General features: G+C 38.5%; 1 long non-coding RNA gene across 1 annotated transcript; it reads left to right on the top strand.

Annotated features, from left to right (window-relative positions):
• Positions 1 to 47,691: 47,691 nt before the first annotated feature.
• On the top strand, positions 47,692 to 113,510 carry LOC128655783 (uncharacterized). The gene is made up of 2 exons (XR_008401904.1): positions 47,692 to 47,735; positions 112,982 to 113,510. It is a non-coding gene; the product is annotated as an uncharacterized LOC128655783 (long non-coding RNA).
• Positions 113,511 to 144,179: the final 30,669 nt, after the last annotated feature.

Here is a 144,179-nt window from a genome sequence, read left to right as displayed (position 1 = left end):
GGACGCGGCCAGCCTCCAAAACGTGCTCGTGCACGATTCCCCCATAGGAAACAATGGGGCTGTTTGAGCTGAAAAAAACCTAACACCTGCAAAAAAGCCGCGTTCAGCTCCTAACGCAGCCCCATTGTTTGCTATGGGGAAACACTTCCTACGTCTGCACCTAACACCCTAACATGTACCCCGAGTCTAAACACCCCTAACCTTACACTTATTAACCCCTATTCTGCCGCCCCCGCTATCGCTGACCCCTGCATATTATTTTTAACCCCTAATCTGCCGCTCTGTAAACCGCCGCTACTTACATTATCCCTATGTACCCCTAATCTGCTGCCCCTAACACCGCCGACCCCTATATTATATTTATTAACCCCTAATCTGCCCCCCACAACGTCGCCTCCACCTGCCTACACTTATTAACCCCTAATCTGCCGAGCGGACCGCACCGCTACTATAATAAAGTTATTAACCCCTAATCCGCCTCACTAACGCTATAATAAATAGTATTAACCCCTAATCTGCCCTCCCTAACATCGCCGACACCTAACTTTAAACATTAACCCCTAATCTGCCGACCGGAGCTCACCGCTATTCTAATAAATGTATTAACCCCTAAAGCTAAGTCTAACCCTAACACTAACACCCCCCTAAATTAAATATAATTTTAATCTAACAAAATTAATTAACTCTTATTAAATAAATTATTCCTATTTAAAGCTAAATACTTACCTGTAAAATAAATCCTAATATAGCTACAATATAAATAATAATTACATTGTAGCTATTTTAGGATTAATATTTATTTTACAGGCAACTTTGTATTTATTTTAACCAGGTACAATAGCTATTAAATAGTTAAGAACTATTTAATAGTTACCTAGTTAAAATAAGTACAAAATTACCTGTAAAATAAATCCTAACCTAGGTTACAATTAAACCTAACACTACACTATCATTAAATTAATTAAATAAAATACCAACAATTACCTACAATTAAACCTAACACTACACTATCAATAAATTAATTAAATACAATATCTACAAATAACTACAATGAAATAAACTAACTAAAGTACAAAAAATAAAAAAGAACTAAGTTACAAAAAATAAAAAAATATCTACAAACATAAGAAAAATATTACAATAATTTTAAACTAATTACACCTACTCTAAGCCCCCTAATAAAATAACAAAGACCCCAAAATAACAAAATGCCTTACCCTATTCTAAATTACTAAAGTTCAAAGCTCTTTTACCTTACCAGCCCTGAACAGGGCCCTTTGCGGGGCATGCCCCAAGAAGTTCAGCTCTTTTGCCTGTAAAAAAAACATACAATACCCCCCCCCCAACATTACAACCCATTTCATTGTAGTTATTTGTAGATATTGTATTTAATTAATTTAATGATAGTATAGTGTTAGGTTTAATTGTAACTTAGGTTAGGATTTATTTTACAGGTAATTTTGTAATTATTTTAACTAGGTAACTATTAAATAGTTCTTAACTATTTAATAGCTATTGTACCTGGTTAAAATAATTACAAAGTTGCCTGTAAAATAAATATTAATCCTAAAATAGCTACAATGTAATAATAATTTATATTGTAGCTATATTAGGATTTATTTTACAGGTAAGTATTTAGCTTTAAATAGGAATAATTTATTTAATAAGAGTTAAAGGGACAGTCTACACCAGAATTTTTATTGTTTTAAAAGATAGATAATCCCTTTATTACCCATTCCCCAGTTTTGCATAACCAACACAGTTATATTAATATACTTTTAACCTCTGTGATTACCTTGTATCTAAGCCTCTGCAAACTGCCCCTTTATTTCAGTTCTTTTGACAGACTTGCAGTTTAGCTAATCAGTGCCTGCTCCCAGATAACTTCATGTGCACGAGCACAGTGTTATCTATATGAAATACGTGAACTAACACCCTCTAGTGGTGAAAAACTGTTAAAATGCATTCTGAAAAGAGGTGGCCTTCAAGGTCTAAGAAATTAGCATATGAACCTCCTAGGTTAAGCTTTCAACTAAGAATACCAAGAGAACAAAGCAAAATTGGTGATAAAAGTAAATGGGAAAATTGTTTAAAATTACATGCTCTATCTGAATAATGAAAGTTTTTTTTGGCCTAGACTGTCCCTTTAATTAATTTCGTTAGATTAAAATCATATTTAACTTAGGGGGGTGTTAGTGTTAGGGTTAGACTTAGCTTTAGGGGTTAATACATTTATTAGAATAGCGGTGAGCTCCGGTCGGCAGATTAGGGGTTAATGTTTGAAGTTAGGTGTCGGCGATGTTAGGGAGGGCAGATTAGGGGTTAATACTATTTATTATAGGGTTAGTGAGGAGGATTAGGGGTTAATAACTTTATTATAATAGCGGTGCGGTCCGGTCGGCAGATTAGGGGTTAATAAGTGTAGGCAGGTGGAGGCGACGTTGTGGGGAGCAGATTAGGGGTTAATAAATATAATATAGGGGTCGGCGGTGTTAGGGGCAGCAGATTAGGGGTACATAGCTATAATGTAGGTGGCGGCGCTTTGCGGTCGGCAGATTAGGGGTTAATTATTGTAGGTAGTTGGCGGCGACGTTGTGGGGGGCAGATTAGGGGTTAATAAATATAATACAGGGGTCGGCAGTGTTAGGGGCAGCAGATTAGGGGTACATAAGTATAACGTAGGTGGCGGACGGCAGATTAGGGGTTAAAAAAATTTAATCGAGTGGCGGCGATGTGGGGGGACCTCGGTTTAGGGGTACATAGGTAGTGTATGGGTGTTAGTGTACTTTAGAGCACAGTAGTTAAGAGCTTTATGAACCGGCGTTAGTCCAGAAAGCTCTTAACTACTGACTTTTTTCTGCGGCTGGAGTTTTGTCGTTAGAATTCTAATGCTCACTTCAGACACGACTCTAAATACCGGAGTTAGAAAGATCCCATTGAAAAGATAGGATACGCAATTGATGTAAGGGGATCTGCGGTATGGAAAAGTTGTGGCTAAAAAGTGAGCGTTAGACCCTTTTTTGAGTGACTCCAAATACCGGAGGTAGCCTAAAACCAGCGTTAGGAGCCTCTAACGCTGGTTTTCACGGCTAACGCCAAACTCCAAATCTAGGCCTAAAGGTTTATTTTACAGGTAAGTATTTAGTTTTAAATAGGAATAATTTATTTAATTGTAGTTATTTTATTTAGATGTATTTAAATTATATTTAAATTAGGGGGGTGTTAGGGTTAGGGTTAGACTTAGGTTTAGGGGTTAATAACTTTATTATAGTAGCAGCGACGTTGGTGGTGGCAGATTAGGGGTTAATAAATGTAAGTAGGTGTCGGCGATGTTAGGGCAGGCAGATTAGAGGTTAATAAAAATTAACTAGTGTTTGCGAGGCGGGAGTGCGGCGGTTTAGGGGTTAATACATTTATTAAAGTAGCGGCGATGTCCGGTCGGCAGATTAGGGGTTAATAAGTGTAGTTAGGTTGCGGCGACGTTGGGGGTGGCAGATTAGGGGTTAATAACTATAATGTAGGTTGGGTCGATGTTAGGGGCAGCAGATTAGGGGTTCATAAGTATAATGTAGGTGGCGGCAATGTCCGGTCGGCAGATTAGGGGTTAAAAATATTTATTATAGTTTTTGCGATGTGGGGGGGCCTCGGTTTAGGGGTAAATAGGTAGTTTATGGGTGTTAGTGTACTTGTTAGCACTTTAGTTAAGAGTTTTATGTTACGACGTTAGCCCATAAATCTCTTAACTACTGACTTTTAAATGCGGTAGAAGTCTTGCCAGGAGAGGGTCTACCGCTCACTTCTTCCAAGACTTGTAATACCAGCATTAGGCAAATCCCATAGAAAAGATAGGATACGCAATTGACGTAAGGGGATTTGTGGTATGGAAAAGCCGCGGAAGAAAAGTGAGCGGTGAGCCTCTACCTGCCAAACTTGTAATACCAGCGTTAGATAAAAAGCAGCGTTAGGACCCCTTAATGCTGCTTTTTAAGGCTAACGCAAATCATAATCGCGCTGAAGTTAAGGTGAAACAAATTGTTAAGTACATTGTACCCTTTAAAGCAGCATTAAACGGAAAATGTTGTTGCTTAAAGGGACAGTCTACTTGATTTGTTTTATTGTTTAAAAAGATAGAAAAAGCCATTAAAAACAATTTCCTAGCTTTGCGCAACCAACATTGTTATAGTAATATACTTTATAACCTCTAAACCGCAAAATGTCTGCCTGTTTCTAAGCCCCTGCAGGCCGTCTCTATCTCAGTGCATTTTAGTAGCTCTTCAAAGCCAGACACAGCTAATTCATCTGTGCCATATAGATATTATATACCATTGTGCTCACTCCAGTGGAGTTATTTATATTGTCAGCACTGATTGTTTAAAATTCAAGTTTGTAAAAAGCACTGAGATAGGGGGCAGTCTGCAGAGGCTTAGATACAGGGAAATCAAAGAGGTAAAAAGTATATTAATATAACGGTGTTGGTAATACAAAACTGGGGAATGGGATTATCTATCTTTTTAAACAATAACGTTTTTAAAGTAGAATGTCCCTTTAACAACTATTCTTTATTTATTTTGCTTTAATTTTTCTGTAATTTTAAAATCTGTGTTTTTTTACACCCCTAGAGATGCTTAGGGATTAATAGTGTATTTTAGCATTTAGTGTATTTACAATCGGCTAGATTACGAGTTGTGCGTTAGGGTAAAAAAGCAGCGTTAAGAGGTCCTAACGCTGCTTTTTTTTTACACCCGCTGGTATTACGAGTCTTGCAGGTTTAGGGTCACTGCACACTTCTTTGGCCTTACCGCAAAACGACACGTAAACTTCGTAAAGTCTTTTTTCTATGGGACTTCCATAGCGCTGATATTACGAGTCTGTCCTGGGAGGCCAAAAAGTGAGCGGTACACCCTCTCCTGTCAAGAGTCCTAACACATTTAAAAGTCAGTAGTTATGAGTTTTATGATACAACGCCGTAGCATAAAACTCATAACTAAAGTGCTAAAAAGTACACTAACACCCATAAACTACCTATTAACCCCTAAACCGAGGCCCTCCCGCATCGCAAATACTAAAATAAAAATTTTAACCCCTAATCTGCTGCTCCGGACACCGCCGCCACCTACAATATATGTATGAACCCCTAATCTGCTGACCCCAACATCGCTGACACCTACATTATATTTATTAACCCCTAATCTGCCGCCCCCAATGTCGCCGCCACCTACCTACACTTATTAACCCCTAATCTACCACCCCCAATGTCGCCGCCACTATAATAAACATATTAACCCCTAAACCGCCGCACTTCTGCCTCGCAAACATTAGTTAAATATTATTAACCCCTAATCTGCCGGCCCTAACACTGCTGCCACCTACCTACAATTATTAACCCCTAATCTGCCGTCCTCAATGTCGCCCCAACGTCGCCGACACTATATTAAAGTTATTAACCCCTAAACCTAAGTCTAACTCTAAACCTAACACCCACTAACTTAAATATTATTTAAATAAATCTAAATAAATATTACTATCATTAACTAAATTATTCCTATTTAAAACTAAACACTTATAATAATAATACCTATAAAATAAACCCTAAGCTAGCTACAATATAACAAATAGTTACATTGTATCTATCTTAGGGTTTATTTTTATTTTACAGGCAAGTTTGTATTTAATTTAACTAGGTAGAATAGTTATTAAATAGTTATTAACTATTTAATAACTACCTAGCTAAAATAAATACAAAAGTACCTGTAAAATAAAACCTAACCTAAGTTACACTAATACCTAACACTACACTATAATTAAATAAATTAACTAAATTAAATAAATTAAATTAAATTAGCTAAAGTACAAAAAAACAAACACTAAATTACAGAAAATAATAAACAAATTACAGAAATTTAAACTAATTACACCTAATCTAATAGCCCTATTAAAATAAAAAAGCCCCCCCAAAATAAAAAACACCCTAGCCTAAACTAAACTACCAATAGCCCTTAAAAGGGCCTTTTGCGGGGCATTGCCCCAAAGGAATCAGCTCTTTTACCTGTAAAAAAAAATACAAACAACCCCCCCAACAGTAAAACCCACCACCCACACAACCAACACCCCAAATAAAATACTAGCTAAAAAAAACCTAAGATCCCCATTGCCCTGAAAAGGGCATTTGGATGGGCATTGCCCTTAAAAGGGCAGTTAGCTCTTTTGCAAGCCCAAACCCCTAATCTAAAAAATAAACCTACCCAATACACCCTTAAAAAAACCTAACACTAACCTCCTGAAGATCGACTTACCGGGAGACGTCTTCATCCAAGCCGGGTGAAGTGGTCCTCCAGACGGGCAGAAGTCTTCATCCAAGCCGGGCAGAAGTGGTCCATCTTCAAGACATCCGATGCGGAGCATCCTCTTCTTCCGACGACTAAAACAGAATGAAGGTACCTTTAAGTGACGTTATCCAAGATGGTGTCCCTTAGATTCCGATTGGCTGATAGAATTCTATCAGCCAATCGGAATTAAGGTAGAAAAATCCTATTGGCTAATGCAATCAGCCAATAGGATTAACGTTCAATCCTATTGGATGATCCTATCAGCCAATAGGATTGAGCTCGCAGTCTATTGACTGATTTAACTCTTATGTTTTACTCGCTACCTACGAGGCTATTGCAATTTGAGCTATGTTGTACGGGAGATGCACTAAATGTTTCTTAACCATCTGACAACATATCGGACCAGTGTGTCAAGGCTGATAGTTCCTTACGATATAGATTTAGATCGTGCCTAGGCTAAGTTGTACCATTTGAACGTGTAACACACTGTGTGGTTATGTAGATCCATTCTTAGTTGTCACCAATTGGGGCAGCATTTTGCTTCTATCTCTAGTTCTAGTTCTAGGTGTATTGTTTTATTATGTACTATTTATTTTATTTTATTTATGTTTTTCATTGGATTGTATACAGTGGAGAAATGTATTATGTTGTTTACTATGCACTGGTTGCCTTGGCAACAGTTTTGGCATTTTTTTTACACTGGGGGAGGGTCCTATGTGAGGGTATAAATGTTTGATTTACTTATGAAACATTGGTCTGATGAAGGGGAGCATTCCCCAAAACGTTACTGAATAAATTTACCTATTTACTAAGTCCAGTGAGTGCTGTTTCCTGCTTGCCTTATCTTACTCTTACTCTAGCACCCTGGCATTTAAAGAACTGTTTGTGAGAGTGCACCTGTCTCACGTTGTGTATATATTTATATATATATATTTATATATTGATATATATTTATGCTATAGTAGTCAGTAGAATGAAATTATATTTTTACATAACAGGCATGCAATTATGTAGAACTATAATTTTAATTATACTGTGTTTAATAAAAAATAATAAACACAACAAGCAACCTTAACTATATTTTAATGTATATGCAAAAACATATATAATATGCATTCTACGTAACAGTGCATAATTTTAAATATTTAATATGTATGTGTAGGACCTTATCTTATACAGTTAGTATTAGGTTATGGCAGTTTAGGGGTCAATGTGTAAATTATATGCATAGTCATGGTCAATGAATATTGTTTAAAGTATTGTATATATTTATAGAGTAAAACGTATTTTATGTTGCTTTCTTTTATTTTAAACATAAATATATATTTTCAAATATATATTTATGTTTGAAATAATAAACACATCAAGCAACAATAAATCCATTTTAAGATATCTACAATACATTAAATAATCTACATTGTACATGACTATGCATTTTTTGTCAAGGAGATGTGATAAATGCTGGAGGGCCAACAAAACCTTGGCCGCCTGACCAGGCTCCTGGAACTGAGCACCAGTCTGGCGCTTCTTAAATGGGGTGCCGATCGAGCAGAAAACAGGGGATCAAGGTACCCTTGTAGTATGTTGTCAGCTATTTGATGAGGCATCTGGGGATACCACTTGTTTGGGGTTGCTACCTTCTCAGAGGAATGGGGGACTGGGATTGAAGTGTCCCCCATTCCTCCTCAGAAGAAGTTCCAGGAGCCCATCTAGCCCAGTGAGGTTTTTTTGCTGGCCCTCTGGTTGTCGGCCGTTGAAATTTAGCGCATCTTCATATAATTTCAGCGACATAACTCCTATAGTTATAATGGGAGGTTTACTATTTAGTATAGTTTTTTTATTGTCAGGTATTTTTCAGACAGTAGGCAGTATGTGGGAGTTAGTTGGACATTCCAGGGGAGTGTAGGTTAGACATTACGTAAGTAAAGGGGGTATCAGGGACTTAGCTGAGCATTCAAGGTTGTATACATTAGGCATGACACATGTGTAGGTGGTCAGGGGGAGATAACCCGGCCGTGCAGGGGAGTGTAGGTTAGCTCTGATGTAGGTCTTGATAAATGATGCTAACAACTCCTTCAGGTGTACTAACTTTTTAAAATGATTTAAAAACCCTTTGTATAAAATCAGAGTTGGAACAGACTGTGTTAAAGGGACAGTCTAGTCAAAGTTAAACTTTCATGATAGGGCATGCAGCAATTTTAAACAATTTCCCAATTTACTTTTTGCTCTCTTGGTACTCTTTGTGGAAAACTAAACCTAGGTAGGCTCATTTGTTAATTTCTAAGCCATTGAACTGTCTCTTGACAGTTTTTGACAGTTAGACACTGCTAATTCATGCGTGTCATATTGATAACTCTGTGCTCCTGTGGAGTTATTTAAGAGTCAGCTCTAATCTAGACATGTGCGTTTCATTTCGTTCAGAATCGAAATTCAGACAAATTTGTCAAATTCTGAGCTTTGGATCGATTCGAATTTCCGAATTACTGTAGCAACGAAACTAACGAATAAATCCAAATTAGCTCGGATTTATTTGTTACATTCAGATGGCCATGGCCTACTCACAATTACACTAGTATTGTACAGTATATTAGGTTAGATCACTCTGCTATGGGTTACACCTAATACTACAGTACAAAAACATAATTTATGTAAGAACTTACCTGATAAATTCATTTCTTTCATATTAGCAAGAGTCCATGAGCTAGTGACGTATGGGATATACATTCCTACCAGGAGGGGCAAAGTTTCCCAAACCTCAAAATGCCTATAAATACACCCCTCACCACACCCACAAATCAGTTTAACGCATAGCCAAGAAGTGGGGTGATAAGAAAAAAGTGCGAAAGCATAAAAAATAAGGAATTGGAATAATTGTGCTTTATACAAAAAAATCATAACCACCACAAAAAGGGTTGGCCTCATGGACTCTTGCTAATATGAAAGAAATGAATTTATCAGGTAAGTTCTTACATAAATTATGTTTTCTTTCATGTAATTAGCAAGAGTCCATGAGCTAGTGACGTATGGGATAATGACTACCCAAGATGTGGATCTTCCACGCAAGAGTCACTAGAGAGGGAGGGATAAAATAAAGACAACCAATTCCGCTGAAAATAATCCACACCCAAAATAAAGTTTAAATCTTATAATGAAAAAAACTGAAATTATAAGCAGAAGAATCAAACTGAAACAGCTGCCTGAAGTACTTTTCTACCAAAAACTGCTTCAGAAGAAGAAAACATCAAAATGGTAGAATTTAGTAAAAGTATGCAAAGAAGACCAAGTTGCTGCTTTGCAAATCTGATCAACCGAAGCTTCATTCCTAAACGCCCAGGAAGTAGAAACTGACCTAGTAGAATGAGCTGTAATCCTTTGAGGCGGAGTTTTACCCAACTCGACATAAGCAAGAGGAATTAAAGATTTTAACCAAGATGCCAAAGAAATGGCAGAGGCCTTCTGACCTTTCCTAGAACCGGAAAAGATAACAAATAGACTAGAAGTCTTTTGGAAATTCTTAGTAGCTTCAACATAATATTTCAAAGCTCTAACTACATCCAAAGAATGCAATGATCTCTCCTTAGAATTCTTAGGATTAGGACACAATGAAGGAACCACAATTTCTCTACTAATGTTGTTAGAATTCACAACCTTAGGTAAAAATTAAAAGAAGTTCGCAACACCACCTTATCCTGATGAAAAATCAGAAAAGGAGACTCACAAGAAAGAGCAGATAATTCAGAAACTCTTCTAGCAGAAGAGATGGCCAAAAGAAACAAAACTTTCCAAGAAAGTAATTTAATATCCAGCGAATAAATAGGTTCAAACGGAGGAGCTTGAAGAGCCCCCAGAACCAAATTCAAACTCCAAGGAGGAGAGATTGACTTAATGACAGGTTTTATACGAACCAAAGCTTGTACAAAACAATGAATATCAGGAAGATTAGCAATCTTTCTGTGAAAAAGAACAGAAAGAGCAGAGATTTGTCCTTTCAAGGAACTTGCAGACAAACCTTTATCCAAACCATCCTGAAGAAACTGTAAAATTCTCGGAATTCTAAAAGAATGCCAGGAGAAATGATGAGAAAGACACCAAGAAATGTAAGTCTTCCAGACTCTATAATATATCTTTCTAGATACAGATTTACGAGCCTGTAACATATTATTAATCACAGAGTCAGAGAAACCTCTTTGACTAAGAATCAAGCGTTCAATCTCCATACCTTTAAATTTAAGGATTTGAGATCCTGATGGAAAAAAGGACCTTGCGACAGAAGGTCTGGTCTTAACGGGAAAGTCCATGGTTGGCAAGAGGCCATCCGGACAAGATCCGCATACCAAAACCTGTGAGGCCATGCTGGAGCCACCAGCAGAACAAACGAGCATTCCTTCAGAATCTTGGAGATTACTCTTGGAAGAAGAACTAGAGGCGGAAAGAGATAAGCAGGATGCTACTTCCAAGGAAGTGACAATGCATCCACTGCTTCCGCCTGAGGATCCCTGGATCTGGACAGATACCTGGGAAGTTTCTTGTTTAGATGAGAAGCCATCAGATCTATTTCTGGAAGTCCCCACATTTGAACAATCTGAAGAAATACCTCTGGGTGAAGAGACCATTCGCCCGGATGTAACGTTTGGCGACTGAGATAATCCGCTTCCCAATTGTCTATACCTGGGATATGAACCGCAGAAACTAGACAGGAGCTGGATTCCGCCCATACCAGTATTCGAGATACTTCTTTCATAGCCAGAGGACTGTGAGTCCCTCCTTGATGATTGATGTATGCCACAGTTGTGACATTGTCTGTCTGAAAACAAATGAACGATTCTCTCTTGAGAAGAGGCCATGACTGAAGAGCTCTGAAAATTGCACGGAGTTCCAAAATATTGATTGGTAATCTCACCTCCTGAGATTCCCAAACCCCTTGTGCTGTCAGAGACCCCCAAACAGCTCCCCAACCTGTCAGACTTGCATCTGTTGAAATTACAGTCCAGGTCGGAAGAACAAAAGAAGCCCCCTGAACTAAACGATGGTGATCTGTCCACCACGTCAGAGAGTGTCATACAATCGGTTTTAAAGATATTAATTGAGATATCTTTGTGTAATCCCTGCACAACTGGTTCAGCATACAGAGCTGAAGAGGTCGCATGTGAAAACGAGCAAAGGGGATCGCGTCCGATGCAGCAGTCATAAGACCTAGAATTTCCATGCATAAGGCTACCGAAGGGAATGATTGTGATTGAAGGTTTCGACAAGCTGAGATCAATTTTAGACGTCTCTTGTCTGTCAGAGACAGAGTCATGGACACTGAATCTATCTGGAAACCTAAAAAGGTTACCCTTGTCTGAGGAATCAATGAACTTTTCGGTAAATTGATCCTCCAACCATGATCTTGAAGAAACAACACAAGTCGATTCATATGAGATTCTGCTAAATGTGAAGACTGAGCAAGTACCAAGATATCGTCCAAATAAGGAAATACCACAATACCCTGTTCTCTGATTACAGACAGAAGGGCACCGAGAACCTTTGTAAAAATTCTTGGAGCTGTTGCTAGGCCAAACGGCAGAGCCACAAACTGGTAATGCTTGTCTAGGAAAGAGAATCTCAGAAACTGATAGTGATCTGGATGAATCGGAATATGCAGATATGCATCCTGTAAATCTATTGTGGACATATAATGCCCTTGCTGAACAAAAGGCAGGATAGTCCTTATAGTTACCATTTTGAATGTTGGTATCCTTACATAACGATTCAATATTTTTAGATCCAGAACTGGTCTGAAGGAATTCTCCTTCTTTGGTACAATGAAGAGATTTGAATAAAACCCCAGCCCCTGTTCCAGAACTGGAACTGGCATAATTACTCCAGCCAACTCTAGATCTGAAACACATTTCAGAAATGCTTGAGCTTTCGCTGGATTTACTGGGACACGGGAAAGAAAAAATCTCTTTGCAGGAGGCCTTATCTTGAAGCCAATTCTGTACCCTTCTGAAACAATGTTCTGAATCCAAAGATTGTGAATTGAATTGATCCAAATTTCTTTGAAAAAACGTAATCTGCCCCCTACCAGCTGAGCTGGAATGAGGGCCGCACCTTCATGTGGACTTGGGAGCTGGCTTTGGTTTTCTAAAAGGCTTGGATTTATTCCAGACTGGAGATGGTTTCCAAACTGATACCGCTCCTGTGGGTGAAGGATCAGGCTTTTGTTCCTTATTGTGACGAAAGGAACGAAAACGATTATTAGACCTAAATTTACCTTTAGATTTTTAATCCTGTGGTAAAAAAGTTCCTTTCCCTCCAGTAACAGTTGAGATAATAGAATCCAACTGAGAACCAAATAATTTATTACCCTGGAAAGAAAGGGAAAGCAAAGTTGACTTAGAAGACATATCAGCATTCCAAGTTTTAAGCCATAAAGCTCTTCTAGCTAAAATAGCTAGAGACATATACCTGACATCAACTCTAATGATATCAAAGGTGGCATCACAAATAAAGTTATTAGCATGTTGAAGAAGATTAACAATGCTATGAGAATTATGATCTGTTACTTGTTGCGCTAAAGCTTCTAACCAAAAAGTTGAAGCTGCAGTAACATCCGCTAAAGATATAGCAGGTCTAAGAAGATTACCTGAACATAAGTAAGCTTTTCTTAGAAAGGATTCAATCTTCCTATCTAAAGGATCCTTAAAGGAAGTACTATCTGCCGTAGGAATAGTAGTACGTTTAGCAAGAATAGAGATAGCCCCATCAACTTTAGGGATTTTGTCCCAAAATTCTAATCTGTTAGATGGCACAGGATATAATTGCTTAAAACGTTTAGAAGGAGTAAATGAATTACTCAAATTATTCCATTCCCTGGAGATTACTTCAGAAATAGCATCAGGGACAGGAAAAACTTCTGGAATAACTACAGGAGATTTAAAAACCTTATTTAAACGTTTAGATTTAGTATCAAGAGGCCCAGAATCCTCTATTTCTAATGCAATTAAGACTTCTTTAAGTAAAGAACGAATAAATTCCATTTTGAATAAATATGAAGATTTATCAGCATCAACCTCTGAGACAGAATCCTCTGAACCAGAGGAACCATTATCAGAATCAGAATGATGATGTTCATTTAAAAATTCATCTGAAAAATGAGAAGTTTTAAAAGACCTTTTACATTTACTAGAAGGAGGAATAACAGACATGGCCTTCTTAATGGATTTAGAAACAAAATCTCTTATGTTAACAGGAACACTCTGAGTATTAGATGTTGACGGAACAGCAACAGGTAATGTAACATTACTAAAGGAAATATTATCTGCATTAACAAGTTTGTCATGACATTCATTACAAACAACAGCTGGAGGAACAGATACCATAAGTTTACAGCAGATACACTTAACTTTGGTCGATCCAGCACCAGGCAGCGTTTTTCCAGAAGTATCTTCTGACTCAGTGTCAATCTGGGACGTCTTGCAATATGTAATAGAAAAAACAACATATAAAGCAAAATTGATCAAATTCCTTAAATGACAGTTTCAGGAATGGGAAAAAATGCCAGTGAACAAGCTTCTAGCAACCAGAAGCAATAAATAATGAGACTTAAATAATGTGGAGACAATAGTGGCGCCCATATTTTTTAGCTCCAAAAAAGACGCCCACATTATTTGGCGCCTAAATGCTTTTGGCGCCAAAAATGACGCCACATCCGGAACGCCAACACTTTTGGCGCAAAAAAAACATAAAAAATGACGCAACTTCCGGCGACACGTATGACGCCGGAAACAGAAAAAAAAATTTGCGCCAAAAAAGTCTGCGCCAAGAATGACGCAATAAAATTAAGTATTTTCAGCCTCCGCGAGCCTAACAGCCCACAGGGAAAAAAGTCAAATTTTAAGGTAAGAAAAAAATTTATTCATATGCATTATCCCAAATATGAAACTGACTGTCTGAAATAAGGAATGTTTGAACATCCTGAGTCAAGGCAAATAAATGTTTGAATACATATATTTAGAACTTTATATAAAAGTGCCCAACCATAGCTTAGAGTGTCACAGAAAATAAGACTTACTTACCCCAGGACACTCATCTACATGTAGTAGAAAGCCAAACCAGTACTGAAACGAGAATCAGTAGAGGTAATGGTATATATAAGAGTATATCGTCGATCTGAAAAGGGAGGTAAGAGATGAATCTCTACGACCGATAACAGAGAACCTATGAAATAGACCCCGTAGAAGGAGATCATTGAATTCAAATAGGCAATACTCTCCTCACATCCCTCTGACATTCACTGCACGCTGAGAGGAAAACCGGGCTCCAACCTGCTGCGGAGCGCATATCAACGTAGAATCTAGCACAAACTTACTTCACCACCTCCATAGGAGGCAAAGTTTGTAAAAACTGATTTGTGGGTGTGGTGAGGGGTGTATTTATAGGCATTTTGAGGTTTGGGAAACTTTGCCCCTCCTGGTAGGAATGTATATCCCATACGTCACTAGCTCATGGACTCTTGCTAATTACATGAAAGAAATACTAGTCTAATACACAGCACATCCCACCTAACACATACCGAACTTCCGAATATATGAATTGAATCCGAACCGAATACATCTGAATTTATTTGAATCCGAATGAATCTGAAATGAATGCATTCGAATGTATCCGAATTCGAATGTATCCGAAAACGAAATTCAAAAACATCTGAATCGGTCCGAAACTAACCAAAACTAATTTTTCCGCCGCTCACAAGTCTACGTCTGAACTAAGATGCATGTCTGTCAAAAGAACTGAGATAAGGGGGCAGTCTGAAGAGTCTTAGAAACCAGGTAACCACAGAGGTAAAAAGTGTATTATAATTACAGTGTTGGTAATGCAAAACTGGGGAATGGTTTGTAAAGGAATTATCTTTCTTTTTAAACAATAAAATTCGGGAGTAGACTGTCCCTTTAATATAATGATTTGGACAGTATTGTACTATATGAAGTAGTATATTGTTATCAAAAAAGACAATTAATAAAGGAAGACAGACAGACAGACCATTATAATACCTTTAAATGGAGGTGTTTCCTTTAAAGAAAGTACAAAGAAAGCCAAGATTTCCTACACCATCAAAAGGCACTAAGGGCTAGATTTATCAAAGTCATTCTCCTATAATCACGCTCAAAATAACTCATACGCATTGATCCCCATATTCAGTAAACTACTGTGCGCCTTTAATCTGAAAGATTATAATACATGCTTTTACATCTTGTGATGCAGTACTTTCTTCTTTTAACTAATTTTTCAAAGGCTCAGCAACAAAAAGAGACTGTTATTGCAAGAAATTTGCACATATGGGTACCAACATTTTATTATATATTTTATCGATATATAGATATATTTATTTTTGTGATCTTAAATTATCAACATATGGCAAAAACAGCACAGAAACATTATATAATATAAATATAAGCTAAATAGTTACCTAAAAAACGCTTTTTTAATAATCAAAACATGGCGGCGTAAATATTTATAGGGATGTACTGTGATAAATAGGGAGTAAATAGGGAGTAAATGCTTTTGCCGACAGGCAAAATTTATCATTATTACGCCCCAGCTCACCTGCGCAAAGTTACATCTATTTTTGTGATAAATTCAGGCGCACATGTGCGCTTCTCTGGAGGCGAGCTATGGTGCAGTTACAGGCGAAGAACATACAGAGTTCGCCTAGCCTTTGATAAATCTAGCCCTAAGAAACTGGAGGAAAATGTGACAAGAAGAGATATGGCAGACTCAAAGCAATAACAGAATTAGAAGACAAGTTTCTGAGTCAACAGCTTGCATGATAGGTGTCTCACAGGATAGCAATTTTAAGCACAGCTGAACACAAGTCTGTGAAGAGTAGACTTCAAACTTCAGATTTGACAGGTCTAGTGGCAGGAAGACATTGTTAACATGGCAAAATAAGAAAAAGAAGTTTTCCTGGGCTATGAAACACCTAATGAAGACTCGTCTCATGAACCAATTAATAAAAATTTTACATTTTCGGTTCATCACACAGGTACCGCATCGAGTAGGGGGAAAGGATGGTTCTTCATTGAGTGACACCAACTGCCAAATATAGAGCAGGAAGCACAATTGTCAGTCACTTGTTAAACATAATGATTTCAAATAGCATGGTGTGGTTACTATTGGGGAAATTACTAAAGCTGCGAGATGCTGCTTTATGTAGCTTTGGTGCAAGCTCGCATAGGCAAGCCTACAACCGATAGTTACGAAGCACTTCCTAACCTGCAAGCCAGCTCTTAGCTGGACTAAAATCACCTAAGTCTGAGTGGGGTGATTTAAAACCTCTGCTGGCGCGCAATTGGCTGCGTGCTAGCAAGGGGCGGCATTGTACTAACTTCTGATATTGCCCGTTGGCCACGATACCAGGCACACAGGTTCCCTGGAGGCAGCCTTTGTCCGCCTGGTGCTTCTTAAATGTCAGCCTATGTCATTATATACCACAAGAAAATAATAATGAATGAATATATATATATATATATATATATATATATATATATTTACACACACACATTAAATATATATATATATATATATATATATATATATATATATATATATATATACAATGTCATAGATAGGATTGCACAATCATACCACCAATTATGCCAAGGTGCACTGCTAGCAAAATATCCAATTCCTCCAAAAAGCAGGCACTCACTGGACTTTTCTTTAAAAGATATAAATTTATTTACTTAGATTAAAAGACAAACGTTTCGGCACTGCATTGTGCCTTTGTCAATGACACAAGAAATGAAAAAAGAGTGCAACTAAGCACCCGAAATCAGTGCCGAAACGTTTGTCTTTTAATCTAAGTAAATACATTTATATCTTTTAAAGAAAAGTCCAGTGAGTGCCTGCTTTTTGGAGGAATTATATATATATATACACACACACACTGCAATTCCTTAATGCAATCAGCATCATCGTGTGCCATTGATGTTTAAAAATTTCAAGTCAAGGGTATAATTTTCAAGAAAACACAAGTAGTAACACTTGCATAAGAAATTGTTGTATTTTCTTTCGGAAACAAAATAAAGATAGTGAAGGCAATGTGCGAAGACGTCACTAGAACAGAAGAGGTATTATACAGACCAGGTCATCTAGTGTTTTCTTTTATTTTAGTCTCTATGAGCAAGAAACGTTAAAAATGTGTCAACGGGGTGAAGAGAACTGTTGGGTAGATGCAAACATTCAAATTCCTCTCTGATTCTATATTAGGTTTTATTCCAGGATGGGAAACTTATGTTCATTTTTTTGTGTTTTTTTTTATTTAAAGGGACAGTCTATAGCAAAATTGACATGCTCTAATTAATTAACGGTCCCATTTTTTGCATTCCTGATCTTAACTTTCAATAACCTAGATTACAAGTTTTACGATATGGTGCGGTATGGCTATACCGCTGAAAAATTGGCAATTGCACGTGGAATGGCAGGTCTCCCGTATTACAAGTCGCTGCAGTATAGCTATAACGCAAGCGTTTTAGCCTGTAACGCAACGATCCATTCCGCACTCAAAAAATGACTTTTTAATGTGGGATTTCCATAACGCCGTATTACAGGTTGTGCGTTCCGGCTAAAATGCTTGTGTTATGGTCTATACCGCCTCGAGACCAGTAGTTATGGATTTTGCAAAACAAAAATGTTTCACAAAACTTATAACTAAAATGTTACAAAGTACACTAACACCCATAAATTACCTATTAACCCCTAAACCGCCAACCTCCCACATCGAAAATACTATATTAAATTTATTAACCCCTAATCTGCCGCCCACCCACATAGCCAACACTATATAAAGCTATTAACCCCTAAACTGCTGGCCTCCCACATCGCTACTTCTATAATAAACCTATTAACCCCTAAACCTAACACCCCCCTAATTTTAAATTTAATTTACAATATAACTTTCTCAAAATAAATAAAAACGTACCAGTGAAATAAAAAAAACTAAGATTAAACTATAAATAAACCAAACATAACTATTTTAATAAAATAAAATAAAGTACAATTTTTTTTAACAAAAAAATAAAGTCTAACATTACCAAATAATAAAAACGCTAAAATTACGGAAAATAAAAAAACACTAAGATTACAAAAAATAATAAGCGAAATTATCCAAAATAATAAAAATTACACCTGATCTAATAGCTCCATAAAACCAAAAAAGTCACCCCAAAATAAAAACACACCCTAACCTAACAATAAACTACCAATAGCCCTTAAAAGGGCTTTTGTAGGGCATTGCCCTAAGTTAAACAGCTCTTTTACCTTAAAAAATTAAAAGTAAAAACCCCCACCCAACCAATCCCCCAAAATAAAAAAAACTAACTCTAAAAAATCCTAAGCAACCCATTGCTCCTAAAGGGGCATTTGTATGGGCATTGCCCTTAATAGGGCATTCAGCTCTTTTAATGCCCTTTACATACATTCAGCTCTTTTACTTCCCTTTACATCCATCTTGATCCAGACGGTGAGAAGTCTTCATCCAAGCGGCGACATCTTCCTCCATCACGGGGGCATCTTCGGTGGTGCAGACCTGTGGTGGCGAGGAGCGGAGATGTCTAGGGCCGGCGGCAACATCCAGAGTGTAACGTCCTCTTCATGCGATCGAACGCTGCCCACAAAAGCTTGAATGCAAGGTACCCCTTTTATATTGGGGTACCATTGCATTCCTATTGGCTGAAAAATTCAAATCAGCCAATAGGATGAGAGCTACTTAAATCCTATTGGTTGTTCAAATCAGCCAATAGGATTTAAGCAGCTCTCATCCTATTGGCTGATTTTAATTTTTCAGCCAATAGGAATGCAACGGTACCCAAATATAAAAGGGGTACCTTGCATTCAAGCTTCAGTGTGCGGCGGTTGATCGCATGAAGAGGACATTTCGCACTGGATGTCGCTGCCGGTCCTGGACAGCTCCACGCTGCCACAGCTCCGTGCCATTGGGATGAAGATAGAAGATCCCCCGCGATGGAGGAAGATGTCGCCGCCTGGATAAAGACTTCTTGCCGACTGGATCAAGATGGATGTCCGGGCTTCAGGAACTGTAAGTAGATTTCCTGGGGTTAGTGTTAGGGTTTTTTTGGGTGTTTTTTTTTTTTAGATTAGAGCTTTTTATTTTAATGGGCAGTAAAAGAGCTGAATGCCCTTTTAAGGGCAATGCCCATACAAATGCCCCGTTAGGCAATGGGTAGCTTAGAATTTTTTAGAGTTAGTTTTTTTATTTTGGGGGGTTGCTTGGGTGGGGGGGGTTTATTTTTAGGGGGGACTTAGTAATTTTTAAAGATAAAAGAGCTGTTTAACTTGGGGCAATGCCCTGTAAAAGGCCCGTTTAGGGGTTTTGGTAGTTTATTGTTAGGTTAGGGGGTGTTTTTATTTTGGGGTGGCTTTTTTATTTTTATAGGGCTATTAGATTAGGTGTAATTTTTATTATTTTGAATAATTTTGTTTATTATTTTTTGTAATCTTATTGTTTTTTTATTTTCCGTAATTTTTGCGTTTTTATGTTTTGGTAATGTTAGATTTTATTTATTTTTTTGTAGTGTTAGGTTTTTTAAAATGTGTAATTTATTTTTATTTATTTTTTCGTAGTGTTAGGTTATTTTAATCTTGTAATTTATTTATTTTTATTTGTAGTTTATATTATTTTATTAAATAGTTATGTTAGGTTTATTTATAGTGTAATCTTAGTTTTTTTTTTATTACACAGGTAAGTTTTTATTTATTTTAAGATAGTTATGTTGTAAATTAAATTTAAAGTTAAGGGGGTGTTAGATTTAGGGGTTAATAGTTGTAATTTAGTGATTTGCAATGTGGGGGGCTGGCGGTTTAGGGGTTAATAGTTTTATATAGTGTTGGAGATGTGGGTGGGCGGTGGTTTAGGGGTTATTAACTTTATTATAGTAGTAGCGATATGGGGGCCGGAGGTTTAGGGGTTAATAGTATTATTTATTTTTGGCGATGTCAGGGGCAGCAGTTTAGGGGTTAATAGGTTTATTTAGGTGTTAGTGATGCGGGTGTGCGGCGGATTAGGGGTTAATACGTTTATTTAGTGTCTGCGATGTCGAGGGCGGCGGATTAGGGGTGTCTAGACTAGGGGGTTATGTTAGTGTGTTAGGTTTTAACATAACTTTCTTTTCCACATAGACATCAATTGGGGTTGCATTACGACGATCGCCATTATTTTCTAACACTTTCTCCCCATCGTTGTCTATGGGGGAAAGCATGCACGAGCAAGTCAGGCCTTGGGTTTCGTGCGGTATGGAGCTTAACACACCATACCACACAACAAAAGAAGGTTTGGCTTAACTTGTAATGGCAGCGCTATGGAAAGTGCGATAAAGCTGGGTTTTTTTTGCCTTATTTACACACCCAGTATAGCGCAAAACTTGTAATCTTGGTGTATGTGTTTAACCCCCACACATGGATTTAACAAAATAGAAATCCTCCCAGCTAGGGAGTATAGCAACTCTTGACCAGGACAATGCTGGTTATTTGTTATTGTGTGACTGCTGCCCCTGATAGGTGCACTAGCCGTTTCATGCTCAGAAGTTACAATGTATGTGACTCTCAAGCAGTATTTTACCTATGTGCTTAATTGATAATAGAAGTAAAATGAAAACTACAATTTTTTACTCTTGGGCCGATTTATCAGGCTCGCCGGAAACAGAAGTTATGAAGCAGCGGTCTAAAGACCACTGATCCATAACTTGTCGGCTTGCTCTGAGGCCATGGACAGAAATCAACCCGATCGAATACGATTGGGCTGATTGGTCGCGAATCTGCAGGGGGCGGCATTGCATCAGCAGTTCACCAGAACTGCTAGTGCAATGATAAATGCCGACAGAGTATGCTGTCTGCATTTATCGATGTGCGACAGACATGATACGCTACATCGTTTCATGTCCGCACGCACATTAATAAATAGGCCCCTCTGTCTAAATAACAAATAAAATGACGTGGGTTTCATATCTCTTTATCCTCTTTGCAGGGATTCAACAGATCATAACATAGGATCAGCACTGCAAAAATGGCATGCTCGAACAATAAAAAACATCATTTTGAATTATAAAGTCCCTTTAAGAAAAAAAAAGTCACTAAACTTTGCTTATTCAGCTTGTTTTTTTTCTTCATTTTCCATAATGTTAGAATTTGAGAGCTAGAGCAATGATGATCACCCATGACAAATAGGATTACTTTACAGAAGTAGACCTAGATTTGGAGTTTGGCGTTAGCCGTGAAAACCAGCGTTAGAGGCTCCTAACGCTGGTTTTAGGCTACCGTCGGTATTTGGAGTCACTCAAAATAGGGTCTAACGCTCACTTTTCATCCGCGACTTTTCCATACTGCAGATCCCCTTACGTCAATTGCGTATCCTATCTTTTCAATGGGATCTTTCTAACTCCGGTATTTAGAGTCGTTTCTGAAGTGAGCGTTAGACATCTAACGACAAAACTCCAGCCGCAGGAAAAAAGTCAGTAGTTAAGAGCTTTCTGGGCTAACGCCGGTTTATAAAGCTCTTAACTACTGTACTCTAAAGTACACTAACACCCATAAACTACCTATGTACCCCTAATCTGCTGCCCCTAACACCGCCGACCCCTGTATTATATTTATTAACCCCTAACCTGCCCCCCACAACGTCGCCTCCACCTACCTACACTTATTAACCCCTAATCTGCCGACCGCAAAGCGCCGCCACCTACGTTATCCTTATGTACCCCTAATCTGCTGCCCCTAACACCGCCGACCCCTATATTATATTTATTAACCCCTAATCTGCCCCCCTCAACGTCGCCTCCACCTGCCTACACTTATTAACCCCTAATCCGCCTCACTAACCCTATAATAAATAGTATTAACCCCTAATCTGCCCTCACTAACATCGCCGACACCTAACTTCAATTATTAACCCCTAATCTGCCGACCGGAGCTCACCGCTATTCTAATAAATGTATTAACCCCTAAAGCTAAGTCTAACCCATAGTTAAAATAATTACAAATTTACCTGTAAAAGAAATCCTAACCTAAGTTACAATTAAACCTAACACTAGACTATCAATAAATTAATTAAATAAACTACCTACAAATATCTACAATTAACCTAACACTACACTATCAATAAATTAATTAAATACAATTGCTACAAATAAATACAATTAAATAAACTAGCTAAAGTACAAAAAATAAAAAAGAACTAAGTTACAAAAAATAAAAAAATATTTACAAACATAAGAAAAATATTACAACAATTTTAAACTAATTACACCTAAGCCCCCTAATAAAATAACAAAGCCCCCCAAAATAAAACCCCCAATCAGATTGAGCTCGCATTCTATTGGCTGTTCCGATCAGCCAATAGAATGCAAGCTCAATCTGATTGGCTGATTGGATCAGCCAATCGGATTGGGCTTGATTCTGATTGGCTGATTCCATCAGCCAATCAGAATATTCCTACCTTAATTCCGATTGGCTGATAGAATCCTATCAGCCAATCGGAATTTGAGGGACGCCATCTTGGATGACGTCATTTAAAGGAACCGCCATTCATCGTTCAGTCGTCGGCCAGGATGGATGTTCCGCGGTGGAGGTCTTCAGGATGCTGCCGCTTCGCTCCGGATGGATGCCGCTTGGATGAAGACTTCAATCGGATCGAAGACCTCTTCTGCCCCGCTTGGATGAAGACTTCAGCCGGATCATGGACCTCTTCAGCCCCCCGCTTGGGCTTGGATCAGGACATCGGAGGAGCTCTTCTGGACGGATCGGTGTGATACCTGGTGAGGTGAAGACAAGGTAGGATGATCTTCAGGGGCTTAGTGTTAGGTTTATTTAAGGGGGGTTTGGGTTAGATTAGGGGTATGTGGGTGGTGGGTTGTAATGTTGGGGGGCTTGGGTATTGTATGTTTTTTTTTACAGGCAAAAGAGCTGTATTTCTTGGGGCATGCCCCGCAAAGGGCCCTGTTCAGGGCTGGTAAGGTAAAAGAGCTTTGAACTTTAGTAATTTAGAATAGGGTAGGGCATTTTTTTATTTTGGGGGGCTTTGTTATTTTATTAGGGGGCTTAGAGTAGGTGTATTTAGTTTAAAATTGTTGTAATATTTTTCTTATGTTTGTAAATATTTTTTTATTTTTTGTAACTTAGTTCTTTTTTATTTTTTGTACTTTAGCTAGTTTATTTAATTGTATTTATTTGTAGCAATTGTATTTAATTAATTTATTGATAGTGTAGTGTTAGGTTAATTGTAGGTAATTGTTGGTAGTTTATTTAATTAATTTATTGATAGTCTAGTGTTAGGTTTAATTGTAACTTAGGTTAGGATTTCTTTTACAGGTAAATTTGTAATTATTTTAACTATTTTAGCTATTAAATAGTTCTTAACTATTTAATAGCTATTGTACCTGGTTAAAATAAATACAAAGTTACCTGTAAAATAAATATAAATCCTAAAATAGCTATAATATAATTATAATTTATATTGTAGCTATATTAGGATTTATTTTACAGGTAAGTATTTAGCTTTAAATAGGAATAATTTATTTAATAAGAGTTAATTAATTTTGTTAGATTTAAATTATATTTAACTTAGGGGGGTGTTAGTGTTAGGGTTAGACTTAGCTTTAGGGGTTAATACATTTATTAGAATAGCGGTGAGCTCCAGTCGGCAGATTAGGGGTTAATGTTTGAAGTTAGGTGTCGGCGATGTTAGGGAGGGCAGATTAGGGGTTAATACTATTTATTATAGGGTTAGTGAGGTGGATTAGGGGTTAATAACTTTATTATAGTAGTGCTCAGGTCCGGTCGGCAGATTAGGGGTTAATAAGTGTAGGCAGGTGGAGGCGACGTTGTGGGGGGCAGATTAGGGGTTAATAAATATAATATAGGGGTCGGCGATGTTAGGGCAGCAGATTAGGGGTACATAAGGATAATGTAAGTAGCGGCGGTTTACGGAGCGGCAGATTAGGGGTTAATAATAATATGCAGGGGTCAGCGATAGCGGGGGCGGCAGATTAGGGGTTAATAAGTATAAGGTTAGGGGTGTTTAGACTCGGGGTACATGTTAGAGTGTTAAGTGCAGACGTAGGAAGGGTTACCGCATAGCAAACAATGGGGCTGCATTAGGAGCTGAACGCGGCTTTTTTGCAGGTGTTTGGTTTTTTTTCAGCTCAAACAGCCATCCCACCTTCTAATAAACGTAAAAGGTCTTTTAAAACTTCTCATAAGGTTGATGAAATTTCAAATGACCGACAACATACTGAATTTTCCTCCTCTGATGAGGATCTATCTGATTCAGAAGATCCTTTCTCAGATATTGACACTGACAAATCTACTTATTTATTTAAAATGGAGTATATTCCTTCTTTGTTAAAAGAAGTGTTGATTACATTGGATATTGAGGAAACTAGTCCTCTTGATATTAAAACTAGTAAACATTTAAATTCTGTTTATAAACCTCCTATGGTTACTCCAGAGGTTTTTCCAGTTCCTGATGCTATTTCTTCTATGATTTCTAAGGAATAGAATAGGCCTGGTACTTCTTTTATTCCTTCTTCAAGGTTTAAAAAATTGTATCCTTTGCCAGCAGTTACATTGGAGTTTTGGGAAAATATCCCCAAAATTGATGGGGCTATTTCTACTCTTGCTAAACGTACTACTATTCCTACGGAAGATAGTACTTCTTTTAAAGATCCTTTAGATAGGAAACTTGAATCTTATATAAGGAAAGCCTATTTATATTCAGGTCATCTTCTCAGGCCTGCAATTTCTTTGGCTGATGTTACAGCTGCATCAACTTTTTGGTTGGAAAATTTAGCACAACAAGAATTGGATTCTGATTTGTCTAGCATTGTTCGCTTGCTTCAACATGCTAATCATTTTATTTGTGATGCCATTTTTTATATCATCAAAATCGATGTTAAATCTATGTCTTTAGCTATTTTAGCTAGAAGAGCTTTGTGGCTTAAATCTTGGAATGCTGACATGACTTCTAAGTCCAGAATGCTATCTCTTTCTTTCCAAGGTAATATTTTATTTGGTTCTAAGTTGGATTCGATTATTTCAACTGTCACTGGGGGGAAAGGGAGTTTTTTTTCTTCAGGATAAAAGACCTAAGGGTAAATCTAAAGCTTCTAACCATTTTCGTTCCTTTTGACAAAATAAGGAACAGAAACCTAATCCTTCCCACAAGGAATCTGTTTCCAATTGGAAATGTTCTTCAAATTGGAATAAATCCAAGCCATTTAAGAAACCAAAGCCAGTCCCCAAGTCCGCATGAAGGTGCGGCCCTCATTCCAGCTCAGCTGGTAGGGGGCAGATTAAGATTTTTCAAGGATGTTTGGACAAATTCTGTCCAAAATCAATGGATTCTGAGTATTGTCTCTCAGGGGTACTGAAAAGGATTCAGAGTAAGACCTCCTGTGAGAAGGTATTTTCTCTCACGCATCCCAGCAAATCCAGTAAAGGCTCAGGCTTTCCTGAAGTGTGTTTCAGACCTGCAGTTTTTAGGGGTAATTATGCCAGTTCCGTTTCAGGAACAGGGTCTGGGTTTTAATTCAAATCCATTCATTGTCCCAAAGAAAGAAAATTCATTCAGACCAGTTCTGGATCTAAAAATTTTGAATCATTATGTAAGAGTACCAACTTTCAAAATGGTGACTATAAGGACTATTCTGCCTTTTGTTCAGCAAGGGCATTATATGTCCACAATAGACTTACAGGATGCATATCTTCATATTCTGATTCATCCATATCATTATCAGTTTCTGAGATTCTCTTTTCTAGACAAGCATTACCAATTTGTCGCTCTTCCTTTTAGCCTAGCAACAGCTCCAAGAATCTTTTCAAAGGTTCTCAGTGCCCTACTCTCTGTAATCAGAGAGCGGGGTATTGCAGTGTTTCCTTATTTGGATGATATCTTGGTACTAGCTCAGTCTTTACGTTCTGCAAAATCTCACATGAATCAACAAGTGTTGTTTCTTCGAAAAAATGGTTGGAGGATCAATTTACCAAAAAGTTCTTTCCAATTTACCAAAAAGGTTTCCAGATAGATTCAGTGTCCATGACTCTGTCTCTAACAGACAAGAGATGTTTAAAATTGGTTGCAGCCTGTCGGAATCTTCAGTCTCAGTCATTCCCTTCAGTAGCTATGTGCATGGAAGTTTAAGGTCTTATGACTACAGCATCGGACGCGATCCCCTTTGCTCATTTTCATATGAGATCTCTCCAGCATTGTATGCTGAACAGGTGGTGCAGGGATTATACAAGGATATCACAATTAATATCCTTAAATCCCAATGTTTGACTATCTCTGACTTGGTGGTTAGATCACCATCATATAGTTCTAGGGGCCTCTTTTGTTCATCCAACCTGGACTGTGATCACAACAGATGCGAGTCTTTCAGGTTGGGGAGCTGTTTGGGGATCTCTGACAGCAAAAGGGGTTTGGAAATCTCAAAAGGCGAGATTACCAATCAATATTTTGGAACTCCGTGCACTTTTCAGGGCTCTTCAGATTTGGCCTCTGTTGAAGAGAGAACCGTTCATTTGTTTTCAGACAGACAATATCACAACTGTGGCATATGTCAATCATCACGGTGGGACTCACAGTCCCCAAGCTATGAAAGAAGTATCCCGGATACTTGCTTGGGCGGAATCCAGCTCCTGTGTAATTTCTGCGGTTCATATCCCAGGTATTGACAATTAGGAAGCGGAATATCTCAGCCGTCAGACTTTACATCCGGGGGAATGGTCCCTCCATCCAGATGTGTTTTCTCAGGTTGTTCAGATGTGGGGTCTTCCAGAAATAGATCTGATAGCTTATCATCTAAACAAGAAACTTCCCAAGTACCTGTCCAGGTCCAGGGATCCTCAGGCGGAAGCAGTGGATGTATTGACACTTCCTTGGTGTTATCAACCTGCTTATATTTTCCCGCCTTTAGTTCTTCTTCCAAGAGTGATCTCCAAAATCATCATGGAGCAATCGTTTGTGCTGCTGGTGGCTCCAGCATGGCGGTATGCAGATCTTGTTCGGATGTCCATTTGACAACCTTGGCCACTTCCATTAAGGCCGGACCTTCTGTCTCAAGGTCCGTTTTTCCATCAGGATCTCAAATCATTAAATTTGAAGGTATGGAAATTGAACGCTTAGTGCTTAGTCATAGAGGTGTGTCTGATTCTGTGATTAATACTATGTTGCAGATTTGTAAATCTGTTTCTAGAAAGATTTATAATCGAAATTGGAAGACTTACATTTCATGGTGTTCCTCTCATAAATTCTCTTGGCATTCTTTCAGAATTCCTAGAATTTTACAGTTTATTCAGGATGGTTTGGATAAGGGTTTGTCTGCAAGTTCCTTGAAGGGACAAATCTCTGCTCTTTCTGTTTTATTTCACAGAAAGATTGCTAAGCTTCCTGATATTCACTGTTTTGTTCAGGCTTTGGTTCATATCAAGCCTGTCATTAAATCAATAGCTCCTCCTTGGAGTCTTAATTTCGTTTTGAAGGCTTTACAGGCTCCTCCATTTGAGCCTATGCATTCTTTGGACATTAAACTACTTTCTTGGAAAGTGTTGTTTCTTTTGGCCATCTCTTTTGCTAGAAAAGTTTCTAAATTATCTGCTCTCTCTTGTGAATCTCTTTTTCTGATTTTTCATCAGCATAAGGCAGTTTTGCGAACTTCATTTAAATTCTTACCTAAGGTTGTGAATTCTAACAACATTAATAGAGAAATTGTTGTCCTTTCCTTGTGTCCTAATCCTAAGAATTCTTTGGAGAGATCTTTACATTCTTTGGATGTGGTGAGAGCTCTGAAATATTATGTTGAAGCTACTAAAGATTTCAGGAAGACTTCTAGTCTATTTGTTATCTTTTCTGTTCCTGGGAAAGGTCAGAAGGCTTCTGCCATTTCCTTGGCATCGTGGTTAAAGCTTTTGATTCATCAAGCTTATTTGGAGTCGGGTCAAGCCCCGCCTCATAGAATTACAGCTCATTCTACTAGATCAGTCTCCACTTCGTGGGCTTTTAGGAATGAAGCTTCAATTGATCAGATTTGCAAAGCAGCAACTTGGTCTTCTTTGCATACATTTACTAAATTCTACTGTTTTGATGTATTTGTTTCTTCAGGAAGCAGTTTTTGGTAGAAAAGTTCTTCAGGCAGCTGTTTCAGTTTGATTCTTCTGCTTATGTTTTAAGTTTTTTCCTTTCACTTATGAGAATAAACTTATATTTTGGGTTGTGGATTAATTTTCTTCAGCGGAAAATGGCTGTTTTTATTTTATCCCTCCCTCTCTAGTAACTCTTGCGTGGAGTTCCACATCTTGGGTATTGCTATCCCATAAGTCACTAGCTCATGGACTCTTGCCAACTACATGAAAGAAAACATAATTTATGTAAGAACTTACCTGATAAATTCATTTCTTTCATATTGGCAAGAGTCCATGAGGCCCACCCTTTTTATGGTGGTTATGATTTTTTTGTATAAAGCACAATTATTTCAAAATTCCTTTGTTGATGCTTTTTACTCCTTTCTTTATCACCTCACTACTTGGCTATTCGTTAAACTGAATTGTGGGTGTGGTGAGGGGTGTATTTATAGGCATTTTGAGGCTTGGGAAACTTTGTCCCTCCTGGTAGGATTGTATATCCCATACGTCAGTAGCTCATGGACTCTTGCCAATATGAAAGAAATGAATTTATCAGGTAAGTTCTTACATAAATTATGTTTTTTGTATGTTCTAATATTAACTTTAAGTAAAACAGATATTTTTTTATTTTTTTGCAGTTGAGAGCAAACCCATTGAAAAGTCTCTTGAGTAGTGATTATCTTATCTCATCTGCTGAGTAAGCTGGGTAGGGTTATAGGTGCTCAGGTGTGTGCCTACTCTATGGCAGTAATGTTTGCAACAACTTATAACATTGCTACAAACATTGTGGCAAACACTTCTGTCATAGAGCATTAAAGACACATACACTCTCCTGAGCTCCTATGACCTTATCTAGAATTACTCTTTAACAAAGGGTTCCATGAAAATTAACCAAATTAAATAATAGATGTAAATTAGAAAATTGTTTAAAATCGCATGCTCTGTCTAACTAATTAACGCCTAGATTTAGAGTTTTGTCGGTAACGACCCACGTAGCTAACACTGGCTTTTTTCTGGCCGCACCTTTTAAATACCTCTGGTATTGAGAGTTCACAGAATGGCTGCGTTATGCTCAAAAAAGGGAGCGTACAGGCATATTTACCGCCACTGCAACTCTCGATACCAGAGTTGCTTACGGTCGCGGCCAGCTTAAAAAATGTGCTCGTGCACGATTACCCCATAGAAAACAATGGGGCTGTTTGAGCTGAAAAAAAACCTAACACCTGCAAAAAAGCCGCGTTCAGCTCCTAACGCAGCCCCATTCTTTCCTATGGGGAAACACTTCCTAGGTCTGCACCTAACACTCTAACATGTACCCCGAGTCTAAACACCCCTAACCTTACACTTATTAACCCCTAATCTGCCGCCCCCGCTATCGCTGACCCCTGCATATTATTATTAACCCCTAATCTGCCGCTCCGTACACCCCCGCCACCTACATTATCCTTATGTACCCCTAATCTGCTGCCCTAACATCGCCGACCCCTATATTATATTTATTAACCCCTAATCTGCCGCCCCCAACGTCACCTCCACCTAACTATCTTAACCCCTAATCTACCGACCGGACCTGAGCGCTACTATAATAAATGTATTAACCCCTAATCCGCCTCACTCCCGCCTCAATAACCCTATAATAAATAGTATTAGCCCCTAATCTGCCCTCCCTAACATTGCCGACACCTAACTTCAAGTATTAACCCCTAATCTGCCAACAGGAGCTCACCGCTACTCTAATAAATTTATTAACCCCTAAAGCTAAGTCTAACTTTAACCCTAACACCCCCCTAAATTAAATATAATTTAAATCCAACGAAATAAATTAACTCTTATTAAATAAATTATTCCTATTTAAAGCTAAATACTTACCTGTAAAATAAACCCTAATATAGCTACAATATAAATTATAATTATATTATAGCTATTTTAGGATTTATATTTATTTTACAGGTAACTTTGTATTTATTTTAACCAGGTACAATAGCTATTAAATAGTTAAGAACTATTTAATAGCTAAAATAGTTAAAATAATTACAAAATTACCTGTAAAATAAATCCTAACCTAAGTTACAATTAAACCTAACACTACACTATCAATAAATTAATTAAATAAAATACCTACAATTACCTACAATTAAACCTAACACTACACTATCAATAAATTAATTAAATACAATATCTACAAATAAATACAATGAAATAAACTAACTAAAGTACAAAAAATAAAAAAGAACTAAGTTACAAAAAATAAAAAAATATTTACAAACATCAGAAAAATATTACAATTTTAAACTAATTACACCTACTCTAAGCCCCCTAATAAAATAACAAAGCCCCCCAAAATAAAAAAATGCCCTACCCTATTCTAAATTACTAAAGTTCAAAGCTCTTTTACCTTACCAGCCCTGAACAGGGCCCTTTGCGGGGCATGCCCCAAGGAATTCAGCTCTTTTGCCTGTAAAAAAAACACATACAATACCCCCCCCCCAACATTACAACCCACCACCCACATACCCCTAATCTAACCCAAACCCCCCTTAAATAAACCTAACACTAAGCCCCTGAAGATCTTCCTACCTTATCTTCACCATACCAGGTTCACCGATCGATCCAGAAGAGCTCCACCGATGTCTTGATCCAAGCCCAAGCGGGGGGCTGAAGATGTCCATGATCCGGCTGAAGTCTTCATCCAAGCGGGAGCTGAAGAGGTCCATGATCCAGCTGTTCTATTGGCTGTTCCGATTAGCCAATAGAATGCGAGCTCAATCTGATTGGCTGATCGGATCGGCCAATCGGATTGAACTTGATTCTGATTGGCTGATTCCATCAGCCAATCAGAATTTTCCTACCTTAATTCCGATTGGCTTATAGAATCCTATCAGCCAATCGGAATTCGAGGGACACCATCTTGGATGACGTCCCTTAAAGGAGCCTTCATTCGTCGGTAGTCCGTCGGGCCAGCAGGATGTTCCGCGTCGGAGGTCTGCAAGATGAACATGGATCCGGAAGAAAGAAGATTGAAGATGCCATTGATAGAAGACTTTAGCCGGATCATGGACCTCTTCAGCTCCCGCTTGGATGAAGACTTCAGCCGGATCATGGACATCTTCAGCCCCCCGCTTGGGCTTGGATCAAGACATCGGAGGAGCTCTTCTGGATCGATCGGTGAACCTGGTATGGTGAAGATAAGGTAGGAAGATCTTCAGGGGCTTAGTGTTAGGTTTATTTAAGGGGGGTTTGGGTTAGATTAGGGGTGGTGGGTGGTGGGTTGTAATGTTGGGGGGGGGTATTGTATGTGTTTTTTTTACAGGCAAAAGAGCTGAATTCTTTGGGGCATGCCCCGCAAAGGGCCCTGTTCAGGGCTGGTAAGGTAAAAGAGCTTTGAACTTTAGTAATTTACAATAGGGTAGAGCATTTTTTTTTATTTTGGGGGGCTTTGTTATTTTATTATGGGGCTTAGAGTAGGTGTAATTAGTTTAAAATTGTTGTTATATTTTTCTGATGTTTGTAAATATTTTTTTATTTTTTGTACTTTAGTTAGTTTATTTCATTGTATTTATTTGTAGATATTGTATTTAATTAATTTATTGATAGTGTAGTGTTAGGTTTAATTGTAGGTAATTGTAGATATTGTATTTAATTAATTTATTGATAGTGTAGTGTTAGGTTTAATTGTAGGTAATTGTAGGTATTTTATTTAATTAATTTATTGATAGTGTAGTGTTAGGTTTAATTGTAACTTAGGTTAGGATTTATTTTACAGGTAATGTTGTAATTATTTTAACTATTTTAGCTATTAAATAGTTCTTAACTATTTAATAGCTATTGTACCTGGTTAAAATAAATACAAAGTTGCCTGTAAAATAAATATTAATCCTAAAATAGCTATAATATAATTATAATTTATGTTGTAGCTATATTAGGGTTTATTTTACAGGTAAGTATTTAGATTTAAATAGGAATAATTTATTTAATAAGAGTTAATTTATTTCGTTAGAATACAATTATATTTAACTTAGGGGGGTGTTAGGGTTAGGGTTAAAATTAGCTTTAGGGGTTAAAAAATTTATTAGAGTAGCGGTGAGCTCCGATCGGCAGATTAGGGGTTAATACTTGAAGTTAGGTGTCGGCGATGTTAGGGAGGGCAGATTAGGGGTTAATACTATTTATTATAGGGTTATTGATGCGGGAGTGAGGTGGATTAGGGGTTAATAACTTTATTATAGTAGCGGTGCGGTCCGCTCGGCAGATTAGGGGTTAATAAGTGTAGGCAGGTGGAGGCGACGTTGAGGGGGGCAGATTAGGGGTTAATAAATATAATATAGGGGTCGGCGGTGTTAGGGGCAGCAGATTAGGGGTACATAGCTATAATGTAGCTGGCGGCGGCGTGCGGACGGCAGATTAGGGGTTAATAATAATATGCAGGGGTCAGCGATAGCGGGGGCGGCAGATTAGGGGTTAATAAATATAATATAGGGGTCGGCGGTGTTAGGGGCAGCAGATTAGGGGTACACAAGTATAACGTAGGTGGCGGTCGGCAGATTAGGGGTTAAAAAATTTTAATTGAGTGGCGGCGATGTGGGGGGACCTCGGTTTAGGGGTACATAGGTAGTTTATGGGTGTTAGTGTACTTTAGAGCACAGTAGTTAAGAGTTTTATGAACCGGCGTTAGCCTAGAAAGCTCTTAACTACTGACTTTTTCTGCGGCTGGAGTTTTGTCGTTAGAATTCTAACGCTCACTTCAGACACGACTCTAAATACCGGAGTTAGAAAGATCCCATTGAAAAGATAGGATACGCAAATGATGTAAGGGGATCTGCGGTATGGAAAAGTCACGGCTGGAAAGTGAGCGTTAGACCCTTTCCTGACTGACTCCAAATACCGGCGGTAGCCTAAAACCAGCGTTAGAAGCCTCTAACACTGGTTTTCACGGCTACCGCCAAACTCTAAATCTAGGCCAAAGTTTGAATTTTAACTTTACTGCCCCTTTAAATAACATGAAAAGGGGGCAAAATTAACTATGAAACTACCAGTGTGATTCTGTGGAGGTGCTATAACCTCTCCAAATGCACATGTAGCACCCCCATTAGCTACACCACCTTTTTATCCCCCACCCTTCAATATTAAGGTCTAGAACCACTATTAGAAACTACACAGGAAAGCAAATTTCATTTGTTTTTCTATTTTTTGTTTTTTGCTAAGAATAATATTTTATGGGAAGTTCATTTTTGAGTTGAATGTCCCTCTAATTTAATTGTAACATAGAAACATAGAAACATAGAATTTGACAGAAGATAAGAACCAAAAAGGCCCATCAAGTCTACCAGTATTACATGTTACTTTTTCCTTAGGATAGCCTTATGCATGTCCCAGGCATTTTTAAATTCCTTTACAGTCTTTGTGTTTACCACTTCAAATGGAAGTTTATTCCATGAGGCCCATTTCTCAAGCTCCGTATGGAGCTTGTGGGCCCGTGTTTGTAAAGACCTCTGCTCCATAACCCTGTCCACCTGCTCTGAGCAGGCGGACAGGAATCGCCACAATTCAACCCTATCAAGTATGATCGGGTTGATTGGCACCGCCCTGCTGTCGGCCCATTGGCCGCGAGTCTGCAGGGGGTGACGTTGCACCAGCAGCTCTTGTGAGCTGCTGGTGCAATGCTGAAGAGCGTATACGCACTGTCGGATCAGGTCCGCAAGACCTTTGATACATAGGCCCCCATGAATCTACTACCCTTTCTGTAAAAAAATGCTTCCTCAAATTTCTCCTGAATCTGCTTCCCTCTACCTTTAGATTGTGACCCCTTGTTTTGGCATTTATTTTTTTGTGAAAAATGCTTTCAGCTTCTATTTTATTAAGTCTCTTCATATATTTGAAGGTTTCTATCATGTCACCTCTTTCTCTTCTATCCTCTAAACTATACATATTTAGATCATAGAGTCTTTCTTTGTACGTTTTATAGTTTAGACCATGTACCATTTTAGTAGCCCTCCTTTGGACAGCTTCTAGTTTATTTATATCTTTCTGAAGATATGGTCTCCAGAACTGTACACAGTATTCCAGATTTGGTCTAACTAATGATCTGTAAAGTGGTATAAGAACCTTGCAATTTCATCTACTAATACCTCTTCCAATGCAACCAAGCATTTGACTGGCCTTACTGGCTGCACTGCTGCATTGTGTACCAAATTTGAAATCATCTGAAATAATAATTCCCAAGTCCCTTTCTTCTTTAATTACAGTCAGTAATGTACCATTGAGACTATAATTGGCCTTTGGGTTTTTGGCTCCTATATGCATAATTTTACTCTTGGTAATATTACATTTCAGATCTCATTTATTTGACCAATCCTCTAGTTTTTAATATCACAGTTCATTTGGCAAACCCCTCCTGGAACATTTACCCTGTTACAAATTTTTTGTATCATCAGCAAACAAGCAAACCTTCCCCTTAAACCCACTTCCAATATCACTTATGAACATGTTAAACAAACCAAGCCCAAGAACTGACCCTTGGGGAACACCACTAGTAACTGATGCCTCATTTGAATGTACTCCACCCTCTGTCGTCTATCTTTAACCCCTTAATGACCACAATGTTCCCTGTATGTCACTGGTCGTTAAGGGTTTTTTCAGGACATAATAGCACAAGTCTAGCAAGAACACGCTATTAATGCCCTCCCTCCAGCAGGCTTTGTGGAATAGATCAGTCTCAACGCTGGTGGCAAGACCGTGCTATAAAACAATCAAGTCCCAAAAAAAGGCCAGTGACATACAGGGTACGTCGCTGGTCCTTAAGGGGTTAAGCCAGCATTCTACCCACTTAACAAGCTTAGCATCTATTCCAAACTTATTCCAACAAATAAGTTTGTTGTGTGGGACGGTGTCAAATGCTTTGCTTAAGTCTAGATATGCAACATCTACGACTCCTCCCTGGTCTATTATTTTAGTTACATGGTCAAAGAAATCAATTAAATTAGTCTGACATGATCTTCCAGCAGTGAAACCATGCTTTCCTTTGTCTTCTAAGTTGTTTGTCTGAAGGAAAGATACAAGTCTTTCCTTTAAAAGAGTTTCCATTAAAGGGACAGTCTACACCAGAATTTTTATTATTTGAAACGATTGATAATCCCTTTATTACCCATTCACCAGTTTTGCATAACCAACACTGTTATATTAATATATGTTTTACCTCTGTGATTACCTTGTATCTAAACCTCTGCAGACCACCCCTTATCTTAGTGCATTTGACAGACATGCAGTTTAGCCTCTCAGTGCAGACTCCTAAATAACTCCACAGGAGTGAGCACAATGTTATCTATATGACACGCATAAACTAGTACTGTCTTACTGTGAAAAACTTTCAAAATGCTCTGAACTAAGAGGCGGTTTTCAACGGTTTAGAAATCAGTTTGAACCTACCTAGGTTTAGCTTTTCAAAAATAACACCAAGGGAACAAAGCAAATTTGATGATAAAAGTAAAATGGAAAGTTGTTTAAAATTGCACGCCATATCTGAATCATGAAAGTTTAATTTTGACTAGACTGTCCCTTTAATTTCCCTGCAATTGAGGTCAAACTGACTGGCATATAGTTAGCATAATCTTCCCTACTACCCTTTTTATGAAGAGGGACTACATTGGCAATTTTCCAGTCTTTTGGAACAACTCCTGTTAGAAGTGACTGATTAAATAAATCAGCTAATGGAGTAGCTATTAAGGATGATCGAAGTTCTCTTAGAACCCTTGGATGAATATTATCTGGACCCACAGACTTATTTACTTTTATTTTTGATAAAGCCTTTGAAATCTCTTCCTCTGTAAAAAAAAAAAAAATACTCACATTCAGCTAGATTACCAGTTTGGTGTTATGAGAGAAAAAGCAGCGTTATACTTCATAATGCTGCTTTTTCCCTAACGCTGCTATTACGAGTCTTGTAGGTATATGTGTACCGCACACCTTTTTGGCTGTCACGCAACATCAGTACCACACTTTTTAAAAAGTCCTTTTTCAATGGACTCCCATAGCGCCGGTATTACGAGTTTGCCTGAGAGGCCAAAAAGTCAGTAGTTATGAGTTTTATGTTACAAAGCTGTACCATAAAACTCATAAATAAAGTGTTAAAAAGTATGCTAACACCCATAAACTACCTATTAACCCCTAAATCGAGGCCCTCCCGCATTGCAAACACTATAATAAATTTATTAACCCCTAATCTGCTGCTCCGGAACTCGCTGCCACCATTAAAATGTATTAACCCCTATTCTGCCGCTCCCTGACATCGTCGCCACTATAATAAACCTATTAACCCCTAAACTGCCACCCTCCCAGCTCCGCATAGCAAAAACTATTTAAATATTATTAACCCCTAATCTTCTGTCCGCTCACACCGCAGCTTTAATAAATTAGGGCTTTAATAAACTTCTTAACCACTAAACCTCAAGCCCCCCACAACAAAATATACTAAAATAAATTATTAACCCCTAAACCTCTGACCTCCCACATCACTAACCATACATAAATATATTAACCCCTAACCCTAACGTAACCCTAAGTCTAACCCTAACCCTAACGTAACCCTAAGCCTAACACCCCCTAACTTAAATATAATTAATATAAATCTAAATAAACCTTGGAACAGCCAATAGAATGAGAGCTCAATCCTATTAGCTGATTGGATCAGCCAATAGGATGAAAGCTCAATCCTATTGGCTGATTGCAACAGCCAATAGGGAAATCTTTCATCCAATAGGAATGTAAGGGACGCCATCTTGGATGATGTCACTTAAAGGGAACCTTCAGTTGACGCTGACGACCGTAAGAAGAGGATGCTCTGCGCCGGATGTCTTGAAGATTGACCCCCTCCGCGCCGGATGGATGAAGATAGAAGATGCCACCTGAATGAAGACTTCTTCTCGCCTGGATGAGGACTTCACCAGCTGGATGATGATCGAATAGGCCGCATGGATGAAGACTTCTTGCCACTTGGATGAGGACTTCGCCGGCTGGAGGAGGATGGATGTCCGGACTTCGATAACTATAAGTGGATCGTCGGGGGTTAGTGTTAGGTTTTTTGGGTTGGATTCTTTTCAGGGCAATGGTTAGCTTTGGTTTATTTAGATAGATTTTTATTTGGGGGGTTTGTTTGGGTGGGTGGCGGGTTTTACTGTTGGGGGGTTGTTTGCATTTTTTATTGCAATGTAAAAGAGCTGATTTCTTTGGGGCAATGCCCCGCAAAAGGCCCTTTTAAGGGCCATTGGCAGTTTAGTGTAGGCTAGGGTTTTCTTTATTTTGGGGGGCTTTTTTATTTTGAAAGGACTATTAGATTAGGAGTAATTCGTTTTTATTTTTGATCATTTCGTTTTTTTATTTTTTGTAATTTAGTGGGGGTTTTTTTGTAAGTTAGCAATTTGTATTTTTATTAATTTAATTTATTTCACTTTATTGTAAAGTTAGGTTTTAGTGTAAGGCAGGTTAGATTTTATTTTAAAGGTAACTTTGTATTTATTTTAACTAGGTAGCTAGTAAATAGTTAATAACTATTTACTAACTAGTCTACCTAGTTAAATAAATACAAACTTACCTCTGAAATAAAAATAAAACCTAAGATATCTACAATATAACTATTAGTTATATTGTAGCTAGCTTAAGTTTTATTTCACAGGTAAGTATGCATTTTGGTTTAAATAGGAATTATTTAGTTAATAATTGTAACTTTAATTTAGCTCTATTTTAATTATGTTAAACTTAGGGGGTGTTAGGGTTAGGGTTAGGCTTAGGGTTACGTTAGGATTAGGGTTAGGTTTAGGGTTAATATATTTATTTAGTGGTAGTGATGTGGGAGGCCAGAGGTTTAGGGGTTAATAACTTTAGTATAGTGGCAGCGACATCGGGAGGGTTAATAATATTATTTAGGTGGCAGCGATGTTGGGGGCAGCAGATTAGTGGTTAATAACTGTAGGCAGGCGCCGGCGATGTCGGGGGCAGCAGATTAGGGGTGTTTAGATGTAGGGTTTATGTTAGGGTGTTAGGTTTAAATGTAACTTTTATTTTCCCCATAGACATCAATGGGGCTGCATTACGGAGCTTTTCATTCCGCGATATATATATATATATACAGTATCCCACAAAAGTGATTACACCCCTCACTTTTTTGTAAATATTTTATTATATCTTTTCATGTGACAACACTGAAGAAATGACACTTTGCTACAATGTAAAGTAGTGAGTGTACAGCTCTCACACTCTCTCATACTGGTCACTGGAAGTTCAACATGGTACCTCATGGCAAAGAACTCTCTGAGGATCTGAAAAAAAGAATTGTTGCTCTACATAAAGATGGCCTAGGCTATAAGAAGATTGCCAAGACCCTGAAACTGAGCTGCAGCACTGTGGGCAAGACCATACAGTGGTTTCACCGGACAGGTTCCACTCAGAACAGACCTCACCATAGTCGATACACTCACTACTTTACATTGTAGCAAAGTGTCATTTCTTCAGTGTTGTCACATGAAAAGATATAATAAAATATTTACAAAAATGTGAGGGGTGTAATCACTTTTGTGGGATACTGTATATATATATATATATATATATATATATATAGCATTTATGTATTTATATGTGTGTATATATATATATATATATATATATACACATATAAACACATAAATACATGTTCTAAATATTTTTAAATAGGTATTTTCCTCTCTTTCTCAGTCTATCTCTCTCAGTCTATCTCTCTCTCTCTCTCTCTCTCTCTGTCTCTCTCTCTCTCTCACTCTCTCTCTCTCGTTTTACTGGGTAAAGGCAAGCAGGGATACATGCCTAGATGTGCTAATTGCCTGTGTAATAATGTCTATTGATTTAGATAGATAGATAGATAGATATAAATATATATTTTACCAAATCATCATATATATATAGAAGTATTTATTTAAGAAATGGAAATATTCATAGATCCTATCGGGTTACCGCACTTGAGTTAACGCGATTGGGTTAGTGCGCGAGTATGGGTGTTAGGTTTTTTCCAGTTTTTAAACTCCATTGAAGACTAAGGAAGAATACATTAACGCAGTTGCGTTATTAAAAGGTCAACGTTTTGCGCGCTTCTGGTTTTTGTTCGCACCCAAACTAGTGAAGCTAACTGGCGAGCAGAAGTACAAAATAGCACTCCACTCGTAATCTAGCTCATAACCTGCTGTTGATAGTAAATGAGCTAAAGTTATAGAACAGATGTGTTGCTATCCAGAGTCTAATTGGTCCACCAGAAAATCAGGAGATTTCCTGGTGGACCTCAGCTTCTGGGGCCAGCATTGTTGTTTGACAGCAGTGGACTAATCCACACTGATGAGAAGCGCTCCTTGAGGCCCATTTATCAAGCTCCGTACGGAGCTTGAGGGTCCGTGTTTCTGGCAAGTCTTCAGACTCGCCAGAAATACAAGTTAAGGAGCAGCGGTCTAAAGACCGCTGCTCCATAGCCCTGTACGCCTGCTCTGATGAGGCGGACAGGAATCCCCACAATTCAACCCAATCGAGTTGATTGACACCTCCCTGCTGGCGGCCGATTTGCTGCGAATCTGCAGGGGGTGGTGTTGCACCAGCAGCTCTTGTGAGCTGCTGGTGCAATGCTGAATATGGAGAGCGTATTGCTCTCCGCATTCAGCGATGTCTGTCGGACCTGATCTGCACTGTCGGATCAGGTCTGACAGACATTTGTTAATTCGGCCTCCTTGTCTGAATCTTTTAGCATTTGTGGAGTAACCGCAAGCAGAGTAAGAGTTAGTTACTTCATTTACTGCAACTCAATCCCACTTCTATTGACCAGGGCCCCATTATGATTTTTGCAGGCCCTAGGAATTTTTACATTTATGGGTATATTTCTCCCTGAGAAAAAAATAAATAAAAATCTAAATGCTCTAAATTACAACATTAAAAGAAAAGAAAAAAGAAAAAGCTACCAACATTATTCTCAAATGAATAATTATTACTACATCTTGTGCTGAGAGTGCTATTTACTGCAATACACCTAGAGCAAATTGCGTTTGAGCAAAATTAGTAACGTGCTTATACCATCGGGGTGTTTACACTATTATTATAAGTTGAAAATATTTTTTTTTGCTCGAGAGCGAATAGCACCTAGGGCAGCAGGATCAGGACAGGACAGGAGTAGAAAATATTAAAGGGACATAAAACACTGTACTTTCATGATTAAGATAGAACATACACTTTTCCAATTTACTTCTATTATCAAATTTTATTCATTTTCTTGCTATCCTTTGATGAAAAGCAGGGATGTAAGGTCAGGAGTGCGCACGTGTCTGCGGTACTATATGGCAGCAGTTTTGCAACAATGTTATACATTAGCAAGAGCACTAGATGGCAGCACTATTTCCTGTCAGAGAATGATGCAAGTTTGATAATAGAGGAAAATTGGAAACTTTTTTAAAATTTTATTCTCTGACTGAAAAATAAAAGAAAAAGTTTGGGTTTTATGTCCCTTTAAGGAGTAGTATAGACAATATCTTTCCAATACTCCCAAGTGTTTTGTTTATTAATGCTATTACACATCATTGATGGATGGTTTTCCCTCTAAGTGCATGACCACGCCATGAGGCATATAAGATCTATATATGAGGCATACAAGAGCTATATATGAGGCATACAAGAGCTATATATGAGGTATACAAGAGCTATATATGAGGCATATAAGAGCTATATATGAGTCATACAAGATCTAATAATGAGGAAAAGCTAATAATGAGGCATATAAAATCAATATATGAGGCATACAAGAGCTATATATGAGGCATATAAGAGCTATATATGAGTCATACAAGATCTAATAATGAGGAAAAGCTAATAATGAGGCATATACGATCTATATATGAGGCATACAAGAGCTATATATGAGGCATACAAGAGCTATATATGAGGCATACAAGAGCTATATATGAGGCATACAAGAGCTATATATGAGGCATATAAGAGCTATATATGAGTCATACAAGATCTAATAATGAGGAAAAGCTAATAATGAGGCATATAAGATCTATATATGAGGCATACAAGAGCTATATATGAGGCATACAAGAGCTAATAATGAGGCATATAAGAGCTATATATAAGGCAAATAAGAGCTATATATGAGGCATAAAATAGCTATATATGAGGCATACCAGAGCTATATTTGAGGCATATACGAGCTATAAATTAGGCATACAAGAGCTATATATGAGGCATATAAGAGCTATATATGAGTCATACAAGAGCTAATAATGAGGAAAAGCTAATAATGAGGCATATAAGAGCTATATATGAGGCAAATAAGAGCTATATATGAGGCATAAAATAGCTATATATGAGGCATACAAGAGCTATATATGAGGCATACAAGAGCTATATTTGAGGCATACAAGAGCTAATAATGAGACATATAAGAGCTATATATAAGGGAAATAAGAGTTATATATGAGGCATAAAATAGCTATATATGAGGCATATAAGAGCTATATATGAGGCATAAAATAGCTATATATGAGGCATATAAGAGCTATATGTGAGTCATACAAGAGCTAATAATGAGGAAAAGCTAATAATGAGGCATATAAGATCTATATATGAGGCAAATAAGAACTATATTTGAGGCATACAAGAGCTAATAATGAGGCATATAAGAACTATATATAAGGGAAATAAGAGCTATATATGAGGCATAAAATAGCAATATATGAGGCAAATAAGAGCTATATATGAGGCATATAAGAGCTATATATTAGGCATATAAGAGCTATATATGAGGCAAATAAGATCTATATATGAGGCATATAAGAGCTATATATTAGGCATATAAGAGCTATATATGAGGCAAATAAGAGCTATATATGAGGCATACAAGAGCTATATATGACTATGAGGCACACAAGAGCTAAAATTGTTGAGGAGTACTTAGGGTGGTGCAACAACTAAATTCTCCACTGCATATGTGTTAGATTACAAGTGATTGCAAGTGGAGCCCAATTGATAACACAGGGTGCATTATCTTGCACTCTGTGATAGGCTAAGAATGGTTAAAAGAATGGTTAAAAATTTTAACCAGAGCATCTTACCGCAGCCAAAATAATTGTTAGCATTCCCTATACTTTTAATAGAAAGTAAATGAAGGGTCAGTCAACTCAAAAATGTTTATTGTTTAAAAAGATAGATGAGTCCTTTATTACCCATTACCCAGTTTTGCACAGAAAACATGGTAATATTAATATACTTTTTATCTCTGTGATTACCTAGTGACAGCCCCCTGATCACGACTTTAAATGTATTATCTATTGACTTGCATTTAAACCAATTAGTGTTGTGTTGTTAGAAATCCAGGTTCGCCAGTACCATATTATCTATATGGCTCACATGAACTACCTTCCCCTATTGTGAAAAGCAAATAAAAAGCATGTGATAAGAGGCTGTCTATAGTGGCTTAGATACGAGCAGAAATTTTGAGGTTTAAATGTTATTAAGTATTAATATAACAATGTTGTGCAAAGCTGGGGAATGGGTAGTAAAGGCATTATCTATCTTTTTAAACAATAAAAAAAATTGTGTTGACTGTCCCTTAAACATGCTTATTACATATATAATACAAGTGGTGACGTAAAACCTACATGTTTTCTTTCATGATACTTATAGAGCATGCAAATTTAAATAACTTTCCAATTTAGGTAAGCTGCCACTGCTACAGCAAGTATAGGAGAATCAGCAGGCATAGGTTATCTAGAGGGTACTGTTGGTGAGGCTGCCACGGGATACCAGGTAGGTGTAGCGGGTACAGCCTGATTCAGCCACTGTGACAACAAGCACAGGATGCTCAGCAGGTACAGGATACCAGTGGGTAATTTGGTGAGGTTGTCACAGGATACCAGGTGAGTGCAGCAGGTACAGAGAGATACAAGTAAGCTGCCACTGCTACAGCAGGATACAGGAGACTGAGCAGGCACAGGATACCTATCGTATACTGTTGGTGAGGCTGTCACAGAATACCAGGTGAGTGCAGCAGGTATTGCAGGATACAGGTAAGCTACCACTGGTACAGGCCATAGGAGACTCAGCAGGCACAGGATACCCAGTGGGACTGTTGGTGAAGCTGTCACGGGATACCATGTGAGTGCAGCAGGTATAGCAGGATACATGTAAGCTTGCTCTGGTATAGCAGGATACAGGAGACTCAAAAGGCTGTAACAGGATACCAAGTAGGTGCAGTGGATATAGCTGGATTCAGGTAAGCTGCCACTGGTATAAGAGAATACAGGAGACTTAGCAGGCAGTCATGGAATACCAGGTGAGTGCAGCAGATACAGTGGGATATAGGTAAGCTGCCACTAGTACAGCAGGATACATGTAAGCTGCCACTGGTACAGCAGGATAAATGAAATTCAACAGATTGTCACGGGATACTAGGTAGGTGCCAGGGGTACAGCAGGATTCAGATAAGCTGCCACTAGTACAGCAGGATACAGGAGACTCAGCAGGCTGTCATGGTATACTAGGTAGGTGCAGCAGGTACAGCAGGATTCAGATAAACTGTCACTGGTACTGCAGGATACAGCAGACTTCGAAGCCTGTCATGGAATACCTGCAAGGTGCAGCCGGTACAGCAGGATTCAGATAAGCTGCCACTGGTACAGCAGGATACGTGAGACTCAGCAGGCTGTCATGGAATACCTGCTAGGTGCAGCCAGTACAGCAGGATTTAGGTAAGCTGCCACTGATAATTCAGGATACAGCAGACTTAGCAGCCTGTCATGGAATACCTGCTAGGTGCAGCCGGTACAGCAGGATTCAGATAAGCTGCCACTGGTACAGCAGGATACAGGAGACTCAGCAGGCTGTCATGGAATACCTGCTAGGTGCAGCTGGTACAGCAGGATTCAGATAAGCTGCCACTGGTACAGCAGGATACAGGAGACTTAGCAGGCTGTCACGGGATACCAGGTAGGTGCAGCGGGTACAGCAGGATACAGGAGACTCAGCAGGCTGTCATGGAATACCTGCTAGGTGCAGCCGGTACAGCAGGATTCAGATAAGCTGCCACTGGTACAGCAGGATACAGGAGACTCAGCAGGCTGTCACGGGATACCAGGTAGGTGCAGCCGGTACAGCAGGATTTAGGTAAGCTGCCACTGGTACTTCAGGATACAGCAGACTTAGCAGCTTGTCATGGAATACCTGCTAGGTGCAGCCGGTACAGCAGGATTCAGATAAGCTGTCACTGGTACAGCAGGATACAGGAGACTCAGCAGGCTGTCATGGGATACTAGATAGGTGCAGTGGGTACAGCAGGATTCAGATAAGCTGCCACTGGTACTGCAGGATACAGGAGACTCAGCAGGCTGTCACGGGATACTAGATAGGTGCAGTGGGTACAGGAGGATTCAGATAAGCTGTCACTGGTACTGCAGGATACAGGAGACTCAGCAGGCTGTCATGGGATACTAGATAGGTGCAGTGGGTACAGCAGGATTCAGATAAGCTGTAACTGGTACTGCAGGATACAGGAGACTCAGCAGGCTGTCATGGGATACTAGATAGGTGCAGCCGGTACAGCAGGATTTAAGTAAGCTGCCACTGGTACAGCAGGATACAGGAGACTCAGCAGACTGTCACAGGATACTAGATAGGTGCAGCCGGTACAGCAGGATTCAGATAAGCTGTCACTGGTACTGCAGGATACAGGAGACTCAGCAGACTGTCACGGGATACTAGATAGGTGCAGTGGGTACAGCAGGATTCACATAAGCTGCCACTGGTACAGCAGGATACAGGAGACTCATGAGGCTGTCACGGGATACCAGGTAGGTGCAGCGGGTACAGCAGGATTTAGGTAAGCAGCCACTGGTACTTCAGGATACAGGAGACTCAGCAGGAGATCATGGGATTCCAGAATACAGGTAAGCAAAACTAGGAACAGGAGAGTAGGTAAATACAAGATAAACTCAGCTCAGAGTTAGGGGCTGAATGGATTTATATAGGAACTCCCACACCTGTGGTCACTTAGGTGGGAGTTCCTGAAATTAGGCATGGCCCCTTTAAATTAAAGTAGCACACAGATGTGCTCACCTAGGGGAAGCAGCAGCCACTGCAGGAAAAAGACTTCAGCATTCCAAGTGGAGGAACGCTAAAGTAGGAGCCCATCATGGAATAGTTAGGAGGTAAGTTCCTGGCACCAAGAGACTGAAGCAAAATTCATAACAGAAGAAAATTGGAAAGGTGTTTATATTTGTATGTTCTATTTTAATTATAAAAGAAATTGTTTGGGTTTCATGTCCCTTTAAGTGTTACACTTAAGTGATATCAAAAATACTGCTGTAAAAATCAGTGCTTCTTGACACCTGAAGCAAACCATTATTATTAATATTATAGCACAGAACTAGAGCTCAGATACTTGCACACCATCAGTTTAGTGCACCCTCATCTTAACCAAACCATGGTTTTAGCACTCCAGTGATATAGAAGTCTATTATGTGAGGGATTTAGAGCATCCATCCTATCAGACATGCAGATGTTAGACTATCACAAGAGTGATAAAAAAATAACTTTGTACTTATAATGGGCTAGATTACAACTTAAGCGCAAAATATCGCTTCTTCGAACGCAATATTTACACTCAACTTAGTAATACCAGCACACGTAAATGTGCACTGGTAATACAAGTGAGGTGTAATACGAACGTGACCTCGAATTCACATTGCACGGAAGCATTGCGCTTGCGGGAGTGTGCTTCCATAGGCTCCAATTGGAGCCTTGTTCTTATGCTGTGGTTAATTTTTTGAGCGCTAATTGCAAACACGAGCTTGCGGTACCAATAATCAGCCACTTGTAATGGCTGGTTATGTATTGTGCAGCGTTAACGGGCGACCAATATGAGCACAAGTATAGAAGCACTATCCTTTGAAAGATACTGATATGCAAACCTTTGGATTTTAATGTAACAAGATCAGTGAAATGTCTGGAAACATTGATATTAGATTGGCTATAGTAAAACAGTTTTCAGATAGAGAGAGGGCTGACTTGTGCAGCTGAATACTTTAGCAGTAGCATTCCAAATGTAGATATAACTTATAGTAACAATGTTTCTTTCACTTTGCTGCATTCTTGTTAAAGATAATGAGAAATATAGATATAACTGGGCTAACACAGCAAGAGGGCAAAGGACATAACGGTTAGATCGTTAAAGTTTGTTATTTCAAAGGACATAGTGCACAGTACTGATAACTTTATTTGCCCAGGGAAAAAAAGCAAATTGGATTCACATGGGAGATAACTGTACTAGGCACAAAATAACACTATAAACTTAAAGAGTTTATAATAGTTTAAAAGAAACTCCATACAATGTTAAAGGAACAATCTATTTAAAATTAAAGTTTCATGATTCATATAGAGCATACAATTTTAAATTACTTTCAAATTTAATTTTATCATCAAATTTGTTTTGTTCCCTTGGTGGTATTTTTGAAAAGCTAAACCTAGGTAGGCTCAAACTGATTTCTAAAACCGTTGAAAACCGCCTATTAGCTCAGAGCATTTTGACAGTTTTTCACAGTTAGACAGTACTAGTTCATGTGTGCCATATAGATAACATTGCGCTCACTCCCGTGGAGTTATTTAGGAGTATGCACTGATTGGCTCAACTGCATGTCTGTCGAAAGCACTGAGGTAAGGGGCAGTCTGCAGAGGCTTAGATACAAGGTAATCACAGAGGTAAAATGTGTATCAATATAACTGTGTTGGTTATGCAAAACTGGGGAATGGGTAATAAAGGGATTATCTATCTGTTTTTGAACAATACAAATTCTGGAGTAGACTGTCCCTTTAATATTTCATATTGAGGTTTACTGATACAATATATGTGCAGTGTCTGCCTTTGTTCTGACTTTATCTTTGCATGAAATATGCCAAACAGGCTTGGTCCTGCACACTTACTCAGCAGCTGTGACAAGTTACGTAACATGAAGAAACAGCTACACAAACATCATCCAAAGGCCAATTTAAAACTGAGATAGAGCTTATCGTTTTTTTCGAGGTGTTTATGATGGTGTAGAAAGATCATGTGACTTATTTTGCTTAAAGGGGTGTGGTCTGCCTGTCAGTTTCTCATATCAGTTGGCACATGTGTGAGATGTGAATGAGGCAGCAAAATGTATTTGGAAACACAAAAGGCAGTTTTCATATTACATCTGTTGAATAACTGTAAGTAACCGACCTCTGTATTTAACATAATGAACAGTGAACTGCTATGAAAAATTTCCTAGCACACATTATGTTTCTGTAACTGTTAATGCAAATGCTCTAACTGCTAATGCAATTACTTGTAATAATAATAATAATAATAATAATAATAGTAATAATAGTAATTACATTACTTTTGTTTGTGCAATGCAAATGATATTCTACTCAGTTAATGCATTTTTTTTATTTTATAAATGTATTTCTTACAATAAATACTGATATATTCCAAATGGAAGAAATAAATGATTTGTTTGAATTTGATACATAAATCAATCTTTTCGCACTGTTTAGTTATCCAATTCAACTAGGAAGCCATGATGTTTTCTGTAATAAAACATTGCATTATTTGGATAGTGACTTAGCAGACATTAAGGAACTAAAATATTTTAGTAGGTTTAAATTGTCAAATGCATTACCGAGAATTTAGAATGTTTAAAGGGGCATTAAACACTAAGAGGCCTATTTACCAAATGTCTGTCGGACCTGATCCGACAGTGCGGATCAGGTCCGACAGACATCGCTGAATGCAGAGAGCAATACGCTCTCCGTATTCAGCAACGCCACCCTCTGCAGACTCGCGGCCAATCGGCCGCCAGCAAGGAGGTGTCAATCAACCCTATTGTACTAGATCGGGTTGAATTGTGGTATTGTGGAGCCTTTAGACCGCTGCTTCATAACTGATGTTTCTGGCGAGTCTGAAGACTCACCAGAAAGTTGAAAGTAAGTATATTAGTAAGTTACAAGTTGAAGTAAGTTACAAGTTGAAAGTAATATATTAGTGCTAAGAGAAAGTCTAGGGCTTACTAACATCTGGATGTCAGATAGCGTGGTTGCACTAAATCCCTCTGTGAGGGTGCACTGAAAACCTCATGTTAGCTATCACTCAAGCACTAAATCAATGGGGTGTTAAACCAAAGGTGATTAAGACAATGGTAACATAGTGGAATTCTTTTAAACTATGGTTTTCTATTTAGATATAAGTTTAAAACACTGCACACATGCATAAATAAGCATACACACATATGTACACACACATACACATATATATTTACATACATATTTGTATTTAGACGTGTATCTGTATGTATCTATGTTAAATCCCTTTGCATGCCTGAGACCTCATATCTTTGAGCCCTTATAACTCTTGTGTGCAATATTTTTTTTTTAAATCATTTTTATATATCTATACCTATATACAATTATTTATTTTCAATGTATCCTTCCTGGTAAAATATTTTATAAATATATAAATATAAATTGTACCAAAATAACATCAGATATATGTAGAAAATGTATTTATGAATAAATAGAACATTTTCTGCTATATGAAAAACATTGTAATGTGAAATATTCATATTTTCATGTTGGGGTTGCGCACAACAGTACAACTCTCGGCAGGGACCTCTATCCATTTGACCCCCTATAAATGTTACCTTGTATACCACCTATGTTTATAGCGCTGCGGAATCTGTTGGCACTCTACAAATGCCTGATAATAATAATAAGTTTAGGTGTGAGTTGGGTTAGCACGAGAAGGAAATCAGTTTACTTTTAACTGATAATAAGAGAGCAACCCAACAAATTAAAAACGCTTACTTTTAGTGCAGTTATCGCTCAAACGGGAGTATCAAATAACGTTACGCTCATAATCTTGCTCTTAGTGTTGCTCTTGAGCACAACACTTAAAGTGAAAGTAAATTTTTGTGCTAATGAATCTACCTACAGTTAAACCTCAGTTCAATTAAGCAAGTCGCTAACTTATTTTTTTAAACAAATCAAAGTGTGACTAAATAATTTTATTTTTACTGATCGCATAAAGCATTGCCTTCCTCCGCCCCCTCGCCATCTTCCTGGTTTATTCGAGCTTGAATCTTCAACTGACCGTGACATAATTTACGTCAAGATGCGCGCTTGTAACCGACAATGAAAAATGTTTGCGCATGCGCAATTGGACGATATACGCTGCGATACATAGTAACACAGATTCACGTAGCTTTCGTGATGTAAACAGGATTCACTTCTTTCATGCGCATGCGGCTACTGTGAACGCGCTTCTCTGAGACAGAAGGGATTCACTATTAGCCGCATGCTCATTAGAAGCCGTGGGCGTTAGTCTGGATGCTGGAGACGCCAATGGGGGAACCAATCGGTTAGATACCGAAGGTTTCGTCACAGCCAAATAATTTTTTTTTTTTATCGCGGGTGGAGGAACGGATAGCTGATAGCGCTATTCTTAGCACAGGTTTGTGATAAGCATAATGTACCCTGTAGTATTGATTGCGCTCCACTAATCTAGCCCTAAATACATGCTAGATAGAATTATATAATTAACAGCAAATATTACCCTGATAATAATACGCAGACATATTTTTTTTTAATTATTTATTTGGTTAAATATTGAAAAAAATAAGTGTAAACTTTTAAGTATAAAGTTAGTCTCCAACAAGAAGCAGCTGAAGAAATCACAATCCAAGTGTGTATTGGTAGAAATATGTACTAAAATGTTATTTTAAAATTGCTCTCTCTAAGAACCCGATGGTCAAAAGTTTTCTGGGATGACAAGATTATTAAAGAATGCTCGCCAGTACTTCTTTTTCCCTGGTGGAATGATCTAAAGCCACTTTTTACCCTGAAAACAGGGTGTCTCGCTGAGGGGCGTATACTGCATTCTCATATGGGGAGATGTGGACATTACAAAAGTGCACAATAAAATTTGTATTTTAAAAATCTTACCAAACTAATAATTGGACAATTCACACAAAAATACGCAGGAAAAATTTGAATTGTTAAGGTTCATCAAAAATCGTATATTGTGTTAAAAAAGTAAATTTTGTATGTAAATTAGAAAAGAATAAGTCGTATTGAAAATGCACAGCGTAAATCGTAATTTAAGTACACTGGATGCACAAAAAACCACACAGAAATTTGTACTTTTAAATACAAAATACAACGTGCATTGTTGTGTTTTTGTAAAATGGGCTGAACATGGTTGTTCCATGGGCGTATATGAAATGTTCTCTCTTATCCCAGCGTCATTTTGAAAAGATTTTCGCAATACAGATCTCACAGTTTTTTCCCACAAACTAAAATGTTGCAAGCTTTTCTCAAAACACTCAAAATACTTATAATCCTAATAGAAAAACACATGCATACAAAAATATAGGCAATTATATGATGCTATATCCAGAAAGCAGCATAATATAATTTATAGGGGCCTATCTATCAAGCCGTCAACTTTGTTGCATTCAATGGCACCAATACGTTCGCCTAACATCTCGGCCGCGGACCTGAATACGCTCTCCATTATTATAAAAAAAGCCGGCAAAAAAAGCCAATATGATTTGAGCTCTCATCCTATTGGCTGATTGGAACAGCTCTCCATTATTATAAAAATAAAACGGCAAAAAAAAGCCAATAGGATTTGAGCTGATTGGAACAGCCAATAGGATGAGAACTACTCAAATCCTATTGGCTGATTGGAACAGCCAATAGGATTTTGGCGGCTCTAATCCTATTGGCTGATTGGAACCTTTCAGCCAATAGGAATGCAAGGAATGCCATCTTGGATGACGTCACTTGCATTCAAGATCCAGTTTACGGCGGATACCGTATTGAAGAGGAGCTCCTTGTCGGATGTCTTCAGGATGGACCCGCTCCATGCCAGATGTCTTCAGGATGGACCCGCTCCGCACCGGATGGATGAAGATAGAAGAGGCCGCATGGATGAAGACTTCGCCGGCTGGATGAAGATGGAAGAGGTCGCCCGGATGAAGACTTCTTGCCGGCTGGATGAATCCTTCAAGCGGAACTTCAAGAACTGTAAGTTGATTGTCAGGGGTTAGTGTTAGGTTTATTTAAAGGTTTTTTTGGGTGGGTTTTATTTTTAGAGTAGGGGCTGGGCAGTAAAAAGCGAAATGCCCTTTTAAGGGCAATGTGTCAGGGTTTTTTCCCTGTTTTGTTTGCCATGTGCTGCTAGCAGCCATTTTCCTCACCTCTCTTGCTGACTATGGTGCATTGTGGGGGATGCTGCTCATTTCCTGCACTTCCTTTTATGGCCAGACTGGTGTGCATCATCTGTGTGAGACAGGATGCAGTCTCAGAATTGTGATGTCATCACTTATTATTTAAAGGGCCTCTGTTCAGTATGCTTTGCCTTTGCGTTGTCTCAACCCTGTTTGTGAGAGTTCCTGTGTATTACCTGGCTGTCTGACATCCTTCCTGGTTCCTGATCTCTGGCTTGGTCCTAACTCTGCTGTTTTCCTTGTTCCTGATTCCGGCTTGTCTGACTATTCGCTTTGGCTCCTGACTCGGCACGTCTGACTACCAGCTCTGGTTTTGACTCCTGGCTTGTTATTTGACTTGTGGACTTTTTATTATTTTTTTGTTATTAATAAAGGTGTGATTATTTTTGCACTTCTCGTCTCAGTCTGATTCCTGGCACCCTGACATTACGCAAAGGCCATGAATCCTGATGGTGCTAATAATCCACCTTTACCTGCCATAATTTCCAGGATGGATGAAAAGGATCACCGCTTGGATCAATTTGCACTAGCCCTGCAAACCCTGCTGACTCGCACTGCACATTTTGACCTAAGTGTCCCACAAGTTATGGCTGCTCCTGTTTCCGCTGCTGCACCTAGTCCTACCAGGATCATGTCCAGTTCTGCATCTCTACCTCAGTGATATGGAGGTGATCCTATTCAGTGCAGAGGGTTTTTGAATCAGGTGGGCATTTACTTTGAGATGTTACCTCAGGCGTTTCTCTCTGACAGAGCTAAGGTGGGATTTCTCATCTCGTTACTCTCTGACACAGCTCTTGCCTGGGCTAATCCCTTATGGGAGACTAATAAACCTGTGATCAAATTACCCTGAATTTGTGGCCTCCTTTCGAAGGGTATTTGATGTTCCGGCTCAATCTTTCTCTGCTGCTAAACTCATGTCCATTCAGCAAGGTACAAGATCTGTTGCTCAGTATGCTATTGAGTTCCGTACGCTTGCCGCAGAGGTTGATTGGAACAATGAAGCACTTGTTGCCGCCTTCTTTCATGGGCTCTCTGATGCGATTAAAGACGAGGTTGCTGCCAGAGATTTACCAGATGATCTTGAGGCATTGGTGTCTTTTTTGATCCTAATTGACATTAGACTCAGAGAGAGGTCCTCTTTCAAGGAGCGCTTGCGGAATCCTCCTGTTTCGTTGTCTCCTACGTGTTTGTTCCCACCCATGCCTCCCTCTCCTCCCATGCCTCCTGGTCCCAAGTCACCAGGTACTGCTGAGCTGATGCAGTTGGGATTCACGCATCTCTCCGCAGCGGAGAGGGCCTTTAGGAGGAGGGAGGGGCTCTGCCTCTATTGTGGGTTACAGGGCCACCTTTTGAAGTCTTGTCCTACACGGCCGGGAAATGCTCACACCTAAGGTCCTGTCGGGGGCAGACCTTGGGTGGTTTATCCTCGTCCCCGGAACTGCTTAAGGAGAAACCTTTGGTCACAGTTGTCCTTTCCTGGGTGGACTCTTCCATAGTCACCCAGGCTCTTGCTGACTCTGGTGCTGCGGGCTATTTCATTGACAGTGCTTTTGTATGAAAGCACTTCATTCCTGTTTTTTCCTCACGAAACTGCTCCGTTGTCCATGGCTGTTGGACAGGTGATAAACTCTCTGCATTTTCCGGTTGTTCTGGGTTATCCCTGGCTCCAAAAGCACAATACCAGTCTCGACTGGCGCAGGTCCGAAATTTTGTTGTGGTCCCCGCAATGTATTTCCACTTGTCTTTGGAAACCAGTTAAAGTCTTGTGCACTTCTTCGGTATCTCAATTGCCAGAGAAGTTCCGAGAGTTCCTAGACATTTTTGACAAGGTGCGTGCCGGTAGGTTGCCTCCTTACTGGTCTTACGATTGTGCCATAGACCTGCAACCTGAAGCCATTCCTCCTCGGGGCCAAGTTTACCCTTTGTCTGTTCCAGAGAATTATGCTATGGAGGAGTATGTTGCAGATGCTCTGTCGCGGGGATCATCCACAAATCCTGCTCTCCTGCAGGGGCTAGCTTCTTCTTTGTGAAGAAAAAGGGTGGTGAGTTAAAACCATGCATCGATTATAGGGGTCTTAATCGTCTTGCCATTTAAAATGCTTACCCTATTCCGCTCATTACGGAACTCTTTGACCGCCTCAAGGGAGCTACGGTCTTTACTAAACTTGATTTAAGAGGAGAGTACAATCTCGTTAGGATCAAGGAGGGCCACGAATGGAAAACAGCATTTAACACCAGGAGCGGGCATTATGAGTATCTTGTAATGTCCTTTGGCCTATGTAATGCTCCTGCTGTTTTCCAGGAATTTATTAATGATGTCCTATGAGATATGTTGCAACAGTGTGTTGTGGTGTACTTAGACGACATCCGCATACACTCACCCACACTTGAGGCTCATCGTTCTGATGTTACATGGGTTCTTCAGAGACTACGTGAGAACGGCCTGTTTTGTAAACTTGAGAAATGTGAGTTCTATCAGACTCAAGTAACCTTCCTAGGTTATGTTATCTCCGTTGTAGGGTTCTCTATGGATCCTGACAAGTTATCTGCAGTTCTGCAGTGGCCTCGCCCAGTTGGTCTTTGGTCTATTCAACATTTTTTGGGGTTCGCCAATTACTATAGAAAGTTTATTAAAAACTTTTCTTCCTTGGCCAAACCTATCACAGACATGACCGGTAAAGAGAATGATCCACTCCATTGGTCACCTACTGCCATTAAGGCCTTTGATAGTCTTAAGACTGCCTTTGCTGCCCCTCCAGTTCTGGCTCATCCTAACCCTGTCCTGCCTTTTGTTCTTGAGGTCGATGTGTCTGAGACTGGAGTAGGTGCCCTCTTGTCTCAACGTCCTACGCCTGACGGTTCCTTGCATCCATGTGGTTTCTTCTCTAAGAAATTGTCTCCAGCGGAGTGCAATTATGAAATTGGCGACAGGGAATTACTGGCCATAATTTTGGCACTCAAGGAATGGAGGCATCTTCTTGAGGGTACTAGCGTGCCAGTGCTCATTCTTATTGACCACAAGAATTTAACTTATCTATCTGAACCAAAACGTTTGTCGCTCCGACAGGCCAGATGGGCGCTATTTTTGTCTTGGTTTAATTATGTGGTCTCCTACCTGCCTGGTAGTAAGAATGTTAGGGCTGATGCCCTCTCTCGACAATTTTCACCTCTGTCCAAGGAGGAGTCTGTACCTACTCCTGTTATACCTCCTGACCATATTTTAGCTACCATACATACTAATTTGACTTCTCCCTTGGGGGAGGAGATCCTGGCTGCACAAACCAATGCACCTCCTGAGAAACCTAATGGTAAGTGTTTTGTTCCTGAGAATCTTCAAACTAAACTTTTGCACACTTACCACTATCTTAAAGCCGCAGGTCATCCAGGCAGGAACCAAATGATTTGGTCTGTCACTCGACAATTCTGGTCGCCAGGTCTTCGTTCTGATGTTGCTGCGTATGTTGCCTCCTGCTCAGTTTGTGCACAGAATAAGACTCCTCAACGTCTTCCTGTGAGTCTTCTTCAACCTATTGCTAATGGTGAACGTCCTTGGACACATCTTTCCATGGACTTCATTGTAGAGCTCCCTGTTTCCAATGTCAATACTGTTATCCTTATGGTGGTTGACCGGTTTTCTAAAATGTCACATTGCATTTCCTTGATGAAGTTGCCTACCGCTCAGGAGCTTGCTTCAATTTTTGCCCATTAGGTCTTCCGTTTACATGGGTTACCCAAGGAGATTGTGTCGGACCGGGGTAGCCAGTTTGTCTCAAATGGGGAACCAGCTTTCCTTCTCCTCAACATATCACGGAATGGTCTAATCAAGCTCTGGAACAGTTCCTCCATTGCTATGTCTCAGATCACCACAATAATTGACCTGAAACTGTTACCTTGGGCAGAGTTTGCTCATTATAGTGATTGACGGCTTGATAAATAGGGGCCATAGTGTCTGCAGGATTTACTTTTTAAAGTGAACCCCCTGCTCACTGCTAACTTCAATTTACGGTACAAAGTGTCCTTTCCAGCGAGCCTATTACTTTCAATAGGAGATATCTCACAGGTACTGCCCCTTATTTACGTTAATTCCACCAGGACAGCCCCTGCGAGGATTGATGAGAAAAACCACATCTGATCTGGCTAAGTTTAGCTCATCGGGCCCTAAGGGTGCGGGCATGGAGAAAAATCCCACACATCCAGAATATTATAGCACTCAGGCTAAATTCTGCCTTGCTAAAATTATTTGAGGGATCTATCATAGTGACAAGACGTCTTAGATATTTTTTCCTGAACTGAGTGCTTAAAGAGACACTCAAGTCAAAATTAAACTTTCATAATTCAGACAGAGCATGCAATTTTTTTTTTCTCTTTATTATTTCAGCATGATAAAGTTTACACAAATAGTTTACGCCATACAAGGCCAATAATTAATATGATCATAAAAAACATAACATAGTGTACCATTGACAAAATTTAAATTGCAACTTGACTAGTTTAAATAGTTCACATAAACAACTTTGAATTTCTCTTTTAAACTGCTGAGTCGGTTTATATCCCACAGTACCATCTACCTATAAACATCCAAACAACACACACAAAAAAAAGGGGGGGGGGGGAATAAATCAGCTCCTTCCAGCTTGTCCTACTATATTACCTAATATCCAGTAAAATTAACTCAGAGTTCCTAAATGGGAAAATCATATAATCTATTTCCGTAGCCGGAAATGTTTTGATAGATACAGACCATTTGTTAAAAAAAATGTCTAATGTCTATTTCATTGTCTATATTAGTGTCTTTTTGTTCCAGTATACACTGCTTCTTTAATGAATTCCTGACCTCCGGAATACTTGGGATAGTTCTCATTTTCCACTTTTTAAAGATTAAGTACCTTGCTGCTAGTATAGATAAAGTTATTATTTTTTCATTATGCTGATTGCCAGTACTATTCTTCAGGTAAAATATAATTTGCATTGGTGCTAGAACCAGAGGGGAGATTTTTTAGTGAATTATTCAGCCAGTATTCTAATTTACACCAGAAATGTCAAATTTTTGGGCACTTCCATAGCATATGCAAGAGGTCTGCCGCAGGAAAGGAACATTTAGGGCATTTATTAAAACTTAAATTGCATAGTTTGAAACCTTTTTCAGGGGTAAAATATGTTCTATGTAAAAGTTTAACATGAGATTCTCTCCAGGTAGCAGACAAGGTGGTCTGTGCTATTTTATCAATCGATACTTGGAGAGATTTTGAGTCAATACTATTCTGTGGTAACAGAAGATTCCAATCTGAGGCGATCTTATCTAAAATTGGAGCTCCTTTACTAGCACTGAGAATGTGGTAACACGGAGTAATTGACATATATCCATTCTTGACTAATGTGAGCCAGCTATCTAGCTTGCCCAAGGCCCAAATCCAGCCTACATCTTTAGTTAGTTCTAGAATATAATGTCTTATTTGCAAGTATGCAAAGAAATCTTTATTAGTGATGCTGAATTCGCTTTTCAGTTCTTCAAAGGTTTTTACACATCTTTTTTCCCTATCGATAAGGTAAGATACCCTATTTAATACTAAGGTGTGCCATTTTTTAAAAACTGCTGAATTTAGGCCTGCTTGAAATTTTGGATTCCCTGTTATCGGGAGGCCTTGTAATTAATTGATAAGGAACTACATAATTTCCACCAAGCCTTTAGTGGGTTGAATATGGTTTTAAGGATTTCCGTTGGCAGCTCTTTAATATCACAGTGAGTTAGTGCTAATGGAAGAAATGGGTTACAAATATTCTCTTCCAACGCATTATTAAGAACATAGTTGCTGAAAAAAATCCAATCTGCCACTATGTGTGTTAGAAAAGCCAGATTATACTGCCTGACATCCGGCAAGGCAAGGCCCCCATTTTCTTTTGAAAGAGAGAGTTTAGATAGGGATATCCTAGATCATTTCCCCTGCCATATGAACCGTCTTATCGCAGTGTTAAGTAATTGAATATCTTTTTCAAAGAGAAGTATCGGAAGGTTCTGTAAAACATAAAGCAATTTCGGAAGAAGAATCATCTTGAATAATGCTACCCGCCCAGAGACAGATAATGGCAGATTTTGGCACATTTTTAATTTCTCCCTAATGCTTGTGATAATTGGATGGATGTTAAGATTATATAAGTCACCAGGAGTGACCGGTATCCAGATCCCTAAATATTTAAAAGCATTGCTAACTGTTTTAAAGGGAATGTTAAGGATAGAATCATGGTTTTTCCTAAGCCACAATAGTTCAGACTTTGCAGCGTTCACCTTGTACCCTGAAAAGGATCCAAATTGTTCAATTATCCGAAGAAGTTTGGGTATACTAGTTTTAGTATTTGCTAGATAAAGAAGAATGTCATCCAATACAAAGCGATTTTCAGCTTATATCAATTTTCAGCTTATCTTTGCCTATTTTAATACCCTCCAAACAATGTCTGACCATGATGGCTAATGGTTCAATAGCAATATCAAAAAGAAGGGGGGAAAGCGGACATCCCTGATGTGTCCCTCTTCTGAGTGTAATCTCCGAAGAGAGGATGTTGTTAACTATTAACCTCGTGCGTGGCTCAGTGTATAAGTTTCCAATGAATTTAAGGAATTTCCCTCTAATCCTCAACTTATTTAGGGAGGTGGATATGTGATCAAAATACACTGAGTCGAAGGCTTTTTCAGCATCAACTGAGACAATAGCAAGATCAGGGAGGTCCTCCGCCCCCACCCCCTCTGATTCTCTCATATTCACAAAGTACTCCGTTATAACCAATACCTCTCTTATTTTTGCGGAGGAATTTTGTTTGTACAAAAACCCCGCTTGATCTGTGTGAATAATGTTTGAGAGGATTATCTGAAGCCTTTCTGCTAAAATAGAAGTTAATATCTTGTAATCTGAGTTTAGGAGGGCTATAGGTCTATAAGACTCCTTTTGGGTAGGGTCTTTTCCTCCTTTAAGGATCAGCATTGTGTAAGAAGCGGAGAAAGAGGATGGTACTGATTTACTATTGACATATATGTCATTGTAAAATTTACATAGATATGAAGCAATCTCTGAAGAGAGAATCTTAAAAAACTAATTGGGTAGCCCATCTGGGCCTGAGGCTTTATTTAAATACAGAGCAGTAATAGCGTTTTTGATTTCCATCTCAGTAATCGGAGTGTTAAGAATTTCGGCCGCTTCCGCTGTAATTATAGGGCAAGTAATTCTGCCCCAGAAGTCAGCCGAGTTGGTCTTGTCAGCCCTTCTGAAAGAGTAAAGATCTTGGTAATACTCTACGAATGCATCCGAAATTTCTTCAGGTTTCAAAAGGGTCTCAATCAGAGGTGATTTCTTATCATTCTTAACCAAGTTCGCTAAAAGTTTCCCAGATTTGTTTCCGAATTTGTACATTTTAGCTTGAAATCTGAGCTCTTTTTGTGTTTCTTGAAATAATTCACAAGTGTCTATTTCCTTCTTAGCTCTAATATATTTTGCCCAGTTTAGTGGAGTTTTTTCAATTAAATATCGATTATATTAGTTAGTAACAGATTTAAGTACTTCTTTCTGCCTTATCTTCAGCTTTTTAGTTATCATCGAAGTATGTTATTATTTCCCCCCTGAGCACTGCCTTTGCCGCTTACCAGAATAATGCAGGCTGGTCTATGTAAGAATAGTTAAAATGAGCGTATTCTTCTAATTTATTCTTAAGCCATCTTTTAAATTTTAAGTCAGTTACTAAAAAGCGAGGGAAGATGAAGAGTGAAGATTTAAATTTTAAAGAATTGAGCGGAATCTCTAAGTAAATGGGCCCATGATCTGATAAAAAGACAGGCATTATTCTTGCCTTTACCTGCATTGTTCATAGCCGCTCATCTATAAGAAATAGGTCAATTCTTGATAATGTTTTATGAGCCTTAGATAAACAAGTAAAATCTTGTACATCAGGGTTCTGAATTCTGCATAAGTCCTTTAATACTAAATTTTGCTTAATTATTTTGAACATTTTAGATTCTAAATTATCTCTCTTACGTTTTTGCTGTTTGAAACTCTGCCTCAATCTATCTAAAGGGCAGTGTAGAGCCATATTGAAGTCATCCCCAAGAACTAGGTACCCTTCAGCAAAAAGTACCACTTTTGTCTGAAGGAGATCCCAAAACTCTGGATCAAAGACATTAGGCGCATAAAGGTTACAAAGCGTGTAAAGTACTTTGGCAATTTTAACTTTTAACATAACAAATCTCCCCTCTGGATCAACCTTAGAGTGCAAAATTTCAAAATTAATCCTTTTCCCTATCAGTATGGCCACCCCTCTTTTCCTCTTGGAACTAGGTGCAGCAAAAACTTCTTTAACCCATGCCATCTTCAATTTGTTTGCTTCATCTAAGTTTAGACGCGTTTCCTGGAGGAATACTATATCCACATGAATCTTTTTCATATGTGAAATGATTGCTTTCCTTTTAATGGGAGTTGAGATAACTTCCACGTTCCAGGAAACTAATTTGAATTTATCCAATTTGCTTGTCATTTATTTGGAGAGAGAGAAAGACACAAGGCCAGGGAGGAGGGGAAGGGAAAAAAATTTTTTTAAAGAAAAAGGAAGGGGGAGACAAAATTTCCCTTATCGGGACCTGTATTGTATTGGTACAAAACATAACATAACATTTAAATAGCTTAGTCAGCCATGAAGATAGAAAATCTAACTCATTCTAGCTCACTTACGGTAGATTTAAAGTTCTGCGGTCAAAGGGGTGCGTTAGCTACGCGTGCTTTTTTTCCCCCGCACCTTTTAAATACCGCTGGTATTTAGAGTTCATAGAATGGCTGCATTAGGCTCCAAAAAAGGGAGCGTAGAGCATATTTACCGCCACTGCAACTCTAAATACCAGCGTTGCTTACGGACACGGCCAGCTTCAAAAACGTGCTCATGCACGATTCCCCCATAGAAAACAATGGGGCCATTTGAGTTGAAAAAAACCTAACACCTGCAAAAAAGCAGCGTTCAGCTCCTAACGCAGCCCCATTGTTTTCTATGGGGAAACACTTCCTACGTCTGCACCTAACACTCTAACATGTACCCCGAGTCTAAACACCCCTAACCTTACACTTATTAACCCCTAATCTGCCGCCCCCGCTATCGCTGACACCTGCATATTTTTTTTAACGCCTAATCTACTGCTCCGTACACCGCCGCAACCTACATTATACCTATGTACCCCTAATCTGCTGCCCCTAACACCGCCGACCCTTATATTACATTTATTAACCCCTAATCTGCCCCCCACAACGTCGCCGCCAGCTACCTACAATAATTAACCCCTAATCTTCCGACCGGATCTCGCCGCTACTCTAATAAATGGATTAACCCCTAAAGATAAGTCTAACACTAACACCCCCCTAAGTTAAATATAATTTAACTCTAACTAAATAAATTAACTCTTATTATATACATTATTCCTATTTAAAGCTAAATACTTACCTGTAAAATAAACCCTAATATAGCTACAATATAAATAATAATTATATTGTAGCTATTTTAGGATTAATATTTATTTTACAGGCAACTTTGTAATTATTTTAACCAGGTACAATAGCTATTAAATAGTTAATAACTATTTAATAGCTAAAATAGTTAAAATAATTACAAAATTACCTGTAAAATAAATCCTAACCTAAGTTACAATTAAACCTAACACTACACTATCAATAAATAAATTAAATAAACTACCTACAATTACCTACAATTAAACCTAACACTACACTATCAATAAATTAATTACATAAAATACCTACAAATAAATACAATTAAATAAACTAACTAAAGTACAAAAAATAAAAAAGAACTAAGTTACAAAAAATAAAAAAACAGAAAAATATTACAACAATTTTAAACTAATTACACCTACTCTAAGCCCCCTAATAAAATAACAAAGACCCCCAAAATAAAAAAAATGCCCTACCCTATTCTAAATTAAAAAAGTTCAAAGCTCTTTTACCTTACCAGCCCTGAAAAGGGCCATTTGCGGGGCATGCCCCAAATAATTCAGCTCTTTTGCCTGTAAAAAAAAACATACGAAGTCTTGATCGAAGCCCAAGCGGGGGCTGGAGATCCATAATCCAGCTGAAGTCTTTTATCAAGCCGCGGCTGAAGAGGTCCAGAAGAGGCTCCAAAGTCTTCATCCTATCCGGGAAGAAGAGGAGATCCGGACCGGCAACCATCTTGATCCAAGCGGCATCTTCTATCTTCATCCGATGACGAACGGCTCCATCTTGAAGACCACCAGCGCGGATCCATCTTCTTCTTCCGACGTCCAACTGAAGAATGAAGGTTCCTTTAAGGGACGTCATCCAAGATGGCGTCCCTCAAATTCGATTGGCTGATAGGATTCTATCAGCCAATCGGAATTAAGGTAGGAAAATTCTGATTGGCTGATGGAATAGGCCAATCAGATTCAAGTTCAATCCAATTGGCTGTTCCGATCAGCCAATAGAATGCAAGCTCAATCTGATAGAAGACTTCAGCCGGATTATGGATCACCAGCCCCCGCTTGGGCTTGGATCAAGACTTCGGAGGACGGATCGGTGAACCTGGCATTGTGAAGATAAGGTAGGAAGATCTTCAGGGGCTTAGCGTTAGGTTTATTTAAGGGGGGTTTGGGTTAGATTAGGGGTATGTGGGTAGTGGGTTGTAATGTTGGGGGGGGTATTTTATGTTTTTTTTACAGGCAAAAGAGCTGAATTATTTGGGGCATGCCCCGCAAATGGCCCTTTTCAGGGCTGGTAAGGTAAAAGAGCTTTGAACTTTTTAAATTTAGAATAGGGTAGGGCATTCTTTGTTATTTTATTAGGGGGCTTAGAGTAGGTGTAATTAGTTTAAAATTGTTGTAATATTTTTCTAATGTTTGTAAATATATTATTGTATTTAATTAATTTATTGATAGTGTAGTGTTAGGTTTAATTGTAGGTAATTGTAGGTAGTTTATTTAATTTATTTATTGATAGTGTAGTGTTAGGTTTAATTGTAACTTAGGTTAGGATTTATTTTACAGGTAATTTTGTAATTATTTTAACTATTTTAGCTATTAAATAGTTATTAACTATTTAATAGCTATTGTACCTGGTTAAAATAATTACAAAGTTGCCTGTAAAATAAATATTAATCCTAAAATAGCTACAATATATTTATAATTTATATTGTAGCTATATTAGGGTTTATTTTACAGGTAAGTATTTAGCTTTAAATAGGAATAATTTATATAATAAGAGTTAATTTATTTAGTTAGATTTAAATTATATTTAACTTAGGGGGGTTTTAGTGTTAGGGTTAGACTTAGCTTTAGGGGTTAACACATTTATTAGAGTAGCGGTGAGCTCCGGTCGGCAGATTAGGGGTTAATGCTTGAAGTTAGGTGTCGGCGATGTTAGGGAGGACAGATTAGGGTTTAATACTATTTATTATAGGGTTATTGAGGCTGGAGTGAGGCGGATTAGGGGTTAATACATTTATTATAGTAGCGGTGCAGTCCGGTCGGCAGATTAGGGGTTAATAAGTGTAGGTAGGTGGCGGCAACGTTGGGGGCAGCAGATTAGGGGTTAATAAATATTATGTAGGTGTCGGCGGTATTAGGGGCAGCAGATTAGGGGTACATAGGGATAATGTAGGTTGCGGCGGTGTACGGAGCGGCAGATTAGGGGTTAAAAAAAATATGCAGGTGTCAGCGATAGCGGGGGCGGCAGATTAGGAGTTAATAAATATAATATAGGGGTCGGCGATGTTAGGGGCAGCAGATTAGGGGTACATAGGGATAACGTAGCTGGCGGCGGTGTATGGAGCGGCAGATTAGGGGTTAAAAAATTTCAATAGAGTGGTGGCGATGTGGGGGGACCTCGGTTTAGGGGTACATAGGTAGTTTATGGGTGTTAGTGTACTTTAGAGCACAGTAGTTAAGAGCTTTATAAACCGGGGTTAGCCCAGAAAGCTCTTAACTACTGACTTTTTTCTGCGGCTGGAGTTTTGTCGTTAGATTTCTAACGCTCACTTCAGCCAAGACTCTAAATACCGGCGTTAGAAAGATCCCATTGAAAAGATAGGATACGCAAATGGCGTAGGGGGATCTGCGGTATGGAAAAGTCGCGGCTGCAAAGTGAGCGTTAGACCCTTTCCTGACTGACTCCAAATACCAGCGGGCGGTAAAAACCAGCGTTAGGAGTCTCTAACGCTGGTTTTGACGGCTACCGCCCAACTCTAAATCTAGCCGTTAGAAATTTTTCAGCTTCATGGGCTTTATCAAAAAAATGAGTTCCTTCTTTAGCGAAAATTTTCAACTTTGAGGGATAAATAATAGTGGCACGAAAGCCCTGTTGTATGAATTTGGTGCAGACTGGGGCCAATTCCCTTCTCTTTGTAGCTGTTTCAGCTGAGAAGTTCTGAAATAAGAGTATTTTAGCACCTCTGACATTGATGGGTTGATGTTTACGAAAGTGTTGAAGTAAAGTCACCTTATCTCGGTAGTTTAAAAATTTTGCTATCACAGGTCTGGGTCTGCTATTTCCCTTATTATCTATCCAGGAATCCCCTATTCTATGCACTCTTTCAACTATTATTTGTTGGTATGAAGGGGGAATTTTAAGAGCCTGAACAAGCGTCTCTGAGATAAAGGTGCTTAAATTTTCATATTGTTTTTCCTCTGGGACTCCAATAATTCTAATATTATTTCTTCTAGAGCGGTTTTCTATGTCCTCTATTCTAGCCTGCATTTTGTGAATACTTGTGTTCGTGATTTGTAGATTTGAACTGTGTAATGTGGTTTGGTCTTCCAGGTCTGATACCCTTTGCTCCACTTCTTGCAATTCTGTTTGCAAAATGTCTGATTTCCTGAGATAAAGCCAGAATATCTTGTTTGATTTCTAACTTCAGGGTATCAAATTTGGGAGACAAAGCATCGGAAATATTAGTGACCAGATTTAAAATCACAGATACTAAATTTAAAGGGGCTGGATGTATTTCTGCAGAGATATCAAGAGTACCTTTGGTTTTCCTCTCCCTATGCTTGGCTGCCATGGCTGGAGAAGGAGTCCTGGTGGAGGTGTGAAGAAATTTGTCCATATACTGTGCACTTACTTGTGAGAAAAAAAAAAAAGGGAATTCAATTTATTCAGAGGAAGTCCTCCTTAGGGAGGTTAAAAAGAGGTGAAAATTAAAGAAAGTGATGAGAAGCCCCCCAAAGGAGGGAGGAGGAAAAGGACAGTAAAGGTGGATGTGGGAGTGGTAGGTGAAGGAAATGTGAGGGGGTGCCCAGGGAATACAAGTGGGGGAAAAAAAAAAAGTGTTTGGTTAGGACTGCTTGACCAGCCAACGGCAGTAACAGCGGCCAGGGAAGGTTATTCTAAAATCGTGAAACAATCTCTTTCCTTCCTTCTCCCTTTTCTTTTTCTGTATCCCTTCTCTCTTCCCTCCTACCTTAGAAGGTGAGAACCTTAATAAAAACTTCAGCCTTCTTTAAAGTTAATAATTCAAAGATCTCAATATTATGATAGTTTTTAAAGAGAGCTTTTAGTATGAAAGTTTTATGTATTTCCAATACCTTATAGTACCTTTACCCACCAATTTATTTTTAATGGGGAAAGGATCCTCCAAATAACCTCTTCTAAAGATAGGAGTTAGTCAAGTTAGAGTATCTGATTTCAGAAAAAAAGCATTTAAAGCAGAGCTTACAAGATACTAATTAAATGAGCCAAAATCCTGAGGGTAGTTTCACGCCCTTATCTGGACGAAATTACAATCAAACCATTTTAACCTTGTATAGCACAATCTTGTGTGTTCAGTCCCTAGGTTCTTGTATCAAAAATAAGATATAGACACTCTGTTAATACTTAGATGTTTGACCTATAGGCTAGTCCAACCTGTACTTATATCTGCCAGATAATCAGCTTAAAGGGGTAGAGTGTGCTACTGCAGCTTATATCTCTAAGATAATTCTGAGAAATATCGTCCTAAATAATCAGGTCTCAAAGTGTGACACAGTATATATATATTTCTGATCTAAGGATATAGCAAACCCCAATTTTCAGTTTAGATAATGTGGACAGACAACACTTAAGGGCTAAATTGTATATCAATGAATACAGTTTTTTTAACAGTTGCAATCAATTAATTATATTATTTTACCTCTTCTCAGCAGATTTTCCTAAGTAAACACAAAGCTAGAAATATCACTTAGTAAGAACAGAGAAAGAAGAACACAAAAAAAAAAAGAATAAACAAATAAATTGACTTTCCTGTACAGTGTCCCTGTTTTTGTGACCCCTTTTTCCCCTTTTCCTTCCCTCTCCTCTCCTTCCTTAATGGGTCAGTTTGTAAGTTTTTTGGGGTCAACAATTCCTGTAGCTTGAAAGAGTTCAGCTGTATGAAACTAAATCCTACAGGTATTGACTTGATGGTAATAGCAGATAAAAAGAGAAAGGGGAGTAGCAAAGCGTTACAGTACCTTCTGTTAGGAATACCGACCAGCACACTACCTGCTTCCGTTGTAAAGAAAATTCCCTGTGATTCTTGAAAAACAGGGCTACTGCCGTTAGATGCCAGTGGATTTCTGTGTGCCGAAATGTAAAGAGCAGTTCAGGTGTGAGCCTGCCGTATCTCCTTCTTTAATCCGCAGTTCATGCAGTAGACAGAGAAAAGGAGAGGGGAAGGTCTTCGAGTGCCAGCACCAATCTAGCTCCGTTAGCTGGATCGCCTCTCAGTGCAATGACCTCCGGATCTGAAAACTCAGCAGGCAAATGCTCCACCGGGCGGCTGCGGCCAAGCACCAATGGGAAAGCAGGCAATAACACAGTCACAGAGTGATCACAGTGCGACGCTCTCACAGGACACCCATTGATCTCATCAGTACGCTCCTCTGCACCCGGTCTCCTCAAGAGTTGGCGCTCCTCAGGTAATATACTTTTGTAAATGTCTTGTTGTCTTGATGAGGATCGAGTGAATAGCCCTCAAAGTTATGAAGATTCTCGCTACCTCTTTCTTTTGAGATAGTAGACAGGTGAATTCAGGGCTTTTAAGCGCACCACCAGTATAGCTGATGTCCCTGCCCTCCTCCCGTGCAGCACCGGTGAGAGAGGAGGGAGATAAATTAGGTACCGTTGTTGTTTGGTACCCCCAGGTGTTTGTAGTAAAGCAAGCAAAGTGCAGGTCCTTCAAGCTTACTTCATGCCAGCGCAGCGGGGTGGTTTTCCACTGCTAAGATTCCAGGAGCGTTGTGTCAAGCTATCCAGATGGCTATCCCAGGTCTTGGGATACGGCGCGAGAAAAACACTGCCAACAGCCTTTAGGCAGGAGTTCTCTGAGCCAGCACTCCACTACCTGTGCTTAGCTCCTCCTCCGGAACCTCTCGGAGCATGCAATTTTAAACAAATTTCCAATTTACTTCCATTAACAAAATGTGCAATTTTTTCTTACATTTACATTTTTTGAGTCACCAACTCATACTAAGCATGTGCAAGAATTCACAGAATATACGTATATGCAGTTGTGATTGGTTGATGGCTGTCATATGACACAGTAGGAGTGGAAATAGATATAACTTTGAAATTTGGCAGGAAAAAAATCTACTACTCATTTGAAGCTTAGATTAAGTGCTATTGCATTGTCTTTTTATTGTGCATTTGTTTGCTGTGCAAATCTACTGTATTTACTAATCCTTTAAGATCATCAGCCCCTAAGTATTGACCTTTGTGTATACAGAAAGAGGTAAGATAATGAGGTATTTGTGTATAGGGCAAGAGATAAGGAGATCCTAAAAGCTAATCCCATTTGAATTGGTTGTGGTTTCAATGAACTAAGACAGTTATTTTGTATATAAAAATAAACTTAAAGGAACAATGTAACAAACATTTTCTACTCTCGATTTGATATAACTAGTCATTAGAAACACATTAGGGGAAAACAATTTTACAGGACACTGTCAATTTTATGATTTCTACTTGAATCTCTAACTACCCACTCTAAGGGGTCAGTTTATCAAAGCTTTGCACCCTTTTACATCTGCAGGTTCTCACAAGAGAAACTGCAGTCTGTATTTAACAAGCAGCGGTAATCAGACCGCTGCTTTTCTTACCTTTTTGCCACCTCTTAGGTGGCGAATTTCAATCTCCCCAGTCTCGTCCGACCAGGGAGATTGACAGCTGCTGTCCGCACCTGATTGGCTGTGCATGGGCAGGGGGCAGGATAGCACGCGAGCACAAAATAGCGCTCTTGTGCAATGCTGAATTCCAGTAGCGGAATTCAGCCCGCCAGAGGCGAGCTGCGGCGGACAGAGGTGCGTATGTGTGCCCCTGTCCACCGCAGCTTGATAAATCGACCCCTAACTCTTCACTTTCTTCACCTATCTTTCTATGTATAATTCTCCCTCTTAGTTCCCTTCTAAGTTGCCTCTCTATCCATCTCTCCCCCACATAGCACACTCTCAAAACAATGATCATTTTAAAAAAACATGTGTTATAAAAAAGTATGTGAGTAGGAGTCTGTATATAGTGTTGTATAACTGTATGTATGTATCTGTAGTGTGTACAAAATAACATTAAAGAAAACTTAAGACTTTTTTTCTGGTCACTTTTATTTATCCTGCTGTTACTATCAGTGGAAACTACACCGGTAAAATTCACCCCATGGGCTTACGATGCTTTTCTTTCCCATTGACAGATTAGTACTTCCTTCCATGAAGATCTGCAAAAAGCCATCAAATAAAGCATTCAAAACCCCATTAGCACAGATATTAATTTGTTCACCCAACAGTGAGCACAAATATGTGGCTGACCTGGAAATACTGTGTTTGTAACTTTCAGTTTTACTACTTTAAATGGCAGCTATTCAAGGGGATAGAAATTCTACAAAAAAGCAAAACAGATCACCCAAGCCTCATACAGTAGTTTCACACATCAAACTCTAACATTTTGTAATAGGACTCTGCTTCCGTGGAATGCTGTTTTATAACATTTTAATGCGTGCACCTTTTTATTCTGTTGGCAAATAAGTAATTTAAAGGGATACTAAATCCTTTTTTTTTTTGCTTTTAGGATTCAGATAGAGCATGCAATTTTAAGCAACTTTCTAATTTACTCGTATTATCAAATTTTCCTTGTTCTCATGCTATCTATTTGAAAAAGCAGGAATCTAAGCTTAGCAGCCAGACCATTTTTTGGTTCAGCATCCTGGATAGCGCTTGCTGGGGCGAGATTACATATGCGGCGTAGGTTTCAGCGCAACATGCAGAAACCTGAATCACCCGTAAGTTCACCTCACATATCGGATGAATCACATATACGGCGCTGGCAGATCATGAACTGCCATAAGTCGCATAAAATACACATTTCTGGTGTCGCCGGTGATTTACGACAGTTTAATTATGCCTAATTTAAAAAAAAATCACACGTAAAATTCTAACCTATCGGGAAAAAAGTAACCCGACACGTCAAACTCCTATAGCCGCCATCCCCCCCATATCGCAACTACTAACAAAAGTATTAACCCCTTAACCACCAACCCCCCACATCGCAATCTACTTAATATAGTTATTGACCACTAAACAACCATCCATCCACATCGTAATCTACCTAATACAGTTATTAACCACTAAATCACCATCTACCCACAACGCAATCTACCTAATTAACCTATTAGCCCCTAAACCGCCAACCCCCCACAATGCAGACTACCTAATAAAGTTATTAACCCCTAATCCACCAACCCCCCATAACGCAAAATACCTAATTCCACTATTAACTCCTAATCTGCCAACCCCTCCAATGCAAATTATCAATCTAATCACTAAGCCCCCTAACCTAACTCCCCCTTATTTAACCCCAAATAAACTACCATTACTGAAAATAAATAAAGGTTATCTCCCTAAAAAAAAAATTTATCAATATAAAAAAATCCTAACTTCCCATTAAGATTACATAAAAAAAAGAAAATCTAATATTACAAAAAATAAAAAATCTAAGGTTACAAAAATTAATAAACCAAATTATCCAAAATTAAAAAAAATAAACCTAATCTAATACCCCTATAAAAATAAAAAAGCCACCAAAAAATAAAAGCACCCCCTAATCTAACATTAAACTACCAATAGCCCTTAAAAGGGCCTTTTGCAAGGCAATGTCCTAAGTTTTACAGCTCTTTTACTTTTAAAAAGTTACAAATTACCCCCTAAAAGTAAAATCCCCCACCCAACCCGCAAAAATAAAAAAACTCATTTAAAAAAAAAACAAAGCTACTTATTGCGCCCTAAAGGGGCATTTGTATGGGCATTGTCCTTAAAAGGGCAATCAGCTCTTTTGCTACCCATTAAAATAAAAAAGCCCTAATATAAAGAAAGAAGAAACACCATCTTCATCCAGCGCGGGGCCCTCTTCTTTCTTCATCCCGGTGGCACGGAGCTGTGGTGGCGCGGACTTCCATTGCAGAGCCTCCTCTTCTTGTGATCTCCGCCTTACACTGAAGATTGAATGCAAGGTACCTGTTTTATATTGGGGTACCTTGCATTCCTATTGACTGAAATTTTCATATCAGCCAATAGGATGAGAGCTTCTTAAATCCTATTGGCTGTTCAAATCATATGTGATATGTGATCGAGCCCCTGGTTGGTGGCTAATAGGAGTAATTTAGAAAATTGCTTAAAATTGCATTCTCTATCAAAAAAAAAAATTGGGTTCAGTATCCCTTAAAAAGAACAATGTAATCAGACAAGCACTTGTGAAAAGTTCACTGTATATATACAGTGAACTCTTATCAACTGTGTGCATTGTCCCTTTCAAAGACTTCTAGATGCCCACAAAAATAATTATAATGGAAAACATTTTCAAATGGGCTGGACTGGGGTCTCTTATAAATGTAAACTTTTGTTTACATAGATTTCTGTAGCAAATAATGCAGTCTTGAAATTTGCATAATGGTAGCAGCTATTTCAAATGACAAAATAAAAGTAAATTATTTATTTGTAAACAATTTAATACATTCGAGCAAGTAAAATAGATCATTGTGAACACCTTAAATGGGAGACAATTTTACTGTGCAATGTCCTTTTAATAAAAGAAATGTTTTTTCTTGAAAATTATTATAGTAAAGGGACATGAAACCCATATCTTTTCTTTCATGGTTGAGATAGAACAAACAATTTTAAGCAACTTTTCATTTTACTTCTATTATTTAGTTTGCTTCATTGTCTTCGTATATTTTGTTGAAGAAGCAGCAATGCGCTATTGAGCGTTAGCTGAAAGCCAATGACAAGAGGCATATATGTGCAGCCACCAATCAGCAGCTTCTGAGCCTACCTAGGTATACTTTTCAACAAAGCATACAAAGAGAACGAAACAAATTAGATAATAGGAATAAATTGGAAATTTATTTCAAATTCCAAGCTCTATCTGAACCATGAAAGTAAAAAAAGTTTGGTCTCATGAAACCATTAAAAATGAATGTAATAATAATAAATCATTCATTGCAACAACAACAAAAAAACACAATGAGCCAATCAATAAAGGACTATAATCTTATATTACTTGTTCATTTCCAAAAGTAAAGTATCCTGATATTCAAGTGAATTAATTCTGTAAATAGCAAAAATAAATAAAATAAATGGAAATGTAACTACTGTAGATACCATATAAATAAAGATGGAATTGAATTATGGATTAAAATGTAGCAGTAGCGATAAAAAAAAACACATAAAATCTTAGCATAAAATCAAAAGGGATAAATAACGATGAATCTATCCATTAAATTGTTTAAAAACAACTCTTTATGGGCGTTGTTTATAATTACCCTATTAACACAATTCTTGTTCATCTAAAGTGCAAAGATTTTTTTTGTTTTTCTATATATTTTCAACACCTTGACTCTGGGGAAGTTCTAAATAGCCTTACATTTCTGCATATACATAGCTAGCCACACAGTTCTGCCAGCTGTGAATAAATAGCATTGATTACACTTTGCCAAAAGCTTAGTGATCTGCATGGATACATTTGGCTGTTTTCAGTTTAAGAAAGACCTGCTTTCATGAGAAATAAAATGTGGGGTCCGAGTTGCTTCACATCCGCAGGATTCACATGGCCCGGTAATAAATTGCCATACACGATAGAGTCAGAAAACTGAATTCTAAATGCAGATCTGTGACTTCATGAGAGCATCTTGCAGAACATTTTATAAAGACTGATCTGTGCTTCTATGTTTGAAATGCGGAGGTGTGAAATCAGCAGAAACATTATGGGTTTGAATGAAAAAATAATGCATTATATGTTAAAGGAAATGAGTATGTTTGGATTGAAGGTGTTAATAAGCTAACCTTTTTCCCTGTAATATCTATTTTACCTAGATTTCTGGAAATGTTTGTGATATGAGTATATTTTGCTCGACCCTCTCTCGTTTCTAAAACGTAACAGGGAAGTGTTTTCACGTGTCTTTTCCTGAATGATAATTACTAGACAGTGTGATTTAGTATTTTTCTGTTTTTTTCTGTCATTAATGCAAAAGACTGTGACAAGCCTAGACAAGTAAAACATTTGTATGAAAAAGTAAATGACACTCCAGGCATATTTTCCTCTCTTATTCCTTCAATCACATCTCCTCTGGCATAAACAACTGAACTAGATATAGTATCTATTACTTTGATAAAAATCTAAAAGGAAAACACTAAAGATTAGTTAAAATTACAGCATACAGGGTGATATTATTGACATTCCAAATGTGAAATAATACAAAAATGTAACATGGTTGGTGAACATAAAATCTACTGTTTAAGGGTCATTAAAATCAAAATTAAGCATTCATGATTCAGACAGATTATGCCATTTTTAACAACTTTACAATTTGCTTCTAAAACCATATGAGAATTACTAGGGCTTATGGACACTCATAGGAGCACTGATAAAGGTCCTTATTTTTTATTATTATTATTATCATTTATTTGTATAGTGCTACAAACTTCTGTATAAATAAATATATATATCACAATAACAAGCGCTTTGCATTGATCCATGTTACTTTGTTAATGGACTAACTATTTACAATTAGTCCAATAAATAAGTATCATTGCTCAATGGAATATTCTTGCTATTTTGGTATCTAAATCACTGAACTAACATGGCTACTACAATATATATATATATATATATATATATATATATATATATATATATATATATATATATATATATATATATATATATATATATATATATATATATATGTAAAATTAATTAAAATTATGGGGGGAGATAAAAAACTGAAATTAAAATCCTCCATGTCTCAAAATTGAATCAATGTAAATATTTGCATAGGAAATTAGTACATCTAGGCAAGTATCCCCGCTTGCTTTTCCCCAGAAATTCTTAATATGCAATGTTTCCAATGCACAAGAGAATTGTGGGTAAGATATGCAAATTCTCAGTTTTTTTGCTTCAAAAAAAACTGTTTTGACACAGCGATCCTTTTAAACAGGATTATGACAGCAAACCAGAAATCACTCAATAGACAAGCCTGTTTCGTTCTTTTTGGAACTCATCAGTAGGAGATAGATTTCTGGTTGCTGCATTGGAAAAGCTATTTTCATGGTTAAACCAAAATTCATTAAAATTATGGGGGGAGATAAAAAACTGAAATTAAAATCCTCCATGTCTCAAAATTAAATCAATGTAAATATTTGCATAGGAAATTAGTACATCTAGGCAAGTATCCCCGCTTGCTTTTCCCCAGAAATTCTTAATATACAATGTTTCCAATGCACAAGAGAATTGTGGGTAAGATATGCAAATTAGATAGGCAAATTCTCAGTTTTTTTGCTTCAAACATACTGTTTTGACACAGCGATCCTTTTAAACAGGATTATGACAGCAAACCAGAAATCACTCACTAGACAAGCCTGTTTCGTTCTTTTTGGAACTCATCAGTAGGAGATAGATTTCTGGTTGCTGCATTGGAAAAGCTATTTTCATGGTTAAACCAAAATTCATTAAAATTATGGGGGGGAGATAAAAAACTGAAATTAAAATCCTCCATGTCTCAAAATTAAATCAATGTAAATATTTGCATAGGAAATTAGTACATCTAGAAGTATCCCTGCTTGCTTTTCCCCAGAAATTATTAATATACAATGTTTCCAATGAACAAGAGAATTGTGGGTAAGATATGCAAAAAAAAAAAAAAATGCAATTTGCATAAAGTCTTTTTTCAATGGGACTTACATAGCGCCGGTATTACAAGCTTTTTCTGGGAGGCCAAAAAGTGAGCGGTGCAGCCTATCCCGCAAGATTCATAATGCAATCTAAAGTCAGTAGCTATGAGTTTTACGCTACAAAGCTGTAGCATAAAACTCATAACTAAAGTGCTAAAAAGTACACTAACACCCATAAATTACCTATTAACCCCTAAACCGAGGGCCTCCCACATCGCAAACACTAAAATAAATTATTAACCCTTAATTTGCCGCTCTGGACATAGCCGCCACTATAATAAATATATTAACCCCTAAACCGCCGCACTCCCGCCTCGCAAACACTAGTTAAATATTATTAACCCCTAATCTGCCACCCCCGACATCGCCGACACATACATTATACTTATTAACCCCTAATCTGCCGCTCTGGACATCGCCACTATAAGAAACATATTAACCCCTAAACCACCACACTCCCGCCTCGCAAACACTAGTTAAATATTATTAACCCCTAATCTGCCACCCCTAACATTGCCGCAACCTACCTACATTTATTAACCCCTAATCTGCCGCCCCTAACATCGCCGCCACTATACTAAATTTATTAACCCCTAAATCTAAGTCTAACCCTAACTTTAATATAATTAAAATAAATCTAAATAACACCTACTATCATTACCTAAATAATTCCTATTTAAAACTAAATACTTACCTGTAAAATAAACCATAAGCTAGCTACAATATAACTAATCGTTACATTGTAGCTAGCTTAGGTTTTATTTTTATTTTACAGGCAAGTTTGTATTTATTTTAACTAGGTAGAATAGTTACTAAATAGTTATTAACTATTTACTAACTACCTAGTTAAAATAAATACAGATTTACCTGTAAAATAAAACCTAACCTGTCTTACACTAACACCTAACATTACACTACAATTAAATACATTAAATTAATTTAATATAATTACCTAAATTACAAAAACCCCCACTAAATTACACAAAATAAAATAAGAAATTATCAGATATTTAAACTAATTATACCTAATCTAATTGCCCTATCAAAATAAAAAAGCCCCCCCCCAAAAAAAAATTAAAAAAACCCTAGCCTAAACTAAACTACCAATAGCCCTTAAAAGGGCATTGCCCCAAAGAAATCAGCTCTTTTACCTGTAAAAAAAAAAACAAGCAACCCCCCAACAGTAAAACCCACCACCCACTCAACCAACCCCCCAAATAAAATCCTAACTAAAAAAACCTAAGCTCCCTATTGCCCTGGAAAGGGCATTTGGATGGGCATTGCCCTTAAAAGGGCATTTAGGGGTTTTTTTAGCCCAAAAGCCCTAATCTAAAAATTAAACCCACCCAAAAAACCCTTAAAAAAACCTAACACTAACCCCCGAAGATCCACTTACAGTTTTGAAGACCGCACATCCATCCTCAACGAAACTGGGGGAAGTCTTCATCCAAGCAGCAAGAGGTCCTCAACGAAGACGGGAGAAGTCTTCATCCAAGCCAGCAGAAGTGATCCTCCAGACGGGCAGAAGTTTTCATCCAGACGGTATCTTCTATCTTCATCCATCCGTAGCGGAGCGGGTCCATCTTCAAGACATCCGGTGCCGAGCATCCTCTTCTTCCGATGACTAACGACGAATTAAGGTTCCATTAAATGACATCATCCAAGATAGCGTCCCTTACATTCCTATTCACTGAAAGATTTCTATCAGCCAATTGGAATTAAAGATGAAAAAATCCTAGCAAGCAGAGATCTGAGCACTCGGGAGCAAGGTAAAATCCAAAAATCTTTATTTAAACATCGTGAAAAAATCCTATTGGCTGATGCAATAGGATTGAGCTCGCATTCTATTGGCTGATTGGAACAGCCAATAGAATGTGAGCTCAATCCTATTGGCTGATTGGATCAGCCAATAGGATTGAAGCTCAATCCTATTGGCTGATTGCATCAGCCAATAGGATTTTTTCACCTTAAATTCTGATTGGCTGATCGAATACTATCAGGCAATCGGAATTCAAGGGACGCCATCTTGGATGACATAATTTAAAGGAACCTTTATTCGGGAAGAAGACTTCGATTGAGGATGCTCCGCACCGGATGTCTTGCAGATGGACCCGCTCCACTCCGGATGGATGAAGATAGAAGATGCCGCCTGGATGAAGACTTCTGCCCGTCTGGAGGACCACTTCTGCCGGCTTGGATGAAGACTTCTCCTGGCTTCATTGAGGACTTCTTACCGCTTGGATGAAGACTTCTCCCGGCTTTGTTGAGGATGTATGTCCGGTCTTCAAAACTGTAAGTGGATCTTCAGGGGTTAGTGTTAAGGTTTTTTAAGGGTTTATTGGGTGGGTTTAATTTTTAGGTTAGGGTTTGGGCAGAAAAAGAGCTAAATACCCTTTTCAGGGCAATGGGTAGCTTAGGTTTTTTTTAGTTAGGATTTTATTTGGGGGGTTGGTTGTGTGGGTGGTGGGTTTTACTGTTGGGGGGGTTGTTTGTATTTTTTTTTACAGGTAAAAGAGCTGATTTCTTTGGGTCAATGCCCCGCAAAAAGCCCTTTTATGGGCTATTGGTAGTTTAGTTTAGGCTAGGGTTATTTTTTTATTTTGGGGGGGCTTTTTTTATTATGATAGGGCTATTAGGTTACGTGTAATTAGTTTAAATATCTGATCATTTATTTTTTATTTTGTGTAATTTAGTGGGGGGGGGGTTGTAATTTAGGTAATTGTATTTAATTTATGTAATTTATTTAATTGTAGTGCAAGGTTAGATGTTAGTGTAACTCAGGTTAGGTTTTATTTTACAGGTAAATTTGTATTTATTTTAACTAGGTAGTTAGTAAATAGTTAATAACTATTTAGTAACTATTCTACCTAGCTAAAATAAATACAAACTTGCCTGTAAAATAAAAATAAACCCTAAGCTAGCTACAATGTAACTATTAGTTATATTGTAGCTAGCTTAGGGTTTATTTTATAGGTAAGTATTTAGTTTTAAATAGGAATTATTTAGTTAATGATAGGAATTTTTATTTAGATTTATTTTAATTATATTTAAGTTAGTGGGTGTTAGGGTAAGGGTTAGACTTAGGTTTAGGGGTTGATACATTTAGTATAGTGGCGGCGACGTTGGGGGCAGCAGATTAGGAGTTAATAAATGTAGGTAGGTGGCGGCGATGTTAGTGGGGGCAGATTAGGGGTTAATAATATTTAACTAGTGTTTGCGATGCGGGAGTATAGCGGTTTAGGGGTTAATATGTTTATTATAGTGACGGCTATACTGTGACAATGTAACTAGTGAGGTTAAATGAGACAATGTAAAAGAAACAAATTTATGTGTTAACATGTTGAAAAATCCAATAAAAATGAATATAGTGACGGCGACGTTGGGGGCGGCAGATTAGGGGTTAATAAGTGTAAGATTAGGGGTGTTTAGACTCGGGGTTCATGTTAGGGTGTTAGGTATAAACATAAATTTAGTTTCCCCATAGGAATCAATGGGGCTGTGTTACGGAGATTTATGGTGCTTTATTGCAGGTGTTAGGCTTTTTTTCAGCCGGCTCTCCCCATTGATGTCTATGAGGAAATCGTGCACGAGCATGTAAAACCAGCTCACTGCAGCTTTCAGCAGCGCTGGTATTGGAGTGCGGTATGGAGCTCAATTTTGCTTTATGCTCACTTCTTGCCTGCTAGCGCCTCACCCCTCTTATTGCAAAACTCGTAATCTAGCCGTGAGTTATTTACTTCTTTTATCAAATTGGATTCATTATTTTGGTATCCTTCTATTAAGGAGCAGCAATAAACTAATGAAATCTAGCTGAACACATCAGATGACTTAAAGACAAGAGGCATATATGTGCAGCCACCAATCCATCGGTATCTCCCAGTACACTGTCAGAAAAAAGGGTACGCTTGGGGTCCGTTTGTGAACACTTAGGGTACAAATGCTGTGGTTGTACCCTCAATGGATCATAGTTACACATTAAGGAACTAATATGTACCATTTAGCGGTAAATAAGGTACAAATATGTTTCCAACTGTCAAAGGGTCCATGTCTGTACCAATTAATCCCCCCAAAAAGGTACAATCACTTGTGTGACTAAAAGGTTGAGGGGGGTGGGTGGTTCAAGGCTGCCAAACCCTGCAAGTCCATATTATTTGTACAGCTCAATTATTCATAGTCACATAGCTGGCAGTCACCCAAAATGAATGCAACATACATGTTGTGCAGCAAAATAATTATGTTCAATCGTTGTTGGTAATATATTCAATGATACTGTGTTGCTGGTTCTAAATGGCAAACAAGCACTTAACATTTTAATTTTTATATTTAGAGCAAGATGTTATCTCTTAAACATAAAGCAAATGTATTAACTAAAATTACAAAGAGTTTTAAACTCTATAAAATAAACAAGAGCTGTTTAAGAACCAGTTTTTAAAAAAATAAAAATAAAATTGTAACCGTTCCCCAGTCACAAACATGGACATTGTGTAACACGCCATAGCGCCATCTGTTGGTTGAAAGTTGATTGACATGTGTAACACAGCTCCATCTATTGGTAGCAGGTTCATCATCAAAATGTGTACTGGGGAAATAGACTTGTTTGCATTTATTTTGCATAGTGACAATTTAATGTATGGTTGTGAGTTTTATCGTTTATCCCTCCCCCAAATCCCCCTTCTTTTTGTTAGTTATATTTTATTATTATGTTGTTTTCTATATGTTTTCTATATGTTTATGTTTTATGTTGCATATCACCAAAATTAAATGGGGTGTTTTTAGAGTCTAGTACAGAGCTTGGTTATTTCAGGTGGTTCTGTAGCAGTCTTTGGATTTGCTATATGGTTACAGAACCCAAACTTTTTTTAAACTGCAATGTGGCTATTGTTATACTGTTTGAAAAAGTACACATTAAATGAATGCATATTTAAATGTTATATAATAAATTTAATGGAACAGCATTTGTAATATGCTGTGTTGAGTACAAATTTGCCATCATGAGGTACAAAGGGCTTGTCACTGGGGCAGTACCCTTAAAAGGCCAGATTTGGCCCATTTTTTAAGGGTACAATATGGAACCATATCACTGAGGTCCAATTTAGTCACCAAAGGTACATATTTGCTTTTGAAAGGTACTATCTGCAAAGGTACCAATTTGTACCCATGTTAAAGGGTACAGCGGGTGTACCTTTGAGGGTACTGCCCTAGTGACAAGCTGTTGTACCCCTAAAGGTACAATTTTTGCACATATTTTTTGACAGTGTGGCTGCATATATATGCCTTTTTCATTGGCTCACCTAATGTGTTCAGCTAGCTTCCAGTATTGAATTGCTGCTCCTTCAAAAAAGGATACCAAAAAAATGAAGCACATGTGATATAAAAAGTAAACTAGAAAGTTGTTTAAAATTGTATAATCTATTCGAATCATGAAAGAAACATGTTGGGTTTCATGTCCCTTTAATAATTACCTTCTCTCAGTGGGATAGCTTTCTTCCTAGTTAGGTCATAAGACATTTCAATATAATTCCTATTAAATTTTATTTTTTGGTGTTTAGAAAGCTTTCACAAAATACAGTGGGGCTGGATTTAGTTTAATTAGCAAACGGTTTTTGATATAACGCAATAAAAAGTACAGTTAATGGCCAGACCATTTGCATTATTTCCTGTATTCAGAGGAGCCAGTTATCCACAAAACGGCTTCTTCTGTGATTCCCACCAACTGCAATTTCCTCTCAAATCTAAGAAGCTGAGAGGAGTAATTACAAAATAAAATAACCGTCTGATCAATCTGTAACTATATGTGTCCCATTCATATCGGAGAACTATATTAAAGGGATAGGAAAGTCAAAATTAAACTTGCATGATTCAGATAGAGCATATAATTTTATGACACATTAAAATTCACTTCTATTTTCAAATGTGCTTTGTGCTCTTGGTATCTTTTGTTGAAAAATAATACACACATATCCTACACTAGTGGCAGCTAGCTGCTGATTGGTGTCTGCACACATTTGTCTCTTGTGATTGGCTGACTAGATGTGTTCAGCTAGCTGCCAGTAGTGCAATGCTGTACCTTCAGCAAAGGATAGCAAGATAATAAAGCAAATTTGATAATAGAAGTAAATTGGAAAGTTGTTTAAAATTGTATGTTCTATCCAAATCAAAAAAAGAAAATGTTGGGGATTCCTGTCCCTTTAATGATGATTGGAACTTGTCTATAAATATAAAATATATTTTTAATAAATAATATGACATGATCACTTAGGAATACATGTATTGCTATCTGAAGTGCTTCATCTGGAAAGGTGTATTTATGTAAGCATTTTCTTTGGACATTTGTATTTTTACATATTTAAAATACAAAAACAGACAGAAGATGCATATTTCTCTTCTCTTCTCTCTCTCTGATTATATACAGTGCATTTATTGTAATACTCATTGATTATAGATCAATGGTTTTCAAACATGTGCTCAGGCCTCTTCAACAGGGCAGATTTTTAGGATTACTTTGGATGAGAGTAGATAAAATAAGCAAAGGGACAAAGTTATTTACTGTGCTTGATGTATTTTGCAGTACTCTCTTGTGGGTGATGATTACAAATATTACCTGGTGAGATTGCAGAGGTGGTGGTACTCAGTACTGGCGAGAACCCCTACAAGAAAAACTCTTTGGGGCCTATCTATCAAGCACCGAAAGGAGCTTGACAGCCCGTGTTTCTGGCGAGTCTTCAGACTCACCAGAAACAGCAGTTATGAAGCAGCGGTCACAAAGTCCGCTGCTCCATAACCCTGTCCGCCTGCTCTGAGCGGACAGGGTTATGGAGCAGCGGACTTTGTGACCGCTGCTTCATAACTCTATCGGGTTGATTGAATTTGACACCCCCTGCTGGCCGCCCATTGGCCGCGAGTCTGTAGGGGGTGGCGTTGCACCAGCAGCACTTGTGAGCTGCTGGTGCAATGTTAAATGAGGAGAGCGTATTGCTCTCCGCATTCAGCGATGTCTTGCGGACCTGATCCGCACTGTAGAATCAGGTCCGCAATACATTTCTTAAATAGGCCTCCATGTGTGTTTGTGTATATGTGTGTGTGTATGTGTGTGTATATATATATATGGAAATAAATAGGCATTATGTAACCAAGTTACAGGAATCCATTATTATCAGCCTCTGATGATAATGTTGGTGATGTGTGTGTGTGTCTGTGTGTGTGTATATGTGTGTGTGTGTCTGTGTCTGTGTGTCTTGGTGTGCATGTGTGTGTCTGTGTGTGTGTGTCTGTCTGTGTCTGTCTATGTGTGTCTGTGTGCGTGTGTGTGCATGTGCGCGCATGTGTGTGTGTGATGCATTTAAAATTATTTATTTTCTCCAGGATTGTTTGGTCATTTAATTCAGTTTGGTGTACTTATTCTTTAAAGCATTTCTCATATTTTGTCTCAATCCCAAAGTAATTGTTTTTTAAATTATTAATGTATTTATCAATTTTATATTCCTGTGGATGGTATAACTTTAATCTCTAGTAAATAAAAAGAACCTGAGAAAGAGCGGAGTCCCGAAACGCGCGTCAGAATTTTGTCTTTGCCGTGCATCCCCTACAAGTATCAGTTTGCTGCTTTCCCACTGGGACTATTTGGATACATTTGTAATTGACCTGGTTGAACCCTATTGAGTACTTTCTGGATGAGCCTGTGGTGTGAGAGTCACGGAGGTGTCTTGTCACTGGAGCCAATTCAGCCGGACGTGATGTATACACATGATTGAAAGTGCCTCGCAACAGAACCGCAAGTATTGGGCTTTACACCTACCTTTTACGTTGCTATAACGAACTGCTACATTGAGCTAATATTTAACGAATACGCTGACAAGAGGCGCTGAATTGTTGCATTGAGCTAACATCTAGGCAATACGCTGATAAGAAGAGCTGATATCTATTTACAGTGTGAACACACTGATATTGTTTACCTTGGACTAATCTACATATACTCTGACGTAGGGTTCAGGTGAATTCCCATTGAATGTCTTATTCATTTTGACACGTTAAGACTACTAATAGCAGACGATACTTTCAAGCATTGACTTTGCTTATTAACCTAGCTCATTAATTTGCTGTGAGATGGTTTACATATTACCCTCATCTTTGGGATTACAAATACTAAACTGGACATTTGAACACTTTTTGTGGTATGAGACTTTCCATACAGGGATGGCGGCATGCTTTTGATTCCCCTAGGGACGCCTGGGGTGTAATCTAATTTTCATTGTATGTATGTTTGTTATGGATGTTTGGAATGTGAGGAGTTTTTGGGATATGATTTTTTTCACTGTTTTTGTATATATAGAACATTTAGATACATTTTTCATTAAATACTTTTTTTCATTATCTAGGTGTGCTGAGTAATACTGTATATATTTATGATAGTAATTTGGCGATACTATACTCGTGCACCCTCTTTATGAATATATTGGACAGGATTTATTGATATAACTGAATCGTTTACTCATTACGTTATATTCTAAGTGGTGCTGTTATTATTTTTGTTTTATAGCTGAGTTTAATCAAGGTCATATGCTCATTCAAAACTTGATTTCTACATGACTCCGGGATTCAGTCATTTGCATTGAATGATCAATTGATGGAATCACAGTATCACTCAAAATTGAATGGAATGAGAACTTATTTACAAACTTGAAGAGGTTCTACTTTCAGATTTGTTTGAGTTTAGTGCTATAGCTATAAATTACTCATATTTGTATTTCCTCAGAAAATACAAACTGTGTCTGTACTATCATTTTTTTTTTTTGTAAATGTTCCCTTGTAATTTATATTCCTTCCTGTCCTGTCAGTATTAAAAACCCTGTGGCAATATCAGATTTACCCATCTATTTCTAGTTTGTTTTCATATGTCAGAAAACTGACAATGATGCAAGTTTGTTTTTCAGAGATTCTGGCAAACGTGAGAATTCTTGGCCACAAAAATGTGTTAAATGGAAAGCATGGCAAAGCCTGCTAATACTAGAAGGAGATAGTTTGAATCAATAGGTCTGTCTAAAAAAGAAGACTACAGTTTTGAGGAGAAACAGACCAAGCATTATCCCTACAAGTATATAGCATGTCCACAATGATTTAGAATCACTTAAGGATATATATATATATATATATATATATATATATATGTATAGGCCAATTTAAATTAGCCCCTTTGGGTTACCTGCTTCATGTCTTCTCATGGTGCTACCAGATTTACAATGATATACTGTTCACCAACTAGTTGAGGTGTAGTTGTGTAATTTATTTAACTTTCTACAATAACACGTGTGCTAGCAGTAAAGATTTTCATTTATTATACTCTGGATGGACAATGTTCCCAGCATTGTGGTGATTGGGCATTTATCATCAAACAAGCAATTGCTTGTGCAATCACATCCCTTGGTTTTGCACAACTAATTGCACAAGAGGAAGACATCCATTTTGGATCTGACCAAAATGATTAAATTCCGTTACCCTTATGACCGCTGCTTCTTAACTAGCGTTACATGTTCACTCTCATCTGCATCTTGAAAAATGGTGCCCATTAAGCTGGACAGATAGGTCAGCATGCTAATGCACTGTGGCTGAGCTCTGTAGCAATCCAAGGCTTGCAGGTTCGATCTCCGGCAAGGTCCACTCAGCCTTTCATCCTTCCGAGGTCGATAAAATGCTGCGTCTTGAGACCCTTACGGGTGATTAGCCACGCTTTACAAGTACCCAATACATACATACAAAGAGAAAGACAAGCTGTTTCCAAGCTGGGGTTGTTATTGTTTTACTCAAGTAGGGGAAAATTTTCTACAGATTTCTAAACTAACACTAATGTTCTAGATATATGATGAAGCATAACCACCCACACATTTCTAATAAACAATTTTAATTTAATAATTTCATAGGCAATTATAGTGTTTTCATAAAAATAATTTAAAGAGAAATGGTGCTCAATATTTTTATATTATGTTTTGGAAATAGCAGCTATTAAACATGTTAAAAAATACTTGTTTTCATGAAAAATGTCTTGCGACTCAACAGATCAAAATAGTTTATTCAGCTCTGGAATATCCATTTTACAAACAAGAAAGCACCACTAATATGAAAAATGTCCTTTTATATGATACAGAGGATATATTTGTGTAATGTCCCTTTAAGAGAATAGTAAAAAAAATTATAGCAATAAAAAATAAATCTACTTGCAAAATGCAGTCTAAGAGCCTCAAACTGAAGATAATATCCAAGAAAAAACTTTATTTTAGAACAGTTTTCATGGAAAACTTGAAAAAAATAAAAAATGAAATCATCAGCAGATATAACTGTTAGAAGTACACACTTGAAAAAAGGCTGGTATCAATGCAAGTCTAAACCAGTGACCAAATAAACACCAAGGTTCTGAGAAAAATACACAGGGCCAACTGGTTGTACTTGAAGGTTAAGTTGTATGTTTATTTTTGCTGCCTTCACACAGTCTACAGTTTTAACATTTATCATGCTGTGTTCCTTATGTTTAACAGTAAATGCCTTGAGATTTTTTATATAAAATGTTTAGTTCTGCACAGTAAAACTACTTTTCAGTATTCTTTCATTCATTATTTTGCCCCCATTTCATGAATTTTAGCAATAAAATTCTGCATTTTCTAACTCTCGAGTTGGAAATAAACCCTGCTGACTTCTAAATGTAAACCTTGCTACATACTGTATAGTTCTCTAATTGGCTTTAGCCATTAACAAAGGCAAAACAATGCACATTATGCTATCATAATGACCATGGCTAGCCTCAGGTGCAGACTTAAAGGGACAGTCTAGTCCAAAAAAACGTTCAGGATTCAGATAGGGCATGTAATTTTAAACAATTTTCCAATTTACTTGTATCACCAATTTTTCTTTGTTCTCTTGGTATTCTTAGTTGAAAGCTTAACCTAGGAGGTTCATATGCTAATTTCTTACACCTTGAAGGCCGCCTCTTAAGAATGCATTTTAACAGGTTTTTCACCACTAGAGGGAGTTAGTTCATGTTTTTCATATAGATAACACTGTGCTCGTGCACGTGAAGTTACCTGGGAGCCATCACTGATTGGCTAAACTGCAAGTCTGTCAAAGAACTGAAATAAAGGGGCAGTCTGCAGAGGCTTAGATACAAGATAATCACAGAGGTAAAAAATATATAAATATAACTGTGTTGGTTATGCAAAACTACGGAATGGGTAAAAAAAGGGATTATCTATCTTTTAAAACAATAACAATTCTGGTGTAGACTGTCCCTTTAAAGGAATAGTTTAGTCAAAATTAAACTTTCATGATTCAGATAGAGCAGGCAATTTTAAGCAACTTTCTAATTTACTCCTATTATCAATTTTTCTTTGTTCTATTGGTATCTTTATTTTAAAAAGCAAGAATGTAAGCATATGAGCCGGCTCATTTTTGGTTCAGAACCTGAGTGGCGCTTTCTGATTGGTGGCTAAATGTAGCCACCAATCAGCAAGCGCCACCCAGGTGCTGAACCAAAAATGGACCGGCTTCTAAGCTTATATTAAAATAAAGATAGCAAGAGAATGAAGAAAAATGGATAATGGGAGTAAATTAGAAAGTTGCTTAAAATTGCAACTGATCTGGATCAAGAAAGTTTAATTTGACTAAACTATTCCTTTAAGCCTGGGTTGGTTCCTCCAAATAAAGCAGTGGTTTTTGAAAATCAGTAGAAGCAAACAAGATGCTAATTTGTTTTAAAAATGTTTAAACCTGGCTGATATGTTGTTACTCAAGATAACAGAAAACTCTTGAAATTACAGTTTTTCTCTTTGAACATTAAAATTGTGTAGGGTGCTGACTCAAATTAAAACACATGAATGATAGGCTGAATGTGGTCTTTGTTGCTTTGTAATTTGTAACCAGGATTTTTTTTAATAGTGTATTATTTCATGATCTGTCATTTAATAGCTAATTTCACCTTTGTAACCAAATATAGTGCATCTGGTCTGCAATCATTTACCAATCATGCTGTCTAATTATCATTCAAAAAAGACGTGAAAGCATTTCTAAGTTACCTATCAAAATCAAGAAAGACAAGAGAAACATATCAAGGAAGCACTAATGAACAAGGAAAACGTTATATAGCATTCCAAGTAAAATGAGATGTTGCAGGGAGAAAGGTTAGCTTATTGTATTGGGTACTTGTAAAGCACAGCTAATAACCTATAAGGGTCTCAAGGTACTGCTCATTTTATTGACCTCAGAAAGATGAAAGGCTGAGTGGACCTCGCCAGGGATCAAACCTGCAACCCTTGCAGCTTAGCCACAGTGCATTAGCATGCTGAGCTATCTGCCCAGCCTTATTAACACCTTGAATACAAACTGGGCAACATTTATTTAACAAAATTCATTATAAAAAACAAACTTGTTAAAATAATTAAATGTGAATTATATTTAAGTTATTCTTTCAATATAAGTGAAATTAAAGGGACACTCAAGTCAAAATAAACTTTTATGATTCATAAAGAGCATGCAGTTTTAAGACACTTTCCAATTCACTTCCATTATCAAATTTTGCACACACTTTCTGGGGAACAAAGTCCTACTGAGCTGGGGCACACGCTCACAGGGTATACGTATACTAGTCTGTGATTGGCTGATGTCTGTCACATGATACAGAGGGCCAGAAAATGGGAACAAAAATAAATTTGTCTACTGCTTATTTGAAATTAAGAGTAGGTGTTAAACCATTGTCTTTTTATTATGCACTTGTTAATTATGCAATTCTACTGCATTGAGCGGTCCTTTAACTTATGGTTTTTAAAATGAGGGTTAGAAATAGAGTGAATTAGCCTCATCCCTTATGTAGGGTTGCCACCCGTCCCTTAAAATGCAGAACACTTATAAGTTACACATGCTGCAAGGTGTGCAGGGAGGAATATGAATAGTAATGTCCAGAAACACAATACATGTTCCTCCCTGCACACCCTGCAGCATGTGTAACTCATAAGTGTCCAGGAAAACATGGCTGAGGTGGCAACCCTACTTATATGGTTAGACCTGACTAAGTTCTATTAAAATGGTCTGAATCTGGTCCTGGTGAGTTTTCTCCTATAGAAAATAATGAAACTCTTTGTAAGAAAGAATTACACAGGGTAATATGAATATAAAAGCCCCTATTTGGCACTGTGGCCATGTTTTCCTGAACAGTTATGAGTTACACATGTTGCAGGGTGTGCAGGGAGGAACATTCATTGTACTTCTGGACAGCAATATTCAGGTCCCTCCCTGCAAAACCTGCAGCAGGTGTAACTCATAACTTCTATCTAGGAAAATGGCTGTGGTGGCAACCCTAACCCCTTTCATGCTTTTGTGAAAAGTATTGTGCTTGTCCCACACTTCCTTGATAGGCAAAAAAGCACTGCCTGCAATTGGCAGCATTTTGAAAACCTAGGTTACATATGTTGATTTTTGTCCTCTTTAGGGTCCGTGGGACAAAGTACATTTTTTATACAAAAACAAGAGATGTTTAATGTTCCATTAACAGGAAGCACCTTACACTGATAACATATTTTTTTTACAAATCAAATGACAGTTTTGTAGTATATTCGCTCCTAGTTTAATATACTTGTCTTTTTCAATCAATGTCATGCATTTATTGTATATTTGGAGACGCCCCAAGCCCTGCTCCAGCTCCATCCACTGTAATGCTAAACTGGAGCGCACAGCCCCGCCAACACAGCCCTACCCCTCCCCCCGCCGCCCTCGGTAATAATAATAGAAAATCTTTTTAAAAAAACTGCCTTAAGGTTTGCAAAAAAGGCGCACATCCCAAAGGCCGGCCCTGCTCACAGGGGATACGTAGGTAGGGCCCATGGCCGCTTCCAAAACTTTGCACGATTACTCAGTGTTAGCACACTATTCCACCATATCACCTGCAGATCCAATAGCCTCTACGCTAATCTGGCAGATGGTCTCCCGTTGCTTTTCCCTCCTGATACTAAGAGGCAACTGCTCCCGAGTCCTGGACTGAGGCTTGGAATCGGGAGGACCGGAACCAACAACCCCCTCCCTCTTCCAATGTCAGTCAGGAGCTCCGCTCTTCCCTCTGCTGCCTGCCTCTCCAAGCGTCAAACGGAACTGCCGTGTCACCACACTCTCACAATACACTGTGTGGTACAGGCGCGGGAAAAAGGAAACAACTTCCTCCCGCTCAAACTGCTTTGCGCAACATTTAAATTAAAAAAAAAAGAAGAAATACACAAAAAAAATTGAAGTGCTCTCCACTGCTCCCGCGACCCCCACAGCTCCCACGACCCAATATGGGGTCACGACCCACAGTTTACGGAGGGCTGTGCTATACAGATAACATTGTGCAAACGCATGTGGAGTTATTTAAGAGTTAGCACTGAAATGCAAGTCAATAGATAATAAATAAATACTAATCTTGTGATAAGGGGGCTGTCAGAAGAGGCTTAGATACAAGATAATCACAGAGGTAAAAGTGTTTTAATGTAACAGTGTTGGTTATGCAAAACTGGGGAATAGGTAATAAAGGGATTATCTATCATTTTAAACAATACAAATTCTAGAGTAGACTGTCCCTTTAACATTAATGCCCCTTCAAGAGATACACAGCTCTCAAGATAAAGTGTAACTTTCCAGAACTGATCGTTTTAGATAATCTGGCCTGAGCAGGGAACTTTAGGGAATCTGGAAACTAGAAGTGAGGGTGAAAACGTGTACATAAACAGGGCTGGAAATTTCCACTAGACTTAAAACACAGACCACTAAGAAACTACATCAAATAAGTAGGAAATTAGGATTTTGCTTATCTTTAACATAAAGTCAAATTGTACCCTCTCTCCTCACTAAAGTAACTATTTTCCCTATGCTAAAAGATTATATTTCCATGGTTCATGGTTATCGATTCCATTATATTTACTTGGAGTTGTAAATTCTCACAATTATATTCACATATTTCTTGTTATAAATGCATACATATATTTGCACACAATAATGATACTCTCACTTTTATAGCAACAAATAAAAAACTTTCATTATCCCCAAGTACAACTGTCTTTACATAGTATATTTCTAGGCTTAAAGGGACAGTCTACTCCAGAATTTTTATTGTTCAAAAAGACAGATAATCCCTTTATTACCCATTCCCCAGTTTTGCATAACCAACACAGTTATATTAATACACTTTTTACCCGTGTGATTACCTTGTATCTAAACCTCTGTAGACTGCCCCCTTATCTCAGTTCTTTTGACAGACTTGCATTTTAGCCAATCAGTGCTGACTCATAAATAACTCCACGGGAGTGAGCATAATGTTTATTTATATGGCAGGCATAAACTAGGTCTGCCAAACTGAGATAAACTGTCAAAATGCACTAAGATAGGAGGTGATTTTTAACCGTTTAGAAATCAGTTTGAGCCTAATGTGAATTATGGCCCTGCATTGAAATCCTGCTTTTCTGTCATTTTAAACCAAGTCTCTCTTTTTGTCTCTCTTTTTGGTACGTGAATTAAGGCCCTGCATTGAAATCCTGCTTTTCTGTCATTTTACACCAAGTCTCTCTGTGTAGATATATATATATATATATATATATATATATATATATATATATATATTGAGCACATGAATTTAGGCTGTTAAAATTAAGTCCTGCATTTTTTGTAATGATTTTCCCAATGTCTCAATTCTAATGTCTAGTTATTGCCATGTGATGCTCAATCCTTATCAATACTTGCTATAACTCAAAAATTTATAGTTTTCTTATGTCACAGTTTTAACCCCCTCCAAATTTTATTGTCTGTTTACTTAACTCATCTCACCCTAACCAGATTCTAACATTCCAATTGGCCTTACCAACTGTCTTTGATTATCAATTAACTAAATGTAGTGGACTCAGCTGACTGCCCTACCTGTATATATTTCAGACTAGTTTGGGGATGTGCACTGCACAGGGGTGCACTGCTTACAGGGCGGTGTACTTTTTAACAATAGCAAATGTTCACATTTTCCAAGTGATGCACTAATTTTAAGAATTATACAAGAATTAAGCAAGGATTGGGCAAGGGTCAAGACACAAGGCAAGTACTCTTGTAATACTATGTTTTATGTATCTCATTGTATCCCTATGCAAGTGCTGCTGTAACACTGTGTCTTATGTGTTTACTTGGTTCCCACTTTCATAATAATGCTCAATATCTTCATATTCCTTTTTGCTACCTCTTGTCTCTATAACAAACTCCATTACTCACTTACTCCTTCTCCCTCTCCACCTGCACTGTTCATTAGCCCATCTCTCTTATACTCACCTTACTTTTGTACTATTTAACTATTCCTAAACACTCTCTCTCCCCCCTGCACTTCAGTAAGTCTCATTACTGCAAATCTGCTTCTCATCTCATGTCACTCTCCCTCTTGCTCATACTAGCTGCTGGCGACATCTCCCCTAATCCTGGTCCCTCACAACCTCCTAGCCTTTCACATCCTTGTGTGCCTTTCAATAGACTTCATAAACTAAACTCTGGTAACCTTAATCGCATTCCTCTTACATCTAAAAACCCCTCCCCCTTCACCTGTGCACTCTGGAACTCTTGCTCTGTTTGCAACAAGCTCACTTCTATCCATGATCCCTTTATCTCCCACTCTCTTAACCTTCTGGCTCTTACAGGAACCTTTCTCTCTGCTTCAGACACAGCATCCAATGCTGCACTGTCACATGGGGGTCTCCATTTCAGCCACACTCCTAGGTCTGGCAATAGACAAGGAGGTGGTGTCGGTATTTTACTTTCCTCTCGTTGCACCTTCGAACAAATACAGCCCTTCTGTTCACTCACATTTTCTTCATTTGAAGCACACATGATTCGGTTATTTTCTCCCCTCTCTATACATGTTGCAGTCATATACCGCCCCCCTGGCTCCCCAACTCAATTTTTAGATCACTTTGCTGCCTGGCTTCCTTATTTCCTTTTCTCAGACACCCCTGCCCTCATTATTGGCGACTTTAACAATCCCAATGCCTCCACTGCAATACAACTTCTTCAACTGACTTCCTCTTTTGGCCTGTCACAATGGACTGACTCTCCTACTCACAAAGATGGTCATTCCCTTGATCTGATTTTCACCTATCGATACACTCTTTCAAATTTAACAAACTCACATTTTCCTCTCTCTGACCATCATCTCCTAACTTGCAACATAACTTCCCTACCTACAACTCCCCCTCCCTCTACCTCTCACATCAAACTTCACAGAAGCACTAAGTCACTAGATCTGCATCAGCTCGCTAGCTCTCTCAAACCTCTCCTCTCATCCATCACCTCCTTTTCCTGCCCTGACCAATCTGTCTGCCAGTATAATTCCACCCTTACATCGGTCATTGACACTCTGGCCCCTCCAACCTTAGCTCAGAAACCACACTATCATTCTCAGCCCTGGCATACTCCTCTGACACAATACCTACGCAGATGCTCCCATACTGTTGAGCGACATTGGAGGAAATCTCGGAGTTCAGCTGACTTTCTTCACTACAAGTTCATCCTGAACTCCTACTATTCTGCCCTTAATCTTTATAAGCAACAATATTTTTCTAATCTCATCGCTACTCTTTCCTCTAACCCTAAACGTCTGTTCTCCACGTTCAACACTCTTCTCCGCCCACCCCCACCTCCTAACACAACCTCTCCCTCAGCTCAAGATTTTGCAAGCCACTTCAAAAACAAAATTCACTCCATCAGAAGTGAAATCAGCTCTCAACATACTTCCAATCTCCCATCCCCTCAAAAGCTCACAATCACCCAAATATCCAAAAATGCAGCTCTTTTGCCCTTGTTAATGAGGATGAAGTTTCTGCCCTTATACTGTCCTCCCACCTCACTACTTGTCCCCTCGACCCCATCCCCTCCCAGCTACTCCCCTCCCTCTCTTCTACCCTCACCCCCATACTCACACACATTTCAAACTCTCCCTCAGCACTGGTATATTTCCCTCATCTCTAAAACATGCACTGCTCACTCCTATCCTCACAAAACCTTCCCTTGATCCAACCTCCCCTTCCAATTACTGCCCTATTTCCCTACTCCCTCTTGCCTCAAAGCGCCTCGAAAAGCTAGTTTACGCACGTCTATCCCATTTCCTTACACTAAACTCTCTTCTTGACCCACTGCAATCTGGATTTCGTTCCCATCACTCTACAGAGACCGCAATTATCAAGGTTACCAATGACCTACTTACAGCAAAATCCAAAGGCCACTTCTCTCTGCTTATCCTCCTTGACCTGTCTGCAGCCTTTGACACTGTTGACCACCCTCTTCTGCTCCAATCCTTCGGCATCTGTGACACAGCTCTCTCTGGGTTCTCTTCCTATCTGACTTACCGTACATTTAGTGTAGCCTTCTCCGGAACATCCTCTGCCCCATTACCACTTTCTGTTGGGGTACCTCAAGGCTCTGTCCTTGGTCCCCTTCTCTTTTCAATCTACACGTCGTCACTAGGTTACTTAATAAAGTCCCATGGGTTTCAATACCATTTGTATGCCGATGACACCCAAATCTACCTCTCTGCACCAGACCTACCTCCTTCCTTACTAACCCGTGTCACTAACTGTCTTTCTCACATCTCATCTTGGATGTCCTCTCACTACCTTAAGCTAAATCTCTCCAAAACTGAACTCCTTATTTTTCCCCCTTCTTCCAATGTCTCCACCCCCAAAATTTCTATAACTGTTGATAATTCCATCATTGCCCCTACCCCGCACGCCAGATGTCTTGGGGTCACACTTGACTCAGATCTTTCCTTCACTCCTCACATTCAGTCCTTGGCTAAAGCCTGCCGCTTCCACCTTATACACATTGCTAAAATTAGACATTTCCTTACACAAGATACAACCAAGATTTTAATCCACTCTCTCATCCTTTCCCGCCTCGACTACTGCAATTCCATCCTCTCTGGTCTACCTAGCTGCCGCATAGCTCCTTTGCAATCCATTATGAATGCCTCTGCCAGGCTCATCTTCCTTACTCGTCGCTCTTCATCTGCTGCACCTCTCTGCCAATCCCTTCACTGGCTTCCTCTTGCCTCTAGGATTAAACATAAAATCCTCACCCTGACATATACAGCTCTCAACTGCACTGTTCCCCCCTACATCTCAGAACTTGTCTCCAGATACTCTCCCTCCTGTTCCCTTCGATCAGCTCAGGATCTCCTCCTCTCCTCCTCTCTTGTTACTTCCGCACATTCACGTTTACAGGACTTCTCCAGACTGGCCCCCATCTTGTGGAATTCCCTATCTTGCTCCATAAGACTCTCCCCTAGTTTTAACAGCTTCAAGCACTCCCTAAAAACTCTACTATTCAGGGATGCATACAACCAACACTAACCTTTCCTAACGCCATTGCTTTCCCCTCGAACCCCTTAGATTGTAAGCCTATGGGCTCAGCTGTTTACAGATTGCTTCATAAGAGCCGACTACAACAGTGAAACTCTCGGCAGGGCCCTCTACCCACTTGACCCCTACAAAGCTATCCTGTACACCGACTATGTTTACAGCTCTGCGGAATCTGTTGGCGCTCTACAAATACCTGATAATAATGATAATAAAAATTAGATTTATCTTTCAGCAGAGAATTCCAAGCGAACAAAGCAAATTTGATAATAAAAGTAAATGGGAAAGTTGTTTAAAATTGCATGCCCTATCTGAGTCATGAAAGTTTAATTTTGACTAGACTGTCCCTTTAATTACATTCTGAGCAATTCTCCAAAACTCTGATCAGTTAGCATAATTTACAGCAAGTTACAGATGCAGTGGCGACTCTAGGAACAATATATAGGGGGGGGGCACATAAGATACCACAGTCAAAACTGGGGGGGCACTAATAATTTTCACCACTAAATTATACCACTGAAAAAAAACTAACTAACTATGTATATATATATATATATATATATATATATATATATATAAATAAGATTCCAAAATACCAGAGTAATGAGGTATGCAATGATACCTTTTTATTGTATTAACCTAATACTAAAAAGACAAGCTTTCGAGAGTTTTCCTTTCTCCCTCAGGTATTGTTTTCAGACCCGAAAAAGAGGAAAACTCTCAAAAGCTTTTCTTTATAGTTTAAAGCAATTTCAGCAAACACCAGGGCTCTATAAATCAGGGTTCTTTTTTTTCCCAAAGACCCAGTGCCATGATACCACATACCTTTGTGACCCTATTTTTGTGTTTGGTCTGAAAACACACAAACACACCCTCATAAAACACACATACCACACCTCACATCACACTACACAGACGCACACCACACTCACCCTCATTCTACACACACACACCACACACTTTAATACAGCACACACACACCACACATTTAATACAGCACACACACCACACACTCACCCTCATCCTACACACACACAATCATATAACACACAACCTCATACTACACACACGTACAACACAAACACACCACTCACCCTCATACACACCACACACACTCACCCTTATACAACACACACCCAACACACACACACCACCCATCCTCATACAACACATACCACTCACCCTCATACAACACACACACACCACTCACCCTCATACAACACACACCACTCACCCTCATACAACACACACTTACCCTCATACAACACACACACCACTCACCCTCATACAACACACACACACACCATACTCATACAACACATACCACTCTCACCCTCATACAACACTTACACCACTCTCACCCTCATACCACATACACCAATCTCACCCTCATACCACACACACACACACACCACACTCATGCAAAACACACACACCCTCATACTACACACATACCACACACTCACCCTCATACAACACTCACCAGTCACCACACACTCACCCTCATACTACACACACCACACATACCCTCATACTACACACACACCACACACTCACCCTTATACAACATACACACAATCACACTCATACAACACACACACGCACCATACACTCACCCTCATACAACACACATACCTCAGCACACACACTCTCATTCTGTAGCGGATTCTTGTAAAACATGCCCCCTACCATTCATGCCTTTAAAAACCACCTCTCTGCAATATACAATGAGTAAGACCTGCAGCTGTATTACAAAAACCACCCAGGTATTAGATATGTGCAATTCGGCTTGATTTGGAAATTCAGAAAATTCGGCAAATTTGGCGATTCGGATCGAACCGAATTTCCGAATTAAAATACTGCCGAATTTACCAAATAAATCCGAATTAGTTTGGATTTATTCGGTAAATTCGGATGGCCATGGATTACACTAGTATTGTACAGTATATTAGGTTATATCACTCTGCTATGGGTTACACCTAATATACAGTACATAATACTAGTCTAATCCCACCTAACACTTACCGAAATTCCGAATTATCGAACCGAATCGAACCGAATCCAGACGAATTTCTTCAAATCCGAATGAATCTGAAACGAATCCGAAACGAATCTATTCAAAATTTTCCGAATTTGAATAGATCCGAACCGAACTTCGAAAAATTCCGAATCGATCCGAACCGAACCAAATTTTTTCACCATGCACATGTCTACCAGGTATTTACCCATCCATACCCGCAACTTCCCTAATGGTGTGTATATATATATATATATATATATATATATATATATATATATATATGTTAATGTATATATATTAATTAATATATATATATATATTAATATATATATATATATTAATATATATATATATATATACTGGATATGGCAATAAATAACGGTTTAATCCTGTATATTGTGTTAATTTTAATATATTTATTTTATTTTGGCAAATAAACAAAAATTAGCTGAAATTTTTTTATGCAACAAAAAATCCTGAAAGGACCTCAGTTTGCATTTCAATTGGTGGGCAATTGGTATTGCTGGTGTTACTCACAAGCTGTATGGGTTTCCTCTGAAGTACTCCGTTGCAGTGCATGGGCTACAGGGGACTGGGTATACTTGTCTCCTGGGCTAAAAGCTGCCAGTCTTCCCCCCACTGCACATGGCACCAGTCTATTTATCTGACTGTTAAGTTTTTTTAAATATATTTTAAAAGGTATTCCTTAACTCACAAACAACCCCTCCTTAGGGGACTTGAGGCTGCTTTGTGCAAACGGTGCAACTACGAAGCCCCCTGGGCCCTTATCCCCTGGTCATGCATCTTCCCGCCCCCAGACCACTGCTGCAGCTCAGCAGCTGCCCTCATACCTCATCTACACAGTACCAGTTGGACGGTGGGCTGGGCGGCGACTGGGTCGGGTGTCACTCACTCACAGGCTCAGCTCATTTCACTTTATGTGTCAGGAGTCATCATGCGGCGCCATTCAGTCATCCATCGATCCCACGTTTTCCCTTGCAGCAGACTCTACAATGTGCACAGGCGCAGCACTCTGATAGGCGGCTTAGTGCAACAAGCAAGTCCCACATGGCACACCCACTGTTGCAATGTAGGAAGTTGCAAGCTGGCTGACTCAATGAGCTGTGTGCACAGTACTCAGAAACAACAATTAAAAAAAAAAAAACTCCACCAGCATTATGCAAGTGCCGGGGCTGGCGGGGGGGCAAGCCATAACCTAGGGGGCAATTACCCCCCTTGCCCCCCTGTAGCGACACCACTGTAGATGTGATTAGCTGTATAACTATTAAACATTTCTGAATCCCCATCTTGGCATAGTGTCCCTTCTTACCTCTCCTCCTAAACAACCATATAGGAGAGCTATTATGCAATGTACAGTAGTGGTAATTTCTGGTTTAAGGACATTTTCTTTATGTCACATGTTGCACTCCTTTTTGCTCCCTCCCCCACAAGAAACAACAGAACTAAGAATCTGAGCCATCATTTTTGCATCAATATGAGAAAACTTGCATGAGCACAGTGGTTAGGGTTAAAACATAGACTGTATTAGGAAATCTCCAGGGTGTATAAACCCTGAGGTTAAAAAACAGTACAATCTGTGCAATATCAGACAAAAAAAGTGGCTGACCGGTTTTGGCTGCTACCTTACTCCTAGACTGCTTAAAAAAAAAACCTTTGCAGGTTTAAAAACCTTTGTCTGACTGCCTATTGGATATGGGGATTCTCACACCTCCCTTACCTTACCCAATCAGGCTACTAATTAGTCAAAGCACTCATAAACTATGAAAAACTAATTATAACTTTGCTCCTGCTGCTCTGACAAACCCCCTCACAAATACTGTAAATAAAGTTACATAGTTGAACCACGTTACCTTCCAATTAACCCATTTCATGCTAAAACTCATCACATGGTATCTATTGTTTTTGCTTCCCCAGTAAAAGGTGGAACTATAAATGTGTGCTTTGGGGATTGCTGGTGGATAGAAAAGCAAGGTAGCTGCACTCAACCCTGAGGGGAAATCAACAGACAGAGGGTACTATGCAACAGTGCCTAAATCTGCCACAGTTCCAAGGGTGTGTTTTGGCCTAGGCAAACAAGGGATTTTCCAAGGATGACAGATTGGGAGAGCAGAACTTTTTGAGTCTCTGTTGTGAGGGGCCGGTGACTTAACTAGTGCTAGCCATCTGGCCCAAATTGAGCAGCCTTGGCGGTAAACAGTGGGCCAGTTGGTAAGCATTGTTGGCACTGACTCACATCAAGAAACTGTGTGACCAGTCCACTGAGCACTCAGCTTTATCACTCGGTACCTGTAAAATGTTTATATTATATCTTTCTGCACCCTGTCTGGCTCTGTATGTAAGATTACTGGTGATTATATCTGTAAGAAGCTTATAGTTACTTTAGAGGTATATAATGGCAGATTTTTCCCAAGGAGCTTACATTCTAGGGTGTTATAATAAGAGACTTACAGTATAGAGGTAGCTATGATCCTTTCATTTATTTAGCTATTGCCTTTAGTTTTGTTGGCTTTCAGCACTTGTGTTGTGTTTGGGGAACTATTGTTTTAAGAAATCTGTTTTTGGGCCTGACCAAAAAATATTATGACCAAAAAAGGCCTAAAACCTGGGAGTGTGGGGGCAGCAAAATTATCAGTGCCTGGGGCAGCACAAAAACTTAAATACGCCACTGCCCAGTGTCACTGTACATTTTTTTAGAAAATATATTATTGTAAGTTATTGTTTGTGTGTTTACTAGTTGCTATTAATTTATATGACTTATAAGACTTCTAAAATTTTGATCTACTGTCTCCAATGTGTTAGGAAGTTGGATATTATGCCTTATATTTATATTTAAAGTCAAAATATTTAGATGGGTTCAATATATACCAAAGGAGAACAAGTCACCCCTTATTACATTTTAAAAACACACACAGTATTGTTAACAAAACAATAATATTACTTTGATAAAATGAACATAATGGTCCAATATATCAGACCACAGCAGGAAAACCAAATCATGTGACTCGTTTAATACAGTTAGGAGTATCTGAAGTATTTTGGAAGAGGTATTTAAAAGATAGTAAGACACACATTTTCTAAATGGACAAAAATCTCTTTGTATTACATCTGCCTAGAATGTATCAGCAGATAAACATTGTATTTCCAAATATCTGCATACAAAAAGCATTTTCTTAGCAATGATTGCATTGTTTTTGACACAGGGACACAGCATTTTAAAGGCACCTTATCTGTCAGGGGCATATAAATGAGCTGTTTATTATTTATCAGTGTACAATGTCACAAGATGGGCTTCTGAAGTCTGGAGTATTTTAAAGGGACAGTATACACTCATTTTCATATAACTGCATGTAATAGACACTACTATAAAATAATAAGATGCACAGAAACTGATATAAAAATCCAGTATAAAACTGTTTAAAAACTTACTTAGAAGCTCTCAGTTTAGCTCTGTTGAAAAGGTAGCTGGAAAGCCCACTGGAAGTGGGAAATAAGACACTCCCCCCTCCCCATTCATTTGCATATGAAAAGACCCTTTACACAAACAGGAGCAAGCTGGAGAAGGTAGCTGACGGTATTCTCATAAAACTTTGGGGCTGGGTTAGGAGTCTGAAAATCAGAGCAATGTTATTTAAAAATAAGCAAAACTATACATTTAAAAAAAAATAAAAACTTGATGGGCTATATAAATAGATCATCTACAAAACATTTATGCAAAGAAAAAATGAGTGTATAATGTCCCTTTAAGCTCCAGGACGGGAGTGGGGGGGGGGGGGTCATGATCCTGCAAAGTAATTTTTATATATGTGTAGTGCATATCAGCAATTAAAGAGACAGTAAAGACACATTTACATTTTCGTGATGCAGATGGAGCATGCAATTTTAAACAACTTTCCAATTTACTTTAATCATAAAATTGGCTGTTTTCTCTTGGTATTTTTTTTTTTTTAATCTAAACCTAGTTATGCTCATATGCTAATATCTAAGCCCTTGAAGGCCGCCTCTTATCTCAGTGCATTTTGCCAATTTTTCACAGCTAGACACTGCCAGTTAATGCATGCCATATAGATAACATTGTGCTCATTCCCATGGAGTTATTTATGAGTCAGCGCTGATTTGCTAAAATGCAAGTCTGTCAAAAAAAATTAAATAAGGGGGCAGTCATAAGGGGGCAATCTGCAGAGGCTAAGATACAAGATAATTATCGAGGTAAAAAGAATATTATTATAACTGTGTTGGTTATGCAACACTGGAGAATGGGTAATAAAGGGATTATGTATCTTTTTAACCAATAAAACATCTGGAGTAGACTGTCCCTTTAAGAACAAACAGAACAAACAATTTTTATATTTGCTAAAGAATTATCTTTGAAACACATATTACCTTTCTAATTTACACAGCATTTACTCTGCTTGCTCTGTCACATCATTTTGTCAAGCTCAGATACTTATTGATGCAAATAATTAACAAACTGTATAGATAATTTTTTTATTGTTCCACAATAACAGTCGTTGATTTGTGGTGTGGCTCAGAAATCACCTGCTACACAGCCTTGTATTCTAAAGATTGTGAGGCAAATTTGTGGTAAAAACAATTCTATTTTATGACTTGATCATAAACAAGTGTCTCTTTATCTTATCAAGTAAAGGAAAGTAGGTGTTTTATATCTTCACTGGCTTTATATGCATAATAGTAAAATCTACAGCGTACAAAAAGTCTGAAGTTCATCTATAGCTCGTATCTTCACATTGCTCTATAAGTGAACACTGTCCAATTGTAAGTTATTTCTATTTTACACAGGCATAAGTATTTTTTCATGAATCACAGGTAAAAATAATTACACATAAATGTTTTTGCCTGTAAATAATATATATCAATAAGTAGTAAGAATGCCCAATAATATAGTTTCATAAATAAGGTGGCCTTTGCTTATAGCATTTTTCTTATTACATATGAAAATGCAGCACTTAGACAATTTACAGTAATTAATATCACCCAAGGTGTAAATAGGGGCGCTATCACAAAAAAAAAGTGCCTAAGTGTATAATAATTAACAGACAATAGGACAATGTATGATATTGTATACAAAATATAAATAAATAAAAATAAAAAGCAACATATACGTGTCAACTGTATACAAACTGTAACAAGTGTACAGAATATAAAGAGAGTCCTGAAAACAACCAAATCAGTTTCAAAACAGGCAGCTCTCCTCGAGACATGAGGCCATCCACTTCAAAGAAATCCTATAAAAGAGTAGAAAAGGCGCCACATAGCATAATTCTGTATGGTATAATAATTATTATTCTACACCACAAGAGCTATATACCATACAGAATTATACTATGTGACGCCTTCTCTACTCTTTTATAGAATTTACAGTAATTATTTTTGCATAAAGCTACTGACTAATAACTAATACCTTAGAATATACTGCTCACTGTCTGACTGAGTAACTCCCATAGTAATGTTTTGTTTATTCAGGAATATCTATTTAAAAAACAACAAAAAATAGAGCATTGTAATACATTCTGAAATGCTCTCTTTTAATGCCTTATGATCTAAAATTCATCAGCATGGGGAGAAATATTATACCCTCCCTCACATGGGCAGTCTTCGTGGATTCATACCTCCCAATATTTGTGGCTGAATTTTAGGAACTCACGAGGCTGATAGGGCCAATCAACTTTTTGTGGGTGGAGCTGGGTGGGAGAGATGGGATTATGGGTGGTTAGTGGGTGGGATTTAGGGTGTGTCTGGGTAATCAGTGGGTGTGTCTGGGCAGTTTGTGGGAGTGTCTGGGTGTTACAAAGGTGGAGCTAAGCAAAATTCTGCAAATAGGGACATATGACTGTCTCAGAGATATAGCGTGAAAGAGCTCAGAATCAGGGACTGTGCCTTTCGAATAGGGGCAGTTGGGAGTTCTGTGGAATGATCTTAGAAAATGGACTAAACCAGAACTTTCTGCTGACTTACAAGTTCACCCCCATAGAAAATATGGAACCTTAGTATGTGACTGGAAGTATAATTTGACTTGCATTTGTTTCTAGCTCCCCAAATATATCTTTTCCTGCACCTCCATAAGCACAATGTGTTTTTGCAACTCACCACCCTACATTCGGTGAGATGAAACCGCGAGGCCCAGAGTAATATACTTAGATAATTCTAAAACAAATGGCAAAGTAGCTTTTTACATGTACAAGGAAATTCTGATTTTTACAGCATAAATTCAAAGGGCTTTTCAAATGTTTATTTTAACAAGTGCTGTTCTGTATGAATGTACCTAGCTATCACATACATAAATGTAGGCTTTGTCCATTAGCAGGATAAACAGCTCACAGTGTAAAATGTGCCTTCAGATTATTCCATCATGGACTTCATAGCACTGACGGATCATTTTAGATCACCTCACCTGAGCAGAGATATTTAGATCATTGGGCCCTTATGCAAAACTAAGACAATTTTTGAGTATCATTTTCCTTAAATTCTGTAAGTTCAAAATCCTTTAGAATCACTGTTTCTTAACCTCTATGCCAGTTTTGAGCTGGTGGATGCTTCAGGTCCCAAACAATCAATGTAAAAGAAAGCAAGTAGGTGACAGCAAAAAACAGTTTATTCCATACTCATATAGACAGAAATACAGACGACGTTTCGAGAGACAATCCCTTACTCATGCCATGCCAAACAAATATGTTACACACACTTATATACCCATATGCCACTAGGTGGTGCTGAAGAGTAATTAACTCCTTATTTACAAAACATCAATCATCTTATTTGTTTTACAATATCAACATCAAAGGATATATCTGATGAATTACAACCAATTCAAAATATATTGCAAACTCATCCTAGGACAAAAAACAATAATTTTACAATTAATCCTGAACAATATTTAAAAAAAAGAATATTTTTTAAAGAGAATATCTTTTAAAGAAAAATGGACAAATCCCACTTTTTGTTATACCCTTGGGGTCAAGGGTTCCTAACTCGTAATTCCAAAAGGATTCTTTTTGCTTAAGCATTAATTCCCTGTCGCCTCCTTTATGAGGCTTTTCAATGTGATCTATAATTTGAAATTTGAGCTGACTTATTGTATGGCCAGCTTTCAAAAAATGATATGCAAGGGGAGCTTTTCATAATTTTAGTTCGATCTTTGGCTTTCATATTATTATGCGATCTTTGGCACTTCTAGTCGATTCTTCTATGTAAACCCCCCCACATGGACATTTAACCATGTAAATAATTGGATGATAGAATACTGACCCTTTGGTCATGTTACTGCAACACGAGAACCCCAGACAATGAAAACATCCTAAGTTTTTAGTAGTTATAAATCTCAAACCTGACTTAATGCTAGTCCCAACATCTGCTTTAACAATTTTTTTCCTGAATATTCATACCCTTTTTATAAGATGGCATTGGATATTTTTGAAATTCCTTAATATTGGGATTACAATTAGACAATATGCTCTAATGCTTTCTGATAATCCTCTGGATATCTTTACTTTGGGCATTATACTTGGAAACAAGTATAAAACCAAATCTGCTTGACTGAGCTTCTATTAGCGCACAACTTTGATATTGCAAGTCCATGGTAAAGCACATTAACTAGAGAAGGGTTAGTGCAGCAGGTATTACAAGTTGCGATTGTATTACAAAGTGCAAGTTATTTACACTATGAGAAATCCAGCTTCATCTAATCGTTCCATCCCCCACTTGGCGTCCAGCTAATGGGACACGCAACAATTGGATGAAGCCAGATTCGTCATCGCTCAGCTAAATCAAGGATATAATGCGGGTGGTGGAATGGCGCATTGTTTACCATCTCTAAATAGTAAAATGTTTTACAAAGGAAATGTGTTTAAATTCTTTAATGATTGATAGTGCCACTGTTTTTATAAATAGTTTCATATACTGTGTATTAAACGTCTAAACTTTACAATTACTTAAAGGCTGATGGTTAAACTATCACAAATTGCACATGGTACATTTTTTTAGCATTTCCTCTGAATGTTTTAGTGACATATTGTATGTAATGTTAACTGCACGTACACCTTCCTTTCTTTTCAAGTCTATTATGTATTGCTTTAACATAGTTTTACAAGCCAACAAAACATAAATCAGGCGCATCACATGAATATGAAAAGTAATAGTAGGCATGTCCTAAAGCAAAAAGAACCACTGGTTCAGGCATACAGTAAACACATACATAAATATGTAAGAGTTCAGGATGAATCATGTTACAGAATAAGTGTAATGTTATTTATTTGGGATAAAAAAATAGTCCCTGAGGCTTTATACGTTAGATTTATTGATTTGCACTGACAAGAATGTTTACTTATTACAAATGTCTGCAAAACAATTGAAATGCAGGTAGGAACACGATTTATAGATTATTTCTTTTCAAGAGAGTTGGGGGGATTAAAAAGAAAACCTGATTCTACCAACCATAAAGGTAACAGTAAAAACAGAGGAAAAATAATAGAAACACATCAAGATCATAGATCATGTAGGTACATTATTTTGATTTATGACATAATCTCCAAATAATAGTTATCCTGACAAATACAGTAAGGCATTTTAAACAATGATTAGATTCAAGCTCTAACTCAGCCATATGGGGATAGATTTATTAAATGTGACAGCCATCAGCCATTCACAAATGCATACACACTTATTCTTGCACATGCTCAGTAGGAGCTGGTGACTCAAAAAGTTTAAATATAATAATATTGTGCAGATTTTGTTAATGGAAGTAAATTGGAAAGTTGTTTAAAATGGCGTGCTCTATCTGAATAATGAACGTTTCATTTTGATTGAGTGTCCCTTTAAATAAACAACATAGTAAATAACCAGTTCAGAGATGCGTGAAAGTGATAACTTTTGATACAGTTAAAAAAACAAATAACATAACAAAAACAAAGTGGCATCGGTGAGTAGAGATTATGTAAAGTTGCCCCATCTCCAGGTGTGGTAGAGGGCAAAGGAAGTGAGTGGAAGGGTTCGGTCACTGGGGGGGGGGGGGGGGGGGGGGTTGAGAGGGGGAGGGGAAAGGATTATCTATGAATTAGAAGATTAAGGGAATCGATGTAGGAGTAAAAGATCTAACAAATTTTTTGGTCTATCTACATTTTTCCGATATTACAACCAAGTATCCAAAATATTCTAGTAGGTATCTTCTTTGTTTAGATTTTGATAAAAATGTCTCTCCATCTTCGCAAAATGATGTACGGTGGCAATTACTTCTGAGATATCAGGGGGGATTGGTCTGATTCCAAGATCATGCTATACATATTTTCATGGCAGCTAGAATATAGACTATTGAGCTCAATAAAGTTTTGGGTAGTTTAAGGGGTAGAATATGGAATAGAGCAATTTACGCCTTCAATGGCAAAGTAGCGCCCAATGTTTTGCAAAGGTGCAACACCTGTTTCCAGTAGGGGGTGAGTGAGGGACAACTCCACCAGATATGTATATCAGAGCCTCTGTCCCCACAGTCTCACCAGCATAGGTGTGGTTGGTTAGGAAACATTTGGGGCAATCTGAGGGGGTTGTAATGCCATCTTAGCAAAATTGTCATGTAGGATTCAAGGGAATTGGCACAATGAAGTGTTTTCTTTGTAAGTGTGATAGTGTGTTGTAATTCTTTGTTCGAGATAATAATTGACATGCCATATCCCCAAGCTCTAAGTTGACATATATTGCCTGTATCAGAGGATGAAAGGATCATCTCATAATGCCATGACAGCGTTTTAGGAAGTTTAGTTTTAGATCCCCAAACTCTCCCCCAATTCGTTAATGATTTTAGATTAGATTTAGGGAAACCCCAGGATATGAGTAGGCTATATAATCTAGCATATTCAAATGTAAGGGGGTCCCATAAGTAGGAGGATTAAATTGACCTGGGGCGCTAGTGAGTCAGATGGATATCATTAAGCGAATGTCCCATAATTTCCAGAGGTTGCCATGGGTGTCATGAATGCCAAGAAGTAGACCTTGAATCAAATGTATTGGGGAGGGATGGGGGGCTACCTCTGAGTAGGGTCTTAAAGACTTCCAAGACTCAAGGTTTTCCAGTACTATCTTGTTTCTTATCCCTAGATCTTCCCAGTGGTAGGTTGGAATTCAGGGTAAATCACTTAGGTCAATTCCGGCGTAGCTGATTAGCCCACAATTTGGCTTATAGGTTGACGTCTAGGTTGATCAGCGAAATAGGTTAGTGTAATAAGGATAGTGGCTTGGAGGAATTCTTTATTAAATGAGCCTGAGTAAGTTACAAAATGCTTTATAAAAGTTCAGTTAGTGTGAAAGGGATCAGAAGATCCTCTTTAGCAGATTCTGTGAGAGAGGGGAGCTGTAGTTCATCAAGGAACAAGGTAATCTCACCTATTGATGAGGTTGGGTCTGGCTTGGAAAATCTGATATTATAGAGCTGGGAGTAATAGTCTGCAAACGCTTCACCGATATATTTTGGAGAGGTGACTGTCTTGTTTTCCTTTTGGATAGCAAGTATCCTGGAGGCTGCAGTTCAGCCCTTAAGTTTCCATACTAATAATGTTGAGACTTTATTTCCCTGATAGTACATGAGTTGTTAAAATTGTGAATAATCTTCCTGGACTCTCTCTAGTTCTCTGTGTTTAATTTGAGACCTCAGTTCTTCAATCTCTAGAGCCAGAGTCGGAGATGGTTTCTGATTATTTAGGGATTCCTTGCTTCTTAAGGAAGAAACCAGGACACCTAATGGAGCTTTCCAGAGGGATCTTAAAGTGACTTGCTTCTGAATACAGATGCCTCTATTGAACGCCTTGAGAGTAGCCCAAAGAGTCTAATATGAGATTTGTGGATCTTCATTAATTGACAAGAATTTAGTAATAGAGGTCTGGATAAGAGGTTTGAATTCAGGGTTAAGCCAGAGAGTTTTAGGAAGCCTCCATGAGGGTCTGGCGGAATTAGCGAAATCTGTGGTCAAAGTGAATAGAATAATGTCATGGTCTGACCATGAGCATGGGCGAATATCAGCTTGTTGAATGTTATTAAGAGTCCAAGAATCTGTGAAAAAATAATCTAATCTAGAATAAGAGTTGTGGGGTTTAGAAAAAAAGGTATAATCCCTGTCATTGGGTGTAAAGCTCTACATATATTGTATAAATTGTATTGCGCTATAATGGAGCAAAATTTACTGGCAGAACTAACTGTGTAAGTATCAACCAATTTACCTCTTTGAAGTTGTTTGTCCATTAAGAGGGCCCCATATCATATTAAAATCCCCCCTAGAACAAGTATTCCAGCTTTGATTAATTTTACATTTGATAAAAGGTTTCTCAAAAAGTTGGGTTGGGACTGATTGGGGGCATAGAGGTTTACTAACGTAAACAGGGAGTCATTTAGTGTACATATCAATATCAAATATCTGCCATGATCATCTTTTTCTAGGTATATTTGTTCCATTCCTATCGATTTATGGATTAGAACAGCCACTCCCCTTGACTTTTCCTCAAATGATGAGCAAAATTGAGTTGGATAGTCTGGGGACTTAAATAAATCTGGTCCGGAAGCCAGCCAATGAGTCTCTTGGGCAAAAATGATATTAGCTTTAAGGGATTTCATGAGGTTTGATAGCAAACTTCTCTAAGAGCTCGCTTCCATTGAGCCGTTAAAAATGGAGCCGTAAGCTACCAAAGAGACCGACAGCTAAAAGTAATTTATGGCTCCATTTTAGTACCAGGTTTCCATTCAAAAGAATGGCATGTTGCGCCCAGGCGCTCTTTTCGGCCATATGTAAGTTTGTCCTGCCATCCGATGTCGGATTCGGTGAAAAGTGCACCATAACAAGTGCATTTACATAATAACCCGACCTCTGTCTATAAGAACAATGGTTTGCGCCTGCGCTCTTTACCTGTGATCGCCTCTAGAGAGAAAGACAAGGGAACTAGTTGCATTGGTAGGAGTTTGGTGGTTTGGATAGTTTTTTGAGAGTTAGTGGCTAGTTGGAGATTTATTTTTCATATATTCTTATTCTAGGCCTCATTAAATATTAGGAACACACACATCCATACATTAGTAGCCTGTCACAGCCTGCAGGGACAATGGAAAGAGAGAAGGTTGGTCCACAGTCATAGGAGGGAGAGTCTCTGTCTGCTGGCCCTTCAGGTGTGAAGGACAGGCTTAGAGAGGAGGAGTACTCAGAGGAGGAGAAGGGGGCTCTTGTTGAGGCCTACATGGAGAGGGCACCTCAGCCTGAAAACCCTAACCTGAGGGCGAGTCTCAGAAACAAGTTGTGGGAGGAGATTCGAGTGGCAGTCAGCTGCTTAGGACGCAATCGTTCTATTGCCAGAATCAAACACAGGTATCACAACTGCAGGAGGGAAACAAAGGCAAAGATGGCACAGCAGGCAAAATATGCACGTGGGATAGGTGGTGGTCAAAGTAAGAAGATCCACCTGAAGTCATGGGAGGAGATGCTATCTAATGTCACCTATGGTGAAGCTGTCATTGGATGCCATGCCAGCTGAAGAGGTCCATGAAGGTGAAAATTAAATATAATATGTAATAAATGTTTTATTTCAAACAAATATATGTTAACATCAGACATATACATAGGCTTTGTTTTTTAAATATCAATGTAATCATGCACATGTGTAATACTGACTATAGAATGTTCATATTTTACATATGGTTAGTAATCAATTGTTTTCAAGCATCAGTGGAAAACATACCTAGGTAGGTTGAGGACAAGTAATGTTTTACATGGTGCAAAGTCTGATTTTCAAATTTACTTAAAGGGATAGTAAACCCAATGTTTTTCTTTCATGATTTAGATAGAGCAGCAATTTAAATCAAATTTCTAATTTACTCCTATTATCAATATTTCTTCGTTCTCTTGCTATCTTTATTTAAAAAAGCAAGAATGCATAGGAGCCATCCCATTTTTGGTTGAGAACCTGGGTTATGCTTGCTTATTGGTGGGTAAATGTAAGCCTCCAATACGCAAGCGCTGTCCATGGTGCTGAACCTAAAATGGGCTGGCTGCTAAGATTTATATTAATGATTTTAAAATAAAGATAGCAAAAGAACGAAGAAAAGTTGATAATAGGTGTAAATTAGAAAACTGATTTAAATTGCATGCTCTGACTGAATCATGAAAGTTTAATTTAGACTTTAATGCCCCTTTAAGTGCACCTTAACATAGTTATAGTGGATACATTCATCATGAATTCTGGAGAGGCTATCTGCTCAAACAAGCAAGGGTATAGATTTTATTATTATTTTTATATATTTTATTATATTATATCATGTATATGGACTATGTGTAATGCAAAGAGTCACTTGGAGGCACAATCTCTAAATATACACATTTGGTTAAATATGTTTAATTTATTTTATATATATATATATACGAGAGTGCACTCACCAGGACTTTTACATCAGTTTTACTCCTTAACTGTTGACGTTTTTGGGGAGTTTAACCCCTTCCTCAGACATACAAAAGAAAACCATGTCTGAGGAAGGAGTAAAACTCCCCGAAAACGTTAACAGTTAAAGGAGTAAAACTGATTTAAAAGTCCTGTTGAGTGCACTCTCTTTTATTATTGTGCAATTTTTCTGTTGCACCCCTGATGAATTTACAATTGGAATCTGGAGTGCTTGTCTGTTTGGCATTATATATATATATATATATATATATATATATATATATATATATATATATATATATATATATATATATATATATATATGTTTTATTTTAAAATGTAATATGCTTCATCAGATTAATTAATTGTGTTTCAGAATCGGAATATGAGTATGAGTCCTCCACAAGAATGGAGGCCAGTGATGTTCCTGTTTATAGTGAGGAGGAGGGGGATGTGATAGAATCCGGATACTCCTACCTCAGCATGCTCGAAGGGGATTAGGAAGAGCCACTGGCACAGGAAGTAGAAAACATTCCTGCCACATCCCCATATTCATCTGTGAGGACATATCACCAGATGCAGCCTCAACCACCTCAACCACCACAGCATCACATGCAGCAGGAACATTCCCAGCATCCCATGCTGCCGCAACATCAACAGTATCCCATGCAGCCACAACATCACCATCAACATCAATTAACTATAATTATAATATTAGGGAGAACAAGAGTAACAGGTTATAGACATGGGAAGGAGACATCCTTAAGAAACTATCCTGATGATAGAAGTCAGTCTCACTATCCGGAGAACCGGTCATATGTTCACAATGCCAGATATTATCCAGCAAGGGAGGGTGATTATTCTAGTTTCCATCGAAACTATGATCATAATATAGCCCCTCCTCAGGGACACTATTCAAGAGAGCAGAAAGATAGAAACAAAGCATCTACATATGAGTTTGATAGTCAAGGAGCAAGACCTAAAAACAGTGATGGAGGGGCAGTGAACAACAGGGGTGGAATCAGAGAGAACAACTAGCAAATAGGAACAAACAAAGTAGCAGCCACTGTTTTTTAGAGGTCAGACAGGCAGAAGGGTTAGAGCACATGTTCCCTCCTCCACAAGGGATGGGGTCAAGGCAAGAACCACATATGAACGCAAAAAGAAAAAGAACAAGCATGGAAATAGAGGAGGGAGACATGTACAGAGAGCAAGACTACACAAATCAAAAAGAAATAGGAACAAGGAGTCGATATATGATTTAACTAGTAGGGAATTGAATAATCAAGAGATTAACTTGTTAGCCAAGGGCTTAAATTTTGCCCCAAAGAAAGCACCAAATAAATTCGAAACATATATTGACTTACAAAAATATATTAGAAAAATGACACTTAATAGATATTTTATCAAACAACAACCTCATTATAGAAGTGTCTCTGGCGCTATAGAGAGTCTAAATAGTCAAGATTTGGAGACTTTACAAGTACTTAATTCCCTACAAGGGGACGCCTCCAGTTCAACCCAATCTAGTATGGATTTAAGCATGTACGATGAGCAGGAAGAACCCCCTTTAATACATACCCACTTCAAGAGGCCATCAAATTTTTTTTCTAGTGGGGGCCCAAGGGGAACACATTAAGATATTCAACAAATTAGTCAGCTCAGACCTCTCAAAATTGTGGGAAAGTAAAAATGGAAAGTGGTTAAATAGGTTCAATGATAACCTTTCTAAACAAGAGAGAATGACGTTACAGAATTTGAAAAATAACTCCAATATAGTGATAAAAACAGCGGATAAGGGTGGAGGAGTAGTGGTGCAGGACAAATCTGATTATTTGAAGGAGGCACTAAGAATTTTAGGTGATACGGATACTTATAAAAGACTCCCCTTTAATCCAACTACTAAATTTACCAAAGAACTTAATGACATTTTGAGTCAAGCCAAATTAAGTGGAATCTTGAATAATGAGGAATTTTGTTTTTTGCTAGACAGGGAACCTTCCATCCCTATTTTTTATCACCTCCCTAAGGTGCATAAAGCCTTAGTGGATCCACCGGGGAGGCCTATTATATCAGGAATAGGGTCCCTGTCTAGCAATCTCTCTACGTATATAGACCATTTTTTGCAACCCCTAGTTCGGAGTACTAGATCCTTTCTTAAAGACACAACCCAAACAATCAGAACCTTTGAAGGTATTAAATGGGAAAAAGATTTTTTATGGGTTACGTGCGATGTCACGGCCCTTTACACTTGTATCCATGACCAGGGCATTACGGCGGTAGAGGACAGCTTACAGAATAGTCATCTTCCCCAATTACAAAGAGATTTAATTTTAAAAGGTATTGATTTTATTTTAAAACATAATTATTTTCAGTTTGATTCTAATTTTTATTTACAGTTACGAGGCACAGCGATGGGGACCACATTTGCCCCATCCTATGCAAACCTTTTTATGAATTTTTTTGAGAATTGTTATGTTTGGAATCATAATCCTTTTAGCACCAAGATTATTAATTACTTTAGGTACATTGATGATGTGATCTTCATATGGAAGGGTCAGGAAGAAGAGGCAACAAAATTCATTGCACATTTAAATGACAATAATATGAATCTCAAATTTACTAGCAAGATTCATATGGAAGCAATGGAGTTCTTAGATTTAATACTGTATGTCGATCATAATAATTATGTTGCTGTTAAGAACTTTCGAAAACCTATGGATAAGAATGGTTTTCTCAATGCTGACAGTGGACACCTCCCAAGGTGGAAGAACAATATTCCCTTTGGTCAGTACCAGAGGGTACGCCTAAACTGTACCCACTACGAGTATTATTTGGAAGAGTCTAAGTCATTAGATCGTAGGTTCACAGAGAAAGGGTATGATAAGAATCTCCTGACTACTGTCAAAGTCAAAATTTGGACAGGGGAGCCATGTTAGAGCCTACAAATAGAAATAAGATTCCCCATCCAGGGAGAGAGGAAATTAGATTCATTACCACCTACAGCCAGGGAAGTAGAGATATAAGTAATATTTTAAAAAAACATTGGAGGATTTTAACCTCTGATCCAATTCTAGGGAGGTTATTGCCTAACCAGCCTACCATCACTTTTAGAAAAAATAGGGATCTTAAAAATACGCTAGCTCCTTCCAGATTTGTATCTATGAAAGCCCCCTCCATTAGCTCTAACAACCACTGGCTAAGTAGAAAAAATGGAACCTGGCCTTGTGGGGTAAAGAATTGTAACATGTGCAGTCGCATTATTAGAGGAGATATGTTTGAAAATATTGATCAGACTAAATCATATAAGGTGAAACAGAAATTCTCTTGTAAATCAAATTTTGTGGTGTATCTCCTCAAATGCGACTGCAATTGTTATTATATAGGTCGAACTAAAAGAATGGTCAGAAGTAGGTTCAATGAACATCTAGGTAACATCAAAAATAAAATTGAAAACCATAGTGTACCCTTTCACTTTAAACATTCACATGAGGCTAATAATAATAGCTTAAGAATCATGGTGCTAGACTGGAATCCACCCAACTGTTCCAACAATAGATTGAGGTGTCTGAGGCAACGTGAAACCTTCTGGATTCACAAACTCAGAACCCTAAATACTGATAATCCCAAAGGTCTGAATATAGATTTAAACCTTCAGGCTTTTATGTAAGAATAGTGGTACATATAGGAACAGGTTTAACTGATTCATTAACATCAGGTTTATCTAGGCTTGAGAAAGTACTATTATACTGATTTGTTTTCATGGTTCTACCTTCCTTGCGACCTTGCTCTTTCATGCTTTATAGGAGAATATTGTATATTATGTAGTATAGTACTAACACCAATCCATGAATTGACGTTTTTTATATGTTATATAAATTTGTATGTATTTTTATTATTGTATTTTTACTATGGGATTATGAATTTATACCAATTAGGTATGAAGAATTGTATTAACATATATTATGGTCATGTGTAATCGTGTTTTATATATTATATATTATATTTTATATTTTTATATTTTAATAATATTAGTAGTGTACAATACATAGATATGCATTATAGTGTTATATGAATTGATCACAAATGTATTTTAATGGTTTTGACTGGCGTTTTTTTTGTTTTGTTTTTACTTTCTAGAATACATATAGTTTTTTTAATAAGGGCACGTGATGGACTTCATTGATAAAGTTCGCCCATGGACAATGAACACTAACCTATCAGATCTTTCCATACCGGAGGTGTGCCTTACCCCACCATGTTTAAAAGGAGGCTTCCATTAGGATAAAAATATTCTCTTGATAAAGTCGGGTCGTAACCCGATGAAACGCGTAGAGTTCTGAGTTCTGTGAATGATCGAGCTACATTGGAGTAGCGTGTAACAACCAATCAATAGGAACCTGTGACGCTTCACTTGCTGTGACTAGTTCCGGCTACGTTCTGGGCTTCCTGATAGTGTCTCCAAAGGACTACAGTGGATATAACAAGCGGTACAGCCGGTGGAGGGACGCTTTGTGCTGGAAAGAGACGGATGACTATCTATGCCGAGTGGTGTCTTTGCCGAGTGGTGACTTTTTAATGCTTGCACTATTTATGTTTTATGTACATCTTTGCTTGTATATGTTGTTATACACTTGTTAAACTTTTATTAAACAGTTTTACATTCAGAGTGGGTTGCGCTCTGTGTTCTTTTCTCCAACATTGGTGTGTCCGGTCCACGGCGTCATCCATTACTTGTGGGAAATGTTCTCCCCCACAGGGAAAGGCAAGGAGAGCACACAGCAAGAGCTGTCCATATAGCTCCCCCTCTTGCTCCGCCCCCCAGTCATTCTCCTTGCCGCTCTGAACAAGTAGCATCTACCACGGGGATGGTGAGGAGTTTGTGGTGTTAGTTGTAGTTTTTTATTCTTCTATCAAGAGTTTGTTATTTTAAAATAGTTCTGGCTTGTACTATTTACTCTATAACAGAAAAGTGATGAAGATTTCTGTTTAAGAGGGCTATGATTTTAGCACAAGTAACTAAAATCCATTACTGTTACCACGCAGGACTGTTGAAACAAGAGAACTTCAGTTGGGGGTAACAGTTTGCAGACTCATCTGCTTCAGGTATGACTAGTCTCCTTCTAACAACACAGGCTAATGCTAGATGACAGTCATTTTTCCCCTCAGGGGAAACGGTAAGCCATTTTTCTTTCACCTCAGCAAAAAAGATAACAGGCTTCCCCTTTTTGTTTTTTATGCTGGTAGACACTGTTAGGGGCTAAATCGATTGGTTTTTATTACAATATTATACCATTTGAAATATTTTATAAGCTCACATACACTTGGGAACGTTTTTTATTGATCTGGCTTGTTTTAGACACCTAAATCTAGTCAGGAAGGCCCCTTCACTCTAGTGTGCTGAGGGAGGAAGCCTCATTTTGGCACTTCAGCTGTGCAGTTGAATTTCAAGGCAGTGCATGCAGATTCATGTGAGAGGGTCCTGTGGTTCAGAAAGTGACTCCAAAAGGCTTTTTTCTGTGAATGGTGACCCCTAAGGAAGGTAAAAAGCTGCAGCAAGGCTGTAGCTGGGATTGTGGTGTGTAAAAACGGTTAAATCCAACAATTAGCTCCGGTTTGCTTGTTTTAAGAGCTAGAGTCTCCATATTTGCTGTGCAATACTTTCTAAGCATTAAGACACTGGGGTCCAAATTTCAGAAAAATCGGATATTGCCTTCATAGTTTTTTGAACATTCAGAAATAAATGTGTCATTTTATTATTTAAAGAGACAGTAACGTTTTTTTATTGCATTGTTTGCCTGCCTAAATCTGTTTAACATGTCTGTTCCATCAGATAACCTATGTTCTGTGTGTATAGAGACAAATGTGGTTCCCCCTTCGAGTGTTTGTGATAATTGCGCCATAGCGTCCAAACAAAATCAGGACAGCTCTGTTATTTTTCATAATGTTGCCCAAGATGATTTATCTAATGAAGGTAGTGGGGATAGCTCTACATCCTCTCCTTCTGTGTCTACACCAGCTTTGCCCGCGCAGGCGACACCTAGCGCGCCAGTGCTTATTTCTATGCAACAATTATCAGCAGTAGTGGATAATTCTATAGCAAATCTTTTATCCAAACTGCCAGTTTTTCAGAGAAAGCGTGATTGTTCAGTTTTAAATACAGATAAAAAGGATGAACAATCAGACGCTGACGATGCCTTATCTATTTTACCCTCACATCAATCGGAATTGGCTGTGAGGGAAGGGCTGTCTGAGGGTGAAATTTCAGACTCAGGAAAAATTTCTCAACAGGCAGAACCTGATCTAGTGGCATTTAAGTTTAAGCTAGAACATCTCCGCGCTTTGCTTAAGGAGGTATTAGCTACTCTGGATGACTGTGATTCCATGGTAGTACCAGAGAAGTTGTGCAAATTGGACAAATTTTTAGAGGTCCCAGTGCACGACGACGCTTTTCCAATACCTAAGAGGGTAGCGAACATAGTGGAAAAGGAGTGGGAGAAGCCAGGTGTACCCTTTGCCCCACCTCCTATATTTAAGAAAATGTTTCCCATAGTAGACCCTAGAAGGGACGCATGGCAAACGGTCCCGAAGGTTGAGGGAGCTGTTTCAACACTAGCGAAGCGCACAACTATTCCTATAGAGGACAGCTGCGCTTTCAAAGATCCTATGGATAAAAAATTGGAAGGATTGCTTAAAAAGATTTTTGTTCAGCAAGGGTTCATCCTTCAACCAGCTACGTGTGTTATTACTGTCACTTCAGCGGCGTCCTTTTGGTTCGAAGAACTAGAAAGGTCGCTCCAGAAAGAGACTTCCTATGAAGAAGTCATGGACAGAATTCACGCATTAAAGTTAGCTAATTCCTTTATATTGGATGCCGCCTTTCAAATAACGAAATTGGCGGCGAAAAACTCAGGTTTTGCTATAGTAGCGTGGAGGGCGCTTTGGCTAAAATCCTGGTCGGCAGACGTGTCATCCAAGACTAAGTTACTGAATATTCCTTTCAAGGGTAAGACCCTTTTTGGGCCGGAATTGAAGGAAATTATTTCAGACATCACTGGGGGTAAGGGCCATGCCCTCCCACAGGATAGGCCTTTTAAGGCTAAGAACAAGTCTAATTTTCGTTCCTTTCGCAATTTCAGGAACGGACCGGCTAATAACTCCACTGCCGCTAGACAAGAAGGTAACGCGGCCCAGCCCAAACCCGCTTGGAAGCCCATGCAAGGCTGGAACAAGGGTAAACAAACCAAGAAACCTGCTGCTGCTATCAAGACAGCATGAAGGGGTAGCCCCCGATCCGGGACCGGATCTGGTAGGGGGCAGACTATCTCTCTTCGCTCAGGCTTGGGCAAGAGATGTTCTGGATCCCTGGGCACTAGAGATAGTTTCCAAGGGATACCTGTTAGAATTCAAGGGACTTCCTCCAAAGGGAAGGTTCCACCTGTCTCGCTTATCTTCAGACCAGATAAAGAAACAGGCATTCTTACATTGTGTAAGAGACCTATCAAAGATGGGAGTGATAAACCCAGTCCCCTCCGGGGAACAAGGTCTAGGGTTTTACTCAAACCTGTTTGTGGTTCCCAAAAAAGAGGGAACTTTCAGGCCAATTCTGGATTTAAAGATATTAAACAAGTTCCTCAGAGTTCCATCCTTCAAGATGGAAACCATTCGGACAATCTTACCAACAATCCAGCAGGGTCAATTTTTGACTACCGTGGATCTGAAGGATGCGTATCTGCATATCCCAATCCACAAATCTCATCATCAGTTCCTGAGGTTCGCCTTTCTGGACAAACATTACCAGTTTGTGGCTCTTCCATTTGGTTTAGCCACCGCTCCCAGAATTTTCACAAAGGTGCTAGGGTCCCTTCTAGCGGTCCTAAGACCGAGGGGCATCGCTGTAGCACCTTATCTAGACGACATCCTAATCCAAGCGTCGTCTCTTTCCAAAGCGAGGGCTCATACAGACATTGTGTTGGCTTTTCTCAGATCTCACGGGTGGAAAATGAACATAGAAAAAAGTTCACTGTCACTGTCCACAAGGGTTCCTTTTCTGGGAACAATAATAGATTCTGTGGAAATGAAGATCTTTCTCACAGACGTCAGAAAGACAAAGCTTCTAAAAGCTTGTCGAGTTCTTCACTCTATTCCTCAACCCTCCATAGCTCAATGCATGGAAGTAATAGGACTAATGGTCGCAGCAATGGATGTGGTTCCTTTTGCTCGAATTCATCTAAGACCATTACAGCTGTGCATGCTCAATCAGTGGAATGGGGACTATACAGACTTGTCTCCCCAAATTCAAGTAGACCAGGTAACCAGGGACTCACTTCTCTGGTGGTTGACCCAGGATCACCTGTCTCAGGGAATGAGTTTCCGCAGACTGGAGTGGGTCATCGTCACGACCGACGCCAGTCTCTTGGGGTGGGGCGTGGTCTGGGACTCTCTGAAAGCTCAGGGCCTATGGTCGCGGGAAGAGTCGCTTCTCCCGATAAACATTTTGGAACTAAGAGCTATATTCAATGCGCTCCTGGCTTGGTCTCAGCTAGCGGAAGCCAGGTTCATAAGATTTCAGTCGGACAACATAACGACTGTTGCGTACATCAATCATCAGGGGGGAACAAAGAGTTCCCTAGCGATGAAGGAAGTAACCCAGATAATCCAATGGGCAGAGAATCACTCCTGCCATCTATCTGCTATTCACATCCCAGGAGTAGACAACTGGGAGGCGGACTATTTGAGTCGTCAGACTTTCCATCCGGGGGAGTGGGAACTCCATCCGGAGGTCTTTGCTCAGTTAACCCAATTATGGGGCATTCCAGACATGGATCTAATGGCGTCCCGTCAGAACTTCAAGATTCCTTGCTACGGGTCCAGATCCAGGGATCCCAAGGCGACTCTAGTGGATGCATTAGTGGCGCCTTGGTCGTTCAACCTAGCATATGTGTTTCCACCGTTTCCTCTCCTCCCCAGGCTCATAGCCAGGATCAAACAGGAGAAGGCCTCTGTGATTCTGATAGCTCCTGCGTGGCCACGCAGGACTTGGTATGCAGACCTGGTGAATATGTCATCGGCTCCACCATGGAAGCTACCTTTGAGACAGGACCTTCTAGTACAAGGTCCATTCGAACATCCCAATCTAGTTTCTCTGCAGCTGACTGCTTGGAAATTGAACGCTTGATTTTATCCAAGCGTGGGTTTTCAAATTCTGTGATTGATACTCTGGTCCAAGCCAGAAAACCTGTGACTAGAAGGATTTACCATAAAATATTGAAAAAATATATCTGTTGGTGTGAATCCAAAGGATTCTCCTGGAGTAAGATTAAAATTCCAAAGATTCTCTCCTTTCTCCAAGAAGGTTTGGATAAAGGATTGTCAGCTAGTTCTCTAAAAGGACAGATTTCTGCATTATCCGTCTTGTTGCACAAACGACTGGCAGCTTTGCCAGATGTACAAGCTTTTGTTCAGGCTTTGGTTAGAATCAAGCCTGTTTACAGACCCATGACTCCTCCTTGGAGTCTAAATTTAGTTCTTTCAGTTCTTCAATGGGTTCCGTTTGAACCGTTACATTCCATAGATATTAAGTTACTATCTTGGAAAGTTCTGTTTTTGGTTGCTATTTCTTCTGCTAGAAGAGTTTCTGAATTATCTGCTTTGCAGTGTGATCCACCCTATCTGGTGTTCCATTCAGATAAGGTTGTTTTGCGTACTAAGCCTGGTTTTCTTCCAAAAGTTGTTTCCAACGAGAACATCAACCAGGAAATAGTTGTTCCTTCTTTGTGTCCGAATCCAGTTTCAAAGAAGAAACGTTTATTACACAATTTAGATGTTGTTCGTGCTTTAAAGTTCTATTTAGAAGCAACAAAAGATTTTAGACAAACCTCATCCTTGTTTGTCGTTTACTCTGGTAAGAGGAGAGGTCAAAAAGCTACTGCTACCTCTCTCTCTTTCTGGCTGAAAAGCATTATCCGCTTGGCTTATGAGACTGCCGGACGGCAGCCTCCTGACCATATCACAGCTCACTCTACTAGGGCTGTGGCTTCCACATGGGCCTATAAGAACGAGGCTTCTGTTGACCAGATATGTAAGGCAGCGACTTGGTCTTCTCTGCACACTTTTGCCAAATTCTACAAATTTGATATTTTTGCTTCTTCGGAGGCTGTTTTTGGGAGAAAGGTTTTGCAAGCCGTGTTGCCTTCTGTTTAGGTAACCTGATTTGATCCCTCCCTTCATTCGTGTCCTAAAGCTTTGGTATTGGTTCCCACAAGTAATGGATGACGCCGTGGACCGGACACACCAATGTTGGAGAAAACAGAATTTATGCTTACCTGATAAATTACTTTCTCCAACGGTGTATCCGGTCCACGGCCCGCCCTGGTTTTTTTAATCAGGTTGAAAAAATTTTTCTTTATACACTACAGTCACCATGGCACCCTATAGTTTCTCCTTTTTCTCCTAACCGTCGGTCGAATGACTGGGGGGCGGAGCCAGAGGGGGAGCTATATGGACAGCTCTTGCTGTGTGCTCTCCTTGCCTTTCCCTGTGGGGGAGAACATTTCCCACAAGTAATGGATGACGCCGTGGCCCGTACACACCGTTGGAGAAAGTAATTTATCAGGTAAGCATAAATTCTGTTTTTGTATTTACAACATCATCAGTATCCCATGCAGACACAAAATCTTCAGTATATGATGCAGCCTCCACCGCAGCATCTGTATTATATGCCACCGCAACAGCAACACAGCACCCTCCCATGACACAACAAATGCCGCCACCACCGCCACTGCCACCACAATCACCACTGCCACCACAATCACCACCACTACCTACCAATGTCTGTCCTCAATTGAATATTGAGCAACCCTCACAGTCCCCAAGACTGACTGATGACAACCCCACAGAGAGGCAGGAATATGTGCTGGAGACACCCATTGAGCCCCAAGTCCCCCCATAGATTCAAATATTCCTGCACAGTCCCAGCAGGATACTCTACTGCGGCTCATTCACCGGGAGCTCAGGCTGACCAGGCTCCAGCATCAGCATGACTTTCGGAGGCTACAGAGCCAGATGGACATTCCTAATGCCTCCCTTGTCCACCTGGTAGAGGCAGTGGAGAGGATCGCAGATAGGCCACAAACTCCCTCCTCCCTTGCATTCTCCGTCATCTCCCTGCAGGACCCTGAATCACAGGTTCTAGCCTCCCAGTCAGCTGGTGTGCGTCGCGCAAGATGCCACACTTCCACCCCAAGTACCTCTCCTCCAAAGCATTAATCCTGCTGCAAGCATTAAGCTATATATTTCTTTTTTTCTTTTTTTTCAGATAAATTATATCTAAATTTAGTTTGAAGCACTTTTTTTAAGTGTGATTTCCATCTCATAAATATGCCTATATTTTTCTAATCCAAATTAGAAAATATATTTCAAAATTGTTTTACTAGCTGTTTATTTGCTAAACATTTACAGCTTTATTCATTATTATTTAACATGATGTCAATTAATATGCAGGTGTACATTGTTAATAAATGTATGTGTACTTCTATCGAGAATATTATGCCATTTAAGAATACTTGAGGAAATCAATACAATATCTGCTATCTAACATTAGTCAACGGGGCATGTGTAAATGTTATGATTAATATTCCACGAGAATATGTTGTTTGCTCCTTCAGATGAAGCTAATAAGGGTTATCCAGTTGTAGAAGAGTTGAAAAGTAAATACTCCTTCCTGTTGATATGGCCAAATACCTTGCATTCATGCTTATAGTCATATGTGGAATGTAATATCTGAAACCTATACCTATCATGACTAATGCACTCCTTTTTGTCAAGAATATTATTAAATATTTAGACTGATTTGAGAAATGCATCGCTATGATATATAAGCACTGATGTATGCACAACATATATGTGATTGCCATGATATAGAGGTAATTAATACATTTTAATTGACATCATATGAACAGACACAGACTCTCCCTGGGACCAATGCACAATGCACTTTTAAATTGTTTCAATGGCCTCTAGTTATCAAGCCGTCAACCTCAATACGCTGGAATTCCACAGCATATTTGTGGCAAGGCTGTTTCGCCTAAGTTATCAAGCCCTACACACCGGCAAAAGTAGAATATAGTGACGTAAGCAACGATCCGCTAGACTCAGTCCGACACAGATCGATTCTTACGTCACTCCAGATGTTCTGAACGCAAGTTCAGCACAATCTGACTACTTTTGGGAGTTATCAAAAAACTAGCAGGTACGCTCGGCACTTTTCCTGCCCCGCGTACCTGGTTTTCAATCCGCCGCCCTGGAGGTGGCGGATCCCATAGGAATCAATGGGAGTCTGACCATAGCGAAAGCTCATGTTTGCTGCTGCCTGACATCCCATTGATTCCTATGGGAAGTGTGTACACCTAACACCCTAACATGTACCCCGAGTCTAAACACCCCTAATCTGCCCCCTACACCACTGCCACCTATATTAAACATGTTAACCTTTCAACCGCCGCTCCCAGACCCCGCCGCAACTATAATAAATATGTTAACCCCTAAACTGCCGCTCCCGGACCCCGCCGCAACTGTAATAAATATGTTAACCCCTAAACCGCCGCTCCAGGACCCTGCCGCCACCTACATAATACCTATTAACCCCTATCCTGCCCCCCGACACCGCCGCGACCTATAATACATTTATTAACCCCTATCCTGCCCCCCCTACACCACCACAACCTATAATAAATGTATTAACCCCTATCCTGCCCCCCCTACACCGCCGCCACCTATAATAAATTGATTAACCCCTATCCTGCCCCCCCCCCCACACCGCCGCCACTATAATAAAATTATTAACACCTAAACCTAAGTCTAACCCTAACACCCCCCTAACTTAAATATTAATTAAATACATCTAAATAAATATTATTCTTATTAACTAAATTAATCATATTTAAAACTAAATACTTACCTTTAAAATAAACCCTAATATAGCTACAATCTAACTAATAATTATATTGTAGCTATTTTAGGATTTATTTTTATTTTACAGGCAAATTTCAATTTATTTTAACTAGGTACAAAAGCTATTAAATAGTTATTAACTATTTAATAGCTACCTAGTTAAAATAAAGACAAATTTACCTGTAAAATAAAAACTAGCCTAAGTTACAATTACACCTAACACTACACTATCATTAACTAAATTATTCCTATTTAAAACTAAATACTTACCTGTAAAATAAACCCTAATATAGCTACAATGTAATTAATAATTACATTGTAGCTATTTTAGGATTTATATTTATTTTACAGGTAACTTTGTATTTATTTTAACTAGGTACAATAGTTATTAAATAGTTATTAACTATTTAATAACCACCTAGCTAAAATAAATACAAAATTACCTGTAAAATAAATCCTAACCTAAGTTACAATTAAACCTACACTATCATTAAATAAATTAAATTAATTAACTACAAATACCTACAATTAAATACAATTAAATAAACTAACTAAAGTACAAAAAATAAAAAAATAAGTTACAAAAAATAAAAAAATATTACAAGATATTTAAGCTAATTGCACCTAATCTAAGCCCCCTAATAAAATAACAAAGCCCCCCAAAATAAAAAAATGCCCTACCCTATTCTAAATTACAAAAGTTAACAGCTCTATTACCAGCCCTTAAAAGGGCCTTTTGCGGGGCATGCCCCAAAGTAATCAGCTCTTTTGCATGTAAAAAAAAAAAATTGTATTTCTTTTAGCTAGGTAGTAATTAAATAGTTAATAACTATTTAATAACTATTCTAGCTAGTTAAAATAAATACAAAGTTACCTGTAAAATAAATATAAATCCTAAAATAGCTACAATGTAATTATTAATTACATTGTAGCTATCTTAGGGTTTATTTTACAGGTAAGTATTTAGTTTTAAATAGGAATAATTTAGTTAATGATAGTGTAGTGTTAGGTGTAATTGTAACTTAGGTTAGTTTTTATTTTACAGTTAAATTTGTCTTTATTTTAACTAGGTAGCTATTAAATAGTTAATAACTATTTAATATCTATTGTACCTAGTTAAAATAAATTGAAATTTGCCTGTAAAATAAAAATAAATCCTAAAATAGCTACAATATAATTATTAGTTAGATTGTAGCTATATTAGGGTTTATTTTAAAGGTAAGTATTTAGTTTTAAATAGGAATAATTTAGTTAATGATAGTGTAGTGTTAGGTGTAATTGTAACTTAGGCTAGTTTTTATTTTACAGGTAAAATTTGTAGAAATAATTTAGTTAATAATAGTAATTTTATTTAGATTTATTTAATTAATATTTAAGTTAGGGGGGTGTTAGGGTTAGGGTTAGACTTAGGTTTATGGGTTAATAATTTTATTATAGGTTGCGGCGATATAGGGGGGCAGGATAGGGGTTAATTAATTTAATGTAGGGGGGCAGATTAGGGGTTAATAAGTTTAATATAGGTGGCGGCGGGGTCCAGGAGCGGCGGTTTAGGGGTTAAACAATTTATTTAGTTGCGGCGAGGTCCGGGATCCGCAGGATAGGGGTTAATAAATTTATTATGGGTGGCGGCGGTATAGGGTGGGCAGGATAGGGGTCAATAGGTATAATGTAGGTGGCAGTGGGGTCCGGGAGCAGCGGTTTAGGGGTTAATACATTTATTATAGTTGCGGCGGGGTCTAGGAGCGGCGGTTTAGGGGTTAATAACTTTTTTAGTTGCGGGGGGCTTCGGGGACTCCGGGGGCGCCGGTATAGGGGGTAGAACAGTATAGTATAGTGTGAGTGCTTAGTGACAGGGGTATTAATAAAGCTGTAGAAAAGCCGAAGAGCAGCAAGATCGATGTGTGATAACTATCACAGTCCGCTGCTCATTGCCCTGTACTTGGTGCGTGGCTTTTGGACAGCTTTTTTAATAACTTTGGCGAGCGTATTCAGGTCCGCGGCAGCGATGTGAGGCGAGCTTAGGCGGGCGTATTGGGCCGGCAAATGCAAGCAAATTACGGAGCTTGATAACTAGAGGCCAATAACTCCATGTTAAAGACAATACTTCATATCTCTTGAAGTATATAATATTTAGCACTTATGTATTTTGGTTAATATTCTAAATATTGCATATGTAATCTCTGCTTTAGCAAACATATTACATATATCTTATAAATATTAGTACTATGCCACATTATACTTTAATGTGTCATCGTCTTTGTATTGAATAAATATGTTCAATGATTTTCACATTGAAAATGACATATGAATGAGGGTAATCTGTAATAATGAAACCCATCTTCATGATAAACAAATTATTTCCTTTGACTTATTTTTTATATTATTTTCTATCAGGTAACCTTGGCATTCAAGTGTGCAATCTCAGGTATTGATAATGAATGTTTCATTTAAGGATTATATTATATCTGTATTTGTTTCTTTAAAATGAGTATTTGAAATATTTCTTAAAGGGATAGTCTATTCAAAATTAAACTCATAAATCAGAGCATGCAGTATTTATATACTTAAATATGTACTCCTATAATCTATTTTAATGAATTATCTGTAATTTTGTAAAGCAGGAATGTTAGCTTAAGAATCTACCCATTTTGATTCTGCACATTGGGAGCGCTTGATGATTGTTGTATAAATGTAGGCAACAATCAGCAAGTGCAACACAGGTGCTGAACATAAAATGGAACGCCTCCTAAACTTAAATACTTGATTACAATAAGAAACAGAACAAATTAAAATTGATTATGAGTACATATGTAAGTTGATTGGAATTGAATGCTTTATCTGATTCATGAAAGTATTATTGTGAATACACTTTCCCTTTGATTTAAAGTGACATAACACAAATATTTTATTCCATTATTTTGCTAAAACTTATATATTTACAAGCAAATCTAATATAATTATTTTATTTATATTGCTTAATATTCTTAGTATCCTTTTTTGGTGATAGTTTTATCTAGGTAAGATCAGGAGCTGTTTATTGATGGCAATTATATATCCTGGTTGTCATTGGCTCACCCATGTGCTCATTTTTATTAACCAGGAGTGCATTGCTGCTCTTTAAACCAATGATACCAAGAGAACAAAGTAATATTTGGAATAGAAGTAAAATGAGATTTTAGATAATTATGTTATACATATAAGAGAAGAGATTTTTTTAGGTCACTTTAAAGATGAATGCATTGATTAGTACATAGCTGGAAATAAAGAAACATTAACCATGACTATATTTGAGTAAAGTACACATTTATTTAGGGAAAAACATGGTAAATACGGGGATGAGGAGAGAGGGAGGGGAGTGGTATTCCATTTGTGAGAATCTGTAACTGACAATCTTCAATCTGTAAAACATTAAAAGAAAACATGTGCATTATTAAAAAAAAACATATTATTAAATAACTAAAAGGTCTCATTACAATACTACAAAAGTACCTGAAAATAAATATTGAATAGTTGCAGTTCTCTCCAAATGGACATTGAGTGGTTGGGGATGATTAATAACATCAGGCTCAAAGATTTCACCTGGGGGCTGTGGTGGTGGAAGTAAATCGTTTAACATCCCATGCTCCTGTGCCATGTTATATAGACAGCAACATGCCACTATGATTTTTATTGCTTTTCAGGACTGTAAAACTGTTACGATTGAATATTCAGATAAAGTGTATACATAATGATAGAATGATATCATTATGTATACACTTTATCTGAAAATTCAATCGTAACTGTTGTGCAATTGTGTATATCAAATATTATTTATGTTTTTCATTTCAATAATGTATTCTGGCCCATCTTCACTTTAATACGTCTGATCAAGTAATCTTTGTGATTATTTACCATGTATACTTAGTAGCGTAAATTTCTGTGTAAATTATAGCATATAGATCGTGAATACAGGGGCCACGCAAATGCGCATGTGTACCTGCTCACATCTCTTTGAACCGACTGGTGCTAATAGACGTAGTGACGTATACGTGATACGTCACACGTTAGATCACATGGATGGTAATGGTCCAATAGGCGAAGGGGGCGTGCCGCTGCGTTGTTTGTTCATATGGACGCCATCCGATTCACTTGTTACCCCTCTGAGGAAGAAGGAACAACGAACTTTTGAAACGCGTTAGGGTACTTGAGTAGGGTATTTATTTGCTCTATTTGGAATATGTTTGGTATTATTCTGCATTATTGTTTCACTGTATATTTATTGTGGTACTTGTACCAGACTATTGCTTACTCCAACCCTCACATTGAGGACACTTGGACTACTGGTCATACTATCCTCTGCATGATAACAGGATAAAGTGATTTCTATGCCTTTTACATACCTCATAGTGTTTGAGGACACTTCATGTGAGTTTAATGATTGCTTGTTTTACCTTTAATCATATAATAAAACAGTATTACACTATATATGATTTCTCTTGTTAAGTGTATCCAGTCCACGGATCATCCATTACTTATGGAATATATTCTCCTTCCCAACAGGAAGCTGCAAGAGTCCACCCACAGCAAAGCTGCTATATAGCTCCTCCCCTAACTGCCATATTCAGTCATTCTCTTGCAAGCCTCAACATAGATAGGAGGTCGTGAGAGTCTGTGGTGCTTTCTACTTAGTTTATTCTTCAATCAAAAGTTTGTTATTTTTAAATGGCACCGGAGTGTGCTGTTTATCTCAGGCAGTATTTGGAAGAAGAATCTGCCTGCGTTTTTCTATGATCTTAGCAGACGTAACTAAGATCCATTTGCTGTTCTCACACATTCTGAGGAGTGAGGTACTTCAGAGGGGGAATGGCGTGCAGGTTTTCCTGCAGATAAGGTATGTGCAGTAAAATATTTTTCTAGGAATGGAATTGACTAAGAAAATACTGCTGATACCGAAGTAATGTAAGTAAAGCCTTAAATGCAGCGATAGCGACTGGTATCAGGCTTATTAATAGAGATACATACTCTTGTAAAAATGTGTTTTAAAACGTTTGCTGGCATGTTTAATCGTTTTTTAACATATGTTTGGTGATAAAACTTATTGGGGCCTAAGTTTTTTCCACATGGCTGGCTTAAATTTTGCATAGAAACAGTTAACTGAAGCTTCCCACTGTTGGCTGTGGCAGTTTGTTGTGTCTGTTTTTAAAAAGTCTGTCATTTTTTTTTTTTTATCTGTTTTTTGCATTAAGGGGTTAATCATCCATTTGCAAGTGGGTGCAATGCTCTGTTACCTTATTACATGTACTGTAAAAATGTGTTTCTCTTAAAGGCACAGTAATGTTTTATATATTTGCTTGTTAACTTGATTTAAAGTGTTTTCCAAGCTTACTAGTCTCATTATTAGTCTGTTCTAACATGTCTGAGATAGAGGAAGCTCTGTGTTCATTATGTTTTAAAGCCATGGTGGAACCCCATCTTAGAATGTGTACCAGATGTACTGATTTCATGTTAAACAATAAAGATCATTTTTTGTCTTTAAAAACATTATCACCAGAGGATTCTGTCGTGGGGGTAGTTATGCCGACTAACTCTCCCCACGTGTCAGACCTTTTGACTCCCGCTTTAGGGACTCACGCTCAAATGGCGCCAAGTACATCAAGGGCACCCATAGCGTTTCTTTTACCAGGGGATTCTGTCGAGGGGAAAGTTATGCCGACTAACTCTCCCCACGTGTCAGACCCTTCGACTCCCGCTTCAGGGACTCACTCTCAAATGGCACCAAGTACATCAAGGGCGCCCATAGCGTTTATTTTACAAGACATGGCAAAGGTGGTGAATAATATTCTGGCAGCAGTATTAGTCAGACTACCTGAAATTAAAGGAAAGCAGTTAGCTCTGGGGGTAGATACAGAGCATACAGACGCTTTAAGAACCATGTATGATACTACCTCACAATATGCTTAGTCTGTGGGTGATTTTTTTTTTTGACTCAGGGAAGATGATTTAACCTGATTCTGATATTTCTACATTTAAAATTTATGCTTGAGAACCTCCACTTGTTGCTCAGGGAGGCTTTGGCTGCTCTGAATGAATGTGTACAATCGCAGGGCCAGAGAAATTGTGTAGACTGGATAAATAATATGCAGTGCCGGTGTGTACTGATGTTTTTCCAATACCTAAAGAGGTTTACTAAAATTTTTTTAATAAGGAATGGGATAGACCAGGTGTGCCGTTCTCTTCCCCTCCTATTTTTTAGAAGAATGTTTTCTAATAGTTACCACCACACGGGACTTCTGGCAGACAGTTCCTAAGGTGGAGAGAAGAGTTTCTACTCTAGCTAAGCGTACCACTACCTCTGACGAGGACAGTTGTGCTTTTTAGATCCAATGGATAAAAAATGTTTATTCAACAGGGTTTTATCCTGCAGCCCCTTGCATACATTGCTTCTGTCACTGCTGCTGCGGCGTTCTGGGTTGAGTCTCTTGATGAGGCTTTACAGTTAAGCGACTCCATTGGATGAATATATTTGACAAGCTTATGCTAGCCAATTCCTTTGTTTTCTGATGCCTTGTTCATTTGACTAGACTAATGGCTAAGAATTCTGTTTTTTACTATACTGGCGCGCAGAGCGCTATGGCTTATATCATGGTCAGCTGTCGTGACTTTAATAAATAAGCTACTTAACTTCCCTTCAAGGGGCAGACCCTATTCGGGCCTGGTTTGAAGGAGATTATTGCTTATATCACTGGAGGAAAAGGTCATGCCCTTCCTCAGGATAGGTCTAAATCAAGGGCAAAAAAAAAAAAAAAAAAGTCTAATTTTCGTACCTTTTAAAAACTTCAGGGCAGGTGTGGCATCCTCTTCCTCTAAGGCAAAACAAGAGGGAATTTTTGCTCAGTCCAAGGCGGTCTGGAGACAATCGGACCTGGAACAAAGATAAGCAGGCCAAGGAGCCTGCTGCTGCCTCTAAGGCAGCACGAAGGAACGGACCCCTATCCGGTAACGGATCCTATAGGGGCAGACTTTCATTCTTTGCCCAGGCATGGGCAAGAGATGCCCAGGATCCCTAGGCATTGGAATTTATATCCCAGAGATATCTTCTGGATTTCAAAGATTCCCCCCCAAAAAAGGGGAGATTTCGCCTTTCACAATTATCTGCAAACCAGATAAAGAAGGAGGCATTCTTACATTGTGTACGAGATCCATCCAGTTCCAAGAGAGGAACAGGGACAGCGTTTTTACTCAAATCTGTTTGTGGTTCCCAAGGAGAGGGAACCTTCAGACCTATTTTGGATCTAAAGATCTTAAACAAATTCCTCAGAATTCCGTCTTTTAAGATGGAAACTATTTGTACCATCTTAACTATGATCCAGGAGAGTCAATAGAGGACTACAATGGATTTGAAGGATGCTTATCCTCACATTGTGATGCATAAAGATCACCATCGTTTTTCAGGTTTGCCTTTCTAGACAGGCATTACCAGTTTGTAGCTCTTTCCTTTGGGATATCTACAGCCCCAAGAATCTTTATGGAGGTTCTGGGGTCGCTTTGGTGGTCCTTAGACCGCGGGGCATAGAAGTGGCCCCTTATTTAGACGACATCCTGATACAGGCGTCAAACATCCAAATTGCCCAGTCTCATACGGACGTAGTACTGGCATTTCTGAGATCACATGGGTGGAAAGTGAACAAGGAAAGAGTTCTCTATCCCCAATCTCAAGGGTTTCCCTCCTAGGGACTCTGATAGATTCTGTAGAAATGAAAATTTACCTGACGGAGTCCAGGTTGTCAAAGTTTCTAAATTTCTGCCGTGTTTTTTTCATCCCATCCGTGCCCTTCTGTGGCTCAGTACATGAATGAAATCGGCTTAATGGTAGCGGCAAGGGACATAGTACCGTTTGCACGTCTACATTTCAGACCGCTGCAACTATGCATGCTCAGTCAGAGGAAAGGGGATTACACAGATTTGTCCCCCTGTTAAACCTGGACCAAGAGACCAGAGATTCTCTTCTCTGGTGACTATGTCGGGTCCATCTGTCCAAGGGTATGACCTTCCGCAGGTCAGATGGGACAATTGTTACAATAGATGCCAGCCTTTTAGGTTGGGATGCAGTCTGGAACTCCCTGAAGGCTCAGGGATAGTGGACTTAGGAGGAGACCCTCCTTCTAATAAATATTCTGGGAGTGATATTCCATGCTCTTCAGACTTGGCCTCAGTTAGCAACTCTGAGGTACATCATACTCAGTCGGACAATATACACGACTGTGGCTTACATCAGCCATCAAGGGGGAACAGAAGTTCCCTAGCGATGTTAGAAGTCTTACAATAATTCACTGGACAGAGACTCACTCTTGTCTATCAGCTATCCATATCCCAGGTGTTGAGAACTGGGAGGTGGATTTTCTAAGTCGTCAGACTTTTCTTCCGGGGGAGTGGGATTTCCTCCGGAGGTCAAGACCAAGCAGGAGAGGGCTTTGGTGTTTTTGACAGCACCTGCGTAGCCACGCAGGACCTGGTATGCAGATCTGGTGGACATGTCATCCTTTCCATCACGGTCTCTGCTTCTGAGACAGGTCCCTCTACCTCAGGGTCCTTTCAACCATCTAAATAGAATCAATCTGAGATGGACTGCCTGGAGACTGAACGCTTGATGTTATCAAAGCATGGCTTCTCCGAGTCAGTCATTGATACCTTAATACAGACATGAAAGCCTGTCTCTAGGAAAATTGAACATAGATATGGTGTAAATATCTGATTGTTATGAATCCAAGGGTTACTCATGGAGTAAAGTCTGGATTCCCAGGATATTATCTTTTCTCCAAGATGTTTTTGAGAAAAGGGTTGTCAGCTAATTCCTTAAAAGGGGACAGATTTTTACTCTGTCTATTTTTTTGCACAAGCGTCTGGCAGGTATTCTAGACGTTCAGGCATTTGGTCAGGCTTTGGTTAGATCCAAGCCTGTGTTTAAAACTGTTGCTCCGCCATGGAGCTTAAACCTGATTCTTAAGGTTCTTCAAGAAGTTCCGTTTGAACCTTTTTTGTTCCATAGATATCAATCTTTATCTTGGAAAGTTCCTTTTGGGTAGCTAATTCCTCGACTCGTAGAGTCTCCAAGTTATCTGTGTTACATTGCGATTCTCCTTATCTGGTCCTTCGTACGGATAAGGTAGTCCTGCGTACCAACCTAGGTTTTTTCCTAAGGTGGTATCTAACAAGTACATCACTCAAGAGATAGTTGTTCCATGCTTGTATCCTAATCCTTCCTCAAAGAAGGAACGTCTATTACACAATATTGGACGTGGTTTGTGCTTTAAAGTTTTACTTACAAGCTACTACAGTTTTCATCAAACGTTCACCTTGTTTGTTGTCTATTCTGGACAGAGGAGAGGTCAAAAGACTTCAGCAGCCTCTCTGTCTTTTTGGTTAAAAAGCATAATTCATTTAGCTTATGAGACTGCTGGACAGCAGCCTCCTGAAGGGATTACAGCTCATTCTACTAGAGCTGTGGTTTTCACTTGGGCCCTTTTTTAAATGTGGCTTCTGTTGAACAGATTTACAAGACGGAGTCTTGGTCTGCACTTCATACTTTTCAAATTTAACAAATTTGATACCTTGCTTCTTCGGAGGCTATTTTTGGGAGAAAGGGTTTTTTACAGGCAGTGGTAACTTCCGTTTAAGTACCTGCCTTGTCCCTCCCATCATCCGTGTACTTTAGCTTTGGTATTGGTATTCCATAAGTAATGGATGATCCGTGGACTGGATACACTTAACAAGAGAAAACATAATTTATGCTTACCTGATAAATTTATTTCTCTTGTAGTGTATCCAGTCCACGGCCCGCCCTGTCACTTTAAGGCAGGTAATTTTTTCATTTGAACTACAGTCACCACTGCACCCTATGGTTTTTCCTTTCTCTGCATGTTTTCGGTCGAATGACTGAATATGGCAGTTAGGGGAGGAGCTATATAGCAGCTTTGCTGTGGGTGGACTCTTGCAGCTTCCTGTTGGGAAGGAGAATATATTCCATAAGTAATGGATGATCCGTGGACTGGATACACTACAAGAGAAATAAATTTATCAGGTAAGCATAAATTATGTTTTTTCGTCTTCTTGGGTTCATCTGCCTGTGAGAAAGTACATATCAAGACTACATACTCCAAGAGATGACTGGCATATCTATATATATCCTGGGAGGAAATCATTGGATGAAACCCCCTACATACTCCAAGAGGTGGATGAAACACTAGAAGTATATACTGGCATCCCGGATCTACCAACATCAGCAACAGAGTACCCCTTCCAGTGCGGCAACTTACCTCATATGATTGAGGTAAATTCTGGTAAGGGGATTCACTTTACTAAAGATCATTTAATGGACTCTTTGTGACACTCTATATATTAATGAGAAAATTGATTTTCTATATATAAACACTGTTTGGTATTGAAACAACATATATATGAATTGATTAATTTCATTATTGTTCTATAGATATAAGGATCTGTTAGCGCTGTTATCCCCTTGTACATTTGTTTTAACTCTTACATCACTGGGGGTAACTCCTTGATGCATTTGTTCTTAACAGCAGCCATCTATTTCCTTACACTTGACCGCTTGTTTGCAGATCAGTGTCCCTGAGCTTCTACATTCTACTTGTATGCTCCATATATATATATATATATACACACACACACACACAGGAGAAAATCAAGCAACACATGTATGTGCACAAACACAGATTATAGTGAGCATTTTGCAAGAAAAAAAAAATCAATATTTCTGATATACAAGGGCAGAAAATAAATATATTTTACCTTAATTCAGCAGGCCCAACAACCTGGCTCTCCTTCAATAGTGTCCAAATCCATTTTTTAAGAGGATATGCAGAATCAGGTGAAATATGAATGCATATATATATAGAAACACACATCTTTCAATAAAGCAATGTATGACATAAAATAATGTTATGCATATGTCTTACTATGACATAGTTAATAGTGATCTTTTGAAATGATTAACATTTAATTTTTTTAAACAATTACACCCCCTTAGAAACATACATAAAGGATTATAAAGCAATGAAACAGAAAAATGACAAAACATTGGACACATAAAGGCATCATAATATATTCATTAACACTTACCGAGGAGATGTCCTTCAGGCATTTGATTTGTCTCAAACAATCTCCATACACCAGAATTCCCCAGGATGTAGGCATCATGGCTACTTCCTGGGAACCCTGCCACAACATTTAATATGCTCATGTTTGCATCGCATATAATCTGCACATTTAAGGAGTGGAAGTGTTTGAGATTCCTAAATATTATCTCCCTGCGCACAGGGGGTCTTAGGCCAATGTGAGTGCAGTCAATGACCCCAAGGACATTGGGTATGCCACCTTAAAGAAAAAAGTCCCTATTAACATCACGCCAACCTCTGGGTGATGTTGGGGGGGGAACTCTGGCAATTGTCATAAAGTCCATCAAGAACTTGTGAGAAATGCTTGGAAAAAGTGGACTTATGCACCCCAGTACAATACCCCCTGTCACCTGAGAGGATCCAAAAGCCAAAAAATGAAGTGCCCCTAGTAACTTGGTCATTCCAGGGAGAGTCCTGCTTGAATAGCCCTGGTTTTCCAGCTTGTCTTGCAACAGGGCATATAAATGATATATTTTCTCCCTGGTGAGCCTGAAACTTTCAAACACCTGCTGCTCGTTCAGGGATTCTATATCCAGCCTCACTCTGGGGATGTCCGGCCTACTCTGTCTAACTTCAGCATTCTCAGCTTCTCTCTCACCCTGCATTTTAAAATATCTGTTCTGAGGTTAGGCTAGGTGTGGTCTTCTTTATAGCTGTGTGTTGCTGGTTAACATATGTGAAACTGGTGATTGCAATGAATAACATATGGGGGGAGGGCTTATCTTCATCTCATCTAATCCTTAATTTAATTAACATTTTGTAAGTATATGCTTAATCATTATTTTTATTTTTGATATAAACTTTAATTCAAAGACACTTAATGTAATTAGAATATTTTTCTATTTAAATATATCAGCGTTTAACATAACATTTAAAAGTAATTATTGTAATTATATGATTTATATAGGTCAAAGAAAAAAATATATATATACACACAATTATCATACATATATACATGTAGGCAAAGATTATTATTAGCTATAATTATATTTATATTTATTGAGAATATATATTGCATCCCTGGGCAAAGGTTGTATTTGGAATAGGTGATATATGCTTGCATCTATTTTTCTATGTACATACATATTGATATTTCTATGAAAACATAGGTGCAAATATTCCTATACATAGGACCAATAAATGTAGCATATATAATGTTATTTGTACATTGAAACACTCATAAATGTTTTTGTGATTTGCAATTTCATTGAGAAACAGGCCTCAAAAGCTCATTTTTCCTCCTTTACACCTAGTTGAGCTGAGTGTAATATTTCTCAATGTATCAACAGCCTCCGACAGTGTATTAACAGTTAGAGCTTTCATTGGAAACCTGGTATAATTTATCGATTAACGACTTCTATTACTTTCTATGGGACGAAAAGATATTTTTGGCAGTCGAAATCCGGCTGTCGATATTGAGGTATAACGTGACATTGTACACAGTCGATAAACAATATTGCTTCCGACAGCATATTTAATGGTTTGCAAATGCACGCAAACCTTATTACGAATCAATGGAAGCAAGCCTTCAGTCGGGGGAATTTAAGCCCTTTGTGTTAATGGAAGCAAGCGTCAAAGTTTCATGTACATCCTCCATTTTGTGTGAAGGAGGATAGGAAGATAGGGAATAGGTAAGGAGAAGGGTTAAAAAGGGGAAGGATTACTCACCACACCTGGATCTCGGGGGTATCAATGTCTTTCTCTAAAAGATCAGTTGATGAGGTAGTTCACTTATTATGTACAAATTGCTCTAGTAATTAAATTAAATATTAAATGGTGAGATACAAAATGAATCAACAAATGAAAAAAATATATATATACTTTAAAGTCTTTGTAGTGCAAAGTGAAATCAAGTGTCACACTCAAATAAAAACAGTGGAAGAGGTGTAACTACAATTAAGAAATCTGTAAAAAAGGATCACAAATAAAAGGGCGCCTCCTAGTGCAGTACTGCGATGGTAATATACACAATGAATAAATCCTGTGTTAAAATGATACTCACAAGGAGAGTAGCACCAGATGTGCTATGTGGTGCAAGCTGGGGACTCACAGTGGCCCAGCAACACTGATCCAGGCACCGAATAGCAGGGTACCCGGATCAGTGTTGCTGGGCCACTGTAAGTCCCCAGCTTGCACCACTTAGCACATCTGGTGCTGCTCTCCTGTAACACAGAATTTGTTCATTGTGTATATTACCATCGCAGTACTGCACTAGCAGGCGCCCTTTTCTTTGTGATCCTTTTTCACAGATTCCTTACTGCTGTTGTTATACATGAGAGGAGCTGTTGTCATTCATCAAGTCTGCATCATTTGGCAACACCAAACACCGATTAATCTTCATTTGGGACTATCCGCAATATCTGGACTACCCGCAATTTCTGGACTTGTGATACCATTCTTTATGAAAAATACACAGATAAGATTTTAATTATAATATTGTATATCTTTATTGTGCACATATTTCCATCAATTGCCGTTGTATATATAGAGTGGGTATTCTATTATACTAGTCACACTACTGTGGCCCACAGGAATTAGTCATTTTGGACACATATTATATAGTGTCTGTTATAGCGCCCCCTAGAGTTGGACATTCAGGTGTCACAGCAGTTTTTAACTAAAATTAAGAGTAGACCTCCTCGGTCCCCGCTAAGGGGATGAGAGAGTATATAATCAGAGGGGGGGGGGGGGAGGAAGTAGGTATAGTAAATATAGTACATATTACTGACACCCTACGGGGAAAGAGATACGCTAACTTAGGTTAACTATACCGTAATATTTAAATTATATCATATGGACTAGTATTTCAAGTCTTAATGGTACCTGGGGGGAAGGGTGGCTAGATTGTAGGAGACATATATTAGGGAATATGGGCAAAAACAGTTAAGTCTCCTACGTAAACATACAATGGGGTATATTTATTAATGTGCGAGCGGAAATTATATGATGTAGGCACATGCTCTGTCGGCATTTATCATTGCACCAGCAGTTCTTGTGGATTGCTGGTGCAATGCCGCCCTCTGCAGATTTGTGGCCCTAGCAGGGGATGTCAACCCGATCGTATTTGATCGGGTTGATTTCTGTCCACAGCCTTTAGAGCAGGCAGAAAATTTATGAAGCGGTTGCTTCATAACTTCTGTTTCCGGCAAGTCTTCAGGGGCTCAAGGGGCATCAAGCTCCATGCAGCGCTTGATAAATTGACCCCAATGAGTGAAAATCATGTTATCTATAATTCCCCCATAGGTATAAGCCCACTCAAACCATGGTTATTAAGTCTCTTGACAACTGGGGAAGTTGAGGGGGGATGAAAAATAGTTGAACATATGTTATTACCAGTGAGGAGTCCTCTATCCCTTAGAAGTACAAAAGTGCATAGAGTGGGGCAAGGTTTCAATAATTTAGGGGCATGTTACATTTCCTCCAGTTAAATATAATATCCCTTTTTGTCTACATTATCAACTCAAACAAGATCAAGACTTTGTCAGGCTAGGGGAGAGTAATGGGAATCTCAAAACAAGGATCCCCTCTGTCTCACCCAGCAGAACAGAGAACAGTAGGATAAGAGGTGTAGCGATTTCAACTGTGGTTTCTCTACATAGAAAACTTTAAACCAAAACATACAATATTAAACCTCTAACATAGTAAAGTCCATATGGAGAAGAACTTAACAAAAGTCAATACAGATTTGATACTTAGAGCTTTAGGTGGTCGTCCTATAAGGTAGCGGTCGCCATTCTGATGCAGTAGGTTGAAGTGAAGAGCTTGAAGAATTGTGGGCCTCTGCATCAGATGAGGTTGATAAGATCCAATCTTTAAGTAGAGTCAGGCCTTCTTTTGCAGTGGTGAGCGTATGGGTTGTGCCCTCCTTAGAAATGATCAGTTTGGTAGGATATCCCCATCTATAATGGATATTCTGTTTCCTCAAAACTTGGTTGATGACACGGAAAGTTCTCGTTTTTTTTGCAAGGTGTAGGCCGAGATATCAGGGAATATGGCAATAGACTGGTACTTCTCAGGCAGATTTGGGTTATTAGCCATTTCTCTGAGAATCCGTTCTTTATGTGTGAAAAAATGGATTCTGGCCAATACATCTTGTAGCTTCTATTGAGACACATTTTGAGGTTGTGGGATTCTATGGTTAATCCTGGTGGGTCCAATGTAGGGACCTGGTGATGACACAAATCTACAATAAATTTCTACAGGTCTGTCGGTCCAATATTTTCAGGGACACCTCTAAATCTCAAGTTATCCCTCCTGGATATGTCCTCTAGAATCTGTGTAGCCAAATTTTGGGAATAAGAGATATGATTAGCATGATCAACAGCTAAATCCTCGTACTTCCGCTCCAGAGCGTCTGTTTGCTCTCCAATAACTGCAATGTCTCTCCGGAGTTCTGCTGCAGAGCTTTTTATCGCCTTTGTGAGTGAATCCTGCATTAGGTTCATGCGTTTGATTAACACATCGACAATATTTGAGGCCATGTTCTCAGATGACAATTGTGGTGTCAGAGTTTCTAGCGGCTTGTGAGGAGGGAACATCTTTCTGTAAAGAGGGATTTGGAGAAGGCAAGTCTCTAAAGTGATCAACAACTGTTTTCTTTTGTTGTAACGCAGCTTTTGGCTTCCGTTTTCCAGTCTTAGATATAATACATTAACAATGGAAAGCTGTAAGTACAGCCAGGTTAGATATAAGAAAATGTAGATTATTTTTCTGTATATTGTATAGATAGTGAATGATAATAAAAGTTCCCCTGGGTGGCAGCTGTAGAGGTTACACAGACATATTAATTTAGGGAGAGAGCATACATAAAGTCAGTTGTAGAGTGAGGAGCTGTTGTTGCAGGTTTATAGTAGACATGTGCGTTTCGTTTCGTTCCAAATTTAAATTCAGATGAATTTGTCAAATTCGGAGATTCAGATCGATTCCGTAGCACCGAATCTAACAAATAAATCTGAATTAGTTTGGATTTATTCGTAACATTCGGATGGCCATGGAATAATCACAATTACACTAGTATTGTACTGTATATTAGGTTATATCCCTCTGCTATGGGTTACACCTAATATTACAGTACATAATACTAGTCTAATACACAGCTCATCCCACCTAACACATACCGAACTTCCAAATTTACAAATCGAATCCGAACCGAATACATCCGAATACATCCGAATTTATTTGAATCCGAATGAATCCGAACAAATCCGAAATGAATGCATTCAAATGTATCCGATTTGAATCGATCCAAAAACGAAATTCGAAAACACCCGAATCAATCTGAAACGAACCAAAATTAATTTTTTCGCTGCGCACAAGTCTAGTTTATAGGCTCAGTGTTACATGGAGTAACCCACAATATAACTGTGTTGCAGATCTCAAATTAATGTGTTGTATACAGAGCTTAATAAACAACACTGGGTCCTTGATGCACTTTTGTTATAAATGTGTGATTAGTAATGTGGTGGTTTGCGCCAAAAAATGAAGCTGTAGGAGCAGGGGATGTAATGAGGGCTGACAATCCTTGAAGGGATTAAATTAAACTTCTTACCCTTATGTTCCTGTGCTCTCTTTACCCCTCAACAGCTCTAGACATATGGGGAAGCTGCTTATATTGGCGGGCTGTTAGTAGGCCGGGATGGCGTATCAGGGCTAAAGGTGGTTATGCAGTGGTGGCATATGGGTCCAAAACAGCACACAAACCGTGGAAACGGCTATATATCTGCCGCTTTCTGTACTTTTGCTTCTCTGGTTCTATTTCTCTCTGACGGACTCACTATCATGTAGGCCTCAAAAGCCTTGGTGTTTCTTGGGCTGGGGTGGCGACTGGCGTGTGCGCCTTTCGCGGGTGAATAACTCAATCTGCCTCTAAGCATAGCCGGATTGGTCCTGAATAGATCAGCTATAAATTTAGGGGATTTTGGTCGGTTTAGCCTAGGTTTATGTCCGTTTAACAGGATTTGCTTCAGGAGCTCTGCAGAAGCATGTCTACCCTGTTGAGCTGCTGGCTCTGCCCCCCCCCCCCCCTCCCGGTCTAATACTAGAGCATGCAATTTTAAGCAAATTTCTCATTCACTCCTATTATCAATTTTTCTTCATTCTCTTGCTATCTTTATTTGAAAAGCAAGAATGTAGGCTTAGAAACTGGCCCATTTTTGGTTCACTACCTGGGTTGTGCTTGCTGATCGATAGCTAAATGCAGCCACCATTAAACAAGTGCTGTCCAGCGTCTAAACCAAAAATTGGCTGATTCCTTAGCTTAGATGCGTTCTTTTTTAAATAAAGATAGCAAGAGAATGAAGAAAAATTAAGAATAGGAGTAAATTAGAAATTTGCTTAAAGGGGCATTAAACACTAAATACATGCTAGATAGAATGATGCATTCAAAGAAAAGATTAGTCCATGAGTAACATGTAGATGTATTTTTTAAAGTTTCATTAGTTGTTTAAAAAGTGACAAAATAAGTGTAAAGTTTTAGTGTCTATAAAACACTAGGAGCTGCCATGTTGTAACTTGTGTTACCTTCTCTGCTGTGGCCAATTAGGGACAGTTATACATAGGTCACTAGAGTGTGCAGCCAATGGCTGTGTGGAATATAACAGTGTTCTGCACTTCCATTTCTAACAGGAACTGAAAAGCTCACAATTTCAGAATGGAATTACAGGCAAAGAGGACAAAATAAACAATGAAAGTATATTGCAGACTTCTTTTTATATATGTGATTTACCATTTTATATTACTATCTCAAAGTGTGTAATGTCCCTTTAAAATTGCATGCTCTATCTGAACCATGAAAGAAAAAATTTGGGTTTAGTATCACTTTAAGAGGCGAGAGCGGATATGTCCAGCATACGCTGTCTGCATTTAACATTGCACAAGCTTTTCTGGTGAAATGCTTGTGCAATGCCATCCCCTGCTCACTGGCGGCCAACCGGCCCGCTAGTAGGGGCCGTTAATCATCTCGATCAGATGGGGATGATTTCAGTCTTACGACCGCTGCTTCTTAACTTCCGTTTCAGGCGAACCTGAAGCGATGGGGCTCCGAAACAGCATCTGCTGCTTAATAAATGGACCCCTTAATCTTTAGACCATTTATAAGACCTTACCAGAAGCAAATAATAAGCAACCAATGAGCCAAGAGAACATCAGGCAAAATATATCATTTGTTGAGCACTGTATAAGGTCATGTAAATAATCAGTATTTTAGCTGTGTAGGCAAGCTAAACATGTGTAAATGGTTTGTGACATTTATCTTTTTACACATTTTAAATTCTTTTTCAATCTCTACATATACAAGTCACATGAAATGATACTCATTTAAGGGACCTGCACAGATAAAATGGGAGAGGACTTTCAGATGCAAATCTCAGAATATAATACAAAGTGCTGCATTGTGTTACCCCAACCTTAATAAACTAGATATCCCTGAACTAAATCTTTCATTCAATAAGCAAATATTTAGCAGTATTTTGTATCAGCTGTGCATTGAAAGTCAGTTCAAAATGTTCACTCTCAGATTAAATACTTTGATGATTATGAACCAACAAGCTAATGGAACACTTTTGCTTTGACAAATGGGTTATAAAAGTATGGAGTTAGAGAGAGGCAGCTCTATAACTGGACCAGGTAGAACCAAGGAAACTTGGCAGTAAATCTCAGGAATGACACATAATGAGAGCATATATACAGTATCTCACAAAAATGAGTACACCCCTCACATTTTAGTAAATATTTTATTATATCTTTTCATGTGACAACACTGAAGAAATGACACTTTGCTACAATGTAAAGTAGTGAGTGTACAGCCTGTATAAAAGTTTAAATTGTATTTCCCCTCATCATAACTCAACACAATGTCATTAATGTCTAAACCGTTGGCAACAAAAGTGAGTACACCCCTAAGTGGAAATTTCAAAATAGGGCCCAATTAGACATTTTCCCTCCCCAGTGTCATGTGACTCGTTAGTGTTACAAGATTTCAGGTGTGAATGGGAAGCAGGTGTGTTAAATTTGGTGTTATCGCTCTCACACTCTCTCATACTGGTCACTGGAAGTTCAACATGGCACCTGATGGCAAAGAACTCTCTGTGGATCTGAAAAAAAGAATTGTTGCTCTACATAAAGATGGCCTAGGCTATAAGAAGATTGCCAAGACCCTGAAACTGAGCTGCAGCATGGTGGGCAAGACCATACAGTGGTTTCACAGGCCTCACCATGGTCGACCAAAGAAGTTGAGTGCACGTACTTAACGTCATATCCAGAGTTTGTCTTTGGCAAATAGACGTATAAATGCTGCCAGCATTGCTTCAGAGGTTGAAGGGGTGGGGGGTCAGCCTGTCAGTGCTCAGCCCATATGCCTCACACTGCATCAAATTGGTCTGCATTGCTGTCGTCCCAGAAGAAAGCCTCTTTTAAAGATGATGCACAAGAAAGCCTGCAAACAGTTTGCTGAAGACAAGTAGACTAAGGACATGGATTACTGGAACCATGTCCTTTGGTCTGATGAGACCAAGATAAACTTATATGGTTCAGATGGTGTCAAGCGTGTGTGGAGGCAACCAGGTGAGGAGTACAAAGACAAGTGTGTCTTGCCTGCAGTCAAGCATGGTGTTGGGAGTGTCATGGTCTGGGCCTGCATGAGTGCTGCCGGCAATGGGGAGCTACAGTTAATTGAGGGAACCATGAATGCAAATATGTACTGTGACATACTGAAGCAGAGTATGATCCCCTCCCTTTGGATACCATGGTCGACCAAAGAAGTTGAGTGCACGTACTTAACGTCATATCCAGAGTTTGTCTTTGGCAAATAGATGTATAAATGCTGCCAGCATTGCTTCAGAGGTTGAAGGGGTGGGGGGTCAGCCTGTCAGTGCTCAGCCCATATGCCGCACACTGCATCAAATTGGTCTGCATTGCTGTCGTCCCAGAAGAAAGCCTCTTTTAAAGATGATGCACAAGAAAGCCTGCAAACAGTTTGCTGAAGACAAGTAGACTAAGGACATGGATTACTGGAACCATGTCCTTTGGTCTGATGAGACCAAGATAAACTTATATGGTTCAGATGGTGTCAAGCGTGTGTGGAGGCAACCAGGTGAGGAGTACAAAGACAAGTGTGTCTTGCCTGCAGTCAAGCATGGTGTTGGGAGTGTCATGGTCTGGGCCTGCATGAGTGCTGCCGGCAATGGGGAGCTACAGTTAATTGAGGGAACCATGAATGCCAATATGTACTGTGACATACTGAAGCAGAGTATGATCCCCTCCCTTTGGATACTGGGCCGCAGGGCAGTATTCCAACATGATACCAACCCCAAACACGCCTCCAAGACGACCACTGCCTTGCTAAAGAAGCTGAGGGTAAAGGTGATGGACTGGCCAAGCATTTCTCCATACCTAAACCCTATTGAGCATCTGTGGGGCATCCTCAAATGGAAGGTGGGTGAGCACAAGGTATCTAACATCCACCAGTTCTGTGATGTCACCATGGAGGAGTGGAAGAGGACTCTAGTGGCAACCTGTGAAGCTCTGGTGAATTCCATGCCCAAGAGGGTTAAGACAGTGCTGGAAAACAATGGTGGCCACACAAAATATTGACACTTTGGGCCCAAATTGGACATTTCCACTTAGGGGTATACTCACTTTTGTTGCCAACGGTTTAGACATTTATGGCTATGTGTTGAGTTATTTTGAGGGGACAGCAAATTTACACTGTTATACAGGCTGTACATTCACTACTTTATATTGTAGCGAAGTGTCATTTCTTCAGTGTTGTCACATGAAAAGTTATAATAAAATATTTACAAAAATGTGAGGGGTGTGCTCACTTTTTTAAGATACTGTACATATACTGTATATTAAAGGTCCATCAGCATATCAGAAAGTTCTTATGCAAAATTTAAAGGGACAGTCAACACCAGATTTTTTTTTGTTTTAAAAGATAGATAATCCCTTAATTACCCATTCCTCAGTTTTGCATAACCAACACTGTAATAATAATACATGTTTTACCTTTGTAATTACCTTCTATCTAAGCCTCTGCACACTACCCCCTTATTTCAGTTATTTTGACAGACTTGCATTTTAGCCAATCAGTGCTCACTCCTCGGTAACTTCACGTGCATGAGCTCAATGTTATCTATATGAAACACATGAACTAATGCCCTCTAGTGGGGAAAAACTGTAAAAATGCATTTAGATTAGAGGCGGCCTTCAAGGTCTAAGAAATTAGCATATGAACCTCCTAGGTTTAGCTTTTAACTAAGAATACCAAGAGAACAAAGAGAAATTGGTGATAAAAGTAAATTGGAAAGTAGTTTAAAATTACATGCCCTATTTGAATCATGAAAGGTTTTTTTGGACTTGACTGTCCCTTTAAGCCTGATTAATTTTAATCTTTGAGACAACTGACTATGGATGGGTTTACACTGTAGTGGACAGACAATTTGGGGGCCTTATTTTATTCTTGAGGGACGATTTACTATGCCCGGAATGGTGGCAACTCGCCCAGACAATAATAAATCGGTCCTTTGCACTCAAGCAGAACCATGTCTTAAGATGCGCTAGATATTGGTTGCACCACCCACTGCTATCTTCAAAAAATGATTTTATTATATATTTCTAAAGATAAATAGATGTTTCAGGACACAGAGCTTAAAGTGATACTTATACTATTTTTTTTCTTTCATGATTCAATTAGAATATGCAATTTTAATTAACTTTCTTATTTACTCCTATTATCAATTTTTATTTGTTCCCCTGCTATCTTTATTTGAAAAGCAGGAATGTAAAACTTAGGCTCCAGCCCATTTTAGGTACAGCACCCTGGATAGTGCTTGCTTATTGGTGGCTACATTTTAGCCACCAATCAGCAAGCACTACACAGGTGCTGAACCAAAAATGGGCCGGCTCTTAAGTTTTACTTTCCTGCTTTTCAAATAAAGATTGCAAGAGAACAAAGAAAAATTGATAATAGGAGTAAATTAGAAAGTTGCTTAAAACTACATATTCTATCTGAATCATGAAAGAAAGAAAAAAAATGGGTTAAGTATCTCTTTAATCATATCTTAAAGGGACAGTTTACTCAAATATTTATTCCCTTAAATTTGTTCCCAATGAACCACTTTACCTGCTGGATTGTATTGCATTGTTTACAAGTATTTCCTTTACCCTTATATTGGCATTTGAAATAGTTGAATTGACCTGTGGTATCCCCACCTATT

This window comes from Bombina bombina, chromosome 4 (genome assembly GCF_027579735.1).
Source record: "Bombina bombina isolate aBomBom1 chromosome 4, aBomBom1.pri, whole genome shotgun sequence".
In the NCBI taxonomy this organism is placed as follows: Eukaryota; Metazoa; Chordata; class Amphibia; order Anura; family Bombinatoridae; genus Bombina; species Bombina bombina.
Note: the sequence above shows the minus strand (reverse complement) of the source record. Positions and strands in the feature narration are given on the sequence as shown.